At 51.3% G+C, this 124,998-nt stretch overlaps 6 protein-coding genes and 4 pseudogenes across 11 annotated transcripts; 4 read left to right on the forward strand and 6 right to left on the reverse strand.

Moving 5' to 3' along the window:
* Positions 1-2,205: 2,205 nt before the first annotated feature.
* On the reverse strand, positions 2,206-21,034 carry GREP1 (glycine rich extracellular protein 1; the record flags this gene model as incomplete). Its single annotated transcript, XM_087815215.1, has 42 exons — positions 2,206-2,231; positions 2,465-2,518; positions 2,614-2,658; positions 2,950-3,063; positions 3,434-3,493; positions 3,583-3,612; positions 3,698-3,760; positions 4,164-4,196; positions 4,307-4,348; positions 4,608-4,652; positions 4,916-5,047; positions 5,336-5,371; positions 5,469-5,501; positions 5,591-5,620; positions 5,709-5,741; positions 7,150-7,182; positions 7,228-7,308; positions 8,046-8,075; positions 8,168-8,200; positions 8,277-8,306; positions 8,709-8,714; positions 9,086-9,118; positions 9,200-9,229; positions 10,482-10,514; positions 10,833-10,874; positions 10,967-10,999; positions 11,076-11,105; positions 11,759-11,800; positions 11,887-11,919; positions 13,015-13,068; positions 13,175-13,207; positions 13,300-13,332; positions 13,608-13,640; positions 13,943-13,975; positions 14,098-14,151; positions 14,261-14,293; positions 14,591-14,650; positions 14,744-14,776; positions 15,108-15,143; positions 18,991-19,048; positions 19,756-19,840; positions 20,901-21,034. Coding segments are annotated over 42 exons (1,944 nt in total), but the record flags the coding sequence as incomplete, so codon positions are not given.
* Positions 21,035-29,211: 8,177 nt separating this feature from the next.
* Positions 29,212-34,626, forward strand: PKMYT1 (protein kinase, membrane associated tyrosine/threonine 1). The gene is made up of 7 exons (XM_016211386.2): positions 29,212-30,328; positions 31,215-31,708; positions 32,461-32,567; positions 32,695-32,867; positions 32,955-33,112; positions 34,211-34,291; positions 34,380-34,626. The coding sequence occupies exons 1-7, from the start codon at positions 29,978-29,980 to the stop codon at positions 34,489-34,491; spliced, it is 1,476 nt and encodes a 491-aa protein (XP_016066872.1). The 5' UTR covers positions 29,212-29,977; the 3' UTR covers positions 34,492-34,626.
* On the reverse strand, positions 33,016-37,910 carry PAQR4 (progestin and adipoQ receptor family member 4). The gene is made up of 3 exons (XM_016211387.2): positions 37,653-37,910; positions 36,030-36,251; positions 33,016-35,892 (listed from the first exon to the last, which is right to left on the reverse strand). Exons 1-3 carry the CDS (start codon positions 37,816-37,818, stop codon positions 35,459-35,461), a joined length of 822 nt encoding a protein of 273 aa, XP_016066873.1. The 5' UTR covers positions 37,819-37,910; the 3' UTR covers positions 33,016-35,458.
* Positions 37,911-39,337: 1,427 nt separating this feature from the next.
* Positions 39,338-43,279, reverse strand: KREMEN2 (kringle containing transmembrane protein 2). Its single transcript, XM_087815132.1, has 9 exons — positions 42,941-43,279; positions 42,532-42,706; positions 41,768-41,859; positions 41,543-41,667; positions 41,188-41,341; positions 40,550-40,882; positions 40,359-40,484; positions 40,179-40,275; positions 39,338-39,923 (listed from the first exon to the last, which is right to left on the reverse strand). The coding sequence occupies exons 1-9, from the start codon at positions 43,068-43,070 to the stop codon at positions 39,713-39,715; spliced, it is 1,443 nt and encodes a 480-aa protein (XP_087671258.1). The 5' UTR covers positions 43,071-43,279; the 3' UTR covers positions 39,338-39,712.
* Positions 43,280-46,937: 3,658 nt separating this feature from the next.
* On the reverse strand, positions 46,938-73,594 carry FLYWCH1 (FLYWCH-type zinc finger 1). 3 transcript variants are annotated; one of them, XM_087815696.1, is made up of 11 exons: positions 73,498-73,593; positions 71,446-71,563; positions 61,069-61,176; positions 59,867-60,302; positions 59,147-59,608; positions 57,434-57,865; positions 57,038-57,301; positions 53,563-53,826; positions 52,384-52,656; positions 51,437-51,509; positions 46,938-48,038 (listed from the first exon to the last, which is right to left on the reverse strand). In XM_087815696.1, exons 4-11 carry the CDS (start codon positions 60,198-60,200, stop codon positions 48,002-48,004), a joined length of 2,139 nt encoding a protein of 712 aa, XP_087671822.1. In that variant the 5' UTR covers positions 60,201-60,302; positions 61,069-61,176; positions 71,446-71,563; positions 73,498-73,593; the 3' UTR covers positions 46,938-48,001. The 3 variants fall into 3 exon arrangements, with proteins under 3 accessions (XP_087671822.1, XP_087671823.1, XP_087671824.1); XM_087815697.1 differs by having other exon boundaries at positions 59,147-59,605; positions 59,867-61,176; XM_087815698.1 differs by lacking the exon at positions 46,938-48,038 and having other exon boundaries at positions 51,433-51,509; positions 59,147-59,605; positions 59,867-61,176; positions 73,498-73,594.
* Positions 63,422-63,884, forward strand: LOC148093562 (ubiquitin-ribosomal protein eS31 fusion protein pseudogene; annotated as a pseudogene).
* Positions 73,595-79,804: 6,210 nt separating the features above from the next.
* On the reverse strand, positions 79,805-89,014 carry FLYWCH2 (FLYWCH family member 2). Of its 4 annotated transcripts, XM_016211393.2 has the most exons (5): positions 88,930-89,014; positions 83,694-83,812; positions 82,898-83,005; positions 81,741-82,161; positions 79,805-80,090 (listed from the first exon to the last, which is right to left on the reverse strand). In XM_016211393.2, the coding sequence occupies exons 2-5, from the start codon at positions 83,721-83,723 to the stop codon at positions 79,996-79,998; spliced, it is 654 nt and encodes a 217-aa protein (XP_016066879.2). In that variant the 5' UTR covers positions 83,724-83,812; positions 88,930-89,014; the 3' UTR covers positions 79,805-79,995. The 4 variants fall into 4 exon arrangements, with proteins under 4 accessions (XP_016066879.2, XP_087671260.1, XP_016066878.2 ...); XM_087815134.1 differs by lacking the exon at positions 83,694-83,812; XM_016211392.2 differs by lacking the exon at positions 88,930-89,014 and having other exon boundaries at positions 83,694-84,558.
* Positions 89,015-91,053: 2,039 nt separating this feature from the next.
* LOC107535833 (small ribosomal subunit protein eS24 pseudogene) lies at positions 91,054-91,446 on the reverse strand (annotated as a pseudogene).
* Positions 91,447-115,364: 23,918 nt separating this feature from the next.
* Positions 115,365-115,728, forward strand: LOC107535815 (ATP synthase peripheral stalk subunit F6, mitochondrial pseudogene; annotated as a pseudogene).
* Positions 115,729-118,131: 2,403 nt separating this feature from the next.
* On the forward strand, positions 118,132-119,171 carry LOC107535814 (actin, cytoplasmic 1 pseudogene; annotated as a pseudogene).
* The last annotated feature ends 5,827 nt before the right edge of the window (positions 119,172-124,998 follow it).

Below are 124,998 nucleotides of genomic sequence, written 5' to 3' on the forward strand. Positions count from 1 at the left end.
CTGACGGTCTACGCGTCTTTCTCGCTGGCGGGCACGAGCTACCTACCACTGGCAGCCAATCAGAGGCAGCAGCGCTGTCTCCGTCCAGCCAATCACTGTGTCCCCGGGTGCCTCACGTTCCAATGCCCACTCTCCCTGCGACCAGGCACTGCACACGCGCGGAGGGCGCCCCCACCTGGCCTGAGGGTCCACTGAGCAGCTGCAAACCCCTCGGCCAACCCCGCCCCGCCCCTCTGCGGAGGCCCATGAAGAGTGTGACTCTCCTCTTTCAGGTTTGCCCTTGGTGATTAACGGACTGATGTGCCTGCGTGTGGGTCAAGATCTATGCAAATTTCCATTGTTACCTTACAGAAAAGATAAAACTATATTAATTGTGCCCTGACTTGTGTGGCCCAGTTTGTTAGAGCGTCGTCCTGTGTCCCAAAGGGCCGCGGGTTGGAATCCCAGTCAGAGCACATACCCAGTTTGCAAGTTTGATCCCCAGTAAGGTGCAAATGGGAGGCAACGGACGATGTTTCTCTCTCTTTGTCCTAAAATCAATGAAAAACATATCCTTGGGTGAGGATTTTTTTTTTTTAAATTAAAATTATATTAATTCAAAAGCAAAGCTTGACTGACATGTAGCATTTGTTAACATTGCTAAGAAAAGTTGTAAATGACAGATGGGTGAGAATCATAAAAATGATCCATCTATTTAAAATTGGAATATAAAAACCTTTATAACAATATTAGAACATTTCTAGGTGAGTTAGGAAGGTATCACCCACTGCCCTCAGAGACAGTGTGCTTGGTGGTCCTTGCACCCAGATGTTGGCTCCTAATCTGTTCCCTAGTAAAGAGATGATGTGGTTTATTCCATCCATGCCTCAGGGAAGAGAAATAAATGAGACACTTCGGATATTTTTAAAGAATCAGTAGTTCTGTGAAAAAGCAAAAGTCTATAATGATTCTCAAATACAACAAAATCAAATGAGGTGGGCTAAGAGAAATTAGGCTGAAATTCCAGTAATGTTTACAGAATCTCCTAAATGTTGATACACCCAAAACATTGTGCATACTGTGGTAACGTTTTGATCTCCACCTAAGTTATTGTAAACCAGGCCAACAGATGAACTGAGTTCCTCAGAGGGTGCCAAGTCCCATCAACTTTTCAACTAAAATCAACTTGAGAAAATAAAGTGATCCAGCAGCACTGATACTGATAGTGGATTAGTAACTGGCTTTTTAAGATGTTTGGAAACATTCAGTAATCTGAGATAACAAGTGTCTGATTTATTCATTTCCAGGAGTGCTTAGGAAGATGTTACTGGTTAGATTCCACCCCACCACCACCACCCTCCATTATGAGATCAAGTAGATTATGTGTGTGTAATAGTTTGAAATGCCTAAGGGAATTGAATTAATCAGGCTTGTAAGGCAAGTACAATATTTGGGGGGCATCAATCTGTCAAATTTATACTCTAACTGAACATTAATCAAAGAATGTGAAAGTGAGTTTTACATACGAATTATAAGGTCAGTCAGTACAATGATGTCCAGAAGCAAGGGTAAAAGCTTAAAGAAAATGAGATTTTAAATAGCCAGGCTGCGTGGCTCAGTGATTGAGCATTCACCTAAGATCCAGGAGATCGAGATGCGATTCCTGGTCAGGGCACATGCCTGGGTTTCGGGCTCGATCCCCAGTGGGGGGCGTGCAGGAGGCAGCCAATCAATGACTCTTGTCATTGATGTTTCTCTCTCTCTCCCTCTCCCTTCCTCTCTCTGAAATCAATAAAAAATATTAAAAAAAAAAAAAAGACACAAATAATGTACAAGTTCCCTAACTTGGATGTGGCTCCTCCACTAGATTGCTGCCAAGTGATGCCCCTTCTCCAAGGGCAGGCCTGAATCTGTTCTGTTCTCATGGTCTCTCCCATCAGAGCAAAGCCCCTGGCACACAGCCCACAGTTTGTTGAATGAGTGAATGAATGAGGTACAGAGTGGAGGTTGTAGGCCCAGGGGGCCCTAACCCCAGGTAGCCAACCCCCCCCCCCCCCCCCACGGCACACAAAGGCAAACAGGGAAGCACATGGCCTTTATTAATACTTCCAGCCCGTAGGAGGCCCTAGGCCAGAGACCAAGCCCAAGGGGCCTGGCTGTCCTTGCCAAGCAGACCAGGCTCTGGTACAGAGGCACTCAGGGTGGGCAGTGGATCAGCTCAGGTGCTCAGCATTTCCCAAGAGGGCAGCGGCCTGGGAAGAGGCAGAGCAGAGCCCTGGTGAGGTGTCCCCACCTCACCTCTTGGGGGAAACTGAGCCCTCTCCCTCCTCTTATATCTGAGGTCAGTCACTCAGCAGACAACAAAACAAGGTCTGAGAGCCTGCCATCCCTCCAAAAAGCTGGGGGCATCCCCAAGTGCAGCTTGAAGGGGTGACAGTGGTGGCATGGGAAGAGTGGGGGACGGGACCAGTGTGCTCCCTCTCACCTCCATAGCCATTTTCCGGTGGGCCACTGGGGCCTCTCTTCACCTCAGGGCCCCCTAGGGTACAGACAGACAAGCCAGCGGACCTAGGTCACAGAACTTTTGAGTGTTCCCCCCAGCTTCAGTTCAGGCCTTGGGAGACCCCTACTTACCAAAGGGCCTGGGGCCCAGCTCTGGCCTCAGCTGTCCATAGGGCCCTGGGGGGGGGGGGGGGGACAGAAGGTAGGAACATTGAGTTCCCGATGGCCCTTGTTCTGGTCTGTCACCTCCCCATCTTAGTCCCAGTGCCAGGTTCATGCTCAGGGACCCCTGCTCTACCTATCCCTCTTCCAGTTCCATCCATTCCTGTCCCCCTCATATTCCTTCCACCATGAATGTCCCCTCCATCTCTGTAGGGCTATGGGGTGGGCCTGGGCCTGGGCCCAGGACCCAGCTCCCTAAAGCCACCCTTCATCCCCCCAACAATGTTCTTCCACACACCCAATTACCTGGCTGACTCTCAACCCCTGGGTATGCGCCTCTGGCCCCATATCCAGGCTTTAAGACAGCCCCCCAAGGCTGGAGGGAGGGCCAAGGAGAGCCCCTCAGAGCCTCAGCCTGACCTGCAGGAGGAGAGCTGAAATGGGAACCACTGCCCACCGGACCTGAACACCCAGAATGCCCCAGTCCTCCCAGGGCCCCAGGGTCTCCTACCCACTTGGCCTTGTCCCAACAGCCCTTGCCAGGGTTCACTCTGCTCCCTGAACTCTCATTTCTTTTTCTTCTTTTTTTATTTAAATATATCTTTATTGATTTCAGAGAGAGGAAAGGAGAGGGAGAGATAGAAACATCAATGATGAGAGAGTCATTGATCAGCTAGCCCGGAACCCGGGCATGTGCCCTGACCGGGAATAGAACCCTGATCGCCTGGATCCTAGGTCAATGCTCAACAGCTGAGCCACGCCCGGCCGGGCCCAAACTCTCATTTCTTACCATGTTCTTCAGAGGCTGGAGCTGCGGCTTTGGGGTACACCAGTGCTTCCTCGCCATACCCTTTAAGAGATCCATGTGATTCACTCCTGACCAGCCCTTGGATGTCCCTTCTCCTACCCCCTGTACTCTGTCCCCTGGGTCCAACTCACAGTTTCTAAAGCCATTGGCCCCAGGGAACCCTGGAGGAGGAAAGAAGTCAGAGGCATGAGCAGTCCCTGAGCCAGGAGCCGCTTCACCCCCCCCCCCAACCCCACCCTCAGGCACCTGGCTGCAGGAGGGCCTCAGTGAAGACTCCAGCTCCCAGACCACCATTCCCGTAACTAAAACCTGCAGGAGACAGATTGGAGAGGGGATGGGGTAGGGGTGGGGGTGGACAGCGCTGGAGAAGCCAGGGTGACCAGCTCATGGAGAGACAGGCTGACTCAGAGACCACCTAGAGAGGGCCTCTCATATCCTCCCACCTTCAGCAAGATAGCCCTGCACAGCCTTCTGGAAGCCTTCCCTGACTTTTCCCAGCCTTCTGGGCAGCTTCCCTTCCCACCTGGCCTCAGTCTGTCACTCTACCCTCACCTGAGGTAAGATCGCACCTGGCTCTGGCCACCATTACAGCTCAGTGCATAGTACATATGCGCTGGGTGATAAGGGAAGAGACCGGGAGACATGACCACAGGAGGGCTCGCAATGAAGGAGGTGACAGGTCATGCCCAAGATGAGGACCTGGGGGGCTCACCAACTTTCTGAGGTTTGAGGCCATCACCAAAGCCTAGGGTAGAGGAAACAAGGGTCAGAAATGGGGGTGTGTGTGTCAGAAATAGCCACAAGGTGGGGGGATGGGATGGGAGGGAGAATTCAGACAAAGGAGGGCCCCCTCACCCAGTTCTGCTCCTGGTCCATAGCCATTTGAAGGGTGGTACCCTGTGAGGAGAATGGAGATCAGTGGGGAGGGCCCACACTTTCCCAAGTATGGATCTTAGGAACTCAGAGAAGGAAGAAGGGACTCTTCCTATCCACAGGGAAAGTAATCAGAATAATTGAGTTTAGAAAGCAGTAAGAGAAAAGGAGGGTAGACTCAGGAGGGACCTTCCCGGCCTGAACAGCTGAGGCAGCTTGGGAATAAGGGTAATGGGGGAGTGACCCTGATCTGGCATGGGGACCGAGGCAAACAGACTCACACCTGCTTTCTGAGGTTTCAGTCCCCACTGGATGGCTGGAGTCGGTGCTAGAAAGAAAACCAAGGGACAGGAGTAAGCCCAGGGCCAGGCAGGTTGGGATTGCCACAGCAGGGCCTCCGGGGAGCTGCCATATTGGGGGTCACACGGGTCTCAGGGACAGAATTCAGGTTTTTCTTCAGCTGGCTCTCAACAAGCCTCAATCTCATTTGAAGAATGGGTATATGGGCTTCTGAGCAGCCCAGCCCGGCCCAGCCCCTCCTGGGACCAGGTACATCACTGTCCCCTCATTGCCCCCCCACTCCACACTGACCTGGGAACTTGCCATTCTGCACTGGGGGAGGGGGCTTGGATTTGGGGCCCCAGCCACCTGCTTTATCAGAAGGACCCCCTGGAGTGGGAAGCCTGGGAAGAAGCAATGGAGGAACCTTCCCACTGCAGGGACCTAGATAGGAGAAGGGAGAGGGCAGTGAGCCTAGACCAGTGCCTATTCCGGCTGCCTTCCTGGCCTGTCCTAGCCAATCCACCAGCCTGCAGTAGCTTGGGCACAGCTTCCAAGGTGGGGACATTGGCCAGGTCAGAAAAAGCCCAGTTCCTGCGGGTCACAACCTGCTCTAGGGACCAGGTGACCCAGCCACCTGACATGGTTCCTGCTACTTGCCCACCCAGCCCCAAGGCCTTCCAGTAATATCCCTCCCCAACCCCGCCCAACCCCCAGCCCCTGGGGCCTCACCTGACTGGGCCCCCAGCCCATTTCCATTGCCGTATCCTGGAAAGGAAAAGCAGGGATGTGAGGGATAGTATGGGGGGGTCCTGGAAGGAGAAGTAGAAGGAACAGGACAGAAAGAGGGGGCTCTCTCACTTGCCTGGCTTATGAGGTTTCATACCCCCTTCCAGACCTGCAGGAGAAACAGAGAGACTGCTTCAGAGGGGACCAGTCCCTCCCTAGGAGTGAGCCCTCTCTACCTGAGACCCTCATTGTACTCACCTGGTGGGAGCCCATTTCCTGGTGTGTATCCTGGGAGGGAGAGCAGGAATGAGGTCTGGGGCTTGGGGGAGGGGGGGAGACTTCAGGTGGAGATGGGCGAGGGCAGGGATGGGCTCACCTGGCTTTGGAGGTCTCATGCCCCCTCCTAGGCCTGGGGAGGAACAGATGGGGACTGAGTGACAGGTGGACTCCATTCTGCCCTTTCTCTTTCCCAGTACCCAACTCTTCACCCCATGGGACTACCTCTTCCCCTCCACCTCCCAGAACTCCAGGCCTGCCCTGCCTCCCTCTCCTGGCTGGGCCCGTCACTGGGGAACGCTCCAGCTCCCAGCCTATTCCTGTAAACTGGGGAGACAGGCTGGAGGTTGTGAGGGGGACAGGGTTAGAGGGAATAGACAGTTTCTGGAGACAGAAGAGGAGTGGGGGGGTCTAATTCTGACACCAATTTCAATTCTGGGGTTTTTCTAACATCGAGCAATTTTCAGATACCAGCTGGGTGTCCTACAATTTAACTCAATTCTGACACTATCTACTTGGACATAGCATCGGATCCCACAGGCTAAGGGCTCAGTCCCACAATAATATTCCCTCCTCCCACTTCAGGTGCCAATTGCCAGTCCAGGTTGTCATCTGTGCTTCTGACCAATCAGCTATATAAATTGGAGGTTCCCATAATCCCCTCTTTGGGTTCAATTAATTTTCTAAAGTGGCTCCCAGAACTGAGGAAAATACATACTAGATCACAGGTTTATTATAAAAGGATACAGCTCAGAAACAGCCAAATGAACAAAATGTACAGGATAAGGTGCCCTGGCCAGTATGGTTCTGATTCTGTGGTCAGAGCATCGGCCCGCACACTGAAGGGTCTCAGGTTCAATTCCCAGTTAAGGGCACATACCTGGGTTGCAGGTTCAGTCCCAAGCCCCGGTTGGGATGCATGTGGGAGGCAACCAATCAATGTGTCTCACATTGATGTTTCTCTCCGTGTGTGTGTGTGTGTGTATGTGTGTGTGTGTGTCCCCCCGCCTTCCACTCTCTCTGAAAATCAGTGGAAAAAATGTCCTCAGGTGAGGATTAACAATAACAACAACAAAAATGTATAGGATAAGGTATGTGGGAAGGCATGCAGAGCTTCCATCTGGAGCCCACCACCCTCCCTGCACAACCCCGTTCACCAACCTGCGAGGAAGCTCTCCCAACCTTGTCCTTTGGGTATTTATAGAGGCTTCATTACACCCGGAGGATTGATTAAATCATTGGCCACTGGTGACTGAACTCAATCTCCAGCACCGCCTCTTCCCAGAAGTAAGGGAGTGGGATTAAGAGTTGCAACCCTCCAATCACAAGGTGGGTTCCCCTGGCAACCAGCCCCCTCCCCTTAGGTGACCAAAGGGTTTTCCAAAAGTCACCTCATTAACACAACAAAAGAACCTTTATCTCTCTCAGTACTTCGGAAATTCCAAGGCTTTTAGGAGCCAGCTCTGTGCCGGGATGGAAGACCAAATATATATTTATTATAAATCACAATATCACAGTGGGGGTAGAGAGGAAGAGTTTACCTGGCTTCTGAGGCTTCATGCCCTCAACAATGCCTAGAGAAGAGATGGGAGCAGGTGAGGGACCCATTACCCACCCACTGGGCCTCTCTTCTAGCCTAGCATCTGGCTCCCCAGGGCCCACTCCACTGCCTGGTCCATAGCCCATGGGAACCACAGGGCCTGTGGGGACAGGAGAGGGAGAGGCAGAAGGAGAATGGAGCTGGGCTGCTTCTTCTTCTCTCAGTTTAGGAACCACAGCCCTGGGGCCTCCTCTGTCTCATGCCACCTCCATTCTATTGCCAACTCTGAGTTCTCCAAGTCTGGTAGTAGCTCATGAGAGGACCATCTGAACAGGGTCTGGGTGAAGACACCCTCCCTCCCCACCCCACCCCGCAAGGGCCTCCTACTCTCCTCCTTTCCAGCTTCTCTCAACCCCTTAGTACCTACCTGTTTAGTAGGTATCCTGAGCTGGGGGACAGTGGGGGTGGGAAGGATGAATAGGGGGCTTGGGACCCTGCCTAAGGTGGGGTGAAGGCTCGCATGTGTCCTTCAAAGTCAAGCCAGAACCAGGGATCATGGAGGCTGTCCCCAGCCTCTTCTTTTTTTTTTCAATATGTTTTTTTAAATTGATTTCAGAGAGAGGAAGGGAGAGAGAGATAGAAACATTAATCATGAGAATCATTGACTGGCTGCCTCCTGCACTCCCCCAACTGAGGATTGAGCTTGAAACCTGGGCATGTGCCCTGACTAGGAATCGAACCGTGACTTCCTGGTTAATGGGTCGACACTAAACCACTGAACCACACCAGCCTGGCCCCAGCCTCTTTTAATCATTCCCCAGTCCTACCCCTCAAAAGCCTAGAGGTGAGAGAGGAAGCTCAGATGTAGACCCCCACCTCAGACCTCACCAGTCTCACCTGGCTGGGCTCCCAGCCCGTTCCCGAATCCTAGGGAGATATATCAAAGTAGAGTGTCAGTGGGGGGCGGAAAATTCTGAGTTTTGAAGAGGTGGAGAAAACTAGGAAGGGATGAGGCTCACCTGGCTTCTGGGGCTTCACACCCGCTCCAACGCCTGGTGGAGAGACAGGCAGCAGGTGAGGGACCCTGGCCCCACCCTGCACCCCCTCAGAACCCCAGCCTCCCCCTACCTGGTCCATAGCCGTTTTGAGCTGCAGGGCCTGTGGGGAGAAGGTGGGGGAATAAAGCTGGCTGTGGGGCTGAGGCCAGCACTGGGGGACCCTTGGGCGTGCCTCCCACTCCTCTCCCCATGGTCCTTGGTGCCCCGACACCCTTACTCCTGAAGCAGGTAGTGTCCTTCTGCTGCGTCATGCACAGACCCCCCCTCAGTGTACTTAGTGTTGAGGGAGGTCATGAAAGAGAGAGGCCTGAGAGAAATGAGGAGGGGCAGGATGGCTGTCCTCTCACCTGGCCCAGGGGTTTCATATCCCTTTCTAGGCCTGGGAGGCAGAGAGGCTAACAGGCTCCACTAGGCCTCCCAGCTCTCCTCTCCTCCCTCCCAGTCTCTCAGGACCCAGACCAGCTGCCCTCACTTAGCCGGGTTCCCAGTCCATTTCCATTACCACACCCTGGGGAGGAAAAACAGGGGTGGGCTTGAGGGGCAGTATGTGGAGGGGTCAGTAGAAGGCAGGACAGAATCAGGCAGCCTCAGAGGTGCCTCGCCTGGTTTTCCCCTCACCTGGTTTCTGAGGTTTCACTCTCCTTCCCAGGCTACAAGCCAACCCTCCATCTCCCCACTACTGGGCACCTAGTTCTCTGCGCACCCCCCCACTCCCCTGCCCTAGTTCCTAACCCTCTCCTCTCCTCTCCCTCCAAGAAGCCTGGGCTCCTGCCCCAGGGAAGGCCCAGCTGGGCCTGGAGAGAGACAGGGAAGTGTGAGTAGGAGGTGCTCTGGCTTCAGAGGGTACAGGAATAGAGACAAGACTATGGCACGACTCACCTGGCTTCTGTGGCTTCATGCCACCCCCAAACCCTGAAGAAGATTTGGGAGCAGGTGAGGAACTCAGAAGCCCATTGCAGGGCCTGCCCAGGTTCCTACCCACTCTCCTCCTACCTGCTCCAAATCCATTCTGGGTTGCTGGGCCTGGGGGAAAGGGAGGGTGAGCTGAAGGGACTGGGGGGTCTGGCTGAGGTAGAGATAAATGCCCTCCCTCTTGGAGAAAGCCAGAAAGCTGGCATCCTAGAGGCTTCCTTCTAGTGCCCCCTCAATTATTCACCAATCCTGCCCTTCCAAGGCCTTTGAGGCAGGCAGGAGACACCCATAGATTCCCCCCTAGTCTCACCTGGCTGGGCTCCAAGCCCATGCCCATTTCTGTTCCTGAATACTGGGGGTACAGATTCAGGTTGGGTATGAATGAGGGGAGGGGAGCTCAGGGTTTGGGGGAAGTGGAGAGAAACAGGCTGGGGTGAGGCTCACCTGGCTTCTGGGGCTTCACACCCGCTCCAAAGCCTGGTGGAGAGACAGGCAGCAGGTGAGGGACCCTGGCCCCACCCTGCACCTCCTCAGAACCCCAGCCTCCCCCTACCTGGTCCATAGCCGTTTTGAGCTGCAGGGCCTGTGGGGAGAAGGTGGGGGAATAAAGCTGGCTGTGGGGCTGAGGCCAGCACTTGGGGTCCCTTGGTCATGCCTCCCACTCCTCTCCCCATGGTCCTTGGTGCCCCGACACCCTTACTCCTGAAGCAGGTAGTGTCCTTCTGCTGCGTCATGCACAGACCCCCCCTCAGTGTACTTAGTGTTGAGGGAGGTCATGAAAGAGAGAGGCCTGAGAGAAATGAGGAGGGGCAGGATGGCTGTCCTCTCACCTGGCCCAGGGGTTTCATATCCCTTTCTAGGCCTGGGAGGCAGAGAGGCTAACAGGCTCCACTAGGCCTCCCAGCTCTCCTCTCCTCCCTCCCAGTCTCTCAGGACCCAGACCAGCTGCCCTCACTTAGCCGGGTTCCCAGTCCATTTCCATTACCATACCCTGGGGAGGAAAAACAGGGGTGGGCTTGAGGGGCAGTATGTGGAGGGGTTCAGTAGAAGGCAGGACAGAATCAGGCAGTCTCAGAGGTGCCTCGCCTGGTTTTCCCCTCACCTGGTTTCTGAGGTTTCACTCTCCTTCCCAGGCTACAAGCCAACCCTCCATCTCCCCACTACTGGGCACCTAGTTCTCTACACACACCCCCAGCCCCCTGCCCTAGTTCCTAACCCTCTCCTCTCCTCTCCCTCCAAGAAGCCTGGGCTCCTGCCCCACGGAAGGCCCAGCTGGGCCTGGAGAGAGACAGGGAAGTGTGAGTAGGAGGTGCTCTGGCTTCAGAGGGTACAGGAATAGAGACAAGACTATGGCACGACTCACCTGGCTTCTGTGGCTTCATGCCGCCCCCAAACCCTGAAGAACATTTGGGAGCAGGTGAGGAACTCAGAAGCCCCCTTGCCGGGCCTGCCCAGGTTCCTACCCACTCTCCTCCTACCTGCTCCAAATCCATTCTGGGTTACTGGGCCTGGGGGAAAGGGAGGGTGAGCTGAAGGGACTGGGGGGTCTGGCTGAGGTGGAGGTAAATGTCCTCCCTCCTGGAGAAAGCCAGAAAGCTGGCATCCTAGAGGCTTCCTTCTAGTGCCCCCTCAATTATTCACCAATCCTGCCCTTCCAAGGCCTTTGAGGCAGGCAGGAGGAGACACCCATACATAGATTTCCCCCTAGTCTCACCTGGCTGGGCTCCAAGCCCATGCCCATTTCTGTTCCTGAATACTGGGGGTACAGATTCAGGTTGGGTATGAATGAGGGGAGGGGAGCTCAGGGTTTGGGGGAAGTGGAGAGAAACAGGCTGGGGTGAGGCTCACCTGGCTTCTGGGGTTTCACACCAATTCCAAAGCCTGGTGGAGAGACAGGGAGCAGTGAGGGACCAGGGCCCCACCCCTGAGCCTTCCCAGAACCCCAGGCTGCCCCTACCTGGTCCATAGCCATTTTGAGCTGCAGGGCCTGGTGGAAGGAGAGAGGGGACTCTGGGTACTGGCCTCTCTCTGAGGCTCTACGCTAAGCCTGGCCCCTTTAGGTCTCACCCCAGACCTAGACCCACCTAAGTGGATCCTAGACTTTGCCTTGGCTTCCAGCCTCCTTCCAGAGCCTTGAATGTCATACCTAGCTGCCTGGGTCCTCCTGGTTAGGTTTCACTGCCAGCAGCCGTGTAAACTGGGAGGGTGAACTCCTTGAGGCTTCTTTCTCCACACCAGCTGCTTGCTATCAGCATTAGCTCCTGCCCCATGGCCTCCCAGCCACTTCCAGGGCCTGCACCCTCCCGGGTCCTCATTTTTCAGTGGGCCCCGCCCTCTAGTGGGCATCCTGGCCTCCAGTTGCACTCACACTCCTTTCCTGTCTTCCTCCGCCTGCCCACATGCCCCAGGCTTTTGGCTGGCCCCTAGATGTTTGTTGAATGAGTGTTTCTTGTGGGAGAGGCAGAGTGCGGGTCTCACCTGGCTTCTGAGGTTTTAGTCCTCCGACACCTGAGGAAGAGAGGGCACTGTCCATGAGTCGGTGAGTCCACTTCACTCCTCCTCTCTCCTTAGAACTAGGGTCAGGCGCCCGGATCAGCTACCCCCTCGGCCACACCCCTACTCTGAGCCCCAGGGCCTTGCCTGGCTGGACTCCAGCTCCGGGGAAGGCCCCGTTCCGGAATCCTGGGGAGACAGAGCAGGAGAGAGTAAGGAGAGATCTGGAACTTGAGGGAAACAGATAAGGAGATATTAGATAGAGTGGGACTTACCTGCCTTCTGGGGTTTTCCATTCCCTCCGTAGCCTGGGGAAGAGATGAGCAGGTGAGGGACCCAGAAGCCCCATCTCTGGGCCTGCCCCAGAAACAGCTCCTACCCTCATCCACCAGCTATCCCTTCTCTACCTGGTCCAAAGCCGTTCTGCACTGTGAGACCTGTTGGGGGGATGACACAGAAAAGCTGGGTGCCGCTGAAGTAGAAACGGCCCCCAGCCTCCCCTCCCCTGCCCCACAGACCCCTGGACTCCCCTCCATTCAGCCTGGCTAGATTCACAAAAGGGGGCAGGTGACTGTGGGGGGCCTGTGACAGGAAGGGGCTGGGGAGACTGAGGCAGTGAGGAACTGGAGTCCCAGACCCCTCCCCACAGCTGCCCTCTGTTTCTGGCCCTTGAGACTTCCAGGTAGTATAACTCCTGCTGCTGTTTCCTGAGAGACTAGGAGATCCAGGGAGTCCAGCCCTAGAAACATTAGCCTCCAGGAGCCAGGGTTTTTCATTCTCTGCTTAAATCCCCAGGCCCCCAGCTCCCTTCCAGCTGCTGGATCTGCCTTCTCATTTTCCACCTCCCATGGGTTCCCCCGCTCCTATAGTCCTGACCACAATCCTTGAGATGGCACTGGGCTTGTGTGGTCCTGGGCTTGTGGGTTGAGCCTACAGGAGTCATCAGCCTCGTTCAGGTTGACCAAGCACAGGGTCTGCTGTGCCCAGCCGTGGCCTCAGTCAAGGCAGGTGAAAGGAATGAGCCTCTCAGAGCCCCTCTGCTAGGAACTGGGGTTGGGAAGGTGTGCCCGAGATCCTGGGCTCTTTCTCTGAGCTCCCTTCCCCAGCCACTTTGCTGATGGGCCAGGTATTGGAGAGAAACAGCAGTGTGAGGCATGGGGCTGGGAAGGACAAGGACAGGGACGGGTAGAGACAGAGTCAAGATGGTGGGATGGGAGGGCAGGTTCACTGGCTCACCTGGTTTCTGTAGTTTCATGCCCCCTCCCAAGCCTGGGGAAAGACCAAGTGCCACTGAGCCATATGTGGACCCCACCCCACAGAAATCAGTTTTCTGCCCCCCCCCCCCGCCTAGCTCCTCCCCCTTCTTCCTTCCTGGAACCTCAGTTTGGCCCAGGTATCCTCACCTGGCTGGGCTTCCGGGAAGGCCCTGGCACCCATCTTATTTCCGTTGCCAAATCCTGGGGAGACAGAGCAGGAAGGAGTTAAGGTTAGGCCAGGTGGAAGCGGGTAAACAGGGACAGATGGCAGAGGGTGACAGGGACACAGGGACAAGGTAGGACTCACCTGGCTTTTGAGGTTTCACACCCCCTCCAATTCCTGAGAAAGAGATGGTGACCAGGTAAAGGAGCTGAAGCCCCCTTGAACCCCCAAACTCAAGCATATGCCTCAGCTCTCACCCCCATCCCTACCTGGTCCCTGGCCACCATTCTGAGCTGCAGGGCCTGTGGAGAGAGGGAGGGCAGAGGTTGGAGCTGGGCCAGTGTGGGCTCACACCTTCTGTGCTGTGCTCAAAACAGGACCTCTGTGCCCCACCCTCCCCAACAGTTCTCCTCAGGAAGCAAGTTGTGAGAAGGGCCTGGAAGTTTGGAAAACCCTCCCCAAGACCAGGGCTGAAGCCATAGCAGTGGCCACAGCAGCCCAATGAAGGAAGCAGTCCCTGAGAGGGTAAGAGTGCCAGAGCTTGGGACAGGGTGAGAAAGTGGGGTTCTCCACTCACTTGGCTTCTGAGGTTTCATTCCCCCTCCCAGGCCTAAGAAGAGATAAAGAGGTTGACACTGACCCCCCATCAGTCCCCCAAAGAGTGCAGATCCTGACCCTGAAACCCCTTTTCCCTTGCCTGCCCCTTCCTGCAGCCCCTGCCCTAGCCACCCTCACCTGGCAGGGCTCCTGCCCCCGGAAAAGTGCTGACTCCTAAACCATTTCTGCTCCCAAATCCTGGGGATACAGAGGCGGGGGCTGTAAGTGCTGAGGTGGGCAGGTTTGGGGCACACAGAGGAACTGGGATGAAAATAGGCGGGGAACCAGCCAGGCTGGGGCAGTCTCTCTACTTACCGGGCTTTGGAGGTTTCATTCCCCCACCCAGGCCTGGGGAGTGACAGAGACACTGAGCCTCCTGCCCTTCCCCAAGAACCCAACTCCCCTGATCCCAGTTTTGCCTTCAACCTTCCCCCTCCCTGAGCCCAGGCTGGTACCCCAGGTGTCCTCACCTGGCTGGGCTCCCAGCCCTGGGAAGGCACCAGCCCCCAGTCCATTTCCATATCCTGGGGAACCAGAGCCAGAGGGAACAATGAGGGGGTGGGGTGGGGCTCAAAGGGAACCAGACAGATGGTGAGGTGGACAGAGGGATGGGCACAGAGAGTGGAGTCTCACCTGGCTTTTGGGGTTTCGCACCCACTCCAAAGCCTGGGGAGAGATGTGGCAGATGAGGGGACCCCAGGGACCCAGTCTCATCCTAGAGCTCCATAGCCATGCTGAGCTGAGGGGTAGGGCAGGGGCATTTGGGGCCCCAGCTGAGGTGGGGTGAAGAAGGGGCACCCTGCTCTGACATCCTCAAACCAGACATCAGGAACCCTTATGGCCCTTCCCTCTGCCTCCAATGAGTCACTAGTTCTGCCTCAGGGAGCCTGGGAGAAACCCCTCCTAATGCTGACCCGGCCCTGTCCCCAGCATGTCATACCCGTCCCTCTTTCCCGACCTCACCTGGCTGGGCTGCAGCACCTGGGAAGGCCCCTGCTCCTTGCCCGTTCCCATTCCCAAACCCTGGAGAGACAGGGCAGGAGGGGTCAGGAGGAGTGGAGAGTCATGAGGACTCAGGGCATAGAGGTGGGGAGACAGGCAGGGTGAGGGGCTCACCTGGCTTGTGGGGTTTTATACCCCCTCCAATGCCTGAGAAGGAGATGGATCAAGAGACTGCATTTCAGGGATGCCCCTAGAATACTGGCCCCAATTTCTCCCACACACACTCTGAGCCCACCTCTATCTATTCTGTAGCCATTCTGAGCTGGAGGGCCTGTGGGGAGAGGGAGGAGTGAACTGGGAAGGTTTAGGGTCCTAGCTGGGGTGGGTGTGCAGGACCCTTGGACCCAGACAGAAACAGCAAACTGAAGGCTCCCAATCTACCCCCTGTCCTCCCAGAGCCACTCCCCAGCCCTGCCCCTCCCTTCCGAGGCCTGAGAGGGAGCAGGGAGAGGACCTACCCCGGACCCCTCACTCTCACCTGGCTGGACTCCCAGGCCATTCCTTTTCCCAAATCCTGGGAGTACAGATAGAGGTGAGGGGTGTGAGAGAAAGATGGGGAGACAGAGAGAGAGAGCTGGCTCTGGTAAGGGCTCACCTGGCTTCTGAACTTTAATACTCCCTTGGAAGCCCGGGGGAGACCCAGGGAGCAGGTGTGGGACCCAGGAGCCCACCGTCCCCCCCCCCCGCCCCCCCCCCCCCCCCCCGCCCGCAAAGCCTGCTCCCAACTGGCCCAGGGGACGACATGCAGCGAGGGGCAGGGTACGTGGGTTAGAGGACACCAGAACAGTCTCAATGGCTTCTTGGGGAGTGGGGGGAGAGTGTGTGCAGGAGGGAAAAGAGAAAGGCTGCTGGAAGGGGTCTCAGGTCGGCTTCTCCACCTGAGTGTCAGTGCTGTCCCCAGGTGTTTCTGAGATGGCTGACCCCCCCCAAAATCCTATTTGCCCACCCCTTACCTACTCCCAAGCCACTGGGGGGGCCATAGCCTGGGGAGAGAAACGATGTGTTGAGCCTAAGCTGGGCAGGAGGGTCCAGGGGCTAGGGTGCTTGGCCCTCATTTGGAGGGCACAGAGCTGCTCCCCTCCCCCCTCAGCCAGCTTTACCTGATCTGTAGCCATTCGGGCTCCCTAAGCCTGCAGGGTCGGGAGAAAGGGGGTAACTTAGGAGGGGGCAAAGAGGGCCAAATTTGGGTGTTCCCCCTCCCACTCTGCTGAGCAAGAGTCCACCGCCCCCATCCCTGGGCCTCAGTTTTCCCTCTGATCACAGGAGGAGTAAGGACAGAGCCAGGAGCGTAGTCTAGTGGCCAAGGGGAGACTGTCTGGGCTGTGTCCCTGGGCGCAGATCCCCTACTCCCTCTTCTGTAGGGGTGCATGTACCTCTGCCCTCCATTCTTACTGGGGCACTTTTGGACCCCCCCTTTCCTGGAAATTTCATCACCCTCACCCCTATCCCTCAGTGTTTCTCTCCAGCAGCTTAGATGCATCGGGGCTCCGGAGAGAGTCCCTTAAGATGCCACAGGTCACCCTAGCAGGTTGCTCAGTGGTTAGAGCATTGGCCTGCAGACTGAAGGGTCCCGGGTTCGATTCCATTGCAGGCTCATCCCCAGCCCCAGTCGAGGCATGTGCAGGAGGCAACCAAACAATGTGTCTCCCTCACATCAATGTTTCTCCCTCTCTCTCCCCCCCTCCCTCCCGCCTGCCCGCCTGCCCACCTGCCCTCCCTCCCACTCTTTCTGAAAAGCAATGGACAAAGTATCCTTGGGTGACGATTAAAACAAACGAACAAGCAAAAACAGATGCCACAGGTTGCTGGAGTGAAGACCCTTCTGTGACACTCAGCCCCCTCCTCCCATCCTATCCCACCTGCAAGCCTTTGACCCTCTTGCTTCCAGGGATGTCCTTCCCCTTTTCTGTCACAACCCAACTTCCTCACCCTTGCAGACCCAGCTCCAGGCCCTCCTCTGGGCCCCAATATTCTCATGCCCAGAGTTGAGATTCTGCCCCATCTTACTCTGTTTTAAGGGTTCGGGTCTGTGCTTCCCACACTTGAGCTGACCATGGACAAGACTGACTGCCAGGAAGACAGGGAGGGACCCTGTGCTCTCCTGGACCCCACATCTGGATCCCAGAGCTGGGTAATATCTGGGGCTCTCCACCAGAGAGCTCCAAGACCCCTGGAAGGAGAAACTAGGTCCTCTTCTTGGACCCTAGAGCCAGGAGGGTCCACTCACCTTTTCCTAGGCCAGGAGACAATGAAGGCAGCCCTGAGGACCAGGGGGTGCTGACTCAGGGTGGGGACTCCAGACACAGAGAGGGGCAGGACCCATGCATCTAGACTCCAGCCCCCTAAAACCCAGACTTCACACACCCAATCCTCCCTCTCTCCAGAGCCCCAGCCTTTAACCCAATGCTCTATCTATAACCCCAGCTCCAACCCCAGCTGCCCAGACCCTGTAACTGCCTGACCCCTGCCCTCACCGCCTTGTAGGCTTTCAGAAGTCAGGCAGAGCAGGAAAAGGGCTGCAGGGAAGGCCCAGGTGCCCATGATGCCTTGCAGAGTGGGAGGGCACACACCCTTTGAGCCTTTAAACACCTCTGCTGGGTGGGGGCCCTTACCCAGGCCCCCCTGCTGTGAGTGACAGAGGCTCCTTTGGCAAACCCCAGGGGGTCAACCCCCACCTCCCTCTGCAGCAGGAGTCCAGCTCCTGGCCTTCTCCCTGCCCCACTCCTCATTCATCATGGGCGCTGACAGCTGGGACAGGCCCCCACCTGGCCCATGAGGCTTCTCTACCCCTGTCAGGGACTGAGGCCCTGGCGCTAGGCCTGGACGGCTCAGATGTTACCCCAGCAGCTGGTGAGAGGCAGGCAGGCAACTTGGGTACCCCAGGCCCAGCCCAAACACAGCTGGGGAGAAGGGGGAGCCAGGCCCAGAAATGTGGGCGTGGCTGACAGGAGAGACTCAGAATGAGTTACTGTGTTACATGGGGAGGGAGCAGAAGGCAGAGGCCACAGAGTGTTACAAAGGCCGGTGGCCAGGTAACAATGTAGTGCACTGTATCTGACATGTAGACTTGCCCATAAGAAGAGAGGTAATATTATCCCATCTAACCCTGAAGACTGAAGGTATGACACTGGGAGATGGCCCTTTGTCCCCACCTGAGGCTTGCAACAGTGGGCCTGAGCCTACTTTCCACAACGGATGGCGATCACAGAGACTCATCCTGTCCAAGGGTCCTCATTGTTTCTTTCTTTTTTTAAAATATGTTTCTTATTGATTTTAGAAAGAGAGGAAAGGAAGGGGAGAGAGAGAGAGAAACATGGATGGGCTCCCTCCTGCAACCCAGGCATGTGCACTGACCAGAAACAGAACCTGTGCCCTTTTGGTGCATGGGACAGTGCTCAACCAACTGAGCCACACTGGCCAAGGCCTCACTGTTTCTTGATGGTTCTGCTAGGGCCCACCCACTGCAGGAGGTTTTCCCAGCTTCACCTCCATCTCTAGCCAAAATATAGCAGCACTGACTCTAGTTTTGGGGGATAGACTTGGGGGGCCACTGCTCAGAGTGTGGTGGGGGCAGGATTGCAAGGGTGCCTGGGGGTCTAGTAACCATTCTCCATTCCTAGGGGGCGGGCAGGTGGAGTCGGGCCAGGTGAATGGGGCTTGGTGGGACTATGAGAGGACAGGAGAGGCAGGCCTGGGAAATGCCAGGAGTCAAGGGCTGGGCACCAGCCCTCACCTCCTCTAGGGAGTCTGTGGACCTCACTGGGCTGGCTGAGGACAGCAGTGACTCAGGCCCTTGGACTCTAGCCCAGAAGGCCCCACACCCTGTCTATCTGCTGGCCTGCCCCCTGCCTGGTCAGCTACCCCTGGCACCTGTGGCTAAGGAGTCCAGTCTGCCAAACAAGGCAGGCTGGCAGGGTGAGGGCCTAGAGAGGAGCTACAGTGAGGAGGGGGCAGTGGGTGGTGGGTTTTGCTTCTTATATGAGGCCTTTGAGCCCACAGCACCTACAGGATAGCTCTAGCTACCAGTGGACTGCAGGACTTTTTCCAGGTATCCCCTTACCTGTAGTCCCCCCAGCACTCAGTTGTGCCTGCACCTCCCCTTCCAGCCACCCTTGGGCTGCATGCTTGCAGCTCTGTCTCCCCACACATGAGGGCCTGCACCCAGGGATCATGCTTACCTGAGCATGCGCGCACACGCACACACACACACACACACGCACACACACAACCGTGCCTGTGGCACCCATCTCCCCTGACAGACCCACCTTTGCCCAAGGCTCCTGTTGGGTCCCCTCAGTCCAGTGCCCTGGCACAGCACCCCACAAGCCCATCTCCTGCCCTGCCAGACAGAGATCTTTGACCTGGAGTCCTGGAAGCTAGACCTTCCACTGGCTGCTGGGAGTGGCTCAGAGGTGGTCCCTGGCCTCAACCACCCAAGACAGCTTGGGATAGCTGGGATGGTTCACGCAAGCTCCCTGGGGAGGGCTTTCCTGTCTGGTACTTGCTCTTCCCAATGGCAACAAGAACTGGCTCACTGGTCTCCGCAAGGAGGGCAGCTGAGTGGCCTCATGGTTAACAGGCTGGGTACTGGATTCAGATCCAGACTGGGTTAAGTATCTGCTTTATCTCGCTGGGAAGCTTGAGCAGGTATCTGACATCGCTGAGTCTATTTACTTTCCTCTAGAATGATGATGCTAGGGTGGGTGTAGGGTAGAAGGGATCAATGGGGAAAAAAGGGACATCTGTAATTCTTTGAACAATAAAGGTAAATTAAAAATAAATAAAATGATGATGCTAATAGCACCATAGTGTCAGGGCCATTGGGGAAGCTACTTCATACTCTATTTTACAGATGGGGAAACAGAGGCAGAGAGAAGGGACTTGGCTCAGACTGTACACCTCCTAAACAGCGGGGCTGGAATTTAAAGCCAGGCAGTCTACCCCCCACCCCCACCACAGTCCCAGTCCTCCACTGTCTGCTACTCTACACACTTTTGGCAGCAGCAGGCCTAGTTACTCCAGATATTGCATTGCTCTTTGCCTGCCCCACACCAGTCTGGGCCCAAGATGTCTGCTTTAGACCTGGGATAGCTGAGGACCCCCTACACAGACCCAGACACACAGACACTCAACTCATTCTGCAGGGCGCCAGGGAAGCTTGGCCCAGGAGGAGGCAGGCGGGGAGACGAGGAGGGGCAATGCAGGAGGTGCCTGCTCGGCCAATGCCAGAGGGAATGCCAGTGCCCACCACCACTGCCAGGCTCCCTGGGTGCTGGCATAGGCCTGTGGGAAATGCCAACCAGCCAGAGGCCTCAGGCTACCTTTATGCTGCTCAGGACCAGGGCTGGGCCCAGTTGGGCACCCTTAGCCCCTGCATTACCACCACCTCTACCCCCAGCACAGCTTATCCCCTCAGCTCACCCCCAGCCCCAAACAGGCAGAGAGGGCGTGAGAGCACATGGATCACTTGGGGACTGGCAGAGGTCCTGATGGAAGCCTAGGCCTGGGCTACCCTTTGTTTGAGGGGACATAGCCCAGCCTCTGAATAGAGGAGCAACTCTGAGGGCCAGAGCTAGAAGCCCAGGTCAAGGTAGAGGCCCAGGAAGTGCATCACCTAAAATGACTCGGCCTGTGTCAATAGACTCCTAGCCATTTGCTCACAGTAACACCACCTGCCAGGGTGGGAACTCGGGCAGAATAGCTGGAAGGGTGGCCAGGTGGCTGTAGGGCAGACACCAGCAGCTGTGCTAAAGGCTCTCAGGTCACTTCCTCCACCCTCTTTGTGGCAGCTCTTCAGCTCCAGCCTTGAATCAGAGCCTCTGGGGCAGTTTCCCAGGCATCCCCAGGCACTTGCACTGTGCAAAGCTGACCTGTAGTAACTCTCGTCACCCAGCTATCAGTTTATTAAAACCTTATGGCGGTGTGAAATATGGCATACATTCCAAAGTGTGCATATGATATAAGAAATACCTATAAAGCAAACACCTATGTAGCTGGCATGGAGGTCAAGAAATAGAACTCAGCCAGCTCCCCAGAAGTGCCCATCACAATCTCCTCTTTCCTGCTAGGGTAACTGTATTTGCACTTGTGGCTGTTTCCTTGCCTTTCTTACTTCACCTTATCCTATTTTGTGGACATATTGAAGGACTTCCTGGAGAAAGTCGGACCATGCCCAGTACTCAAGGATGGGACACACCTGGATGTTCAGCCGGGAATCCAGCTCCTGGGTGGGCCTTGGGGGCTTCTCCTGGACTGAGCTCCAGCCAAGCACTTTGGTCTCGAATCCTGTGGGCCTGAGCCTCTGTTTCTGTGACCCTGGGGTGGCTGTGGGAGTCCTAACCCCTCTCCTCCAGATTCCTCCTTTTGGCCCAGGTGGCTGCTTTGAAAACTGCAGAACACTGTACAAATGAGGGAATGTTACTGTTATTAAACAATGAGTAAGCTCTTACTGTGTTCTAGGCCTTGTACTAAGCACTTCACATGCATTTTCTCATTTAATGCTTATAACCTCCAAGGAGGTAGGAACTATTATTATTATCCCCATTTTACAAATGTGGAAACAGGCCCAGAGACATAAAGCAACTTGCCCATGATTGCAGCTTCTGTGTGGCAGAGGAGCCCCAATTTCCCTGACTCTATGGACCATGCTCTTACCTGCTATCTGTACTTAACTTTACATTATATCCCTTCCACACAGTGAATTGCCCATTGGAAGCCTGTTTTTTAAATTAAAAAAACATATTTTTAAGTCATTGCAAATTAGACTTTCAAGAATGGGCAGTTGGAAAGAGGCCTGAGTCCAGGACTCCTGGAGATGGAATTGGCAGAAGGGATGGCAGCTGGAGAGAGGCATGCCTGCTCCCCAGGCCTCCTGGGGACAAGCCTGGGGTCTCTCACAAGGATCCAGGGTGAGTCATAGGGGCTGTGGCTGCCAGAGTTGCTAATGAAAAGGAAAGGTGCAAGGAGGAGGGAGGAGCTGAGTCCCCCAGAGAAGTTCTGAGCCTGATCTGGGTGCCAGGCTGGTTTGTGCACTGGATTATGTTCCCTGAAGGGCCGGCACTGCAATGGGTTGGGAGCCCTGCAATTCATGACACCTTTCATAGACTTGGGGGATGGGTGGTCAACAAGTAAACCGATAGAGAGGACAGAATTTCTGATAAGAGTTAAGTGCAATACCCGGCTGGTATGGCTCAGTAGTTGAGCGTCACCCATGAACCAGGTCTGGGCTCCTTTCCAGTCAGGGCAGGTGCCTGGGTTTCCCGCGCAGTGCCCAGTAGGGGGCGTGCAGGAGGCAGATGATCAATGACTCTCTCTCATCATCCCTTCCTTTCTCTGAAATCACCAAAAACATATTTTAAAAAAGTTAAGTGCAATACGAAAATGAAGCAGGAAAGGGTATGGGATGAGATGCAGGGCATCCTAGGGAGATGGACTGGAAGAGTGACACCCCTCCACCCTGTTGAATGGATGAAAGGTCCCCTCCATGAAGAAGCAACCCCAGGCGCACTAATGTTAGAAATCAGGGCTCGCTCTGAGTCAGCCTCCTGCTAAGTACTTTAAGGGGATCGTCCCACTTGAACCCCCAGATCCATGAGGAAAGCTTTATCAGCTCAGTTTTTAGAGGAGAGGCTAATCGGAAACTGGGAAAGGCCCAGGTGCGTCCCCAAGGTCCTTCAGCCGGAAGGAGCTGAGGGAGGTGTGCGCTGAGCTCAGGTCTCAAAGGCAATGAATGGGAAGGGCTGCCGCCGAGGGGCGGAGTCCTGAGTCTGGGCTCCAGCCTAGGCGTCTGGAAGGAAAGGTAACATTTCCTGGTTCCCGAAGGCCAAGCCACGCGTCCCGCGGGCCTGAGGAATGTCTGTCTGGCATCCCCAGTGGGGTGCACGACCGGTGGGTGTGGGGGGGAAACCAGCGAGCTCGGGGGGCTCCTCCCCGTCGGGGTCCCAGAGGACGCAGGGACTTCCTGTTCTGCCCTGAGGTGACCGCCTCCTGGGGCTGCACCTCTAGGTCAAAACACCATGACCGCTCCCTTTATAGACGCGAAAATTAAGCCAGCCCAACGAGGGTCCTGTGTAACGGGACCGGGCTCTAGAGGTCGGTCGGCGTCCGGGAAACCGACTTGGGGGGACCCAAAGTCGGTTTCTGCCCGGGCACAATGGCTCAGCCGCAGGGCGACGAGGCGTAGACACCTCCGCCCCAGGCCGGCGCCAAGTAGGTTTTGCACCTGCGCAATGAGAATAGAAGGCGGGAGGAGCCTGAGGGGCGGGGCCGGAGACGAGGACGCAGGGACGTGAGGGGCGGAGCCGGAGAAAGCTGGGTGCCTTTGATGGGCTGCATCGGGGAGGGGGCGGGGTAAGAGGAGTTCTTGGGCGGGGACTCGAGGCCGGTTTGGAATTTTTGGCGCGAGTTGGCTCCGCGCGCGTTCACGGGCCGTTCCCCCTCCAGAGGGTCCTCTCGCCCCGGCGTAGGGAGCTGAGGACGGCAGACCCCGGCCCTTCTGACCGCTCCGAGGGTTCCCCGCGGCCTCTGCTGACCCGGAATCTGGGATCTCGCGGAGCTGCGCCCCGCCCACCCGCTCCAGGTGAGTGCAGACGTGGCCCTCGGGGTTCTCGGGCCGGACCACCCCCTCTTCTCCTTCCCCTTGCTCTCGGCGCCCCCCGCCCTCTGAGAGCCCCTCCCGGGTCAGCCTCAGCCCCCTCCCTCCTCGCCCTCCGATGTCCTCAAGCCCGGGTCGCACTGGGCCCCGCCCTGTCCCTCTGCTAACCCTTCTTCGGGTTAGCTCTGCCCCGCCCACTTCCCCTGCAGCCGCTCCGGGTGACTGCCCCTGCTGCTTTCCCGTCCTTCCACAGCCTCCCTGCCCCCTTTCATCTGGGGACCCCTTACCACAGCGACCGCCCCCGCCCCCGTTACTTGTCCTTCCGCAGGAAAAGCCCCACACACGTTCCATCCACAGCCCCTCCCGCGTGACGGCGGGCCTGCTCAGCTCTGTTCGCCAGGGTTTCCCCGCGCGCGCGGAGGTGAATCTGCTGTTGCCCTGCCTGGTAGGAACTCACGGTCTAGCGCGGTAGACCGAGGTCAGCATGTGTCCGTCCCAATGAGAGGGTGAGGCCTCTGGTCAGCGTCCCGGAAACCAGGCAGGAGGGGCCCAAAGTCGGCTATAGGTCACCCTGGCCCTTCCTCTGCTCAGGGCCACCCTAGATTCACCTTGCTCCTTCTACCTACCCTGCCCCACCGCAAAAGCTGTTTGGCCAGGCCAGAGGTGCTAGAATGTAAGTGACCTTGGGATGGTCTGAGAACTCGTTTAAGATGCAGGTGTCCGGTGTCTTTGAATGTGACAGGACTGGATCTGGAAGCTGTACTTCTCTTTTTTTTTAATCCTGACTCATTGCTTTTCAGACAGCGTGGAAAAGAGAGAGACACACATCAATTGGTTGCCTCTTGCATGCACCCCCACCAAGGCCGGGGACAAGCCTGCAACCGAGGTACATGCCCTTGGCTGGAATGGAACCCAGGTGGAAGTTTTGGCCACTGACCCAAACCCACTAGCGCTGGAAGCTGTACTTCTAACCAGTGCCCTGGGGGATCCTGACATCCCACTTCTTCACTTTGAGAAATCCTGGAGTGGGAATCCTGAGATAAAAGAGGCAGAGGAAGGGTCATCATAATTATGTAGGGTGAATCTTCCAGGCAGGCACCCATAGGGTTCCCTCCCTCAGTCCTCACTTTCCCAGGGGCTGGAGGGCACACTTCAGATGATTGCCCCTTCTGTTTTAGTTACTGAGTCATCCCTTGTTGGGTATGGCATCCTTTTTTTTTTACAGAGAAAGGAAGGAGGGGGAGAAACATTGATGTGAAAGCAAAACATTGATTGGTTGCCTCCTGCATGCCCTCTACCGGGGATGGACCCTGCAGCCCAGGCATGTGCCCAGACCAGAATCGAACCAGCAACCTTTCTGTGCACAGGGCTACGCCCAACCAACTGAACCACACTGGCCAGGGCGGGTATGGCATCTTTTGATACACTGTGGCTTCTGCTCAAAATTAAACTCCCCTCCTTTTGTTTTCTTGCTTTTGTTTCAATAACATAGCAACACAAAAAGCCCTCTGTGCCCCAACACACAAAGCCACTTAAACCTGTGGGGCTTCTGTAACTTTGTGTTTCCTTTAACAGCATTTATTGAGGAATCTGCATGTCAGACACTAGGCTGAGCCTTCTCTTAGGTTAATATTACAGGTCCACAAATCCCTGAGGCCAGGTGTGTTTTGGAATGCAAAATGTGTCAGACTTTAGAAAACTAATAACATGTAACATGTAACACCACCCATGGATCTGGGACATCAATAATCAAACACATTAATATTTTTGTCAAGAAATATATGGATATTCACACTTAGAGGGGAAAAATGGGTCAGACCAGATTTTTCTGCCAAATGAGTTTTACATGTAGATACCCAGTTGTCCCATTTGTTGAGAAGACTATTCTTTCCCACTGAATTGTTTTGCACCTTTGTCAAAATCAATTGACTATAAATGTGAGGGTTTATTTCTGAATTCTCAATTCTATTCCATTGATCTATGTGTCTATCCTTATGTATATACAATACTGTTGATTACTGTAGCTTTGTAAGTAAGTTTTGAAATCGGGAAGTATAAGTCCTACAATTTTATTTTGATTGTTTTGACTATTCTGGGTCTGGGGCATTTCCATGTAAATTTTAGGATCAACTTGTCAGTTTCTACAAAGAATCCAGCTGGGATTCTGATAGGGATGGTGCTGAATCTGTAGATCAATTTGGAGAGTATTGCCATTTTATCCACATTAAATCTTTGGATCTATGGACATGTAATATCTTTCTACTTACAGGGTGGGGCAAAAGTAGGATTGCAGTTGTTCATATGGAAAGTAATAGAATAATTCATAAATAAGAATACAAGAATAAACTGTTTTGTGTACTTACAACTGTAAACCTACTTTTGCCCAACCCTGTATTTAGGTTGTCTTTAATTTCCTAAAGAAGCTGAGGGAAGAAAGGAAAAAGAAAGTGTATATGCATAATATTTGTTATATTGACATTCTTATTTACTACGTCTGATTCTCTTCATTTGTTCCTGAAGGTTTGAGTTACCACTTGGTGTTGTTTTCTAGTTCAGTACAGTTTTGTTCCCTCCCACCTCCTTTGTGCTGTTATTTGCATGTATATCACACTTCTTTTTTTTAATCCTCTAACTGAGGATATTTTTTCCATTGCTTTTTAGAGAGAGTGGAAGGGAGAGTGAGAGAGAGAGAAACATCAATGTGAGAGACATATTGATTGGTTGCCTCCCACACAGGCCCCAACCAGGGCCAGGGATTGAGCCTGCAACCATAGTACGTGCCCTTGGCCAGAATTGAACCCAGGAACCTTCAGTCCAATGGTTGCCACTCTAATCACTGAGCCAAACTGGCCAGGGCAGTATATCACATTTCTTTATGTTACATGCCCAATAGTACAATTACATACATATTGTTTTATACAGTTGCTTTTTAAATCAATTAAGAGAAGAAAGAAGAGATATGCATTTATACTGTCTTCTTTTTTAAAAAATATATTTTTAATGATTTCAGAGAGAGGAAAGGAGAGGGAGAGAGATAGAAACATCAATGATGAGAGAGTCATTTATAAGCTGCCTCCTGCACGCCCCCGACTGGGGATCGAGCCCGCAGCCTGGGCATGTGCCCTGAACGGGAATCGAACTGTGATCTCCTGTATCCTAGGTCGATGCTAAACCGCTGAGCCACACCTGGCAGGGCTGTCTTTTATATTACATAATTACCTTTACTAGTGTTCTTTGTTTTTTTTCATGTAATTTAGAATTACTGTTTGGGATCACATACTTTCAGCCTGAAAAATTTCCTTTAGTTTTTCTGGTAAAACAGGTCTGTTGGCAGTGAATTCTTTCTGTTTTTGGTTACCTGGGAATGTCTTTATTTTGCTTTTATTTATTTATTTATTTATTTATTTATTTATTTATTTATTTAAACTTGTTGGGGTGACATTGGTTAATATGAACATATAAGCTTTATTTTTGAAAGGTAGTTTTGTTGGATATAGGATTCTTAATTGACAATTTCCCCCCTAGCACTTTGAATATGTCATCCTGTTGCCTTCTGGCCTACATTGTTTCTGATGAGAAGTCAGCAGTTTATCTTATGGGGAGGCTTGTAAGTGATGAGTCATTTTTCTCTTGCTGCTCTCAAGATTTTCTCCTTGTTTTGGTTTTCAGCACTTTTAGTATAATGTGTCTGTGTGTGGATCTCTGCATTTATCTCTACTTGAAGTTTATGGAGCTTCTTGGATATGTTAATGTTTTTCTAAATCACATTTGGGACATTTTTATCCATTCTTAGCATCTTTTTTTCTGCTCCTTCTCTCCTGGTACACTCATTATGCCTATGTTGGTACACTTAATGGTGCCCTACATTTCTCTGAGGCTCTGTTCCCTTCATTCTTTTTTCTCTGTGTTCTTTAGATTGTATAATTTCTATTGATCTATCTTCAATTCACTAATTATTTATTCTGTCAGTTCAAATCTACTGTTTAACCCCTCCAGTGAATTTTCATTTCAGTTATTGCACTTTTCAACTCCACAATTTCCATTAGATTCTTTTAATGATTTCTATCTTATTATTAATATTTCCTATTTGGGGAGATGTTGTAATCATGCTTCCTTTACTTTAAGCATAGTTTTTTTTAGTTCTTTGGACATATTTATAGTAGCACCTTTGAAGTCTTTCTCTCTTAAATCTAACATCTGGTCCCTCTTTCAGGCAGTTTCTATTGCCTGTTATTTTTATTTAAAAATTTAAAATATTTTTAAACATTATTTTATTTATTGATCTTAGAAAGTTGGAGAGAGGGAGAAACATCAATTTGTTGTTCCACTTATTTATGCATTCATTTGTTGCTTCTTGTATGTGCCCTGTCTAGGGATTGAACTTGCAACATTGGTGTATCAGGATGATGCTTTAACCAACTGAGCTACTTGGCCAGGGCTGCCTGTTTTTTGTTTTGTTTTGTTATGTTATGTTATGTTATGTTATGTTATGTTATGTTATGTTATGTTATGTTATGTTATGTTATTTTTCCTGTGTGTGGGTTACACCTCCCTGTGTCTTTACACATCTTGTAATTTTTTTTGATCCTCACCTGAGGATATTTTTTCTTTTGATTTTTAGAGAGAGTGGAAGGGAGGGAGGGAGAGAGAGAAACATCGATATGAGAGACACATATCTATTGGATCTATTGGTTGCCTCCCATAGGAGCCCTGACCAGGGCCTGGGGTTCGAACATACAACTGAGGTACGTGCCCTTGACCAGGAATTGAACCCACGACCCTTGGTCCGTAGGCGGACACTCTAACCGCTGAGCCAAACTGGCCAGGGCTATCTCATAATTTTTTGTTGAAAACAGGACATTTTAGATAATATGTTTTAGCAACTGTGGATACTGGCCCCTCAACTCCCCCCTCCCCTGTGCTTGTGATTTTTTTAAAAATATGTTTGTTTTTTTAATTGGTTTGAGAGAGAGAGAGGAAAGAAGAGGGATAGAGAGATAGAAACATCAGTGATAAGAGAGAATCATTGATTGGCTGCCTCCTGCAAGCCCCCTACTGGGGATGGAGCCCACAACCCAGACATATGCCCTGACTGGGAATCAAACTGTCAACCTCTTGGTTCATGGGTCAGTGCTCAACCACTGAGCCACACTGTGCCTTGTGATTTTTTTTTTTTTTTTGCTTATCTATTTTTTTAGGGACTGACTAGACCATTGTAGTAACATCTCTTTCTGCAGTATGGAGTCTCTGACATCACTCCTCAGAGGGCCCAACCTGGACATGTGCACAGTCAACTTGGGACACTGGGGTTTTAGGGGAGGCTATCTTGCTTTCTTTTTTAAATATGTTTTTATTGATTTCAGAGAGAGGACAGAGAGGGAGAGAGAGATAGAAACATTGATGAGAAACATCGATCAGCTGCCTCCTGCACACCCCCTACTGGGGATCGAGCCCGCAACCTGGGCATGTGCCCTGGCAGGGAATGGAACTGTGACCTCCTTGTTCATGGGTCGACACTCAACACCTGCTGGGTGGGGGGGACTATCTTTGACTGTGCTTTCCCTGATCATATCCACCTGTTGGGCTCCCCCAATTGTTGGCTGTCTTCTCTATTGTTTTTGTCCTGGAGCATCAATTGCTCCATAGACTGATCCAATTAAATTTGGGCTCCTTTAACAGGGTAGCTTTTGAGTTCAGTGTTTGAAGTTTGTTCTGACCCCAGGAAGGTTCTTCTTATCTGTCTCTTTATCTGGTTCTCTCTGGTAAACTAACTGGCCCATGGTTTAGCTTGTTGCAATAATGGAGGCACGAGCCTCCTATTTGCTTACCACCCAAACCTTGATTGATTTTTGAGAGCACCTTTAAACTTGAACTTCCCATATTGTTTCAAGTTAAGTCTTTTTAGTTTTAGTTTTAGTTTTTGCTTGGGGAGCTTCAAAGCTACCTGTTTTATAACTTTCCTGTCCCCCAGGAAGAATCTCTGAGCTGCAGCTAGTGACAGTTAAGCACATCTTCTTGAATGATACTGCTGCCTGGGGGGGGGGCAGCCTCTGGGCCTTCTCAGCTTGCCTCTCCCACTGTGGAACCTTCTTCCTAGGAATGAGCTGGGGCTTAAGCAACTGGGCTACAGTATTCCTAGCCTGCTGGACCTAAGGCAGAGCTTCCAGCTTATGAGTAGGGGCTGGTGGAAGGAGGGAGCCCTGGCCTCTCTGCTACATTCAGCTGGAACATGGAGTTGAAAGTGGAACGCCACTACATGAGTTTTAGCATGACAACTATGAAAAAGGAAGCAAGAAACTTTTGGAATCAGACCTTTTTTTACTTTGGAATTGGATATGAGGGAGTGTGGGCCTGTGTGACTATTTCCCCCTTACAGTCTTGGAAGAGATTGCATATCTTAAGGTCAAATAGCAGCTGCAACAATGCAGGGATGTATGCACAGGCAGTCTGGCTCCAGAACCTGACTTGGTTTAACCTCTTCTGAACTGTGGGAGCCTCTGGGACATGGACCCATGCATTTCAGTTTATGTTTCTATGACCTCCAGGTACAGACGACTGTTCAGGTGTGTATATATTTGTCTTCTGTTTTTCCCCGCCAGGTGCTTGTGTCTCCACGGCCTCCATGTTTAAAGCAGAACATGTGTGCAGAGTAGACGCGGCTTTCTTCCACAGCCTTTCTGGGGCCACAGGACAAGGAGCTGTTTGAGTGAACATACTGTTCTGTACTCTACCTCTCAGGGCCTCCTGTGCTAGCCATGCCTGTGCCCACAGAGGGCACTCCGCCACCCCTGAGTGGCACCCCCACCCCAGTCCCAGCCTACTTCCGCCATGCAGAACCTGGTTTTTCCCTCAAGAGGCCCAGGGGGCTTAGCCAGAGCCTTCCGCCCCGGCCCCCTGCCAAGGGCAACATCCCCATCAGTCGCCTCTTCCCTCCTCGGACCCCAGGCTGGCACCAGCCCCAACCCCGAAGGGTATCATTTCAAGACAAAGCCTCTGAGATCCTACAGAGCCCCAGTTATGACCCAAGCCGGCAGGAGTCCTTCTTCCAGCAGAGTTTCCAGAGGCTTGGCCGCCTGGGCCATGGCTCTTATGGAGAGGTCTTCAAGGTGAGTGGAGTGACAGCTCTATGAGCCTGTCTGGGGGTGCCCCCTTACCTCCCTCCCCCACCTGGATGGGATAGTATCCTGGACAGCCTGCTCCCCTTCTCTCCTGACAGCCTACCTCTCCTGGGCTGACAGACACTCCTCCTCAATGTTTGGTTTGGCTGCTTTCAGTGTTTGATTTGCCCCCCCAGGCCCCGTAGAGGGCCCCCTCAGTGCATAGTCTCCCCTTGTCCAGAGCCTGGCACTCCTGGCAGTGGCTCCTAGCTACCATCTCCTCCCACCCTGGAGCCAGCTGTGCTGGGGTTCTTGGCAAGCTCTGCCTGGCCCCCAGAGTGCAGTGCATACCCTGTCCCGTGCCATCCCCCAGGCCATAGGCACTTAGGCTATACCCTGTACACCACCTTTTTTATTTCTTAAAATATATTTTCCAATAATTTTCTTTAAAAAAAGGTAGTTTTCCTTACAAAAGTACTACAAATAACATGGGCCCCTAGATTAGCTCTTCTTCCCAGAGGAAACCACTGGGCTTCTCAGGTGGGCATCCTTCCTTCCAGAACTTTCTCTATACATCTCTAGAATTGACCATATAGAGACAAACCCATTCATATTCTACACAGTGGATCACACTGCTGTGTTCTGTAGCCAGCTTTTTTCACAATAGTCTGAGAGACCCTCTGCATTAGTACTTAGAGGTCTGCCCTATCTCTTCCTTGCTTGGGCCTCCAGTGAACTAGTGCCTGGGGTGGAGGTCTGTCAGGTCTTGCTATTGCATGTGCAGGAGTGTCTAGGGTAGATGCTACACCTTCCACACAATCTTAACAGAATCTGCTGTTCTGCTAAATGGTTGTGCTACCTCCCACCCCACCTGCAAGCACTGTCTCCCTTCCAGGTACGTTCCAAGGAAGATGGCCAGCTCTATGCAATAAAGCGCTCCATGTCGCCATTCCGGGGCCCCAAGGACCGAGCCCGAAAGCTGGCTGAGGTCAGCAGCCATGAGAAGGTGGGGCAGCACCCATGCTGTGTGCGGCTGGAACGAGCCTGGGAGGAGGGTGGCATCCTGTACCTGCAGACAGAGCTGTGTGGGCCCAGCCTGCAGCAGCACTGTGAGACCTGGGGCACTGGCCTGCCTGAGGCCCAGGTCTGGGGCTACCTGCGGGATACCCTCCTCGCTCTGGCCCACCTGCATGGCCAAGGCCTGGTCCACCTTGACATCAAGCCTGCCAACATCTTTCTGGGGCCCCGGGGCCGCTGCAAACTGGGTGACTTTGGGCTGCTGGTGGAGCTGGATGCATCTGGGCCTGGTGAGGCGCAGGAGGGAGACCCCCGCTACATGGCCCCCGAGCTGCTGCAGGGCTCCTACGGGACAGCAGCCGACGTGTTCAGGTAAGGGCAAGGCCATGGGGGCGCCTTCCTGGCTGAGTTGCAGTCAGCAGAGGGAGGGAAATGCCACCCTAACCCAAAGTCAGGAAGATTTGGCCTCAGGCTGAGAGACAGTGCCCTGAGGGAGTGAAGGGCCCACCCTGTAGTTGAGGGTGGTCTACAGTCAGGCTTTCTAAGCAGCGAATCATTTGGAGCTGCCCTACTAGATTCACTCATCTTTTTACCACATCTCCATGGAAGGACTAATTTCCATTTATAGGAGAATGGGCGTAGTGGGGTTATGGGACTTGCCCAAAGTCCACAGTTAGCAGGTGGTGAAGTTGGGACTGGACCAGGCACTGGGTTCCATGGTCCATGCCGGTAACCATTGCTCTGCCTCTAACAATCTATCTAGCTATATCCACAGGACCCTGACAGTAACCATAGTGTCCATCTGGTGGGGATGCCAGGAAGACTCACCACAGTGGTTTGTGGGTTGTGCTGGGCACTGCATCCTGGACAGCCTGCTCCCCTTCTCTCCTGACAGCCCACCTCTCCTGGGCTGGCAGACACCCATTGAGGGGCTGACATGTTCCCTTCATTGGCCCTTCTGGGACCTTCTCAGAGCCCCCAGCCCCTCCTTCCCCACCTCCCTGGCTCATGGTAGAAGACAGTAGCTCTTTTCAGCCCTCCTCTCAGGGGCATCCTAGGGCTCTAGGATCTGTGGCCCAAGGTCAACCTTATCTGTCTGCTGTCCCTGTCTCCATCCCCCCCAGTCTGGGTCTCACCATCCTGGAAGTGGCATGCAACATGGAGCTGCCCCATGGTGGAGAGGGCTGGCAGCAGCTGCGCCAGGGCTACCTGCCCCCCGAGTTCACTGCCAGTGAGTGAGGGGCAAGGATGGGAGGGGACGTGGTGCTATAGACTCATGTGAGAGAGAATGGCTGGCTGAGGGAGACTGCTGGGCTCACAGCCCAGTTACCCTTGACATGGCCCTGCCCCATGGATAGGCCTGTCTTCTGAGCTGCGGTCTGTCCTCATCATGATGCTGGAGCCTGATCCCAAGCTGCGGGCCACAGCTGAGGCCCTGCTGGCCCTGCCTATGCTCAGGCAGCCACAGCCCTGGAGTGTCCTGTGGTACATGGCTGCTGAAGCCCTGAGTCGAGGGTGGGCCCTGTGGCAGGTAAGCCTGGTAAAGGTAACAAGCTGTTCTACCCTGCTCCCTGGCCCTGGGTTCTGCCCAGCCTCCTTTGGCCCCCTGTCCCCATAGGCCCTGCTGGCTCTGCTGTGCTGGCTCTGGCATGGGCTGGCTCACCCTGCCAGCTGGCTGCAGCCCCTGAGGCCCCCGGCTACTCCTCCTGGCTCACCGCCCTGCAGCTTCCTCCTGGACAGCAGCCACTCCAGCAACTGGGATGACGACAGCATAGGGTGGGTGAGAGCTCAGGACTAATGGGCAGGGGTGGGGAAATGGGCTGTCAGCATGGCTAAACCCCATACAAAGGCCAGGCTCCATGGGGACTAGTGGTGCACAGGGACCCCTCCCACAAACCTGGCCCCCACCATACCCTGGGAAGGGCACCAAGACTGGTGGGAGCACAGCCTGGTTTGACTGCAGCTGTTTCTTCTAAGCTCAGAGTATGGAATGGCTGCTGTGCTCTGCACAGCAGAACTGGCAATTTCACACTTAGAGCACGGGCACACTAGGGAGAAGTAGGTGGTGCAGCCTCAATCCCAGTCAAGGCTGCCAGTGCCGAAGGACAAGGCATTGTCCTTTTTAGGGGACAAAGTTCCCAGAGCCTGGCAAGCCCCTATCCTGGAAGGAATTCCTTAGTCCCAGGTGCCTGGTGGCCAAGTGAGAGTCTGTAATTAAGAAACTGTGGCAAAGGAAAACCACATGCTCAGGGCAGACAGTTCTCAGGAGAAATCACACCATTAACCCCTTCCTTATGAAAATGTCATCCTGTTGTTGCCCAGCTGGGTGGCTCAGTTGGTTGGAGCATTGTCCTGTACACCAAAAGGTCTCAGGTTCGATTCCCAGTCAGGGCATATACAAAGGTTCCAGGTTCGATCCCCAGTTGGTGCCCATGTGGGAGGCAACCAACCAGTGTTTCTCTTTCACGTCGATAATTTTTTCTCCGTCTCTCCAAAAACTTCAATGAAAAACATACTCAAGTGAGGATTAAAAAAAAAGAAAATGTCACCCTTGTCATAGGGACACTTGATAACAGACATGAAGTGTGAGATAAGCTTCATTTACCACAAGTTCACTTTAAAGCCAGCTCATCCAAAGCCCATATGTTCTGAAAAGGGACAGAGGTGGCCTTTGAGTGTGATCAGGTAGACTTTAAAAGTTGTAAAAATGATTCTTTCAAAGGGCACCACACTTTCACTGCCTACAACTGTGGCCCCTGCCTGTGTCCAGCAGAAGCCTACACAGGGACAGGGTTGATCTTGCTGTTCCCATAGCCTCCTCCCCATGCACTCCCCATCGCGTGATACCCTGCTTGTCTTGCTCACCCCGTGTAGGCCCTCGCTCTCTCCAGAGGCCATCCTGGCCAGGGCTGCCAGGAGCACCTCCTCCACTCCCCAGAGCAGACACACACTGAGGTGAGTAGGCCCAGGATTAGAGGTAGGGAGGGGGTGTCCTTTCAAATCCTGAGTGTAATTTCTCTCTTTTTCTTTTCCTTCCCCCCAGGGATACCCTAGACCTAAGTGACATTGACTCTGAGCCCCCTCAGGGCTCCTTCCCCTCCTTTGAGCCTCGGAACCTCCTTAGCCTGTTTGAGGACTCACTGGGCCCAACCTGAGCCCATTCCAGCTGTGGTGCTTTTAACCTTTTAGCTCCTTCCCCTGTCCTGGAGGCTAGATGGTCCCTTCTGCCTGGCCATATCTAATAAAAGGTATCTGAATCTTGGGACCACCCAAGCTTGCTTGCATGGCAACACAGTGCTTCCTGCCCGTTTTATTGACGTCGTCTGAGGGCCCTAGGATGGGCTGAAGCTGAGCCCTGCTGCGGGGCTCCAGGTCAGCAGATTGTAGCTAGGGGCCCCACACAGTGTGGAACAGAGGTTTCCTGAGCAGGTGCATCCCCAGTAGGCAGGTTGAGCCATCAGAACATGGCACTCAAAGTGGAGGGTGGGCCCGCAGCCCAGTGGTCCAGGTCCACTCAGCTCTTTACATCTGTGCCAGTTGCCTGGGAAAAGCAGCAGCAGTCCTCCTACCCCTTGGTCCTGAGATAAGGGGATAGTTCTGCTGCCAAACCCTCACTCCAATCTGGACAGAAGGGAGAAGGGGTGAGTGAGCCTCAGGTTGCTGAGAGGGCTGGCATGCAGGGCCAAAAGATGGAGGTCAGGAATCGTAGGCTGGTGGCTGGGCCAGCCACCCACAAGGTACCTTAAGTGAGGGTCTGAGGAGGGGCAGGGTGGGGCTCTGGCTCTTGGATGGCAAGACTCCAGCTGTCAGAGCAAGACTGACCCCAGCGTCCCTCTGGCCCAACCCTCACAGGTCACAGGGTAAACTGAGGCCCTGAGGAGGATTAGTTTCCTTCTAGCCTGCACAGGAAGACAGTGCCCTGGAAGAAGGCAGGGAAGGAAGCTGGAGCTCCAAGGTGTGGGTAGGAGGAGAGGCTCATCCACAGGAAGAAAGGGTGAACAGACAAGGGCTCCCAGCTGGGAGGCATCCAGGGAGCCAGCCCCTTGCAGACCAGCAGAAGGAGGAAAGCCTGGTGTTGGCCCTAGAAGACTGGGCAGGCTGGCATGGTGTGTGGGCGGTGGCTCAGTCTGGGGGACAGGCATGGTGGGCGGCCCAGAGCAGGTCAGGCACGACGCCAGCGTGTAACTGCAGGATGGAGCCCACACTGAGCAGGTGCATGATCTGGTGTGAGTTGCCCCAGTAGTCGAAGCGGCCTGGTCCCCAGCGCTCTGGCAGGCGGGCCACGTTCACTAGCCCCCCAAGCAGTGCCAGGGCATCCATGCGCAGGTAACAGGGCAGGGAGCCCGGAGCTCCAGAGCCCAGTCCCACTCCCCGGGCCCCAAACACCAGAAGGCGGGCACCAGCCTGCCAACCAAAAGCTCGGAGTCGGGCACTGGTGGAGGGAGCAGTGAGGGCCCTCCAGCCAGCCACACCTGACAGCATGGTGTAGCCCACCAGGGCAGCTGGACGCAGCCAGGGCCTGCAGGCCAGGGTGCAGTGGATGATGGGCAGGGCTCCTGCACAGAGGAGAGAAGCAGGAGAGGGCACATCAGTTTGGGGGACTGCCTGCTCTTCCATGTGAGCATCCCCTCCTGCCCCCTCCCTAGCCCCCCAGCTTCCATTCTTCTAGCCCCTACCCCATCCTTTGGCTCACCGAGGGTGTTGACGAGGCAGACCCCACACATATCCAGGGCAAGGAGCCGAGTGTACACAGGGCTGCCCCCTTGGTGGCACATGAAGAGATGGTAGAGCACAGAGCCTGCAGGTGGTGCCAGGCAGGCCACACAGTGTGTGCCCCCCAGCCAGCCATCCTTGCCCAGCTGACCCCAGGGCATGGTCATTGGCAGCAGCACCAGGAAGCCCAGCAGGGCCAGCCCTGGGGAAGGGAAACAGTTATCCATCACACAGCTTCAGCACAGAGGACAGGTCATGTCCTCAGGGAGTCCACATTCTAGAGACAACATGAGAAGAATGAGAGCAAGACAAGTCTTGACCACAGTGATAGACAACTATTGCCAGACCTGGGACAGAGGCAGGCCCTGGGCTTTCAGGAATTTTACTTACTCAGCAGGCTCACAATAGTTGTGGAAGTAGAAGAGATCATTATCCCCACTTTGCAGGAGGAAACTGAGTAACCTGTCCCAGGTGACTCCAGCAAGTAGTAGAGCGCCCAGGCAGTCTAACTCCCAAGCTGCTCTCACCCCTGCAGCCACATTACATCTCCCGGGAAAGCAAGGGGTCCCAAACCCCCAACCTGGTCTCCATGTGTCAGCAGAAGCCAGAAGGAGGTGTGACTCAAGCTGAATTCTGAAAAGGACATGTGGGCAATAATACCAGATCTCAGGGCCCCTTAGCTTGTTCCTCACAGCCCCATGTCTTCTCTCCACAAGTGACCAAACAAATGAAGGCTTTGGGCCCTTCTGCCTTCCAAAAGGGGCTAGGCAAGGCTTGGAAAGTGGGCAGAAAGAAGATTGTTCCATCTCCCCTGGCACCTCTGGGAGCTCAATTCCTCCAGCCCAGTCGTCCTACCCCTCTCTGCTGGCACTCTGGCATTGCGCTCACAGGGGTCAAAGGTGGGCACTGCATGCTGGGGTCTCTGGCTGCCCACTATGGGCAGGGCCTGGCTAGGCCAGTCCTCCAGTGAGGTAGGTACCAAGGCTGGGCCCAGCCTGCTCAGGGGCACTCTCTTGGCCAGGGCAGGCCAAGGACGGACAGGGCTGTGTCAGCACAGCTCCTCGGGACTGCGGAGGAGGGGCCGGTGCCTGTGGGGCGGGGTGGGTGGGGGGAGGTGTCGCCACCAGGCGGAGCCCCAAGACTGGGCTGTTCCAGACGGGGCAGCAGGGCGGCTGCGCGGGGAGGGGCCCGGGCCTGGCTTTTGCTGCTGGACCCCTTTCTCACCCAAATCAACACCCAGGTCCCAAGTCAACACCCAACACTAAGGTCCCGGACTGGTGCTGCCGGGAGGGGGGGGGGGGCGGGGATGTACGCAGGGGGCCCAGATTACGAAGGGGCCAGTACCTGCTTCTCCCCGGGGCTCAGAGGGATTAAGCAGACTCGGTCCCCTACTTGGTTTCCCTCGCCTGCCCCGGGGGCCCCCCGCCAGGGTAGCGGAAGCGGGCAGCGCTGTCCGGGACAATGGCAGCTTTGTCACTGCGGTCCTGGTCGTGCCAGGTCCGGGGCAGCCCAGGACCTGGTCGCTGGGGCTCTCTTGGGCCTTCGGGCCACAGGCCCGGTGCAGGCAGGGCTACCGCGGTATGGGATGCGGGGCGCAGCTCACCGTGCGTGTAGATGTTGCCCAGCTCGTTGTGCAGGTAGAAGAGGCTGCGCAGGCAGCCAGAGCCGCTGCTGGCAGGCCGGTAGCCGGTCAGTACGAACTTGTTGAACTGCAGGTGCGGCGGCGAGCTGGCCCAGTCAAGCAGGCGCGGCCCGGCCAGGAACGCCATGGCCCGGCCCGGCCCGGCGCGGGAGGCCCACGTTCCTCTTAACCCCTGGCCTCCTTCTCAGTGGGGCTGCAGCGGCGGGAGGCTCATCCCCGCGCCTGCCCACCGTCCAGTGCTGGGTTCGCGCACGCGCCGGCCGGGGGGTCCCTGCTGGTGCCCCTCCTGCGCTGCGCAAGCGCGGCCCCTGCGCCCCCGCGCCAAGGCGGAGGCCGGGAACAGCCGGCCGCTGGAGCGCAGTGCGGCCAGTCTGCACATGCAGGCACGCCGCTGGGGCAGCTCGGGTTAGTGGCAGCAGCGAACAGTAGTCTGAAGCCCTGAGGACGGGTGTGGCCGGACGCGGGAGGGGACGCAAGGCTCCGCCCCAACGAACCACCCCCGCCATCCCGACAGCGTTTGGCGGGCTCAGCTCCAGACATAGACGCTGTGAGAGCCAATGGGTACGGCTGGCGGGGAAGGCCCCGCCCCGGGGCTGCCCAGGCCGTCACCCTCTTAGCATAATATATGCGGTGCTAGTCTTATTTGCATGGGGTGGCTGTTGACTTGGGACCCAAAATTCTGGGCCCCGGTGGCTTTGCCAGAGTGACCCCCGTGCCTCGAGTCCTCCCGCAGTGTGTACCCCACAACCCCCAGGTCAACTCACACTTGGGCACCCATCCTCCCTGGCACAGCCCCACACCCAACCCCATCCCCTCAGCCTGGGCTCTGTCCAAGGTGCTGCCAACCTGGGCCCTTCAGACAGGTCAGGTCTAGAGCCAGCGCGCCCCCACTCCAGGGGTGATCTCTCGACAGGCCCGGCTCCTGCGGAGCGCAGCAAGGCGCGCTGAGATGTCCTGGCCTCTACCCGCGTGCCTGACACTTCCCGGCACCCTCGAGAGAGGCCCTATCCTTCGGGTCAGGCTTCTTCAAGATTGAGCTCGACCTAACTCACTCTGTTTTCGCCCACAGGGATCACCTTCAGCCCCGCCCAGGACAAGCAGGAAAGGGAGGGGGAGAAAGAGGGTTGGAAGCCAGGGGAGAAAGGTCAGCCCCTGCCTGGGTTCATATTAAGGTGGGGCCCAGGAAGGCATCCCTTCAGTTTGTTTAATCTGGTTTACAGCCCTCACGGAGAGCCCTTTTCTCCCCTTCTCCAGGACCCCGCCCACTCATCGGTCCGCCTGCGTGATTCCTCCGCCCTCTGCATTTCAGTGGGCTCCCAGAAACTGCGTGGAACGCCCTTAATTTGCATGGACACACCCAATCCTTGGCTCCAATGTCATCAACATAACTTCCCACCACTTAAGAATTTGCAGCCCAGGAGGCGTGGCTCAGCGGTGGAGCATCGACCTATGATCCAGGAGATCTCGGTTGATTCCCGGTGAGGGTACATGCCCGGGTTGGGGAGCTCGATCCCCAGTAGGGGGCGTGCAGGAGGCAGCTGATCAATGACTAATCATTGATATTTGTATCTCCCTCTCCCTTCCTCTCTCTGAAATCAATAAAGACATTATTTAAGAAAGAAAAAAAAAGAATTTGCAGAGCACTATACCAAAATAGGTCCTTTATTCAAAGTCTCTGTCTGGTCTTTTGACCACTTTTGTTAACCTCTCACATTTCACTTAGGGCAGCAGTCCAGGACCACCCCAAGAAGGGAATCCTGAAACCAGAGACCTCCCTATCAAGGTCTATGAGGAGGGGAGCTGATTCCTCTTGCCATTTGGCCTCAACCATCTGGACACCTAGAGTCAGAACAAGTTCCCAATAATAGTACCAGATGCTTCCTGTAGGACATCTTGCCTCTGAGAGATGATCAGGGGCAGAACTGCCCTTTCAAAAGTGGAAGGCCAAGGTAGAGTGCGGCATAGCGTCTCAGGTGTCCATCCCACTGTTGGAAGATTCAGTGGACCCTGGGGGCCCTGAGTCAGAGAGCAGAGATGAGCGAACGCAGGGAACTCTGGCTGGAGGCACTCAAGGGGCGGTAAGTCGAGGCTAGACCCTCAGCCTGGGGGTCCCCGGGGGGGCAGGGCAGTGCCACCCCTCCCGGACGGCGGTACCACACGGCCCAGCTTCTCCCAGAGCCCTGGGAAGGCCTCAACGGCAGGGGCCCTTTTCCTGGAGCCAGCAGACAGCTCCTAGAGAGGGAGCAGACGTCAGCCGAATACCCAACGAGTCTCGCCTCCAGCATCCTGCTTTGCCTGCGATCCCAGGCTCAGTTCCTTGCGTGGACCCAAGGCCTTGTCCCCCAAGGACCTAGAAGTTCCAGCTCCATTCCCCTTCTGGGTCCCAGCTTCCCACAGCCCCCGGCCCCACCATGTCCCTGGGCACCCAGGCTTTAGGCGCCGGCCGCCCAGCTGGGCCACCCTCAGGCCCTGACCCAGTACTCGCACCGTTGGCGCAGCAGGCGCAGCAGCGACAGCAGCAGCAACAGCAGCAGCAGCAGCAGCAGCAGCACCGAGACGGCCATCATTGTCGAGAAGACCCGGGCTGTGGGCATACGGGTGCGGTGAGGACAGGGCTCCAAAGGGGCTTCGCCCCAAACTCCCGCCCGCCTCAAGCGCCCGCCTCACCCCCCACTGCGGCCTCCGGAGCCCCAGGCCGGGGGCTGCAGCTCACATTGGTCCCGTCGGGGAGCGCTGCAGGGGTCTGGGCCGAGCCCTTGGGGAGCACGGGGTTCTCCTCAGCGTCCTGCACACCTGCGGAGAGGGGTGTGAGACCCGGTGGCTGGGATCGGGCCGAGGGGGACGGGGCGGGGCCTCACCGCGGTAGGTGAGCGCGAAGCCCTGCGCGTGGCCGCGCGCGTCGCTGCGGAAGGTGAGAAGCAGCGCAGCGGCGCGCAGGTGCAGCGTCCCGGCCGGCGGCGGGCGGGCGCCATCGAAGGCGCGGAGCAGGCTGCCCGAGGCCGCGTCGCGCAGCTCCAGCCGGTCGCGCGGGTCAGCCAGCTCGAAGAGGCGGAAGGTGAGCTCCAGAGCGGCGCCCGGAGGGCCAAGCGCCCAGCTGCAGTTCTGGTCCGGCCCGTACTCATCCGGGAAGTCCGGGGAGTAGATGACGCCCTGAGGTGCGGTCCAGTTCCCCTGACAGGAGCCCACGGACACTGTGGGCGGGGCGGGCGGTCAGGACCCAGAGACCCCTGGGCATCGCTTCGCGGGGCGGGGCTCCACCCAAAGTCCCGCCCCTTCCCAGCTAGGCCCCGCCCCCAGGCTGACCCAAGCGCTCCCTCCGGCCCCTTCCCTAAGTTTACAGATTCCTCTCCTCAAACCGCGCTCTCAGCCCCGGACCCAGCCCTCGGCCCCCCAGGTTCAGCCCAGTCCCCTCTTCAGGTCCCGCCCCCAGCTTACTGCCTCCCCCACTCCCATTTCGCCCCCTCGCTCAGGCCCTTCGTCTGCGCGCACTCCGCACCTTCGTAGACTCCCAGGCGCCCATCGCCGCCGCACAGCTGGCCCGGGTGGCCGAAGCAGATCTGGTCACAGTCGGTGGCCGGGGCCGGGCGACCTCGAGCCAAGTCGCTTTCAGAGCCACAAAAGCAGGCGTAGCCGGCTTCCACGCCCGCCAGCTGGGAGCATAGACCGGGTGACGCCAAGGGCAGGGTCTGGGGTAAGGGTGGGGCGGTGGGAGCCAGGGGTCGGGCTCGAAAGTGGAAATCGGACTGGAGGTTCAGAAATCAGTATCAAGGTTTGGTGTCAGAGTTGGGAGTGTTTTGGGTCCTGATTTCGGTCAAGGTCAGGGGTCACTGGTCTGGGCCTGTGCGCGGTACCTGGTAGCCCTTCATGCGGCAGAAGCGAAGGCACACCTGGACCGTGAGCTTCGTTGAGGTGCCGCTGGGGCCGCTGAGGGCTGGGGGTGCTCCCGAGTCCACGAAGCAGCCCAGGTACCCGGGCACTGGGGAGGCATGGGAGTCGGGGTCTCTCCGGTGCTTCCAAAAGTGAGCTCCACTCAGGCAGCCCAGCGCTCCCACCCTTGTCCAGCTGGGCCCACTCACTGTGGCACGTGGGAATGTCGCAGTAGCGCCAATAGATGCCCTCCTCTGTCTCGGCCACATAGCACCACGGCTGCACATCGCCGTCCGGGTTCCTGTAGGCCGGAGAGAAGCCCGGATCCTGCCACCCGCAAATCCCAGGCCCCACCCCGCGGCCTATTCGCAAAAGGGCCACCGAGTGGGGTGCAGCAACTCTCCGTTCTGCGTGTAGACTTCCGAGTGGACGGCGGGAAGTCATTAAAGGGCCCTGGGGGCTGACTTTGGGTATTCAGGCGAGGACCTCGAGCGTCCTCGGTAGCGCGCTCCCCACACCCCGCCCTGGGCCTCGGCCACGTGCCTTGCCTCAGAACCCTGCTTTAAAGCAGAAGTGGCGACTTCTACCAGCAAAGTGTCCTCCCGCTCAGCTCACTTTCTGCTGCTCCAGACAGCAGCTGTGTCCCTGAACCCCAGTCCCTCCGTCACCGCTAGTGGATGCCCCTCAAAGAAGTTGTAGGGCAAGAGCCCGGCCCCTCACTCCAGAGATCGCTTTCTGCCGGGTCCACACGGGACCCCTGGGTGCCCGGGCCTGATGTGAGGCTGCACAGAGGTTGCACAACCTAAGGCAGGACCCAAGTCGGAGAATGTTTTGAGTGCCCAGCGCAGGCTAAGGCCTGCCCGCGTGCTCTTCCGCTGGACCGACCTCTGCTCGATTCACGCAGAGCCCCTGCCTCAGGCCCCTGCCCGCAAGAGTGGACCCCGCACCGCCCCCAACAGGCCCCGCCCCTCACCGACAGAAGTTGTGCGCTCCCAGCCCCCAGCGACCCTGGGGGTCCCTGGCGCTGCTGTAGCTGTGCTGCTGCGTCTGGTCCCAGAAGAGGCAAGGGCGCCCCGCGCCGCGCGGGCCCGTGCGGTTCTGGTGGCCGCGGTAGTCCGCGCCATTCACCTGGAAGCACTCGGACAGGCCTGCAGGTGACAGCAGGGCCTTGGGAAGTTCGCAGCCTCCCACGACATCCTAACGCCACGACGCCAGCTCCTGCCGGGCTCCCCAGCTTGCGCCCTGGTGCCCCGGGGCCCTGGGGCTGCTCAGCTGCTCCCGCCACCTGCTCTGACCCCGCGCCAGGCTCGGGACCCGGGCCCTAGGCGCGAAGGCGGAGGAGGGAGAGGTGACCGAAGCCCGGTCCCCGGGCCCAGACTCACCTGGGCTGTGCAGGCTCCCCGCGGAGGCCCCGCGTGGCGGCAGCGTCGGGAGGAAGAGGAGAAGGAGGAGGCTCTGCGGGACTCCTGTCCCCATCGCCCCCGACCTAGGAGAGGTCGCCCTGGCCCGCATTCGACCTGTGCCACCCCCGGGGTCGCTCCGGGGTCTCCCAGGCGACCTGGGGGGGCGTTGTCCTCGGACCGTGAATCCTCGTCTCACTCTGGGCAGCGCACTCCGTCTGGGGCGGGGGGAAATATCTCCCGGGGGTATTTGCCTCCCGGGGTTTCTGCCCCCGAGGCCGCTCTCCGCCCCGTCCCTGCCGGTGGTCGCCCAGGGGGTCTTCTCCGCCTCTGCCTCTCCCAGCTCCAGGTCCCGCCGGGGCCTGGGCGCGCGCCCTCCCGCTGCGCCTCGCTCTCCGCGTCTCCCTAGCCCAGGTATCTAACGCGCTCGCTCCGGCCCCCCTCGTGTCCCTCCGCGGGTCCCTCCCTCCTGGGTTCCTCCCTCCCCACCCCCACCCTGGAGGCCGGGAAGCCCCGCCCGAGACTGGAGCGGAGGCAGCAGGTCCAGACGCCTTCCGCGCCCGCCCCGGGACCCTCAGCGCCCCGCGCGCCTCTCGCCCCTCCCCCTCTCGGGGTCGGCGCGGGGTCCAGGTGGGAGTGTGCGGAGGAGCACCCGGGTCGGGGAGCTACCGGACCCTATCCCGAGGCCACACGCCCCCGGGACACCCCATTCACAAGCACCCTTAAATGAAATGCACCAACCCGAAGTCGCCCGTTCGCAGTCAGACACACGCGCACCCTCTTTCGGATCCTCGCGCCCTCCTCTCCAAAGGTCCCGACGCCGCTGGCCTGACGAAGGACGTGCCACTCCCTGCCCCCGCACCCTCGAGACGGGAGGGAACGGTGGACACTCAGCCCTGGACAGGCAGGGGCAGCTGGTGTCTGGGGAAGAAGGCAGCTGCGCCCCGGGTCGCAGCCTGTCCCTCTCTCCTCCCCCTTTTCTCCCTAAGACCCCCCAGCCCAGGCTCGCCGGAGCCATCGCGGAGCGATGGAATTCCCCCAGCCGTACCCCCTCCCCGCGGGGAGGGAGGGGGAGGTTAACAGGCCCAGGCAGGTGTGGGGGGAAATTCCCCGCCCCCTCCCCCTGGGCCCAACTCCTCAGAGCTCTCTGATCTCCCAGCGCCGCCCGCCTGCTGCCCCCAGGGCTTGGGGGGAGGCCAGCGCAGGTGCGTTGGAGGGCGAGGGAGGGGACAGGGGAGGAGATGGGTGGTGGCCAGAGGCCCAGAGCGGATCCGCCCTGTCCCATCCCTTGCCCCTCAGTCCGGCGACCTCACCCCTCACCACGTCCACATCAGGCTGTCCATCGTGGAAGGACCTGTCTCCACCCAGTCGGTACCTCCCCCCTCCGCCCCCAAGACGGGGGCCGCAGGGACGATTCTAGAAAGGCCAAGGTGCCACTGGCAGTGATGGGACCCCAGAAGACCTCACAGCAGGCTCTTGGGTGGGTGGGGGTGGCGTGCAGGGGAGAATTCTAAGGAGGAGGGCTTGCTGAGACTCAAGGCTGGCACTGGAGTCGCCTCCTGAGGGAGCTCGGTCAGTGCCCAGGCCGGCCAGGGCTCGCTTCCCAGTTTCCTGGCCCTGCGGGGCACTTGACTAGGAGTTTCACCTGGTAACTGGTGACTGGGCCCCTTTCTCCTTGCTGCCTGTGAGCACCATTACTGCAAAGGCTTGGTGGCATCGCAGAGAGCATCCCAGGGCCGCAGACCTGGGCCAGGACCTGGGTGATGGGAGTGCACAGACTGCCTGTCTACAGTACCAGCCTGTCAAGGAAAGGGAGACAGGGACAGCCAGGACCCCATGTGAAGAATGGGAGTCAGTGGGGGGAATAGAGGAGGAACTGGCCCCTTCCCTGAAGGAGGCTGGACCAAAAAGGACTGTCCATTGGGTCCACAGAACTTCCATCGCCCACTCCCGATTGCCTCAGTCTCCTGCAAAGGGCCTGTTGGATGAGAGGGAGGGGGTGCTCAGTTCCAGGACTTAGGCGCTGAGATGAGGGGCAGTGTCCTCACTGCAAGCTTCAGTCCCAGGTGGCTAATGGAACCTCCAACTAAGGAAGTCCAAGGCCTTTGCCCCCTGCTGAGGGGACCCACAGGCTGGGGAATTGAACAACAGAAACTTATTGATTCACAGTCTGGAGGCTAGAAGTCTGAGATCAGGGGTGGTTCCTTCTGAGAGCTGTGAGGGGGAATCTGTTTCGTGCCTCGGGATTGGCTTTGGTGGTTCACTGGCCACCGTTGCCATTCCTTGGCTTGCAGAAGCATCAGTCACCCTGATCTCTGCCTTCATCTTCACATGGCATCCTTCCTGCCTGCATGTCTATGTCCAAATTTCCCCTTTTTATAAGGATGCCACTCATGTTGGATTAGGGCTCTCCCTACTCCAAGATGACCTCACCTTAACTAATTGACCTAACTGCTATGACCTAATGGGTGAGTTGTATGGTGTGTGGACTATATCTCAATAAAACTTTTACTAAAAAAAAAAAAGTAGGCAGGGTGGCACTGGTGGACACAACTGATAGGACATGTAGAGACAGGCAGGACAGTGTCAAGGATGGCGCTGGGTTCTACTTGTGTGGTGGGGCCTTCAGACAAGGACAACAGGTAGACACTCCCTCTTGCTGCCTGCCTCTGGTGCTCACAGGACACCCCCGGCCAGGGCCCTGGAGGCAGCTGGACACACAGGTTGGGTCCCAGAAAGGGGAGCCAAGCAGGTGCTGCAGACTGACAAACCATGAACCCTGAAAGTTTGGGCCAAAAAGAGCTGAGGTTCAGTTTCTAAAACACCAGGCTTTTAGGTTGGGGGGGCAGAGGATCCCTTGAGGGAGACTGGGAGGGAATGTAGTGAGGGGGTGGTGAACTCAGAGGAGGGATCAAGGAGGGGGTAGAGGGTGATGAGCTCTGAGAAGCATCTACTGACTTTAGTGAAAAGGAGGCCCTTAGTTCCACAGTGCAGAATTCTTCCTGACAGGACATGGGGACAGGAGGCTGGGCTGGGCCAGAAGGGTGAGTGGGGACATGAGAAACATTTCTGTGATGCTCACTTTACAACCTTGGGGACAGGGATGGGGACTGAGGCTCCTGGAGCTGATCACTGCTCCCCATTTTAAAAATTTGAGTTCCTTGTTGATACTTATACTAATCCTTGTGAACTTTTAATTTTAAATTTTATAATTGAGACATTGATGGGAACTGTCATGCAAAGGGTCACAGAGACACCACCCACACCACATGGTGCAGACATAATAGAATAGGGTTTATTGGGGGAAACTAGCAGCAGAGTGAGATGTGGTGTCGCTGTCCGCAGAGGGGGCCCCAGCTTGCAAGAGAGGGATTGCCCCATGCACTTTGCTCTGTGACAATGATGGGGCAAGGGACATCTTTGTGGTTCTGGAACCATGGAGGAAGTGGACTTAGGAGACACTTCTGGAGTTCAGTGGCTAAGTGGCCATGAGGCCACCCAAGATGATGACAGTGTCCAAACTGATGTCCATCTGGCATCCTCCGTCCGAGCAACATGCATCATCCATCTGTCCTCTAAGGTCGGAGCAGGCGTGGAGAAGAGGAAGAGTGTACTGGCCCCATCAGCGTGAATGTCCAGGAGGAAAGAGAAGCCCGTGCCCTCTTTAGATTCTTCTCACACTGCACCCCAACTTCTGGGTGCCTAGAGCCCAGCCAAGGTGACAGCCGTGGGGCTTGGGACTAGGGAAGTTGCTGGTCCGCAGGCCCCACTGGAGGGGATGCAGAATGGGCACAGCGCAGGCTCCGCTGGGTGCAAGGACTGTGGCTCAGTGCTTTTCACCAGGCACCTCGAGCCTGTGTGAGGTTCCAGGCAAACTCCATTTCCAACCATGTGCCACTGAGATATGTGGAATGTATGGCTTTGTGATGCCAGCTGTTGTTGCAAAGGGGATGTGGACACACACACCAGCTCTACATGGTGAGATATAAAATAAGATTTATTGAGGGAAATGAACAAGCAGAAGGGCAGCGGGGGACACCCGAGATGTCACTGTCCCATAGCCGGACGGGAGGCTCTGTGGCCAGCTTGCCAGGAGAGAAAGAGCCTGCTGTTTGTGCCACTTCTGCAATTACAGGATGAGGGCAAGGAGCCTTGCTGTCAAAGACAAGTCCTTGTTAGCGAGCGGCAGCCTCTGGAGTCCCAGGGGACATCAGCCCGCTTCTTTTGGACCTGCTAGGCCAGTTCTCTGCTGTGTTACCAGACTAGAGAAAGACATGCACATCTGCTGCCATCCAGGTCTGCCCCTCCTCCTGCATCAGACGAATGTGGGTGACCCAGGACACTGCTGGCCTCAGCCAAATAGTCTGCTCCATGCTGGCTCCCACTGCCAGGAATGACACCTGCCATCGGGATCATGGACACTGAGTTTATGTTGGAAAAGAGTGAGGGAAAGGAAGTCTGACAGTGTATAGCGGGACCTCTGGTTGGCCTGCTCTGTTACTAATGGAAGGCTGCGCCCCAGCAGCAGGCGGCCAAGGGGCAAACAAAGACCCACGTGGCACTCGTCCAGAAAACACCTGAGTGGCTGGAGCTAGGCAGGGCAGCTCAACTCAGCTCCAAAAAGTGGGAAGCTCTTCAAACGTGCCCTGGCCAAAGCAGGGCCACACCCAACTGGAAAGTCCTTGGCAAAGTCTCGTGCTCTGAAAACAGATAGGTGTTTGTGGCTTGGGGCGGCACAACAGGGAAGAGTGACTTTGTCAAAAGATGCTTCTTCAGATCTTTCGGAGGTCAGGCCTTCCCCACATCACGCACACCTGCAAGCTGCCAGCTCCTGGCACTCTTCTTTGCCTGCATGAAGACACCATCAGAGTTTTCCTCCTGGGAGGCCTCTTGAGGGAGTGTGAAGCTGTTGATGCTTTGAAAGAGTGAAAAAGAGCTTTTGTCCAGAAGCAGCTAACTTGGTGGGAAATGCCAGCGTCCCGCGTAGACATGATGCTGGCGACACATGAGATTCCTCTGTTTGAGTTGGAGAGGAGATTGGCCTCACTGAGACTCACTGCTGGGTTTATCTTTGAATTTTCTGATCACAAAGAAACACACATTCATTATAAAAATCCAAATATGGCAGAAATAGATAACAGAAAGTTAAAGATTCCTGTAATACGTTTCCCTTAGAGAAAAACCATCAACTAGATCATTTTAATTTTATTATTATTATTATTATTGTTATTAAATATATCTTTATTGATTTCAGAGAGAGGAAAGGAGAGGGAGAGAGAGAGAGATAGAAACATCAATGATGAGAGAGTCATTGATCGAGCCCGCAACCCGGGCATGTGCCCTGACCGGGAATCGAACCCCGATCGCCTGGATCCCAGGTCGATGCTCAACCGCTGAGCCACGCCCGGCAGGGCTATTATTATTATTTTTTAATCCTCACCGAAGGATATTTTTTCCATTGCTTTTCAGAGAGAGTGGAAGGGGGTGGGGGGGGGAGAGAGAAAGAGAGAGAGAGAGATGTGAGAGAAACACCTTGACTGGTTGCCTTCTTCACGTGCCCCGACTGGGGCCGGGGATCATGCCTGCAACCGAAGTATGTGTCCTTGGCCAGAACTGAACTCAGGACCCTTCAGTCCGCAGGCCGATGACCTACCTACTGAACCAAACCAGCTAGGGCACTAGATGATTTATATATACACACACATATACATACATCATATCAATTCCTTTAAAACATGAGATTGCTCCATTGCCATAAAACTTGGGAATTCCCAGCTTTCTACACTAGCATGCCCTGGGAGGAAACACCAACATGCTTAAGAAGTCCCACGTCCTGCTCTGGAAGTCTCTGGGCCTTTTCAGGAAACAGAGTTCTCCTCTGTTACTGTGACAGGGTTAGAAAATGTTCCCAAATTCCTTGATATTCCTCACTCCAAGTGGAAGAGCGTAATTTCTCTCCCTTGGATGTGGTGACTGGCTTCTAATGAACAGAGTAAAGCCAGAATGAAGGGGTGTGACATTGGTCGTAAAGCCACTGTGGCTTCCTTCTCTTTTTTTTTTTTTTTTTAAGGAAAACAGCCTATTGAAAATATAGATAGTTGACTGGTAAAATTTTTATTTATTTATTTTATTGATATCTACAGAGAGAGAAGGAGGACAGAGAGAGAGAGAGAGATCTATTTGTTGTTCCACTTATTTATGCATTCATTCATTGATTCTTATATGTTTGTATGTATGTCCCTGACTGGGGATCGAACCCGCAACCTTGGCATTTGGGACAATGCTCTAACCAACTGAGCTACTCGGCCAAGGCTTTTTTTTTTTTTCTTTTCCTTTTTAACAGCTTTAATGAGTTATAATTCATATACCATATGGCTCACCCATTTAAAGTATAGAATTAGACGGTTTTAGTATATTCACAGAATTGTGCATCCATCACCACAATTACTTTTAGAACATTTTCACTACACCAAAAGTCCTCTCCATCTGCTTCTATTTTGGGGGAGAGTTTGTGAAGGATTGATGTTAATTCTTTGAATGTTGTTTTAAAAATATTTTTATTGATTTTTTTAGAGAGAGAGAGGAAGGGAGAGAGAAAGAGAAACATCGATGTGAGAGTGGAACATCCACCAGCTGCCTCGGCTGCCTCCTGAGAGCCCCCCACCAGGGATAGAGCCCAGGGCAAGTGCCCTGAGGGGGAATTGAATCAGCAACCTTTTGGTGCATAGGGTGATGCCCAGCCAACTGAGCCACACAGGCTAGGATTTTAAATGTCTGTATTTATTTATTTAGGCAATTTTATTTTATTTTTAAAAAATATGTTTTTATTGATTTTAGAGAGAGAAAGGGAGAGGGAGAGAGAGAAACAACCTCCCAAAAGCCCTCTATTGGAGATCGAGCCCACAACCCTGGCATGTGCCCTGACCCAGAATGGAACTGGCAACCTTTCCTTGCAATGGGACAATGTTCCACTAACTGAGCCACACTGGCCAGGGCTAAATCTTTAAATGTTTTTAGAAGCCACCAATGAAGTCATTCATCTGGGCCTGGGCTTTTCTTTGTGGGAAGTTTTAAAATGACTAATTCAGCCTGGCCAGTGTGACTCAGTGGTTGAGCGTCAACCCATGCACCAAGAGGTCATAGGTTCGATTCCCAGTCGGCACATACTAGGGTTGCCAGCTAGATCCCCAGCAGGGGGCCTGCAGGAGAAGCTAATCTATGTTGATGTTTCTCTCTCAGATGTTTCTATATCTCTCTCCCTCTCCTTTTTCCTCTCTCTAAAAAAAAAAAAAAAAAAAAATCAATAAAAACATTTAAAATTATTAATTCAATCTCTTGTTATAGGTCTATTCAGATTTTCTATTTCTTGAGTCAGTTTTGGTAGCTTGTCTTTTTAGGAATTTTTTCATTTCATCTAAGTTATTTAATTTGTTGGCACACCATTGTTCATAATATTCACTTATAATCTCTTTTCTTTCCTATGAGATAGGCAATAATGTCCCATCTTTCATTCATGATTTTAATAATTTGAATTTTCTTTATCTTTAAGAAATGTTTTGGGGTCAATTTACCTAAAGGTTTGTCAATTTTATTGATCCTTTGAAAGAACCAAAGTTTTGTTAATTTTCTCTATGTCATTAATTTCTATTCTTATCTTTATCATTTCCTCCCTTCTACTTTCTTTACTTTGTTCTTTTTCTAGTGTCTTATTATGTAAATTTTTAAGTTATAGATAGATTTGAGATCTTTCTTTTTTAATATAAGTTTTAGAGCTGTAACTTTCCCTCTGAGCGCTGTGTGGCTGTACCCCATGTTTTCGTACGCACGCTGCGTCTCCGTTTTGTTCACTTCAAAGTAGTTTCTAGTTTTCCTTGTGATTCCTTCTTTGAGTCACTGGTCACCTGGGAGTGTGTGGTTTAATTTTTGTGAGTTTCTCAAACTTCTTTCTGTTAATGATTTCTGGCTTCATTCCACTGTGGTCAGCTAACATGCTTTGTATGATTTCAATCCTTTCAAATGTACGGAGTCTTGTTTTATGGCTCAGATATGGTCTATCCTGGAGAAGGTTCTACGTGTGTTTGAGAAGAATATGGACTCTGCTATTGTTGGCAGTTTTCTTCTCGCTCTGCTCTCTCACTCATGTGGGGGGAAGATAGCTGTCATGTTTGAGGACACTCAAGCAGCCCTAAGGACGTGTCCCTATGGTGAGAAACTGAGTCCTCCAGCCCACAGCCATTTAAGTGAATAGGCTGTTTTGGAACTACTTCCTCCAGCCCCACTCAAGCCTTCAGAGGACTGCAGCCCCAGCTGACATCTTTTCTTCAACCTTAGGAAAGACCCTGATCCAGAGTCACCCAACCCAACCACTCCTGAAATCCTGACCCACAGAAACTCTGGGAGATAGTAAATATTTGTCATTTTAAGCCACTAAGTGTGGGGGTAATTTGTGACACAGCATTAGATAACTAATACAATTACCCATTAGTCCGCTGGCTTTCAGGAGAACAGGTCTTGAAGCACAGTTGAACATTAGGCAGAAGTTTTATCTTTTCTGAGGGGAAAAAAATGAAAACCTAGATTAATGATTCTTTTCTTGTTGAAGCTGCTAGAGCCAATGCACACACCTTGTAATGATGACCTCAAGGCCTTGAGCATAATGAAAACTAGGTAGAATGATGCTGATTTGGGGAGTCATTGGGAAACCCCAAACTACCTACGCCTGGTAAAATAAGCTCTTTGAGATCCTCAGAGTCAGTCTGCAGCCCTTGTCATAAAAAAGATGGGGAATCAACCAGATATCAAAGATGACCCACCCTTGACCACGCCAAAGGCACTCCACAGCATCCACTTCCTTTTTAAACTGAACAGTGGCTTTTTCTTGGAAATCTCCTTTTTTGTTTTAGGCAGAAATCAAGTTTCTTTTGGTTGTTTTATACAACTTGGATTCATTTCTGTATTTTATGAGATGTGGCTCTTAATATTTACATGAATTAATATGAGACACAATGCTTTCTAAAGACTGGTTTTATATTCTGTTTATGTGAAGAGAACCCATTTCAGTTGACACATTATTTGCAAAACTTTACATGTGTGTGTGCATGTGCACACACATTAGTACATTCTTCCAGGTGGCGTATATTTTTTCATCAGATTCTCAAAAGAGACTACAATCAGTAAAAAGTTAACACCTCTTAGAAGAAAGAGAAAATTGTAGTTTGTAAGGATGGGGCAGACTGAGGTGTATTTTCAGGTCCAGAAGAAGCCGGTAGAGAGGACCGATAGAAGACTCAGGAAAGGGAGGAAGGCCAGGGCACAAAGCTCCCAGACAGTGCCTATCCCCCGAGGTGTTTGGACTTTGGGCTGGCAGAGACCAAGATCCCACAGGTGTGTTGAACCCCTCCTCTGCCCCCCAACCCTGTCTGTACCTGGATCCTCCTGCTGGGTCGCACTGGGAAGCCGCTCCCGCTGTCTCAGGGCCTCCAGGCCCACCAGATCAGGCATGTGGCAGTGGCCGCGCATCACAGTCACCTGCTCGCCCTGGGTGATGGCCCGGCTGCGGCAGCCCAGCCGGGCCTGGTCCCGGCACATCCAGTACACTTTCTCACCAGCAGCCTTCTCCTTCCTGTAGAGGAAGGACTCGTGCACCAGGAACCTCCCTCCAAGGGAAGTCCTCAGGAACTCCAGAGGCTGGAGGGTTCCTGGAAGGAACATAATGCTGTGAGTAGGGTGCCTGGGCCAGGCTTTGGAAGCAGGGGAAGGAGCCTGCGTGCCAGATGGAGGCTGTTTCCTTTTTCCCACCAGCCTTCTCTAACCAGGAAACTGTCATCCTGGTCCCTGCGCTCTACCCTGGGGACTGAAGCTAAGGTCCCTGGGGACTAAAGCTCAGGTCACCAGCCCGGGGCCTATAGCCCTGGCACCTTCGAGTAGAGACTGTCTCTAAGGGCTCTGGGGGGGTTGGCTCTGCAGCCATCCAAACCCTGAGTTTCTTGCAGGCCTCTCCTGATGGCTTGGACTCCACACTTGCTGGCAAGTCCCCCAGGGTGGGGGCTGAGCTGAGCTGAGCTGGGACATTCCGGGAGGCCCATGGCTGGTCTGAACCATGAACACCAGAGGCCTCCCAGCTCCTTGTGCACCCTCCCTTTGGCCAGCTGACAAACCAATCAACTCTCTCTTGAGACTTTTAAGAACCTTAACTGAACGGTCATGCAATATTGAGGTTGGGGTTGCCAAAGAGAACTGGGGTAAAGGGGTGGCGGGGGGAAGGGAGAGAGGAGACAGAGGAAAACACACGAGAGGCCCAGAGAGGAGACAAAGGGTCCCCAAGGTCCAGGCACACCCCCTTTTCTCCAGTGGTCTGAGTGGGTTTCTCCCACTGACAGCCCAACCCAGACTGGGCCCAGCACCATGCGTGGGGAACCCAGGTGTAGCCTCTGCCCTCGGGGAATTCACAGCCCAGGCAGACAGACTGATGCGCATGGCTGGACCCCACTGGACATGGGTCATGGATAGAAGATCCTAGCAGGTAGCCTCCAGCCTGTGTTTTGGGGTTGGTCCCAGGGGCTGCCAGGCCAGCAGGGAGACCAGGACCCAGTGCCTGCCCACACCTGAACCTTCCCTCTGGGCTGGGCTGGGGAACTGCTCGCGCTGCCTCAGGGCCTCCAGGCCCCCCAGGTCCGGTGGGTGGCAGTGCCTGCGCATTACCATCACCCGCTGGCCCTGGGTGATGGCCCGGCTCCGGCAGCCCATGCGGGCCTGGTCCCGGCACGTCCAATACACCTTCTCGCCAGCAGCCTTCTCCCGCCTGTACAGGAAGGACTCGTGCACCAGGAAGCTGCCCCCCAGAGGGGTCCTCAGGAACTCAGGGCCTCCTGGGGAGAAACGGGGGAAGCAGTCAGGGCAGGGAAAGCCTGGAGCCCAGGACACAGACAACCACCCCACCAGCTTCAAAGCCCCAGCCTAGCCTCAGCTCCTAGGGGCCCCTTTCCAGAGCCTGGCAGGGAGGGGAGATGAGACTGGTGAAGTGGAGGCACCTGAAGGCAGAAGGCCGGCCCCCCATCTCATGGTACCTACAGGAAAGGGGCATCTTTGCTACATCCCCTGGCTTATCCAAGGTGCCTGCAATGGGGTGCACACCAGGCCATGTGGTCCCTGCTGAGCTGGAGGAGTAAGTGGACAGCCCCTCTAGGGGACAAATAAGGAGCAGTAACATAGGCTCGTGTGTGGTGCCTTCTGTGAGCACGCACAGCCGACTCCCTGGGAGCCAGGCTGCGTGGGGATTGACCCGAGGGCAGCAGGAGAGGGCAAGCAATATTGGGGGCCATGTCTTAGATGTACTGAAAGGGAGGTGGCTGAACCCTTCTCCCCAAAGGACACCCTTCCCTCCATCCAGGCACAGGGACCACACAGAGGAGCTAGAGACAGAATGGGGAGTCTGTCTCCACAGCAGAGAACAGTGGAAGCCAAGGCGGGTGAGAATGCCCTGGAGAGGGTGGGGGTGTCTGGATGTGGAATGGAGCTAGGTGACCTCAGGGCACGCTTCTGTTCCTCTGGCACCCAATGAAAATGTCCCCTGAGGAATGAAGGCACAGGGCACCAGGAGAGAAATTTGGAGGGGGCAGGAAAGGGCTGCAGAGCAGAGATGCTGACAAAATGGTGTAGAGGCTGGGGGGGGGTGGGAGTGGGGATAGAGGCATGTGGTCACAGACTTGGCAAACCAGCCTGTTGGGGAAGCCACCAACAAGTCCAGGGGCCAAGTCTGGGAGGCCTGAGATCCCTCTGAAGGTGGGGTCCAGGGCAGTGCTACACAGGGGGCCTAGATATGGGCTGTGAGCAATGATATAAGGGTGTCCGTGCCTGGGGCAGAAGAATCTTTGGGGGGGGGAAGGACACGGAAGCCTGCATCTGGAACGTGATACTGCTCACTCATTTTCCATGCCCAAGTCCCAGAATGCGGGCAGCCGCTCTTAGACCACTGTGAGAAGTTCCTCCTGTGGACACTGACCCATCACTTGCATAGGATCAGTCCTCAGAGAGCTTTGGGTCATTCAAGAACAGAGACCATACAACCAAGGAAGGATTTATAACCCGGAGCTCCTCAAACAGCCACGCTCTCCATCACGACAATTTCAGACACCCATGGTCTCAACAGTGTGGCCTCCAGGGACTCTTGCTAGGGTAGTGACTAGAGGAGGGACTTCAAAAGACAAGAGGGTAAACCAAGCAAGAGAAAGAGAGATCTAGAGATGAGGGTCCAGCTGGGAGGCCCCAAGGAAATGGGGAGGCAGGGCCCCAATTAGACTGAAGTAAAAAGTCTGGAGCTGTCCGCTGCTGGGTGAGAAAGGGATGTGTGAGGAAGAGGAGCGATGGGCACGCAGAACACTAGGTGGACAGATAAAGTGGCTGCTTTTCTGCCCAGAAAACAAAGAGCTGTGTGAGGAGGAAACAACTGCAAGGTATTCCCAGCTCAGATTTATATAATAAAGCAAAAACCAAAAAACTGCAATAACTGCATTGAAAGGGTGGGGGCAGAGGGTAACGGATGAGCCCTCCCCTTCTTACCAATACTTTCATTGGAAATCAACAAAAGATTCAAGAAGCTGTTGATAGCGGTAGAAGGATGTTTCAAGAAATAGGGTAAAAAAGAAAGAAAGATATAGGGTAGCCCTGGCTAGTGTGGCTCAGCTGACTGGGTGTCATCCTGTGCATGAAAGGTGGCCAGTTCGATTCCCAGTGGGGGGTGTACAGGAGGCAGCCTGTCCATGTTTCCCTCTCACATCAATGTTTCTCTCCCTCTCTCCCCGCTTTTCTCTCTCTCTAAAAAAAAAAAAAAATCAATTAAGAAATAGGGTAGCCCTGGCCAGTGTGGCTCAGTTGGTTGGAGCGTTGTCCAGTACACCAAGGGGCGGCAGGTTTGATTCCCAATCAGGGCACATGCCCAGATTGCAGGTTTGATCCCCACTTAGGGAGTGTGTGGGAAGCAGCCAACTGATGCTTGATTGATATTTCTCTCTCACATCGTTGTTTCTAACTCTCTCCCTTCCTCTCTCTCTAAAAATCAATAAAAAATAAAATAAAATATAAGAAACAAGAGAAGGAACTCAGGATGATTATTTGGGGTGGGAACCGGGGGTGAGGATGGGGCGGGGATGCCATGTGCCTTGTAGCTTCGTCTCCAGAGACACAGAAGTTACATGGAAATGGAATAAAAAGAGAGTCAGAAAGAAATACAATTGGAAATCCCAAGTTTGAGAGAACTTTAGGGCCAAAAAGGCCCCAAAGGTGACCCAGATGACACAGAAAATTATACAACTGGTAACCTCTGCAGGAGAGGCAGGTGTCTCTCAGACATGAGTGAAGAGCTGGGTAGGGAGGGAGGGCTGGGCGAAGTTGCTCTTCTTAGCAAGGTGAGGACAGGAACATTTACATTATTTACGTTATTGTGACTGCCAGAGGCCAAACACCAGGCCCTGTGGGGCTGACCAAGTGGACAAAGATGAAAAGAGAGGGGCTGTGACCCTTGTCAGAGGCTCCATTAGGGCGCATGCTAGATTATTTCTGGGGAAGAGCTGGAGGAGAGAAGTAGTGGATTAATTACATGAAAATACCACCTTCCATCCTTTCATCACGAGGTCTTCAGGACATGCTTGTTACTAGGTACTGTGTTATCCACTCACACTGTAAAAATGAGCAACTGACCTGTGCAATTAGCTTCCTCTATAAATCCTATAAGTTCTTAAGAAAAAAAGGAGGGGGAAGAGAAAAGGGGGCCTGGGTTGATCACGTGCTGTAGAGATTTGGGGGCAGCTCAGGCTGGTCTGAGCAGGAGCGTGAGGACTGCCACCTGAGTGGGGCTAGGGACTGCCCAGAATCCCCCCAGGTCCTGCTGGGAACTGTGGTGAGATGGTGGTCGAGGAGTGGAGGCGAGGAAAGAGGAAGGCGAGGGGAGGGGGCTGTAACTCCTTCCAGAGTGCTCCTGGTGAGGAAAGAGAGGGTGCTTGCTGAGAGACATTGGGGTCAAGGAGGGAAGGCTGGCTGGCTGGTCTCCTGCCTGTCCTGGGGCCTGCTCCCCATCTGTCTTACCTGAACCCCCTCTCTGGGCTGCACCAGGGCGTTTCTCCCGCTGCCTCAGGGCCTCCAGGCCCATCAGGTCCGGTGGGTGGCAGTGGCCTCGCATGACTGTCACCCGCTGGCCCTGGGTGATGGCCCGGCTCCGGCAGCCCATGCGGGCCTGGTCCCGGCACGTCCAATACACCTTCTCGCCAGCAGCCTTCTCCCGCCTGTACAGGAAGGACTCGTGCACCAGGAAGCTGCCCCCCAGAGGGGTCCTCAGGAACTCAGGGCCTCCTGGGGAGCAAGGGGGTAGGTGGTCAGCAAAGGATGGGCCAGGCCTGATGCCACCCCCTCCCGCCTCCCAGGCCCTCAGGAAGTAAGACTTGAGGGGGCCCTAGCTCTGGCCAGCGGGTATGGAGGACTCACCCAGGCCCCTTTCCTGGTCCTCCGCGGGGGGCTCCTGCAGGGCCTGGGGCTTCGTGCGCTTTCTGGGATGGGGCCTGGTGAGGGTCAGGGTGCCAGGCCCCCTGCGGTAGAGCAGGCTGTCCACGCCTTGGAGCAGCTTATCCACTTGGCCCCCAGGGCCACCTGGCTTGGCCTGAAGCCTCTCCAAGGCCTTCTCCTGCTGCCGCCGGGCCTGCAGGCCCTCCACGTCGGGCGGATGGCAGTGGCCACGCATCACAGTCACTCGCTGGCCCTGGGTGATGGCCCGGCTGCGGCAGCCACGCAGTACGTGGTCCCGGCATGTCCAGTAGACCTTGTCCCCCACAGCCTTCTCTCGCTTGTACAGGAAGGACTTGTGCACCAGGAAGCTGCCTCCATAACAGGTCCTCAGGAACTCGAAGGGCGGGCGCTCTCCTGGAGGAGGAGCCGGCGGTCACACTGGCTGGAGGGCGGGGCGGCAGTGCCGCCCTGGAGTGTGTGGCCCGTGTGCTCGGTCCAAATGCATCCCACTGACCCCCCACCCAGCGACCCAAGGGGGAGTTGCAGCTCCTCTTCTGGTGGTCAGAGGGGCGGCCACGTCCAAGATCACACACCCGGAGGGGCCAAGCTGGCTCTGACGCCACGGCCGATGCACTCAGTCACTCCAGGCCATACTTTTCCTTAGGGTTTGAAAATTTTATCTAATTTTTGAGTAATACTTGCACATGCCATAAAATACAAATGGTACCAAAAGATACACAATGTAAAATAAGACCCTCTCCCTCGACCTGCTTCAGGCACCCAGAACAGCAGTTGTCTTAAATCCTTGGATCCTTGAATCCTTTCCAGGTCAGAAGGCATCCAACCTTTGGGACCAAGCCCATCCCCCAGTTATGGGCAATAAAAACTGCACAAAGATCCTGTCTACAAGTTACTCAGTGCCACCACACGCTGGGCCAGTGCTGAGCCCTTCCCACATGTCAAACACCTAATCTCCCTGACATTTAGGCTATGACCCATCTTAGGACAAAGCTCCCAAAACTGCAGAAATTCAGCAAACATTCTGAGGCTACCCAGCTACATGAGGTGCGGCTGGAACTTGAACCTGGGATCCATAGCTCAAAATTCTCCTAGCAGGGTGACCTTCCCAAACTGCACGGGTTGCCAGAATCCCATGGAGCCCATTAAAACTCATGCTTTTGCCCTGGCTGCTGTGGCTCAGTGAGCGTTGGCCCAAGGACCGAAGGGTCGTGGGTTCGATTTCCAGTCAAGGGCACGTACCTGGGTTGCAGGTTTGATCAGGCTCGTGGAGAGGGGGCGTGCGCAGGAGGCAACCAATCGATGTGTCTCTCACTTCAGTGTTTCTCTCTCTCTCTTTCTCCCCCTCCTCCCTCCTTTCCACTCTAAAAAAATAAATGGAAAAAATATCCTCCGGTGAGGATTGAAAAATAAACAAAACAAAAAATGCTTCTCTGCTCCATACCAGACTCTGCTGCGTCAGAAAATTCCAGAAGGACCTGGGACCTCCTGGTTCAGGAGCTGTAGTTCTATCCCATGGGCTTAATGACTCTGGGACACGTTGATATTTTTTAAAGTTGTTTTAACTTTGAGCACATTTTATAAAATGTGTAGAACCCCACATATCTATCTGGGCATAAGAAAGGGCCCACGGGTTCATGCCTGTCCCAGAGTGGAACTGGGGTGGGGAAGACTCACCAAACATCAGTATCCGGCGTTTCTTGGGGGGCAAGCTCAGCACTGACAGGGATCGTAGCCCCCCGCTCTCCTCTGGGGCCGGCTTGCTCAGCAGCAGCCCAGGGGCAGGCTCTGGCTCCTCAGGGCACAGCCACGGGCCTACCCCCTTGAGTGGCTCCTCCACCTGGCTTCCGAGGACCTCAGGACCCCCCACGCCTTCCAGCAGGGCTGGGCTGCGCAGTTTCTGTTTCCGGCGCCGCGCCTCCAGGCCCTCCTCATCAGGGGAGTGACAGTGGCCCCGCATCACTGTGGCCCGCGGGCCTCGGGTGATGGCCCGGCCCCGGCAGCCCAGCTCGGTGTGCTCTCGGCATTTCCAGTACACTTTGTCCCCCACAGCCTTCTCCTGCTTGTACAGGAAGGACTCGAGCACCAGGAGGCGGCCCCCGAACGGGGTCCTCAGGAACTCCAGGGGCTTGGGAGCTGCTAAGGGCAAGGAGAGGGCCCGGTTAGCTGACATGGAGCAAACATGAGGCCAGGGACATGGACGGGAGGGATGGGGGGTGGGGGTGGACAGGGCTGATGGGCTGATAATCATACCAGCCTGGGACAGGTTCAAAATCAGGGACAAGTAGGCTTGGCTTGGAGAGGGAATAGGACAGCCAAAGTCACTCCACTGGAAAGGGGGGTACACGGGGCCCGAGCAGAGCATTCAGGGTCAGCGGCAGCAGGCCCGGAACTCACCTGTGTCTGGCTTGCTGCATTTCTGCACAAGAGTCTGGGGGCTTGGCTGGACTGGCCCTCCCTGCTCCTCTGCTGGCAGGATCTGGAGGGTTCTGGCCAGGGTGTCAGGGCCAGACATCTCCAGGGATATGACACAGTGCACTCCATTGGGCAGGGAGCCCACGCCATCCCTGTTCTCAGTGGAGGCCGTTAGCAGGACCAGATTGGAGAATTCCTTGGGCTTTGTGGGGACTGTGGGGACGACATCTGTGCCAGTCTCAGGGGACTCAGGGGACGGCTCCTGGCCGGCCTTCACACTCTCGCCCTCCTGCTCGCTGGGCTCAGGCAGGGGCATTCCGGGATCAATGGCCTGTCCCACAGGGCACACTCAGGCCCCCGTAGATGGATTTACCCTCCTCCTCCCTGGCAAGGAACCTGGCAGTCCAGGGGCTCTGCCCTAAGGGAGGAGGCAAACCCCCATCAGTGGAGACGCCTGGGGCTCAGGAGAACCAATCTAGGGTGCAGGTCAGGCAGGGCACCAGGATGGGCAAGGACCTGAATGGAGCTAGAGTAACCCAGGCTGGTGCTACTGCTTGGCTAGTTCCTCTCTTGGCAGCAGTGAGCATTGTCGCCTTCCCCTTCCAAACTTCACTTTCTCCATGTGTAAAATGTGCCAAAACAAGGCTCTTGGCTGGGGGTGAAGTGGGTGGGGGACTTTTGGGGCAATAAGATGCTGGCAATGTGAGTTACTATAAATTGAGGTCCACAGGGCAAAGTGTTTCACAGGTTTTTCCATTTAACCTTCCAGCCTCATGTTATGAAAGTCCACCATTCTTACCGACCCAGTTTACAGAGGAGGACACTGAGGCATGCCAGGGTGACCAACACAGCCATGAAGAGGCAGAGCTGGGAGACTAGCTGAGGAAGATCAGGAGCCCACCCCACACGGCACCTGGTGTACCTTGTCCAGGATAACAGTCACTGGTGTTCCTGAGCACCAAGCATCTGAGACAAGCACGGAGAACATGAGCTCAGGCCATTGACTCTCCCAGAATTCCCAGGGCCCTTTCCCCCTGACACTCTGCAGACCACAGAGTTCCTGGCCCTGGGAGGCTTGACTCTCTGGACTCACAACTAGATCCTAGATCCTGCCCCCACCCCAGGCAGGAGGCCTGGGGCCACCCAGAGCTCAGGAGGTGCCAGGGCCCCACGAAGACAGCAACCTTGTGCTTGAGCTGGTGCTGGTGCTGGTGCTGCCTCGGCTGAGCAGGGACAGGGCTGTGGAGTTGTCCAGAGAATCCGTGGTCACTGAGGGCTCTCTGGCTTCTCGCCTGGAGAAGCAGAAAGAATGGACTATGGGGTATCCTGGAGACCTGAGCCTAGGGGAATCAGTGTGGGGGGATATTTCTGTCTTCTTGGGGCCTGGGTGGTGGGTAGATTGTGGGTCTTTCCCATCTCTCAGTAATAGTCCAGAAACAAGACTGCTGCCTCCCCTCCCATTTCGGTTCCCCACTGTGAGCTGTCACCCCCATCCCAGGTTCTGAGGGCCCAGTTCCTCCTGGTTTCCCGATACTATTGGTAAGTTCCTTGGGCTGGTGCCCATATTTAGGTCCCCAAGGCCTGATCAACCCAAGCGAGGGGCTCCAGGGTCTGCACATCCCCAACAGCGTCCCCCAAAGTCCCTGCCCTACTCCTGGTCCAGAGGGGTGTGACCCAGGGAAATAAAACCTCCCCGTACCCTGATATCTGGTAGGAATTCCCCCCCCCACGTCCCCCGAGTCATCCCCCTTGCCCAGACTAGCCAATCTCTGGTTCTCCCGTGGGGTCCTTTTCCACCCTGCACATCCTGCCCCACGAGGAGACCTGGTGGGGCGGGGACTTGCGGGGGACACTGCCTGGCAGCAGCAAGGCACTGCCAGGAATCTCCCCAGGCAGAGCTGCTCTGGGCAGGAAAGGGTGACAGCTGAGGCCCCGCCTGTAGGCCGCTGGCTTCCCGCGTTTGATTGGCCCCGGAGGCCCGCCCCTCTGGCTAGCAGAGTGGGCCCTGGGGTCCCTGGACGAAAGGAAGTGGAGGGTCCCCAATGCCACCTCCTCCCCGTGCCCCATGAGGATGAAAAAGCGCAGAGAAGCTGGCCCTCCCTTTCACAAAGCGCCTTTCGGATCACTCGGGCCACCCGAAGTGGTGCGCTCACTGTCCAGGCAGCATGCACATTCCTACAGGACCAGGCAGTCGGCGCCCCGCAGCTGTTAGGAGCGGAGGCTGCAGGGACCCCCCCAACCGCCTCTGCCTCAGGCGATCAGACACCGAAGCCCAGCCTCCTCCAGATCAGCTGGGGTCCGCATGACCAGCCATGACCAACGGGGGTCAGCATGGCAAAGACCCCACATTCCTGTGGAACTGTACCCCGAGTCACGGAACCCTGAGTTAGGAGACACTGCGATCCTCTCAACTAAAATTGCTGTTTAAATTCAGGACCCTTGTGCCTCAAAGGAAATGGAAAACGCGCCACAATAAAGACCTGAATTATGGCCCAGCTGGGGTGGCTCAGTGGTTGAGAGTGGACTCATGAACCAGGAGGTCACATTCGATTTCCAGTGGGGTGGGGGGGTGCAGGAGGCAGCCCATCAATGATTCTCTCTCATCATCGATGATTCTATCTCTCTCTCCCTCTCCATTCCTCTCTCTGAAATCAATTTTAAATAAAAGAAAGAAAAAAAGACCCTGAATTATGGCTGACTACCGTCTGTGGAGAGGCCTCAGTGGACTAGAATTTAGATTTGATTGATAGCTCCCATTCTCAACCATTAAAGGGCCTTAAAGTATAGATTGTTTAATGACCATAAATTCTCTCATAAAATATGCAGGCCTCTTTGCACTGTGGTCTTGAATCTGGACTGGCCTCCAGCCCAGCTTGGTCACTTGCTGTGTGATTTGTTGTGTGGCAGGAGCACACTGTCCTTGCCCTGAGACTGATGGGGGAGGAAGCTGTGTGAGAGGCCACATGCAGGGGACAGAGGCACTGACAGGCATGGAGGAAGACCATCTTGCACCGTTCAGCCTAGCAGATCCTCCAGCTGGGTGTAGCCACCTGAAGGTGCCTGAGAAAACCAGTAGAGGCGCAGCCCAGCCACCCCATGAAACCCTGATCAATAATAAACTAATGTTATTTAGGCCAGTAAGATCTGAGATAATTTATTACACAGCTGCTCTTCGCAAGTGACTGAACCTCGTGAGTTTTGGCTTTTTGATGAATGGAATAATAATAGTTCTGAAATATCTAACATCAAAGTGCCTTTGAACTCCAGGTGCCATGCTACACAAATGTTAAATCCCTCAGACAATTGCATTTAAAGGGCTGGTAATCCAGTGAAAGGAACAAAAATATTAAGTATAAAGGACAGCAAGTGAGAATTACATACTGAAAAAGTCTGTAACATGAAATAAGCCAGTCAAAATAAGGATAAATATTGTATGATTCTACTTATATGATGTAGCTGGAGTGATCAAATTCACAGGGACAGAAAGTCAAATGGTGGCTTTTCCCATCCGCCATCTGCGGTGGAATCCCCACCAAGATGCAAACTTCCGTGAGAACCCTCCCGGGGAAGACCATCACCCTCCAGGGCGAACCCCCAATACAACCGAAAACGTAAAGGCCAAGATCCAGGACAAGGGAGGAATTCCTCCTGGTCAGCAGGGACTGACCTTAGCTGGCAAGCGACAGGAAGACGGACGCCCTTTGTCCGACTACAACGCTCAAAAGGAGCCCACTCTTCATCTTGAGCTGAGACCTCCTGGAGGCGCTAAGGGGAGGGAGCCTCACGCCCCTCCCAGGAAGGGGAGCGAGAGAAAGGTGAGGCTGCTGTCCCCAGACACACGGCGGGCGGGTGACAGTGGCAGAAGCAGCCGCCTTTGTTGGGAGTCTCTATGGCCAGCCGCTTTGACGGACATTATTGTGGCAAATGCCACCTGACTTGTTGCATCAACAAACCAGAAGACAAAATAATTGTATATGGGTTAATTAAAGACATCAACTAAAAAACAGTCAAATGCTGGCTGACAGAGGAGGGGGGAGGGGAGTTGTGTAACGGATACCGGATGATGTTTGACGTGATGAAAAGATGGACGGTGCAGATGCTTGCACAACAGTGTAAATGTACTTAATGCCACTGGACTGTCACTTAAAAATGATTGAAGTTGTAACTTTTTGTGTATATTTTACCATACGTGCAAAAAAAAAAATCTGTAACAAACTATATGTAGTAATGCCCCATTTACCTAACATCAGATTAACTGAAGGTATCCCTCCAGGATTCAGAACTTCACAATTTTATGTTCCACAATTTATCCATTTGGGATAGATATCTTCATATGCTCTTATCACTCCTCACTTTCTGGATAAAGAGGGCATGCATACTTTATCCTGATTTGGAAAATGAAGTGTCTCCATCCCGTTCCCTTGGTACATCTCCCTTCCTCCCAGGTGGCCCTTTCTCCAGCATTCATGTCCTGCTCTTTCTGGTCGCCAAATCTTTGTGCCTCTGCTGGTTCTTTGCATTTGGAACATCAAGGTTTTTAGGTCTCCTGTATCCTAAAACAAAACCTAACAAAAACCCCTCCTTCCCTTAACTGTTTAATTTTGCAAGAACAGCACACACCCCTTCCTTTTCACCCTGGCCATCTGGCAGCTGCCCGTTAACCCTGCAGACACCACTCTCCTCTTGGGCCACCATGCAGGCAGGATCAGCACCGGCTCAGTCAGTCCATAAACCATGTTTTCCCTCTGAAACACTTGCTCATGCCTTTATGTGGTCTATCTGTACAATGGAATTTATTCGGCAATAAAGGAATAAAGTTCTGACACGTATTACAATGTGGGTGAACCTTGAAAACATGATGCTCAGTGAAAAAGAAAAAAAAAACAGACACAAAAGGTCACATATTGTGTGATTCATTCACATGAAATGTCCAGAAAAGGCAAATCCATAGAGACAAAAAGCAGATTAGTGGTTTCATAGAACTGGGAGGGGGTATAGGGGGTGATGCTAAGGAGTATGGGGTTTTCTTTTGGGGATAGTAAAAATGTAAAATTGATTGTGGTGATAGTTGGATGACTCTGTGAATACACTGAAAACATTGAATTACACACTTTAGATGGGGGAACTGTATGGTATTTAAATCATATCTCAACAAAACTGTTTAAAAATTCTTATAGGTATGCCTCAGGTCCCCAGGATCACTTGGATAAAAACCGGTTTTCTATACCATAAACAGGCTTTTCACTCTTGGCCTTGGTTTCCTCATCAAAGGAGAAGGGTAGCATGAATTATGTACTGATATAGTTTGTAAGTTGCTAATATATGAACAAAATACTAGTAAATCACCCATAATCCTGCCACTCGAACGCATAGCTATTTCCATTTTTGTATTTGTACCTTTAACACTGTATCTTCTGTTGCACAAACATTGTGTTCAACATGTTGTTTGCTATTTTATTCCACGTTAGACAGGGAAGCCCCCACCTGCAGACCAGATGAAGTCCCGCGGCACTATCTAACCCAGGCCCCTAACAGGAAAACACAAATCTAAATCCTTAACAGCAATATTCTAGAAGACCACAAGATGGCAATGTTGCTCCTTAAAAATGAACGTACACATTCTTGGTAAAAATTAACTGGAAGAGTCTGGCTGGGTGTGGTATGACCCAGGCAATCAAGGTTCAATTCCTGGTCAGGGCACATGCCCGGGTTGAGGGCTCCATCCCCAGTGGGGGGCGTGCAGGAGACAGCTGATCAATGACTCTCATTAATGATGTTCCTGTCTCTCTCCCTCTCCCAAATTAATAAAAATATTTTTTAAAAAAATAAAAAATTAAATGGGTGGCACAATGTTTCCAAAACAAGAATTTGGGAGTTTAAACCAGTTACAAAAATAATTCAAGAAGAATTCCCAAAATGTTTGTATTTACAAAACTTATTAGGAAGCAGAATCCAATTAACAAGTTCAGCAAAGATTATTTTTTCTAAGCTAAGGTTTTTGATGTTTTTTTTAAAAAAAGACCATAGTATTACTTGGATAATGGCATTACATCTAGCCTTCAATCCACTTTTCTTCTATCTCTTCTTGACTCTGGTCATGTTTTTTATTTATTGACTAATTTTATTTTATTTACTCATGACTTTAAAAAAACCTTAAATAACTAGAAAGAAATATCTCAAAATGTTAAAAGTAGTAAGAATAGTGACTTAATTTTTCCTTACATTTCTTTTGTGTTTTTTCCAAAATTGTTTACAATGTACATGAGCTCTTTTTATGATGGGAAAATAGTAAATGGTAATTTTTTCTTTAACTCAGTAACTCACAGAAAAAGCAAGGAACATTCCTATGTGACATGATGTCACACAAGAAAATAAAGAGTAATATAAACAATAGAACAGAGAAATGAATCAAAACAAAGTACTGTTGTGGAACTTGCAGAGCCTCAAAGATATTTCCCCTGGGATATTTATTAACTATATAGGGGAAGATAGGAACTTGACAGTGAAGAAATCCTGTAGACACCCCCTAAAGTGAGCAAGGTCAACTTCACCAATAAAGACACACTAATTCAATGACCTCCTTGATAAAAAGCACTGAGAAGGACACAACATCATCTCTGTGATAGTCCTGCCCAAAACATGCAGCCCTGTTTCAATCAGACAAGCCATATGGAGGGACAGTCTACAAAACAACTGACCAGGACACTTCAAAACTGTCAAGGTCATTGAGGACAAGGAAAGGCTGAGGACCTGTCAAAGACTGGAGGAGACTAAAGGAGACACAACTAAATGCAACATGGGATCCTGGAACAGAAAAAGGATGCTACGTGAAGAGCTGGTGAAATCTGAGTAGGTCAACAGTTTAGGTTAATAGTATTATACTGATGTTGATTTCCTGGATTTGATCACTGTACAATGTTTGGTAAGATGCTGACATTCAGGGAGACTGGATGATGGGCATATGGGAATTCTTTGTACTATTTTTGTAATTTTTTAAGTCTAAAATTAACTAAAAATAAAAAGTTTTTGAAAACCCAAGTTTCAAACTTACAGACACAATGAAAGTTGCCAGAGAAAATAAGTGACTCAGAGACTTCCTGGGCGGAAGGGATGAAGAAAGAGCGCGCCGGGATGAAAGGGGTGCCAGTTACAGAGGAAACGTGCACCCGGCTGCAGCCAGGCCTTCAGGGTAAGCCGTCAGCTGCACTGATGAGTCCCTACAGGTCAACCATTCTGTGGTTTAGCATAGTGGCTTCCAGCTGGACTGGCCAATGGGAGGTACCGCGGAAGGCTGGAGGGCAGAGCAAGGAGCATGTCCCCACAGTTGCCTGCCTGGCACGGCCCTGCTCCAGCTTTGCAGGGCTCCCCACCTGCTGTCCCGGATCCCTGGCCTGGCTGTGGTGGCAGCATCTAGCCACTGCTCATCTCTGGGGTGCTCACCATTCTTGTTTGGCTTCTCGGCTCTTCCACCACCAGGCAGAGCCATGAAATTCCCAGTTGAAATCTTACAGTCGTTTCTGTTTTCCCAGTTGGATTCTGACTGATACATCCTTCAAGAGTCTAAAGGACTGTGATTATAACATTTAATATTTACCAAATAGCAGCTATGTGCCTGGCACTAAGCTAAAGGACTTTGTATGCGTTATTTCATATTACCTTCCAAGTAGCCTCATCCATTAAAGTCTACTGTTCTTTGATATTACAGAGAAGGGATGCAAGGCTTAATTTTAGGTACCTGAGACCAACAGCCAGGTCAACAAAGGAAAGACCAGAGTCAGCATTCAAACCTCTTGGGTCTGCCTTCAGGGCCTAAACTCTTAAAATAAGTTAAAATAGTTCTTACCATAGGTATCAATGTAGTGGGTTAAGACTGGTGGTTCTCAGTCAGGGTGATCTGCCCCACAGGCAACATTTGGTACGTTTGGAGACATCCTTGGTTGTTACAACTGGGGCAAAGGGCATGCTACCAGCATCTAATGGGTAGGGGCCAAGAAGGTTACTTTTACTCATCCCACAGTGCTCAGGGCAGCCTCTTCAGCCCACCCACCTCAAAGAAGGTTCTGGTCTAAAATGCCAACTGTGACAGGGTTGAGAAACCCTGCTTAAGACCAGTTTTAAAAAATGAATAGGCCCTGGCCGGCTATCTCAGTTGGTTTGATCGCCAGGGTTGCGGGTTTGATCCCCAGTCAGGGCACATACAAGAAATGATGAATGACCCCTGGGCTGGTGTCGCTCAGTTGGTTGGGCACTGTCTCATGCACTGAAAGGTTGCCAGTCCGATTCCCCATCAGGGCACATGCCTGAGTTGCAGGCTCCATCCCCGGTAGGAGGCGTGCAGGAGGCAGCGATGTTCCTTCTCACATCGCTTGCTCTCTCTCTCTCTCCCCCCCCCTTTCCTTTCTAAAAATCAATAAAAATACTTTAAAAAATTTGTTTTTGTTGTTAATCCTTACCCAAGGATATTTTTTCCATTGACTTTTTTAGACAGAGTGAAAAGGAGGGAGGGAAAAAGAGAAACATTGATATGAGAGACACAAATATATTGGTTGCTTCCCGCACTATAGTCCTGACTGAACTGGGGATTGAACCTGCAACCCAGGCACATGCCCCTGACCTGGAATCAAACCCACGACCCTTAGATGCCCAGGACGACACTCCAACCACTGAGCCACACTGGCCAGAACAACAACAAAAAGAACCAATGAATGCATAAATAAATGGGTGGAGCAACAAAGAAATGTTTTTGTCTCTGAAATCAATCAGTTAAGAAAATTAAATAGAATAGAAAGAGAGCATCCACATAATGAAGCTAAGTATAGTTTTCATAAAAACTTATTTTAATTATTTGTATGTGTACTCCTTATCTCCATAAGAATTACTGGGGACACTTGATTAAAAGGCAGGTGCCGCCCTGGCCCGTGTGGCTCAGTTGGTTGGAGCATCGTCCCATGCACTGAAAGGTCTTGGGTTTGATTCCTGGTCAGGGGCACATACCTAGGTTGCAGGCTCAATACCGGATAGGGGTGGGAGACAACTGATAGATGTTTCTCTCTCTCTCTTTCCCCCTTCCTCTCTCTAAAAAAACCAAAAAAATAAAAATACAGGTACCTAGATATCACCTCCAAAATTCTGAAGAGGGATTCAAGAATCTGGATTTTTAACAAGAATCTGGATTTTTAAAAGTACTAACAGACCATGGACTGTGCTTTGAGACATACTGGACATAGATGCCTTTGAGAAATAAGTGGCCCACAGCTAAGTGATCAAGTTAAGACCTGAGTTTTTCTTTGTGCCAGGCACCACATGAAATGTTTAATATATATTATCTCATCTAAATCTGTCAAACTGCCCTAGCTGGTTTGGCTCAGTGATTAGAGCATCAGGCCTTGGACCAAAGGGTCCTGGGTTCGATTTCAACCAAGGGCATGTACTCTGGTTGCAGGCTTGGCCCTGGTGGGGGCTCCAGCGGGAGGCAACCACTCGATGTTTCTCTCTCACATCAATGTTTCTCTCTCTCTCTCCTCCCCTTACACTCTCTCTGAAAAAGCAATGGAAAAATATCCTTGGGTGAGAATGTAAAAAAATAAATAAATAAATCTGTCAGACTGTACAGATTTATGTGTCATTAATGTGTTAAATAAAATTATTAACATCTGTTTATTTTATATCAATGGGAGAGTCATGATTTTCAACATTTAAAAAATGATCCTTTAACAATTTAACAAGTTTCAGATACTTTGTGGTATTGTAGGGACCTCAAGAAGAGAGGAACTTGAGCAAATTTATAGGTAGTACAGGTAAAATCTGATGGAGAGAGCTTCCTGGGCATGGCTTCTATACCTCAGGAGAGCAAGTACCAGGCTTTTAAAAATTCAATCTGAGATTCCTTATGAAGACTTCTAGCAAAGTAAACTCAAGAAAGCCTATATAGTAAATTAACACACTTACTGCCCCTAGGCAAATAATCAGGCCAAATCTAATGAGACCAGCCTTATTTCATGATCAAAAATATCTTTCATTGAGATTATGAGACTGTATGAAAAATTTGTTCTTCAATGAAAACTATGCATTGGGAACTACAACCAAGATTGCTCTACCCAGCAAAGCTATCATTTAGAACTGAAGGTCAGATAAAGAGTTTCTCAGACAAGGAAAAGCTAAAGGAGTTCATCACCACCAGACCAGCACTACAGGAAATGTTGAAGGATCTTCTTTAAGAAGAAGCTAAAGAACAAAAGAATCTGACGAATAAATAGATCCAGAAACAATGATGCATGCAACAGACGATCATATTTCAGAGGGAAGAGGGAAGGGGGGTGGAGGGTGGGAAGAGATTAACCAAAGAAGTTATACGCACATATGCATAACCTATGGACACAGTTAATAACGGGGTGAAGGCCTGGGGAGGGGGTGGGAGCAAGGTGGAGGGGGTCAATTGGGGGGGGGATGGGACACCTGTAATACCTTCAACAATAAAGATAAATTTTTTAAAAAATCACTCAACTCTACTGTTGGAATATGAAAGCAGCCATAGACAGTGTGCAAATAAAAGAGCATGGCTGTGTTCCAAAAAAACTTTATTTACCAAAAAAAAGAAAGAAAGAAAACTATGCATTGTCTAGAACACACCCTTCCAGGTTACACAAATCTAGCCTTTCAGTATCTTTGAGCTATTTTTACAACTCTGTACATTATAGGGACTGATGAGAACTAAGAGCTGATGATAATGCCAAATAATCTAGTCTACAGACAATAAATTCCCTCTCTCCATGTAAATAAATAGAGACATGTAGATGATTCTTCTGACTATGGAAGAAGCCAGTTTTGCCTCCATCTGCACATTCATTTCAATATTCCTGATCTATAGTCTTCTAGAATCTTCTTTGGTTTCTCTCACAAACTGGTTATAAGATCTTACTTGTTCCTTGATTCATGAGTTGAGTTAAAGTTGTCACATATGTTCATTATATTTCTGTATGAAATCATGAGTTTTATTTCCTTTGTTTTTGTCTAAGGCTCTGCTTTGCAGATTGCCCTGGTCATTGGTCCTATCATCTTTAGGTTCCAGTCAGCAATTTAAAAAATTACATCAGCTATACCAATCTCTACTGCATGTAATAAAAGTGAGTATTATCATAGAAAACTTTTATTTGGTACACATATGTATATTTAAATTTTTTACTTTGGATGATCATTGTTTTGAGGTAAACACTTGGGGCCTAGTGTGTTTATTTTGTAACATTAAATTTGTACTCAATAAAGATTTCTTGGGTGTCTCGAATGTTTTTAAGTCAGGCAGATATAAATGGAAAGTTCAAGAACTTCACAGTTTATGGTTGGCCACTGTCTTATCCTCTCTCCCTTTCCCCCAAAACTGAGGTACAGAGCAATTTGAGGGCAGTAGTCAGGTTGCCTCCTCTGATAATGCTGTCCTGCTGGTGGTTACAAAGGACTCAGTGTAAACCCAACACCCAGGAGACACCCCTAATCCAAGCCCTAATCAGTAAGATCTTGAATGGCAGAGCCTGGCTCAGCAGCTGATGGTGGATTAGGAGAATTACCTTCATACAAGAGAGCGACAAACCACCATCCTCAAGTGCCAACACCCAGGTCCTTAGCGCTGGCTTGCTGGGTGGGAGACCTGGGGCAAATCCCATCAATTCTCTGAGCTGGTTTCACCTGGAAACAGGAAAAGTGGCAGATGAGATATTGTATGGGAAATTCTTCTATAAACTGTAACTCACCACACAACAATGAGGAATTCTTTGTCCAGGCCCCAACAGGGGTCCTGAAGAATAGACGGGGGAGGTCATGATGTTTGAAAAAGCTCGTGGATGAGCCCTGGCCAGGTAGCTCAGTGGGTTAGAGCATCATCCCAATAGGCCGAGGTTGCAGGTTTAATCCCAGGTAAGGGCATATACAAGAATCAACCAATGAATGTATATATAAGTGAAACAACAAGTCAATGTTTCTCTCTCTCCTTTCCTCTCTCTCAAGTCAATTTTTTAAAAAAGCTCCTGGATGATTCCAATTGCTGCCCCCCCCCCCCACTGATGAGCTATGTGGGTTACAGGTGCACAGTGACTGGCCCAAGAACCTGTCTATGATTACATACACCACTTTCTGAGGGTGTACACAGGCATTATTCTCGGGAGAGCTTGACGGTGGCAGAGATAAAGATTAAGAACCGCTATTCTAAGGCAGGGCTTCTCAAACTCAGCCCCACTGGCATTTTGCACCAGATAACCCTCTGTTGTGGGGGCTGTCCTGTGCAATGAATGAAAGATGTTTAGCAGCATCCACGGCCTCTGCCCGCTAGATGCCAGGAGCACTCCCCAAGTCCTGACAACCAGTACTGTGAATGTCCCCCAAGAACCACTGCTCTAAAACTTAACAGATGCACTATAGAGAGAGTACAGCCAATGGTACCCAGACCCCCAATCTCCCATCCGAATCTTAGCTACTTTTACTCTTCCCTTACCAGGCCTAATGTGTCCTCAAGTCTCCTCTCTACACCTGATCCCACCATCTCCATGCCTTCCATTGCACCTCAGGACTTCAATCCCCACCACCTCCCGGATGGTCTTCCCCTCTAGCTCCTGGTCCTTCCAGTTCTCCCCATGCAGCGCAGCACAGTGTTGACGGGTTAATCGTCCTAAAGTTCAACTCTAATCATTTCTCTCTCCAATAAAAATCGTCTCCGTCTCTGTTACAAAAGCTCCACAATCTAGCCCTAACCTCACACACTATCTCTTCCCCCAGTCTCACTAGGGGCCTTTGGAAGAGGGACGCGAGAAACCTGATTGAATCAAACCAGAAAATGCAAATCAAGCCCTGGAAATGGTTTTGGCCCCCAAACAAAGAAATGCCAAAATAACAAAAATATACCCCTTTGGAAGGTTACACGCGATTCTCTGATTATTGGAGTTCCGAATCCTCCAAGGGCAAAGAGTAAAGAAAGTGAAAGGCTGATGGTAAAGGCAAGCATTTCGAACTGTGGTCACACCGACTGGGTCCGGAAATCAGTTTCAGGGGTTAGCAATAGCTTTTTGGAATGGAAAGAAAAGACTAGGACAGGACAGAAGGGCAGGGAACCGAATGTGAAGTTAGGGTAGCATCTCCCTTTGCAGTTATCTTTCATTAATCTACTTCTACAGGCACAGGGTTTGCATGTAAAATATATTTCTCAGTGTTAAGTTGAAACAAAAGTTTGAAAGCCACAGCGGACAACCTCCGCCGTCAGAAGTGGAAGGAGGGATGCACCAGCAGCAAAAGTGCAAGGTCACTCCTGGTACCTCCAGAGGCGCAAAGATGGGTGCGGGGGGGGGGGTATGCAGGGGGGTGGGAACCGCAGGGGGAGACCCGCGAATGTGGGGCTCCCTGATTTGGGGTGTCAGGGCTCAGCCCCAGGGTGGGGTGGGTCGGGGGAAGGAGGGGCGAGCACAAAGGAGGCGAATCCCGGATGAAGGACAAGGAGGCGGCCTAAGCTCCGGTACCCAGAGCCTGGGGACCCCCCCTCCTCCCGGCAGCAGCCGCCCTTTGGACCAGCGGGAGACCCGCGTCCACGCCACGGGACCGTGGACCCTCCCCGACCCGCTGGGACCCGTCCTCACCGGGCACCGGCCGGGCGGCGGCGGCGGGACCCTCTTTCTCCAGCGACCGAGCCGCGGCAGGTCCCTTGGCCTCGGCCGCTGCCTCCACGGCGTCAGCCCCGCGGCGCAGGCCCCTCAGGCCCCCGCGCCCCGAGCTCCGGCTCCCCGCCCCGCGGGCCCCGGCCGAGGGAGCCCCGAGCCCGCGCGCGCCGTCCCACTGGCCCGGGGCGCGCGTCACCCCGTCCGGGAGCCGGCCCGGGGAGCGCGGGGCGAGCTCGGGTGAGCATGTGCGGCAGAGCCGATCCTGGGGGAAGGGTCCGCTTCTCCGGGTCTTCCCGGCGCGGCGCGGAGCCGGCAGCGCAGCCAATCGGCGCGGGGGGTGGGGCCAGGGCCCGCAGGAGAGGCGGGGGAAGCGCGGGACTGGGGGCGGCGTCCCGGGCGGAGCCTCCGCGGGTCGCGAGGCTCAGACCCGGGTCCTGCACCCGTATTTAGCCCTTAGACTAATGTTGGGGCGCGGGGGGGGGGGGTGATTGGGAACCACGGACCTCCCCAGGATTTGACTCCGCGCTTACAAAGGGGGCGCAGAGGAAATCGCTTATGCGCTTCATTGAAACCTTCAATGACTCCACCCCAAGCGGGGCCAATTTGAGATTCAAAATAAATAATGATAATGGATTGCAGCCTTGAATAAAATAAGAATCTATGAGTCAATACAGATGTAAATAAGTAAGTGGAGGAGAAGGGAAAGCTCTTTCTTATAGGGAGAAAGTATATTTTACTTAATGTATATTTTAGTAGGAAGCCAACTAAATTACACATTATAAGCTTATTTTGCATGTGATTGCTTACATGATTTATTTTCCTATTGGACACTTCGTTTCTAAATCTAACGATTATAAATATTGTGGCCGGCATCATTCCTAACATTTGGGGAATCTGGGTGAAGAATACATGGGAACCCTTTGTACACTTCTTGCGACTTTTCTGTAGGTGTGAAATTATGTCGAAATAAAACGGCAAAAAAAAAAAAAAAAAATACCCGCCCCTGTGGCATTCCGGGGAGGAAAGCATCCTTCGCGTTGGCCCCTCCCTCGCCCGTCAGCCCAGCCTCGGCCCACCGGTCCCGACCTTGCCCAGCCGTCCAGCGGTCGCCCTTTGCACAGCCGCTGGACGCTTGTCATTCTCCGGCCACCTGTGCTGTGGGGACCGGGACTGACCCGGCGCGGGGAGCTGCGGGCCTCGACCACCGCTTTCCTGGACGCTTGGCGAGCGGCAGCGGGAGCGGCCCCAGACACGAAGCTCCTGCTCGCAGCCCCGAGGCCTCGCCTCCCCTCGGTCCCGGCGGCCCGGGGCCTGGCTCGCCGCAGCCCCCCCCCCCCCCCAGCCGCGGGACCCCTCCCTCGGCCCTTCCCCTTCGCCCCCCTTCGCCCCTGGCGTTCTGGCTGCGAGTCCTCGGCCTCGGAGTTTGCGGAGCAGAGACGCGGCTCCTCCCTAGGAAACTCCACGCTGCTCAGACACCGTCCAGTCGCCTCCTCCAGTCGCCCTACAGCAGCTGCTGGAAGCGCCCCAGGGCTCCAGGCGGGTGGAGGTCCAGGTCCCTTGGGGCCCTCCTGTCCTGGGCCTCCTGCCGGCTCCTCGTTTCCAAATTCTCCGCCTCCTCCGCCTGCCCTATGGAGTCCTTTTCTTCCCGGCGGACACCCTCGCCGACCCTCCCTGTTCTCCGCACCTGGCACCTCGGAGACCAATATCGACAGAGCCCCCGGCCTTGGTGATGCTGAGCTTCTGGCATGGGAGCCAGGGCAGGAGGCAATAGATGCAAACCCTGAGCTAACGGTCTGTTAGAAGGAGCACGTGCGTATTGAATGTAAACTCTGGTTGAAAGAGATAATCTAGCGCGGCCGGGCGTGGCTCAGCGGTTGAGCATCAACCTAGGATCCAGGGGATCCCGGCTGGACTCCCGGTCAGGGCACGTGCCCGGGTTGCGGGCTCGATCCCCAGCGCGAGGCGTGCAGGAGGCAGCCGATCAATGACTCTCATCATTGATATTTCTCTCTCCCTCTCCCTTCCTCTTTCCGAAGTCAATAAAATATATATTTTTAAAAAGAAAGATAAAATTGAAATTAAAAAAAAAAAAGTACGTGCTATGGGGAAATAAAACTGGGAGGAGCTGTGGCTGCAACTTGGGGCTAGACTTTAGGTTGAAAGATGACAAGGAGTTAGGGTCTTGCTCGCATTCTCCCGGTGTTGGGCCATCTGACGGTCAATCGCCCACCTCCTGCCCGTGCAGAAAGCACCACAGCACCGGTGTCCGATCCTTCAGGTGCGGGTGGGCGTCTTGGGTCCGTAGCGTAGGATAGACTGAGATGACGGCAGAAGAACCGCACTCCGGCTGGCGCCCACCGCCCAGGTCCAGCGGAGGGTCCCGCGGAGGCGCCTGGATCTCCGCGCAGTCCGCCAGCGCCCCCTCCCGGCGGCCAGGAGCATCAGCCGCAAGGTCGCCCGGGGCGGGGAGCTTGGGATCCCATGAGGACCTCTCCAAAGCAATCAAGGGAAATGCAACCCCAAGTAGAAAACATCCGTAAGTTGTGCGCACAAGAGGGAACTAAAGGGTGCTATTATTTTCTTTTTTCTAATTCTCATCCTAGGGTATATATACAGGGCGCCCCCCAAAATGTATACACGCTGAATAATTATTAATTCCAATGGGTTAAATCTGAAAAGAAAGAAACATCAATTGGGCTATCAGCTGTTAAAGTGTGTATACATTTTTTTAAAGGACACCCTGCACATGTTTTTTAATGCATTTTAGAGAGAGAGGAAGGGAGAAACACCCACGTGAGAGAAACATCCATCGGTTGCCTCCCATATGCACACCTACCAGGGGTTGAACTGCAACCTAGGTTTGTGCCCTGAGCAGGAACTGAACCCAAAACCTTTTGGTGTACTGGATGGCGCCCCAACCAACTGAGCTACCCAGCCAGGCATTATTTTATTTTAAGTGATAGTACTGGGTGTTGGCAAGGATGTCTGAGAGTCCAGTATTCTCATGTAATCTCACTTGTAGAGCTCTGTCCTAGGAAAGCCCAAGGCTGTTTTGTGTGTGTGTGTGTTTTTTTTAAAGTATATCTTTATTGATTTCAAAGAGAGGGAGAGAGAGAGAGAGAGGGAGAGGGAAACATCAATGATGAAAGAGTCATCATTGATCAGCTGCCTCCTGCAAACCCTGCCCCCCCCCCCCACACACACACACACTGGGGATGGAGCCGGCAATCCAGGCATGTGCCCTGACCAGGAATCGAACCAAGATCTTCTGGATCCTAGGTCAATGGTCAACCTCTGAGCCATGCCCGGCTGGGCCCCAAGGCTGTGTTAAAGAATGCTTTTCAGCAGGTGTGCTGCAAGGATTTTTAAAACATGCAATACCTGACTATTGAATCAGGGGCACTGACTTATTTTTCCTTAGATTGTCAAATAAAAAAAATGATGACAGTCAACACAATAGGCATCCAATGTGAACAAATCAAAATTATACCTATTTTTTTGTCAGATTGGCAAAAGATTTTTTTTTAGTGTGCCACAGAATTTTAGTAATTAGTTTATGTGTGCCATGAGATGAAAAAGGTAGAAAATCGCCGGTTTAAATGATTAAAACCTGCCCTACTGGCGTGGCTCAGCAGTTGAGTATCAGCCTATGAACCAGGAGATCGCGGTTTGATTCCCCATCGGGGCACATGCCGGGGGTTGTAGGCTTGATCCCCAGTAGGGGGCGTGCAGGAGGCAGCTGATCAATGACTCTCATCATTGATGTTTCTCTCTCTCTCTCCCTCTCACTTCCTTTCTCTGGAATCAGTAAAAACATATTTTAAAAATAAACAAAAGATTAAAAACCTAGAAACAACTGGAGTACTCGAGCAATCAGAATTGGTTGGATAAGCTATCACCCATCCCTGTAGTGTTATGCTGCGCAGTAAAAGGATGTCAGAAAGACACTTGCAATCTATGAAGAAAATATATGAGCTGTATCATCCCAATTTTCTGAATATGAAAAATATGGATCATAAATGGCAGATTACTGGAGATATTTGTAATATTTCTTTCATAATCTATTTTTTTCAATGACCATGAATTACCTTTTCTTTTAGCTTGAAGACCAATAAAAGCCCTTCTTAGAAAGCACATAGTCATCCTATTTACTGTTTATCCCTATCGTAATTAATGCCCCAGCCACCCACTCAGAGTGCAGAGCTGTCACCCATCTTCGATCTCTGAGGATTTTCTGCTCTGTTGAATACTTGTGGGAACCACTTTCTTCACAGGAACACAACCATCCAGTAGAATGCCAACTGTGTGGAACCAGAATGGGTCATTTACCCTGACCCTTCTCCTGGATTCTCCTCCTGGTGGGTGGCACTGTCACCCCTCAGCTGGAAAGGCCAGTCCTCTCTCCATCATGCCCTGTCCCCCAAGCAAGACAACATATCACCGAGTCCAGCCCAGCCCCCTTTCAGCTTCTCCTATCTCCCTTCCTCTCCTCTCACCCGGACTGTGGGGGCCTCCTCAATGGCTTTCCAGCTCCCACTTTGGATCCCACCAGTCCACCCTAATGGCGCTGGGGGGAGTTTTGTGTAATGATGTGGACCATGTCCCTCCTCTATATGAATCCTTCCCCCACCTCCCAATACCTGTGATGAAATTGAAACCCTTGCTGTGGCCTCCAGGCCCTGAGCCACCGGCATCTGCTCACCACTCCTGCCTACTGGTCTTCCTGCCCTGCTCCCTCAGGGCCTAGGCTCAGTGCTCCCAGGCCCACTCTCCTTGCCCTTCAACTCCCTCTAGGGGCTTCCTCAGGCTGTCCTCCATGAGCCTGAGGTCAGGACCCTGTCAGACACTGTGGGGCACCTTTCCTCCTGGGCAGCCCTTGACCCCAGTTTTCATGGACTTAGCAGTCAGAAGTCCCGAGTTTCCTGTCTAGCCCTGGGAGGCAGAGCTGTGACCTGGTTACCACTAGATCCCAGGCACCCTGCTCTGGGCAGACTTCAAGGTCTTCAAGAAGTAAAGGGGCAAGAAAGTGGCAGGAGGGAGCGGGAAAGGGGGAAAGATGAGGGTGAACCTAGGCGAGGGCTACATCATGTCCCCTGCACTGTTCCTTCAACTTTTATGCGAGTTTGAAATGTTTCAAAATAAAGAAAATCTTGACACTGCTGGCTCCAGTGTATGGGCTCTGGGCTTGGCTCAGCAGTGGCTTCCTGATCCGTGGTACTGAACACCTTCCAGGCAGATGACTAGCACTGCCTGCCACTCAGGAGGGAGATGGACCCTTGCTGTGCCCTCAAGCGGCCACCAGGGGCCACCAAATCAGCCAGGTCCCTCACTGGGGACATGAGGGCCCGCCCAGCCTGCAGCTTCCCTGGCAGCAGCAGGAGGGGTCAATAATGCCTCTCGAAAGTTCTGGGAGTGGGCAGGCCTGGGACTGCCTGAGCACCAGGCTGAGTGGGATGAGGGAGAGTCTTGCCTGCCCCCTCTCCTCACCTTCTTGTCACTCCCACTTCCCTGGTGGCACTCCGTCTTTACACGTTAGATCCCCAGCAACTCCTCCTGCATTCTTACCACCAGAAAAACCCCCGCCCACCAAGAGGATGACTCAGAACTAAGGAAAGGAGAAATTGGTAGGTAAGGGGAATGTATTTAAATATAGAATTAAGACAAAAGAACACCTCAAATTATGGTTACAGAATATAAATGTTACAAACATGCTATAAAAATAAAATAGCAAAATGGACAGCTGGCAGGAAAGAGTGCTGGGTAACTCGCTCTGCTAGGAGGGAGTCAATAGATACTGATTACATTTGGAAAATGTTTTAAAACATAAGGTCTCTAAACTCTTTATTTTAAAAATAAGCCATTTCCTTGTGCCCAGTGGCAGTTTTCAAAGAATGAGGGCCACGAGAGGTGAAGCAACTGAGGCTGAAACCTTTCCAGTGAGGGTCTTTGGGGGCCCCTGACTACTGGCTGAAGACCTGTGGAGTTTCTTCACCTCCTCCAGCAGGGGCAGCACCCAGGGGCTGGGGAGGGGCTCACGTTCCTGGTCATCTCCCTCAGCTCCCCAAACACCTAGAAGGAATATGATGGGAGCACCACACACTTCTGTCAGGGTCCTCACCTCCAGGCTGAAGGCCCACCCCCTCCTCAAGCAGGCCACCATGATGGCAGAGGCCCTGTGTAGGGGGCTGTTAGTCCCAGGTGACTGCCTGAAGGAGGTGAGCCTCCTGAAGATCCAGCGGGAGCAGGCTGAGAATCCTGAAATTTTTACAACCTGTTCATGATGGGATCTAGCATATAGGTTATTTTATTTTGTTTTGATTTTTCTTTTCTTTTTCTGCTTACAAAAGTAACTTGCAATAGAGCTGAAAAACATTACACAATGTTGAGAGTGAAAATCAGTCAGGAACTGGGCTCCAGGCAGAAGTCACAGCCAAGTTCACTGACCCACCAAGGACGCTGCGCCTGCAGTTGTCAGGGTTACGGAGCCTTGCTGGGCCCCACAGAGGACTCCTCCCCGCCCACTGTGGGACTGGGGGCAGGCCCCCCTGCCAACCTTCCTTCTTCTTTTCCTTCTGGAAGAGAAAGGGGTGGGGCAGGCTGGTGTTAGAGGAAAAGGGAAGGGGCAGGGGTATGGCATAGACCCAAAGCCCAGAGCTCTCAGTCCACCAGAGGATGTTCTGGGGCACCACTGACACGACTTAGAGAATTGCCAACTCCAGATATGCTCCCAAAGGCCACAAAGGCTGCTAAAGTCATTTCCAGGAAACTTTGGGCCAAATCTGGGCTGAGCATTGGGAAGCTGCTGCTATCCCCACTGTCTGGCCTGGGATGAAGCAAGATGGGGGTGGGGACCAGGTACAGTGGTAAAGATGGGATGGCAGGTTGAGGGAGTTGACGGCTGGAATACCTGCCCAAGGGAGCCTGTGGGGCTGAGAGGAAGTTCTTGCTCTGCTCTCTATCTCTCCATTGGATTCTCATAACAGCATGTGTGGGGTGGGGCCTATCTGGCCCCAGGGCCTGGGCAGATGCCTAAGCAGACGTCTTACAAAGGGTGGAAAACACCCTGGAGATGACCCAGTCCACTGAGTTGAGAACAGGCTCTAAGCCAAATGTCCCCCCTTCACACTCTGCAGGGATCAGCTGATGGCCTCAGGGTAGTAACTTGGCCTCTCTGAGCCTTGCTTCTCAAGAGGTTATGGGACAGCACCCTCCACCCCCTGGGCTGGCAGGAGGAAGCAGGTAGACACATGGAGGCACCTGAACCAGAACTGGCTGGTAGAAGTGCTCACAGGGTGCACTGGGCATGCTGCAGAGGGGCCTCCAGGTTCTGGGGAGATGGTGTCCCCAACTTCCTGATTACAGCTCCTGTCCAATAGGGGATGGAAAGTGAAGGGCTCTTCAGGTCCCCTGTGAGCTCCAGGCCTGTAGCTGAGGTACCCTAATTTCAGGAGCCCTGAAGTCTCAACCTTGGGGAAGCAGTAGGGCTCCCCCCGACCCAAGACTTCAGAGCACTCACTACTAAATTTCCATCAGTGAGGAGTCCCTTGCACTGCCCAGCTATCCGATGGAAACCAAGCAGCTTTGGTTTCCCCTTCCCAAGACTGGCTGCCAGGCCCAGAGTCCTGACTCCAAGGAGGCCTACTGTTTATAGGCAGCAAACAGGGCCAACTGCTGTGGCTTTTATGTTCTCTATCTTCTTAGGGCACAGCAGACCCCATTTTCAGTTGGCAAGAAACCTCAGCTCCTCTCCTTCCCAGTCACTAGGCATCCCCTCCCCAGGCATCCCTCAGGATTCCCTGTTCCACTGTCACCTGCACCAAGTCTGGTGGAGGTGGGGGTGTCTACTTGGGGCCTCAAATAGATTCTGGCACAGAAACATGCACACACAGACCTCCCAGACACATAAATACACAAACACATAAGAGCAGATATGGACAGAAATAGGCCCAGGGACATGGACACACAAGGACACACACACAGACACACCTTCCCAGGCAAATACATGTGTAGACACAGAACCCTAGACACACATGCATGGAGATTACAAACACTCACAGACTTAGACTGAGATGTAACGTGTAGAGAGAGAATACACGTTCACAGCACAGGCACACTCTTTCCAGACCAGCCTAGCCTGTCTGTCCCCTTGGCTGCCCAGGTGTCAGGAAACTTCCAGCCCTATGGAGTTCCTGCTGTTTTGCTCCCAGGGATCAGGGCCTCACCTGTGTCCAGCTTCCTGCGTTTCTGTTCAGGCTCCTGGGGGGCTGCCTCAATGGCACGCTGGGCCTCAGGATGGATCGTGAGGAGGGCCTTGGCGAGGGTGTTAGGGCCCGGCACCCCCAGAGACATGATGCAGTGCACTCCTTTGCGCTTGGCTGCAGCCACTTTGTCACTGTCTTTGGAGGCTGTCAGCAGGACCAGTTTGGAGAACTTCCTGGGCTTCCTGGGAGCTGTGGGGACGACATCTGTGCCCGGCTCAGGGGACTCAGGGGACGGCTCCTGGCCGGCCTTCACACTCGCGCCCTCCTGCTCACTAGGCTCAGGCAGGGGCATTTTGGGACTGATGGCCTGTCCCGCAGAGCACACTTGGGCCCCAGTAGATGGATTTATCCCCCTTCTCCCTGGCAGTCCAGGGGCTCTGCCCTAAGGGAGGAGACAAACCCCCATCAGTGAAGCCTAGGTTCAAGGAGAATGAATCTGGGGTGCAGGTTGGGCGGATGGGACACCAGATTAGCAATGACCTGAACTGAGCTAGAGAAACCTGGGATGGTGCTTCTGCTTGGCCAGTTCCTCTCCTGGCAGCATGTCACCTCCCCCATCCAAACCTCACTTTCTCCATGTATAAAATGTGCCAAATACAAGGCTCTTGGTTAGGGGTGGGATGGGTGGGGTACTAAGATACTGGTGACTGTGGGTTACTATGAATCAAGGCCCACAGAGTGAAGTGTTTCCATTTAAACTTCCAGCCACGTTATGAAAGTCCACCATTCTTACCGACCCAGTTTACAGAGGAGGACACTGAGGCATGCCAGGGTGACCAACACAGCCATGAAGAGGCAGAGCTGGGAGACTAGCTGAGGAAGATCAGGAGCCCACCCCACACGGCACCTGGTGTACCTTGTCCAGAATAACAGTCACTAGTGTTCCTGAGCACCAAGCATCTGAGACAAGCACGGAGAACATGAGCTCAGGCCATTGACTCTCCCAGAATTCCCAGGGCCCTTTCCCCCTGACACTCTGCAGACCACAGAGTTCCTGGCCCTGGGAGGCTTGACTCTCTGGACTCACAACTAGATACCAGATCCTGTCCCCACCCCAGGCAGGAGGCCTGGGGCCACCCAGAGCTCAGGAGGTGCCAGGGCCCCACGAAGACAGCAACCTTGTGCTTGAGCTGGTGCTGGTGCTGGTGCTGCCTCGGCTGAGCAGGGACAGGGCTGTGGAGTTGTCCAGGGAATCCGTGGTCACTGAGGGCTCCCTGGCTTCTGGACTGGAGAAGCAGAAAGGACAAATTACCGGGGTCAGGCTTTTCTGGGGCATCAGTGTGGGGTGGTCTTCTTTGTTTTGGGGTCGACTAGGTGGTGGGTGGATGGCACATCTTCCCAGTTTACAGTGTTAGCCCAGAAACGGTGCTGTAGCCTGGGGAGACATCTTGCCCGCCCTGTCCAGGACTATGCCTTGGCAAGGCCCACAGATGCCTACTTGCACCCTTGGACCTGTTTCTTCAACCGGCTTGTGGTTCTCACTGTTTCCTTCTTCCTGTGTCCTCACAGGGTCTTCCTTGTGTGCATCTATATCCCACTATCTTCTTATAAGGACTCTGCTCATACTGGATCAAGGCCAACTCAATATGACACGATTTAACCTTAATGACCTCTTTGAAGGCCCTATCTCCATTACAGTCACATTCTGAGATCCTGAGAGTTAGAACTTCAACCTACGGATTTGGGGGGTGGGCACAATTCAGCCCACAACAGCAGAGAACATGGTAAGTGCCCAATAAATCATAGCTTGTGGTATCTCTAGATCTTTTTTGTTTTAGATATATTTTTATTGATTTCAGAGAGAGGAAGGGAGAGGGAGAGAGAGAGAAACATCAATGATGAGAGTTATTGATTGGCTGCCTCCTGCATGTCCCTGCTGGGGATGGAGCCCCCAACCCGGGCATGTGCCCTCACCGGGAATCCAACGGCAATCTCCTGGATCATAGGTAGCTGCTCAACTGCTGAGCCGTGTGGGCTGGGCCTCTACATCTTGATGCCAAACTTCCATGCCCATCCAAACTGAGAGCATGTCCCTGGAGGGCAGGAGCACGCAAGGCCTGCATGTGAAACTAAGGGCTGTTGACTCAGAAAGGAGCCCTCATTCCAGCTGGATCTCAGCACAAATGCCACCCCCGTCCCAAAAGCTCTGCTTGTCATCCAGGGGAACCCGAATAGGCTTATATGGATTTTTTTCTTTAGATCATCATCCAAATTTTAAAAATATGAAAATGCTTGTAAAAACCACCTTCATCCAAGAGCTACCAGTTGGAAAACATACACCTGCACAATGAACTGCTCCTCTACATTGCCGAAACACCATTAATTTATCCCGATTTAGTTTTCTAACCAAAGGAAGGCAATGAGATAGATTATATTGAGGTTATATAAAAATTTTGAAATATTTAATTGATAAAGTGATATAGAATACATTAAACAATAGTAAATCTGCATAATCCCACCTCCTATCACAAACTGCTTTCATTTCTGTATTGTTTTCTACATACATTCTTTTTCACAGCTACAAGCAGAACTTTCAAATAATTTTATTTCCTGTTTTCTTTTCATTTATTAGGGTAGAAACCACCAGCCTAGAGACCAGATGGAAGGACCCTTATAAAGTGGCAGAGCACAATTCAATTTACTCCTGCAATTGCATAAACTTCAATTTAAACCTTAAGCAACAGTATTCTAGAAGGCCACAAGATAGAGATGCTGCTTCTTAAAATGAGCTATTTTTCGGATAAAAAAAGAGGACACAAGGGGCGAAAAAGGCTATAACAAGGTTTTAAAGTGTTTATATTTGGTCTACAAAAAAGCATTGTTAGAAAGTCCAATGAACACATTTAGCAAAGATGATGTTTTCTAGGCCAAACAACTGTGCATTTTCCCAAAAAAGAACCAAGAATTTTGGTCCCTGCCCTGTGTCTTTCTCTCTCAACCCACTTGTCTTTCCTTTTATTTATTCTCCATTCTAGTCATATTTGTCACGTACTTACTAATTTTATTTGACCCCTTCTCAACTTAAAAAGCAGGTGCTTTCTAGTCTGTTTTTAAAGAATTATATAAAAACACACTAAAGCTAACTAAAAAGTAATTCATCACAATGTTAGCAGTGGTAGGAATGAGGGATTTCATTTTTTTGCTAATTTTCTATTATTTTTATAATAATTTTCTATTATTTTCCCCAAATTGTAATGTGCATGAACTATTTTACAATGGGAGAATATTTAACATTTTTACTGATGGTAATTTTCTTTTTAGTCTACTTAGAAAAAAAGGTCCCCATTCCTATGCAAAATAATATCATATAAGAAAATAAAGATTAATATAAACTAGAATTTAAAATGAGTAAAATTAATGAGAGAGAACACACACCCTGCCCCTCCGGCACTCCTGTCCATGTTCAACATTAAAGAGACCTGTCCAGAGCCATGTTGTTGGTTCTCAAGCTGGGAACTGAGCCAGGAACAAAAATCCTATGAAATCGGCCCATTTCTCCAGAGCAATCTTCCTTCCATCATCCCCACTTTGCTCATGGGAGGACTGAGGCTCCAGGACTTAAGAAAGTGGCCCAGGACAGCAGAACTATAGGAAGCCAAAACTTGAACCCAGGCCTGGTTGGTCCAGAGCCAACATTCCTTCCTCTGCCTTAAGCAGTTGAGGCTTAAAGTGAGAAATGCCAGTTACAGAGGAAACTGCATCCGGGATGTCAGAGTAAGTCCTCAGGCTATAACTCAAAGAATAAAATACATATCCATAAACCCACACTGAAATAAATAATTTAATGTATAAATAAATGGGGAGAAAGGACAAGTCCTCCTTATGAAGAATTCCAAAAAGTAAATCTTCCCTTTTCAGGAGGTGAAGATTAAGTCCGACCCTTGATGTGGAGGAAAGAATAGACTTTGCAACAAATGTTGACGTTAGGACAACTACATATCCAATACAAAAGAGTGAAGAGGGACTCCCTCCTCACACCATTTACAAAAATTAACCCTAAATAGATCGTAGACTTAACTGGAAGAGCTAGTTATAAAACTCTTTTTAAAAAGGATAGGAGTAAGTCTTCATGAACTTGGATCAGGCAAAGCTTTCCTCAATATGACACTAAAAGTACAGGCAACCAAAGAAGAAGCAGATAAACTGAAGAAAATGTAAAACTTTTGAGTCAAAGGATACCATCAAGAAAGGTAAAAGAGCCCTGGCCAGTGTGGCTCAGTTGGTTGGGTATTGTCCTGGGCAACAGGAGGTTGCTGGCCCAATTCGGTCGAGGGCACATGCTGGGGTTTCAGGCTCAGAAACTGGTAGGGGGTGTGCAAGAGGCAGCCGATCAATGTTTTGCTCTCACATTGATGTTTCTCTCTCTCTCCCTCTCCCTTTCCCTTCCTCTCTCTCTAAAAATCAATAAACTATTAAAAAAAAAAAAAGGGAAAGCTAAAAGGTAACCCATAGAATGGGAGAAAACTTTTTTTTAGGAAAATGTTTTTTTCCTTTCTTTTTAAAAATGTTTTTATTGATTTTTAGAGAGAGAGAGAGTGGGAGAGAGAGAAGGTCACTGAGAGAGAAACATCAACATCAATCTGCCACCTCTTGCACACCCCTTACTGGGGATAGAGCCTGAAACCCAGGCATGTGCCCTGACCAGGAATCAATCCAGTGACCTCTTTGTGCATGGGCTGATGCTCAACCACTGAGCCACATCAGCGGGGTGGGAGAAGAATTTTGCAAATTATATATTTGATAAGGAGCTTGTAGCTGAAATTTATAAAGAACTCTAACTCTGTAATAAAAAGACAAATAACCCAATTTAATAATGGGCAAAGGCTCTGAATCGGCCTTTTGGCAAAGAAGATATACAAGTGGCTAATAAGCACATGAAATATTCCACATCATTAGTCATGAGGGAAATGCAGAACAAAACCACAATGAGATACTACTTCACATCACTAGGATGAACATCAGTTCCTTTTCTGGATTCATCCCTAGCCTTCTAGAAATGTATTTCCTAGGTGTAAGGGAAGGGTTGAGAGGCAGCTACTTTAAGCCAAATATGTGTATTTTGAAAATTAAGTTTTTACTCAGTAAGAGTTCAATAAATAAATAGAATTTTAAAAAGTGAAGCAGAAACGAATTAAAAAGATCAAAAGGCTTAACAGTTACCTTACTATGCTCGGTGTACACCCTACCCCTGTGTAATCTGGTGGTTTTATATTGCTGTGGCCTCCAGTCACCCACTTATCCCAACCAGCTGTCATGACGTTGGTCTGCACAAAGGAGCCCCAGAAGTGTAAAGATGGCTCAGTGTAAGCCCCAAATCACACAATGTTAAAAACTGGCAGGAGCCTCTGAGACATCATCAGGTCTTTGGGAGGCAGAATAATTGTCCCCCGAAAATGTCCAGGTCCCAACCCTGGAATCTGTGAATGTGTTACCTTACATTGCAATAAGGGATTAAGTTTTCAGATGGAATTAATATTACTAAACAATTGCTTGGATTATCCAGGTGGGTCCAATTGCAAGGATCCTAAAAAGCAAAAGAGGGAGGCGGAAGAAGAGTCAGAGAAAGACATGCTGATGGAAGCAGGGTCAGAGAAATGCGGTGGTTGCTGGCTGTAAAAATGGACGGCGGGGACCATGAGCCAAGGAATGCTGGAGGTCTCGAGAGGATGGAAAAGACAAAGAAACAGATGGTCTCTTCCAGAGTCCCCAGAAAAGAATACAGCCCTGCCCACACTTTGGTTTTAACCCAGTGAGACCTGTATCAGACTTCTCAACTCCAGAACTGTAAGATTATTACAAAGCTGTGTTGTTTTTAGCCACTAAATTTGTGGTAATTTGTTACTGAAGCAATAAGAAACTAATGGGAGGTCCAATCCGGTATTGGTGAGATTCTGAAAGATTCAGCCACCCTGAGTGGTGGCTGATGATGGATCTATAGAATTTTCCATACCCTCATAGGTATGGGAGAGACATACCATCAAAGTCCATCAACACCTGTGCCCTGAGCCATGCGAGCAAACCCCTTTTCCCCTTCCCCTCCCCCTCCCTTGCCCTCTCTGGGCTGGGAATAGTGGTGAATTTAGCTGGGGTTCTTAAAAACACCTAGGGGGAGGAGGAAGTGGTTGTTTTATTATTATTTTTATTTAATCTTCACCTGAGAACATTTTTTCCATTGCCTTTCAGAGAGAGTGGAAGGAAGAGTTGCCTCCTTCACGCACAGGGACGGCGCTGGAGCCTGGAACCGAGGGACATGCCCTTGGCGGGAATCGAACCCCGGACCCTGGGACCCTTCAGTCCGCAGGCGGACGCTCTAACCACGCAGCCAAACCGGCTAGGGCGGAAGCGGCCGTTTTAAAAAGTTCCCGGTGATACTGAGAGCTGCCCGCTCGCTGCCCCCCAAAATCCCTGCTCTATGCGCTTGGCCGAGGGCTGTGGCTGGGTCGCTGGTGGGGTGATGGGCCAATGTAGCTGTGCAGGTACATATCCTTTCGGGGAGACTTTCAAAGCAGCAGTGGCCCCCAAAAAGGTCAAGAACTGCTGCTCTATAGTGTGCAGGGAAGGGCTTCCCCAAAGTGGGGATTTCATGTCATGGCACCTCCTGTCCCCGAATTGCCATGGCTGGGAATGTTAGTTACTTCTACTCCTCCTTGCCCGCTGTCGTGTGTCATCAGACCTGTCCGCGGGCGCCCAGGCGGCCCCGCTCCTACCCTCCTCGGTCACCTCCACCGCCTCTCACCGAGCCTCCGAGCGCTCCCCGCCCCAGGTCGCCCCCTCCCACCTGACATCCCTGCGGGGACCTGTAGAGCCACATGGGTGGGGCGGCGCTGAGAAAGGACGAAGAGGGGGGAGCAGTACTGGGTGGGGTCAAGGAAAGGAGGACCAATGTGGGGCTCCCTGATTTGGGGTGTCTGTCAGGGCTCAGTCTCGGGGTCGGCTGGGTTGGGGTAAAGAGCGAGGAGAAATGAGGCGAATTGCGGATGAAGGACAAGGAGGTGGCCCGGGAGCCGGGACGCAGAGCCGGCGGGGGAGGGGGGTGGGACCCCCAGGATCAGCAGCCCTTAGGAAGCCCGAAAGACCCCGGCCGGGGGGCGCGTCCACGCCACGGGACCCGGGACCCTCCCGGGACCGACCCGCTGGGGCCCGTCCTTACCAGGCACCGGCCGGGGGCCGAGTGCAGCGGGACCCTGCCTCTCCGACGACCGAGCCGCAGCAAGTCCCTCAGCTCCGGTGCCTGGGGCCCCCGCCTCCTTCGCGGCCGTCACCTCAAGCTAGGGTCACGGCTCAAGCATGCGCAGTAGCGCCGTGGGGGCCCCGTTCCTCAGCGAAACTCCGCTTTCCCGGGTCTTCCCAGAGCGGCGCCGAACTAACGACCTGGCCAATGGGCGCGCGGGGGCGGGGCGTCGGCGACTCCCGAGCCGGGATTTGGGTCCGTCTCTGGACTCTCCCAGCACTGGGCAAGTGGGTTTAACTGAGACCCCCCAGTCCTCCCGCAGGAGGATCTGTGACCCCGGATCCCTGCGGAGGGAGCCGGGACATTTTTTTAAAGCCCTCGTTCACGCCAGTCTCTCTCCTGAGCGAGCGGAGGGAAGGTCTCCCTTTCAGCTCGTTGGCGCCACTGGCTCCGCTCAGCGCAGCATCCTTGACTGCGCAGCATCCTCGACATTGGTCCCTCCCTCGCCCGTCGGTCCCGCTCTCGCCCTTAGTCCAGCCTCCGCCCATAGGCGAGTCAAGCCCTCGCCCATTGGGCCGGCCCTCGCCAGTCCAGCCCCGCACGTTGGTCCCTCCCACACCACTGGTCCCTGCCCCGCCCATCTGTCCAGCCGTAACCCGTAGGTCCATCCGCAGCCCATCGGTTCAGCCTTCGCCACCCGTCCAGCCCTCGTCCATAGGTCCAGCGGCTGCCCTTGGCACAGCCGCTCAGCACTTGTCATTCTCCGACCACCCTGTGCGGTTGGGACCGGGACTGCGCCGGTGCAGTAAGCTGCGGGGCCTCAGCGCTGCTTTCGGGGACACTCGGCAGGTGGCGAGCGGAACGACCCCAGCACCGTCTGAGCTAACGCTCTCTTTGCCCCTCAGGAGCCAGGGACCGACGGCTGAGTCCCCGCGCGTGGCTCCGACGCCCCGCCTCCCCTCCCTCCCGCACAGCGCGCAGGGCCCGCTGCTCACCACGACCCTCCCCAGCGCGCGGGATCCCGCCTTCCATCCGCTCCCCGTCGCCCAGCGGAGCCCGGGTCTTCTGGCGGTGCTCGCGGCCTTTGCGAGTGAAGACGCAGCTCCCTCCTCTCTAGCAAACTCCGCTCTCCCTCGACACCACCCTTCCCTGCGCCTCCCTCCAGTCGCTCTGAAGTTGCTGCTGGGAGCGCCCCCTGGCCCCCGGCCGGTACCCGTCCGGCTCCTCGTGGCCCGCCGCCTGGGCCTCCGGCATTTCCCCCGTTGCCCTCCGCATCCTCCAGCTCTCCCGCTCTCCCGCGTCCTTCCGCACGCCAACCCGCATCTTTCTCCTCCTCATGTCCAAATGTCAACAGGCTTGCAGGCTCTGCCAGCGAGGCTCCCTGCCTCCTCTCGGCCCTGCCCCTGCAGATTACTCCTCCCACCCCAGGTACAGCTTCCAAGGCTTCCACTGTCCCAAAGTCCTTTCTCCTGGGGCCATGGCCATTCCGTTAACATTCTCCAGTGTCGTTCAGAGGCCTTTATGGATTTATTTGTCATTACTAATCATCCATTGACTACTGGTTGTTTCTAATTTTATTACTTTATACGCATTCTTGTATGTAAATTTCTGACATCTCTGATTATTCCCTTTCTTTAAATTCCTAAAACAGGTCAAAGAAGGTTACTATTTTAAAGACTTTTAATATATATATACATACATATATATGTGTATATATATTTCAGGGAGAGGAAGGGAGAGGGAGATAGAGATAGAAACATCAATGATGAGAGAGAATCATGGATGGGCTGCCTCCTGCCCCCCCCCCCCCCCATCCAGCCCAAAACCCCGGCATGTGTCCTGACTGCCTGGTCCATAGGTTGACACTCAACCACCGAGCCAACACCGGGCAGGGCTAAAGGCTTTTTTAAACATGTTGCCAAAGGAAGTACATAAGCTTGGGGTCAGATGCCTAGGTTCAAATCCCAGCTCAGGCATTTGCTAGCTGCATGACTTGAGCAATTACTTCCCCTCGCTGTGCCTCAGTTTTTTAAGTTCCTAGTTTATTAATCCTCTCATGAGAAAATCTGCACAATCACCACAGATAAAGCCACTGGAGAATCTTTACTCCTTCCTTCTGCAGCACCAACATTGGCCTTTGTCGTTACCCTGACTTTCTTTATTCTGTTTTTGTGTACCTTTCTGTTTTCTCGAGGTCTTTTCATATAGGCCATGTATTATTGCAAGTCTATGTTTGGGTTCACTTTTCTTTGCATAATCCAAGGAATCATAAATCATGCCAAAGCCAGTTGTCTTGCCATCACCAAAATGAATTCTGAATCCAAACGCAAAGATGACATCTGGTGTGGTCTTATACATTTTGGCTAGTTTTTCCTGAATTTCTGTCTTAGGTACTGGTGCCTTTCCAGGGTGAAGGATGTCAATAACCACTTGTTTCTGCTGAAGTATTCTGTTGGTCATGAACTTCCTGGTCTAGATAGTTACTGTGTTATTCATGATGATGGCCAATCTTCACGCAGCCAGGGAGGAAAAGAGCTGTGCCTCAGTTTTTTCATCTGGTAAATGGGACAATAATAGCTCCCACTTCTTGGAGTTATTGTGAGAATTCACAGAGTATTATCATGTGGGTCTTTAGTTTTAACATTTATATTCCTTAGTCCACTGGTTCTCAAACTTTTTGGCCTCAGAACCCCTTTATACTCTGTAAATTACTGAGCAGCTCAAAAAGCTTTTGGTTATGTGGGCAGTGTTCTACATTTTTGAAAATCTCTTCAATATCTGGTTTAAGCCAGCTGGATTCTCATATCTGCCTTTGCCTTCACTCCACTGAAATATGTGTTGGTTTAAGTAAAAGAAGAAAATACAGCCCAGCTGGGCGTGACTCAGCGGTTGAGCATTGACCTAGGATCCAGGAGATCGCTGTTTGATTCCTGGTCAGGGTACATGCCCAGGCTGTGGGCTTGATCCCCAGTCAGGGGTGTGCAGGAGGCAGCCGATCAATGACTCTCTCATTATTGATGTTTCTTTCTATCTCTGTCTCTCTCCCCATCCCTCTCTCTCTCTCTCCCTTCCTCTCTCTGAAATCAATAAAGATATATTAAAAAAAGAAAAAGAAAATACAGCCTCACACAGATAAGTAATTGGAAAAGGAAGAAGTGTTTTCATATCCTGTGCAGATAATTGTGGAGATAATTGTGGATAATCATCTTTGATACTACACCAACACTTAACCACTGATAGTTTTGTTACTCAACTCAAGGGGTTCACCACTTGGGGTGTTCTAGTCAAGAAAGAAACATGGTTGACACAAGGTAGTTTTATTTACTTGCAGCAAGTAAAGGAGACAGAGGATTCACATCCAAAGATCAGTCTCCCTGAAGGGAGGCTTAGTTATTGCTTATATACAATATCTGGTCAATTACATGTTGATTTCTTCTTTGCAGTTGGCTACATTTATCCCCTTTAGTTCCTGTCAGGCTTATCCTATTTACAGCTGCATCTGATAGGTTTGAACATTTAACAAGTGTAACATTTAGTAAGAAGGGTACAAACCTTGAGACCCTTCTCCTATCCAACAGTTTCTTTTTTTCAAATCTTTTGTTGGCACAAAATTAAAATTTTTATTATTATTATTATTTTAGGGCGCGAGGGAGGGAAAGGGAGCATGTGAGAGAGAAACAGATGTGAGAGAGAAACATCGATCAGTTGCCTCCCGTATTCATCCTGACTGGGATCCAACCTGCAACCTGGGTATGTGTCCTGACGGGGAACTGAACCTCCCACTTCTGGTGTATGGGACAATGCTCCAGCCAATGAAGCCACACCAGCCACGGCTCTCTAACAGTTTCCTCTTTTATATTAATCCTCACCCAAGAATGTGTTTAGAAAGAGGAAGAAAGAGATCGATTGGTTGCCCTCTGTATGTGCCCTGACCAGGGATCCAACCCACAACTGAGCCACTTCAGCTGGGCCTCACAGTTTTTTGAAGTTTAGCTGCAATGTGAAATCTGAAATGACATCAGTGCCCTTTTTGTATTATATTACATTACAATCCATTTGTCTATTTTTCACTTTGAAAGGATCTTTTACCCACATGTACTTTTGTAACATCATGGGTGGTCTTTTAGAAAATATTGGTTCAGCCCTGACTGGGGTGCTTAAGCATCAGTTGGTTAAGCATCCTCCCAATACACTAAGGTTGTGGGTTCAATCCCCCGTCAGGGCACATACAAGAATCAACCAATGAATGTATAAATAAGTGGAACAATAGATTGATGTTTCTCTCTCCCTTCCTATAAATAAATAAATAAACAAATAAATAAATAAATAAATAATTTTTTAAAAGTCTTATGCAGATCTTGCAAATGTTGACCCATCTTAATATACAATATAAAAAATATAACATTCATTAACATTGCCTCCAATCTCATCACAAAAGTCTTACAATATTGGGAAGCTGTGAAGCTAAAGGTGGCAGACACAAGTGTTCCAAACAAAATTAAACTTTTTGCGAGAAGGTTAGGTAGAATTTTATCATTGGCAACAAATATTGCCAATTGTATTCCTTAAAGTAACAGACACCATTCATTTTTTTTATTCCTCACCTGAGGATATTTTTTCCATTGCTTTTCAGAAAAAGTGGAAGGGGGGGTGGAGCGAGAGAAACATCGGTGTGATTGGTTGTCTCCTGCAACCGAGGTATGTGCCCATCCATGGCCAGAATCTAACCCGGCACCCTTCAGTCCCCAGGCTGACGCTCTAACCACTGAGCCAAACTGGCTAGGGCCAGACACTGTTCCTTTTTAAGAAAATGTTTGCCAGTCACCAAAGTCTGAATAACCACAGCTTGCCTATGGGTCATTTTTTTCCTAGTAAAATTAGTATTCCATGAGTAAAAGCAGCTAGTTCACCTTGCAACTCAAATAATTACACACATCCTTTTCCTCAAGAAAACAATGGTATGCAATTGAAGTGCTTTATGTACGCTTCTCACCTCCCATTTCAACTAACAAAATATTAAAAAGATGTGTGCCTAAGGACAAATATTTAATAAAATAATAATTTTTTAGTGCTCATTGAGGACTGTCTTAAGTGAAAGAGTTGTTCTTGCCCAGCTGGGCGTGGCTCAGCTGTTGAGTATCAACCTAAGATCCAGGCGATCGCAGTTTGATTCCTGGTCAGGGCACGTGCCCGGGTTGCTGGCTTGATCCCCAGTTGGCAGGAGGCAGCCGATCAATGACAACTCTCTCATCATCGATGTTTCAACTCTCTCTCCCTCTCCTTTCCTCTCTCTTTGAAATCAATAAAGATATATATTTTTTAAAAAGTTGTTTTTCCCCCTACCAACATGTGGTGGTGATGTGCACAGTGACAACTAGTGAATTTGCTGTCTCTACCTTGATTCATACTAAGAGTCAGGATTGCTTTTGCATGATCAGTACAAAGTCCACACAGTGCAAAAGGCAAACTTGTTTTCTCAACATTACTATGAAAATAATCACGGATTTCCTGAAAGGGGTTTGGGAGCCCCCAGGTGTCACCAGGCCACACTTTAAGAACTGCTGTCATTTTTCTACTGGGTTGTTAATCATTTTCTTACAGATTTAAGAAATAAATTTTAAAAAAAATGTATCTTTATTGACTTCAGAGAGAGGAAGGGAGAGAGAGAGAAACATCAATGATGAGAGAGTCATTGATCGGCTGCCTCCTGCATGCCCCCGACTGCAGATCGGTGCCCTGACCGGGAATTGAACCCCGATTACTTGGATCCTAGGTCGACGCTCAACCGCTGAGCCATGGCCGGCTGGGCAAGAAATATTTTTAATTGAACTCAGATCAATCCTACCATTCCACATATGACAGAAATAACATTTGCACTTGTAGAGGGCTAGGGAAATAGGTGTATGTTGTCAACTGAAAGTTGTTGGTGTTAATTCAACACTCAACAGGTGCTTCAAAGAAGAAATCTTTATTCAGCGCAAACAGCTCTTGTTATTCAGTGTAACATAGCACAACCATAAAAATAGCACAGCTGTTTGGAGGCCCTGGTGCAGAGTGGCCCATGGCCCAGGCCCCTCTCCAGATCCAGTGTTTCCGCTCCTAGTCAGCTCCACCCAGGAAAAAGCAATCACCAGTGGAAAGAAAAGTATGTTCATCGAGTCAGAGGGAGCTGATTTATTTAGACAGAAGTCCCCGCCCCTGGTCCCTGATTGGTCCACCTTTATGCAAATGAGGACTCCAAATCCTTGACCTTTGACTGGTCCAAAAGGCACTGTTCTGATTGGTCAAATGGAGCCACTCTAATTGATCTGTGAAGAAGCTAATGGAAATATAGCTGGGCACCTCCAATCTAGGAGGAAAGCCTCAGCCCTATCGGTTGAAGTGGGATCTCAGGAACTCCTATGTAAGGGCTGGCTCAGATGGAAAAAAAGTACAGGTAAGCAGTTCAGTGCAGAGGCTGGTAGTTCACCGCAGCTTTCTCCCTGAAGAGCAGTTTGCCTGAGAGGCCATTGAGGAGAAATGGCTGCTAGGCACTGTTTTTTTTATTTGAGTCCAGTTAGCCACCAGAAGCCCTTCTTAGTAGGTATTTTCTTTTTCAGGGTCCACAATGTGTTTCTGGAGTTGAATCTAGTGGTCTTTTCCAGTTTGAGTTTCTTTTTTTAAAAATTATCCTTAACAAATTCTTCCCATACTGACTTGGATAAATATTTGATATTTTCTGTATTAGTTTTTCAGATATGCCAAACAAAGAACCACAAACAGGGACTTAAACCGTGGAAATGTATTGTGTTGCTGTGCTGGAGGCCAGAAGTCTGAGATCAAGGTGTCCACAGGGTTGGTTCCTTCTGAGGGCTGTGAGGGAGAATCCGCTCCATGCCTCTACCCTTAGCTTATGTAGGCATCTCTGCTTCTACCTTCACGTGGTATTCTCCCTGTGTGTGTATCTAAATTTTCCCTTTTTATTAGGACATCTGTCATATTGGATTAGGGTCCACCCTAATGACATCATTGTAACTTAACCATCTGCAAAGATCATTTCCAAATAAGGTTACATTCACAGGCACTGGGGGTCAGGACTTCATTGTTTGTTTGTTTTTAGGTGTTTAACCCATAATATTTGCCTTACTATTTCCTAGTGGTTTGATAATATTTCCTTTTCCATTTGATTGTCTCATGTTTTGGAATTTATTTAACAAGTGTGTGTCCAATATTTCCTCAGCACTCTGACCTTGGGAATTTCAGTGAACAAAACAAAGATTCTGCTTTCAAAGAGCCTATATTCTCAGGGCCGTGGTGGAGACAATAGATATAATAAGCAATTAAATTATATAGTTTGTTTAAAGGTAATTACTATCTGAGGGAACTTTTTGGATGATGGAAACGTTTCTTAATCTCGATTGGGGTGGTGGTTACATATGGCAAAACACACCCAAGTGTACACCTCAAACAGGGAAATTTTATTCCGCGTCAACTATACTACAAGAAAGTTAATTTTATGAAAAGTAAGTGTTCTGAAAGAAAAGAAAGTAAACAGGGAAAGGGGATCGAATGAGGGGGCTGCAATTTATATTGGAAGTTGGGGTGGAGTAAGGATCTCGCTCACGTTCTGCCGGTAGTGGGCCATCCGCCGGTCAACCGCCCGCCCACACCCCCCACTGCAGAGGCACCTTCGAGCCGGTGTGCGGTCCTTACACGGCCTGGGGGAGCGCCCTGGGCGCACAGGGCAGGACAGGCTGGGACGGCAGGGCCGCGGCCGCGCTCCCGGCGGCGCTCACGAGCGCGCATTGAGCGGCCAGGACCGCGGGGGATCCGAGCGCGCCCCCTCCCGGCTGCCGGGAGCCTCGGGGCAGCGTCGGCCGCAAAGGCTCGTCGGAGGGAACTCAGGGTGAAACCAAGACCTGCTCTCCACCTTCACCAGGAGACACACGGAGGAAACTGGCACGAGGGTGAAACATTGTTTTGTTTGCCTGTCCTCGCCTGCCCCTCCCACTCCTGGCCCAGTTTCTGAATAATTAGACCCCCTGTTTATCCCTCTGACTTCCTTGCTTTATTGCAATTTCATTTTTTGGCCTATCCTGAGGTGACAAGGATTTTAGCCATAAGGCCTTTTGAATAATTTATCACAAATATAAAGTAACTCAAATGTCCATCAAATGATAAACAAATGTGGTCTATCCCTACAATGCAGTATTATTCAGCCGTAATAAGGAATGAAGTACAGATACACTCTACAGAGTGAGTGAACCTGAGTTCAGAAAATGAGGAGTGAAAAAAGCCAGACATAAAAAAAGGCCACATTTAATTAGTTCATTTACTTGAAATGTATAGATTAGTCAAATCCATAGACAGAAAGTAGGTTAGTGGTTGCCAGGGGCCAGGAAGTTTGGGGGGCGTGGGGAGTGACTAGTATAGGGTTTCTGTTTGGAGTGATGAAAATGTTCTGGAATTAGACAATGGCGATGGTTGTACAACCTTGTAAATATACTAAGAGCCCCAGAATTGTACACTCTAAGATGGTAAATTTTATGGCATGTGAATTAAATCTCAATTTAAAAAGAAATGGAAGATCGAGAAAGTGACAGATATATTAGAGTTGCCCCCTCAAAAATTGTTTGTACACCCATAATTTCATCTATTTTACATCATTTCACTTTAAATACCGAGTGAAACTGAAATATCTTTTGTTCCCTGATTCTAGACGTTCATTTCCTGCATATTCTCATAACCTCTTTCACACTAAAATAACTAATTGTTTAAATACTTGTAAAGATCACTGAGCTATATTTTACGCTGACCCTGACCTCTTTGTGAGAGAGGCAGGCTACTCCCCGGGCCCAGCTGGCAGGAAGCCAGGAACCCATTAATTGCCCCAATGACTTCCCTTCTTCTTGCGGCGGGTTAGCGGTTAGACTGAAGGGCACTGCCGTCGGCAAGACTTACTTCCTGAGCTTAAGTTTTGTTCCCTTCGCTCACCCATGCGTGCTAACAAGAAAGACTGACCTTTCGGTGACCCTCTCTCATTTAAATGCTAAAAAACACACCCCTGGGTGGATGTTTAACATGCTAATGAGACATACCACCCAAGAAAAAACATGTAGTTCCACTGCGCAAGCGCCAGAGTCCCCCCTCTACAGACTTAGACGTCATCTTTTAGGCCTCAACTTCTTTAAAACTGTTCCCCGGCCTTTGTTCTGGGAGCAGCTCGTTTTTCCTTTTCCTGCGGGCTAACTCCCACCTACGCACCAGCTATAGTAAACCCCTCCCTAAGAACTATTATTTTGTGTGTGGTGAACTCTTTTGATTTCCTTCTCTGGAGTCCCCAAGAACCCCTGACGTTGTTAACCGTTGGATTTAGTGGCTACCAGTTCCACCGTGTGACCGTTTTTCAATCAGAGGGTATAAGCGTTTAAATGTCATGACCTTGACATAGGTGAAGAAGGAATGCACTCCAGTAGGTGTGCCGTCAGAATCAAATTACAAACGTGCCTTAAACTCTGGCATGCCCACATGAGATGGTTCTCATTCCTAAAGTATTATTCAGTTTCAATCCAGAGATAAATATAGCTTAAATCTTTTTTTAAAATAGCTTGAAATTTAAGCCGTGCTACTGTTGATGTGCAAGCTAACGGATGAAGCCATACATCACTCAGTTCCCTGGTTCATGTTTTTTAAATAAAGTAGGACTGATGAAAATTTGGATCATACATAATATTTTAAATTACTAATGGCTATAAAATATTCTAGTTGGTTGTCACTGACTGGAGGAAGCTAAGGAGGCATGATAAATAAATGCATTTAAGCCCGGCCGGGTGTGGCTCAGCGGTTGAGCGTTGACCTAGGATCCAGGCGATCAAGGTTCGATTCCAGGTCAGGGCACATGCCCAGGTTGCGGGCTGCAGCCGATCAATGACTCTCTTGTCGTTGATGTTTCTCTCTCTCTCCCTCTCCTTTTCCTCTCTCTGAAATCAGTAAAGATATATATTAAAAATAAATAAATAAATAAATAAATAAATAAATAAATAAATGCATTTGAGATCTTAGATTAGATCCTGGACTAGAGGAGGACATTAGTGGAACACCTGGTGAAATTTGAGTAAGTTTGGGGTTTTAGGAGTTTAGCTCATTTCTGTGGTTAATTGCCATGGTTATGTAAGATGGTAATATTAGGGAAAGCTGGGTGAACAATATATGGAAAATCTCTATACTTTTTTAGGCGACTTTTCTGTAAATCTGAAATTATTTCAAAATAAAAAGTTTTAAAATTATAGTTTGTGGTTAGAAAGAAAGACATATACTGTATTTCCACACTTTGTTATAGCAATATACACATTTATAGCATGATCTCCCTTGTGTGTAAAAAATGTACAAATGAGTCCTGGCTGGTGTGGTTCAGTTGGTTGGCATCATCCTATTCATGGAAAGGTTGCCTGTTGGATTCCCCATCAGGGCACATGCCCAGTTTCGGTCTCAATCCCTGGTAGGGGGCATGCAAGAGGCAGCTAATTGATCGAGGTTTTACTTTACTTTTTTTTTTTTTTAAACATATCTTTATTGATTTTAGAGAGAGGAAAAGAGGGGGGGAGAGAGAGAGATAGAAACATCAATGATGAGAGAGTCATTGATCAGCTGCCTAGCCCTCAACCCGGGCATGTGCCCTGACCGGGAATCGAACCCCAGTCTCCTGGATCCCAGGTGCACGCTCAACTGCTGAGCCACGCCCGGCCGGCAGGTTTCACTTTCACATCGATGTTTCTCTCTCCCTCTCCCTTCTTCTCTCTCTAAAAATCAATTAAAAAAAATATTTTTAAATGTACAAATGTGTTCCCCAAGAGGATACATTCAAGTCCTGTCACCCCCAGTAGCTCTGAATATGATCTTATTTGGAAATAGGGTCTTTGCAGGTGTGATTAGTTAAGGATCTTAAGATGAAATCATCGTGGATCGAAAGTGGGCCCTAAATCCAATGACTGGTATCTTTATAAGAGGAAAGAAAGGGAGATGGGGATGCAGATACACGGGTCATGTGATAATGGAAGCAGAGATTGGAGTGATCTATAAGCTAAGGAACTCCAGGAGTCACCAGAAGCTGGAAGAGGCAGGGAAGGATCCCCCCCTAGAGCCTTCTGGGGGAGTGACACCTTGATTTTGGACTTCAGAACTGCAGAACTGAGAAGGAATAAAATTTTGTTGTTTTAAGCCACACAGTTGTGGTGATTTGTTACAGCAGTCCCAGGGGACTAATACACCTATTTGGATTGTCCTTGCACTGAAAACATCTGGAGGGACAAGGTCCAGTCCACCAGAAATGAGGATTGTAATTGTGTATGCGGGGGGGGGGGGGGGGGGGTTTAGAAAGACTGCCTTTACTTGACAGTTTACTTTGTTTCTCTTCCTTGTGAAATGTTTACAGGATCTACTTTTCATCTGTTAAACTCCTGAGACCTACACAGGAAAAATGAAGGAGAGCCTTTCTTGCCATTTTAACGTATTTAAGTGTATGATTCAGTGGCACTACTTACATTCACTGAGTTGTTCAACTATCACCACTGTCTATTTCCAGAACTTTTTCACCACACCAAACTCCGTTCCTCCCCCCAGCCACAGAACTACAAGATAATAAATTTGTGTTATCTTAAGCCACTAAGTGTGTGCTAATTTGTTACGGCAGCAATAGGTAATTAATCTAACCTCATTCATTCATCTATCCATTCATTCATTCCTAATATTTATGGAGCACCTGCCTTGGAAACAAAACAGACACAAATCCCTGCCCTCCTGGAGAGTGGTGAGGGAAGACAGGGAAGGGGCCAGACAGCGCTCAATTTCTGCTAATTCTTTATTTTATGCTAAGGAAGATCTAGGATCTCATTACAACTTCCCAACAGCCCATGAGGGAGCTGTGTTGTGACTCTCATCACATAGAAGACCCAGGCAGGTGGGCCAGCCTCGCGGGCACCTAAGTAGTGTGTCCATCTTGGGGTGATATTCCCCAGGCCCAGGGTCAGTCATTGCTTTGGTAGGCCCTCAGCTTCCTCAGGGCCCCAGAAGGATGTGGGCTGTGATGTAGCATCAGTGATGCAATAATTAATGATGGAAAGACAAGTTCAAGGAGACACAGACCATGGAGGCTCCTGGATGCTCCATCTCTGTCCCCCAGGCACACTCAGCCCCCTCAGGCCTGAGTCTCCTCCTGCCCTCAACCCAGCCTCTATCTCCATCTCCTCTCTCCTCCCCTACCTGTGACAGGGACCTGTGTTTCCTCTTGGCTGCAGACTCCACATTGTATCCCTTCCCTTGACTGACTCCGGCCCAACCTGAGGTGGTTTTTATATTTTTGCCTTGGACTTTGAGTGCAATAATCAAGTGTTCTATAAAACCACACAGCACAGCTGTTGGGCCAATTCTGGAGTTGACTTGGCAGCCCTGTTTCCAGCATTTTGGACCCTTGTGTACCCCACCAGTTTTAGTGAGCCCCTGCTATGTGCTCGGGCCTGACCTGGGCACTGGGAGGACAGCAGCAGGCCAGGGGAAGGGATTCTGGGCATCTAGACGCTGGTTCAGTGTTGACTGTTATGACTGGGATGGAGCAGGAAGGGGTGCACCTTGCTTATGGGAAGGGGAAGTGGCCAGATCATATGAGAAGAGAACCCTGACTCCAACCCCTGCAACCACTGTCCCAGGAAGCCAGACCAGTCTCTGCAGCAACTGGCCTTGTCAGTCAGGACTCTGCCAGTGACCACAGTTTCTTTATTTTCCCCCGGCTTCCAACTCAGGATCAACAGACAAATCCCAATGTGCTCCCCAAACCATTGCATAGGACAAACACCTGCTTCTAGTCAGCCTCCCCAGCTTCCCCAGGTCCACAGCCTCCAGTCAGGGAGGGCCCTAAGCCAGCCCTTTTTCCCCCAGTAAAGCTTTCGCACTACTCTGGATGCTAGTGGCATGGCTGAACCCCTTGCTATATAGTCCATCTGGGAAGAGGGACAGAACAGTGAGTGGAGAGTGCTGCCGACCTGGGACTGGGGGTTGCCCCACCGGGCACGTGCAGAGCTAGAGACCCCTGAATTAGCTGTGTCTGCATCTGGAGTGTTGGGTTTTATCCTGAGGCCAGTGTGTATGGGAAGGTACCATTGGACTGTCTTATGACATGAAAATGATGGGGGCAGTGATGGACAGAAAAGAGGTCACCAGGTGGCTCTGGCCAGTATGTTTCCGTGGTTAGAGCATCAGCTTGTGCACCAAAGGGTCATGGGTTCGATTCCCAGTCAAAGGCATGCATCTGGGCTGCTGGTTTGTTCCCCATCCCCGTCGGGTCACATGTGGGAGTCAACCAGTTGATGTGTCTCTCTCACATCCATGCTTCTCTCTCCCTCTCCCTCCCTTCCACTCTCTCTGAAAAGCAATGGAAAAATATCCTCCACTGAGGATTGGCACAAACAAAACCACTGGTACAGGCAACTACACAGGTTCATACAAAAGGAGGCAACCACCCAACCAACCAATCAAAGGACCCAGAATCCTGGGATTCAGAGTCTGGTTCTGGAAGAGTCAGGCACACAGTATGCACTCAATAAATGTGTATTTAATTGATTTTTATTTTGCTCAAAAGTTGACTTTGTTCATACTCTAAATATAAATCCTGCATAGCATGTTGCTTCACATATTCCCCATGAAGGTGGAGCCTTCCCCGCCTGGCCAGGGAATTGGAAAGGGTTTCAGTCAACACTTTATACTCGCCTCTCCTTTGCCTCAACCTGCAAGAGAAGAAGGTGGGCGTGTCAGACAGGGCTGGGAGGGTATGGGCAGCTAGTTGGGAGGCGCTGCTGGACCCAGGCCAATGGAGGGCCCCACTACCTTCTCTGATCTGAACTGTGCCTCACTCAAATCATCCCCAGGCCTCCCTCTTACTCATGTGCAGCTCCCATCCCCAACCATCCCCAGCCAGCCCCAGGCCTCCCCAGATGCTAATCCCAGGCTTGCTCTCACCTTAATACTGTAGATTACGAGGAATCCTGTCGCCATGACAAATCCTATTGCGATGATGCCTGGGGCCAGCATTTGTGCAATAGTCCCCGTTGCCCCCAACCTCAGAAACGCACCAAACGCTCCCTATATAGAGGAGGAAAGGGGCAGGGTGACCTCAGTGACCCCAGGCTTACCCCACAGGATAGAGATAATAAGGGCACTATGGGGCTCCAGGTCCCAGGCTGACAGGGTGGGTAGGAACCAGAGAAAAGACAGACACTCAAGAGTTCAGGGGAAAGAATGGGCTCCAAAAGAGATGCTGGCTCTGCTCCACCCTCTGCAGTGAGCAGCTGGTGGCCTCAGGGTGGTCCTCGGCCTCTCTGGGCCCTGCCTCCTCATAGGTCATGGGGATGACACTCTCCACCCCCTGGGCTGGAGGGAGAAAGCAGGTGGATATGTGGAGGCACCTGGAGCAGGACTGGCCAGTGGAAGTGCTCACAGGGTAAGCTGGGCACACTGCAGAGGGCCCTTCGGGCTCTGGGGGATGAGGTCTTTCTGACTCCCCCAGCATGGCTATGGCCAGGTCTGTGAGCCCCAGCAGGGGATGGAGGCTGAGGGGTCCCTTGGTCCTCTGAGAACTCTTGGCCTGTAGATTGAGATGCCCATCTCATGTGTCCTGGGGTCACAGCCCAGGGGGAAGCAGTGGGCCCCCTATAGGATCTTACTTGTCTTTGGGTGCATCCTGTAAATGGAGAAAATGACCAGAGTTCTGTTCCTGTCCAGGTAACTGGTGGCTGGGCATGGCCAGGCCTGGCTGATTTCCATGGGGGTATACCCTGACTCACCAGACTGACGGACAACTTGGGAATGTTTCCTTCCACCATCTTCTCGAGGTATCAGAGCTCACACCTGTGGGGAGAACACCCCAACTCATCTTTCCACATACTCCAACTCCCCTAGGGCCTCTGGGATCTCCCAGGTCCCAACCTCACAGGGATCCTGCCTAGAGGGGATCACCTCAACAAGAGACCTGAGCATTAATTGCCTAGGAGCTCAGACCCATTCTCTGGGGGGGTCTGTGGAGGTCTCAGGGCCTGGCTCTGCCTCAGGCCCAGGAGCCTCCTCTGTAGGCCTGGGGGAACAGCTCACCTACCTTCCCCACCACTGCCTCCGGGCTTCCCAGCCCTGCTAGGGCCACCTTCCCCAGCCCCTTGCCACAGGGCCTCTTGCTGCCTCCAGAGCTGAAAAGACCTTCACAAAGGCTGTTCTCCACCTGTCCCACATCCTTGTTCTGCCCAACCTGGAGGGGTGGTGGCAGCAGATGGCTGGAGCTGAGAGGTAGACCAGCCTGACCCTCCTCACCTGTCCTCCACTCTTTCAGAATACCACTTTGGCTGGACTCCAGGGTCCCTTTGGGCCTATGGACGGTGACCACTTCCCCTAGGGTCATCCCTCATGGCTTCCTGGCTCCTTACCCACCTTGGGAAACTGTTCTTTGAGGGAGCTCCTGTGGCCACCAGCCCAGGCCTCTCCCATTTGCCCCACCTCCTGCCCATCCTCTTCAGTGAACCTCTATACCTTGAAAACCCAGCATCTCCCATCCCTTGAAAACCCAGGCTCAGCCCCTGGGCCCCTCTCCTCTGCTCTCTGGGTCATATGAGGACACTCACCAGCAGCCTCCTGCTCCACCTTCCCTGTCCACCAGGCTATTTCACTTGTCTGCTCAGAATTCCTGACACCCCTCCTCCCCCAACTCACTGCTCCTAGCAGGACCCATGGGTCCTAAGAACCTGCCATGGGACAAGCCTGGGAAGGACCTGAGGGGGGTGGTCCTCTGGCAGGTGACAGTGAGGTAGGGGGGCTGGACCATTGCAGGAAGTTCCAGGTGCAGAGAAAAGAGCAGCTGGGGTCCTTGACCCACTGACATTCCCTGCCCAACTCCCCCCACACCTCAGCCTATTCAAAGTCACACAGTCCAAGACAGGATGTCTCAGCTAACCCTGGCTTTCATCCTTTGTCCTCTGCTGCCCCTTCTAGAAGGAAGATCTGATTCCTGCATGCAAATCATTTCCCTGCTCTATCTAGGCCTCCCTTGGCTGAGGACCCCATTGTCTGAGGCCAAGCCTGCTGCCCTGTCTCAGATAACGAACCCTCTGCTGGACTCCCACATCTGGGTGGAGCAGCTCTCCTACTCTGGTGCCCCTGCCAGTCACCCTGCTCTCACCTTGGGGAGGAGACCAACCTCTCTTCTCAAGGTGCCTTCAGACTCTGGCTGGTCCAGACCCAGAAATGAACTTGAGACTGCTTCCTCCCAGGGAGAAACTGCCTTTTGTTCAGCGCAAGTGAAAGCAAAATAACCCACAGGTGGATTACTGGAAAAGCAGTGGCTTCACTGAAACCATGTGACATTTTCCTGAGGTTATTGTGGTTCATTTTATTTTCTCTTTCACTTGTGCTGAAGGAAAAGCAGTTAAAATATAGCTTTTTGTGAGACAACTAAGGAAAACTGAGGGTGAGGGAGAGGAGAAAACTAACGCCTGGGCAGGCTTGCCACATGGCTGGTAGAAAAGGAATGTATGTGAAGCCCCAGACAGCAGAAGCCGTGCTGGAGGTGGGGGGTTGGGGGGAGTGGGGCCATTGACTCTATAATTTTGATCCATTTAAAGTGGACCCTGAGCTTGTGTAAACAGAGCTTCCTGTCCAGCCCTTCTGTCCAGCCCCCACCCCATACTCATAATCCCTGGAGCCAACATTTTTGGCAGAAGACCCTTCTCCTGGGAGCTCACAGGCAGAAGCCTTCAGTCCTGGGAGACTTTCTGGAGGAGGTAACACTTGGACCTGGGAGGGTAATGACCAAGGGGCATCCTGGGGAAGGCCAACAGGAAGGGGCCTGAGGCCTCCTGGGGACAGGTCCTACAGCGGAGGGCCAAGAGGGGCCAGGGTCCTTGACACATACAAAATAACACTCAACCTTACCATCCACCACCTGCTTATCCACCACCCACCACCCACTACCCACCATCCCTGTATCTCTGCATCTGGCTACCTTTGCTGAGAATGCAACCTGCCTGACACGTGTGCCATGACAGCCACGAGAATATAGAGTTCCTCTTTTAATGCATGATTATTTCAATTAATTGAACTAGTATCCTATAGATGGGCATTTAGGTTTTCTTGTTCTATATTATGAAGTTGTGCCAACGTGATACGTACATGAATGTTTCTGTTGGACCTTCAGCCTGCATGGTGCTCTGCAGCCCCTCCAGTGAGTGGCGCCCACTGTGGCTCTGTGTGTAGGTGTGTGTGTGGGGGGGTGTTCTGCAGTGCAGGGCTGAAGGGTCCTTCCAGTCTAGAGGAGTGCCATTTCATATTTTATAATTTTTAAGTGATGGGATTTTGACTAACTGATCTTTTACTTTTCAATAGTTTTCCCCCAGTATTTTTATTTATTTTTTGACTCCCACCCCCTCCCATAGTATTTTTATTTTATTATTATTTTTTTAATCCTGACCTGAGGATATTTTTTCCATTGCTTTTCAGAGAGAGTGGAAGGGAGGGGGAGAGAGAAAAAAAGAGAGAGAGAGAGAAAGACAGACATCGATTGGCTGCCTCCAGCTCATACACCAACTGGGGCCAGGGATTGAGCCTGCAACTGAGGTACATGCCCTTGGCTGGAATCCAACCTGGGACCCTTCAGTCCACAGGTCAACCCTCTAACCACTGAGCCAAACCGGCTAGGGCCTGGAGCTGAAACACAACTGGGGACAAGGGTCAGAACCTCCTTGTCCTGGGGGCTTGATGCTTAATGGCTATTCTCCTGCCCTCTTGTTAGTTCCCCCTCTAAGGGGGTCTAACCTGTATGACTAGCAACATGCCAGGGGAGGAAAGGTCAGGGGAGGGTCCAAACCACATGACCAGCGATATGAAAGGTCAGGGGATCTAAACCGCATGACCAGTGATATGCTAGGGGAGGACAGGCTACCCTGGGGACAAAGTTCTTGTTTTCCCAGTTTTTCCTAATACTAGGCACCGAGGGCTTTCCACCCTGGTGACCCTCTGTATCTAGTCCCTTGTCCTTGCCCTGCTCCCACCTAACTGCCTACCACATTAGGATTACTTACTTAGTCTCTTTGGACTAAGTAAAGAGACAGTATTTTTATTTATTTATTTATTTATTTATTCATTCATTCATTCATTCATTCATTCATTCATTCATTCATTCATTCATTCATTTATTATTTTTTAATCCTCACCCGAGGATTTTTCCATTGCTTTTCAGAGCGAGAGGGAGGAAGAGAGAGTGAGAGACATTGATGTGAGAGAGACACATCTATTGGTTGCCTCCTACATGAGCCTTGACCAGGACCAGGATCGAGCCTGCAACCAAGGTACATGCCCTGGGCCGGATTCAAACCTGGGACCCTTCAGTCCACGGGTCAATGCTCTAACCACTGAGCAAAACCGGCTAGGGCCCCCCAGTATTTTTAAATAAAAAGTACCAAGCCTGGCAGTTATAATTTATCTGAAATAACATTCCAACTGCTAATCCCTCCAAAGAGACTAAGTAAATAACCCTAATGTGGTAGGCAGTTAGATGGGAGCAGAGCAAGGACAAGGGACTAGGTACAGAGGGTCACCAGGGTGGAAAGCCCTCGGTGCCTAGTATTGGGAAAAACTGGGAAAACAAGAACTTTGTCCCCAGGGTAGCCTGTCCTCCCCTAGCATATCACTGGTCATGCGGTTTAGATCCCCTGACCTTTCATATCGCTGGTCATGTGGTTTGGACCCTCCCCTGACCTTTCCTCCCCTGGCATGTTGCTAGTCATACAGGTTAGACCCCCTTAGAGGGGGAACTAACAAGAGGGCAGGAGAATAGCCATTAAGCATCAAGCCCCCAGGACAAGGAGGTTCTGACCCGCATCAAATACATCTAGGCCCCAGTTGTGTTTCAGCTCCAGGCCCAGACAAGCAGCAAAACCAGACAAACGACACCACGGCTGATGTCAGGACTAGCTGCACTGACTAACGTCCCCCTGCCAACCAACTGGCACCAACCAATTAGTAGAGACCAGGACCCTGAAAGGACACACCTGGAAAGCTGATGAATATTCTATTGGGATCCTCCCCTGAGACCTCCAGATAAATACCCTCAAGCTGGAGGACCCAGTGCGGCTCTCTATAAAGCACACCCCAGCCCTTCCCCACCCCTTTCCGCAGGGGTGTGTTCCTTGCCTCCCTCTTTCTCCTAAGCTCCAAGGGCCTTTCTTTTGCCTCTGTAACTTGTTTCCTGAGCCCATTTCTTCTACAGCTCACTTCTTATACCTTTGTGACTTACAAATAAACTTTTATAATGTGAGTTTTGACTCTGAATTCTTTCTTAGCCAGAACTCAAGTACCAAGGTTGCTGAAACAAGGTCCATTCTGAATTCACTGGTCCAACACCTGGTGCTGTTTTCACTGCCAACACTAAGAAAATAAAGTTAGTGCTTTAAACACTCTAGAAACCCCCAAATCACAGAAAGCATCCACCCTGAGAAGAAAGGAGAACAGTGCCAACCTGAGCCAATGGGCTGCACAAGGCCATGGTGTGTGGCAAAGGAGGCAATGCCTGAAAAGGCTCGAATTCGGGACCATCCCTGTTGCCCATGAGAAGGCCTTCCCTTATAGGGGTGCTTCTTGGCTACAGGAACAGGGATATCTTCCAGGAGCTCAACTTAAGACTTCTTTGGGGAAAAATGCTCTGTTTGCCGGGTGCTCTGCTTCCCCTGTGCTGAGGCTGCATGGTCCTGGCCAGGCCATTGAGACCACACAGGGCCTGGAAGCTACCAGGCCTGACCAAGACCATGCTTGCAGACCTGTGGGAGGGGGTAGGCTGGAGCTGGGCCGCCAGATAAAAAAAGACACAGGAAACCCTCACAGGCAGCAGAGGGTGCTACAACATCAACCCTGGGAGATGCCCTTCCACCTGGGTCTAGTCTCCCTCTGGCAGGAAGGAGGGAATGGGATGCTTTTCTAGACACAAACCCTGCCTTTACAACTCCCTCTAGCTGCTACTGATTGGTAATTGACTATTTGTTTATGGTCTGTCTTGCCTCAGCGGAATGGCAGCTCCAGGATTTCCAGTCCCAGGAATCAAGGAGTGGAAATGAGAGAGGCTGCACTCACCTTTGCCCTAGGAGTCACTAAGGCAGGATAGTAAAAAGCTAGGGAGATTCCTTGACAAGTGGAATAAGGGAAACTGAGACAATATAAACAAGGCCAAGCAATTTGAGCAATTTGCAGCCAACTAATGAATCACAAGGTTTTATCTTCCCTAACCAGGGATGTAGGAAAAGGCCATCAAACAACAAACAAACTCTGAAGGAGTTGGGTAGCAAGCTTCCCAGAATCACAGAAATCCCCTTGAAAACAAGGGAAACATTTCTTCCAGGAACTGAAAACAGATCCTTATCGTTCCAGGAAGCTTGCCCCCAGGAGAGTTATGGCCTTAAGGAAAAATGTTAAGCATATAGCTCAGAACAAAGCCACTTGTTCTTGCGCACTTTATGGTTTCTGCTGGCAACTGTCTCTCACACCTGCTTTTCTGTAGCTCACAATAAAAATCGCTGGTTGGTAAGGAGGGTTGTTGCAGCTCCTCCAGAGCCTCAACCCTCTGCATCTCCACTTAAATTCTACATTCTCCGTGTCTCGAGTTTTCTTCGCGTCCCGCGAGCACAACACAGGGACACTAAGGAGCAAATGGTTTACACATTCCAGACCATCCCGGGATAGAACAGTCTTGGTCCTGGTCCCTCCTCAGTGACATTTTTTATTTTTTTAAGGGAAAGCAAAAGTTCATTTAAGGAGAGGAGAGACAAAAGCTCCCGCCACAGTGAGAGTGGTCTCGAACAGGTGGCCCCTCAGTGACATTCTTGATGACATTCTTTAAAAAGAAACTAACCAGCCCGGCCGGGTGTGGCTCAGCAGTTGAGCATCGACCTAAGATCCAGGAGATTGTGGTTCGATTCCTGGTCAGGGCACATGCCCAGATTGCGGGCTCCATCCCTAGTCGGGGGCGTGCAGGAGGCAACTGATCAATGACTCTTTCATCATTGTTGTTTCTCTCTCTCTCCCCCTCTCGCTTCCTTTCTCTGAAATCAATAAAGATATATTTTAAAAAAAGAAAAAAAGAAACTAACCAGAAAATAAAACCTGACCCCTCTCTACACTCATTTTGATGAGTCAACATATTGAAGGACACACCTGAAAAGCTAATGACTATGCTGTTTAGACCTTCCCCTGAGACCTCACCCTAAGATTCTGGCTGGCCAAAGATAGATAAAAAACCTCAAGACAAAGGAGTCACAGCGTGCCCTCAAAAGAGCTCGCTCATGTTGTGTATCTTTGCTGTTTTTCTCCTAAACTCTAAGGAACCCCACAAAACTTGCAACCAGGGGGGCAGTGGGTAGCAGCAGCTCAACCCAGGCTAACCCCCTGAACTTGTCTCCTTTTCTCTGACTTTTCCTCTCCTGTTGCTTCTCCTACCTTAAGCCCTCCCTTTTTTTCACTGTCCCCAGTGTCACTAGCTATAATAAATATACTCTCAAAAGCCACCTAGATGCATGTCGTGAAGTCTTTTTAACATGAAGTCAAAGAACTCACACACTACCGGTGGGCCCTAGGCAGACTCGCCAGGGCCCAGACTCTGTCCGGTAACATCACCAGCACTGGTTCAGCTTCTCAGGCTCTGCTGATCTGACTGCCTCCGTTCCAGAAGAGGAGTGCTTCCACTGGGGCTGCTGCGACAAGGGTGGGAACTGAGGTTGAAGGCAGAGGCCTGTCCTGTCCCCAGAGATTCTGAGAGTGGAAGGAAAAGAGGTGACAAAGAGGCTGTGTTCTAGGAGGCCCAATTAAGGAGTTTTAGATTTTATTCCAAAGACATTTGGGAGAGATTTAAGCATTTTACAAGTTTGCATTTTACAAATATTACGCTAACAATATAGATGCTAAAATATTAACAGTGATTGTCTCTGGGGGGTGGAATTGCTTGTGTATACCGCTTTGCTTTGCTTTGCTTTGCTATTTTCCTTTTCTGTTCACTTACCTGTATTTTACTATGTTTTCCACAATGAACATGGCTTACCTGTATGCATTACTGTGCAGAGGCTGCCATAACAAAGAACCATAAACTGGGCCACTTAAAACAACAGGAATTTATTCTCTCCCAGTTTGGGAGACCATGGGAGGTCCAAAATCAAGGTGTCACAGGTCCATGCTCCCTCCCAAGGTTTTAGGGGAGGATTCTTTCTTCCTCTGCCAGTTTCTGGCAGCTCCTCATATTCTTTGGCCAGTGGCTGCATCTCTCCAGTCTCTGCCCCATCTTCACATGGTCTTCTCCCCTGTGTGTCTCTGTGTGTCCTCTTCTTATAAGGATGCCAGTCATTGGATTTAGGGTCCACCTTAAATTCATAATGATCTCATCTGGAGATCCTTAACTAATTACATCTGCAAAGCTCTTTCTTTGTTCCAAATAAGGTCACATTCCGAGGTTCTGAGTGGACACAAAGTTTTGAAGGGCTACTATTCAACCCACTACACCATACGATACAGATAAAGCATCAAAGGAAAGTTTAAAAATTATTCTGGAGGCCCCCTGAAGGCTGCAGGCAAAGCCTAGAGGCCGGGAGCCTGGAGACAAGGCTGTTGCTGGAGTCCAGGCCGAGGCTTGGACAGCAGCATCTGGGAAGACAGACGGCAGGCGAGGGGGAAGCTGTGGAGGCCATGTCAGTAAGACCCCAGAGTTAACTGGATATGGAAGTCAAGTAGGGCGAACTGCTGGCTTTCTGGCAGTGCTACTTATCCAGGTGGGAGTGACAGGAGGCGCCTTGGGAGGAGGGCATCTGCCAAAACCATGAGAAAACTCCTCACAAGCAGTGGTACAGACTCCAGGAGAGATCGAGATATGTTCACTGGAGGGGTCCTAAGGCTAAAGAACCCACTGAAAAAGGCCTTCATGACGTCCTACTAATGTCAAGCATACTTTTCTAATTGTCATACATGTCTAACTGCTCCACTTTATGGATGGGGGACTGAAGCCTAGCATATACCATTCAGAGTGTATGGCTTTATCTGTCCTGCTTAGTTTAATCAGACTGTAAACTTCTAGAAGGGAAAAGTATATCTCACGTTCAACCTCACTTGTGGTTATTGAAATGCAAATTCAAACTACACTGAAGTAAACTGAATATAATTAAAATGAAAAACTTCCGTGCAGAGGAAAACAAGATGGCGGCATAGGTCACAGCTGCACCCGCCGCCTCCCTCAGCCTCATCAAAATTACAACTAAAATACAGAACCACCATCACTCAGAGCCTCCTGAAATCTGGCTGCACAGAAGCCCTACAACCAGGGAACTGAAGGAGCATCGAGACCGGTAGGAGGGGCAGAGACGCAGGCGGATCGGGGCTGGATCCTGGAGACGCGGCCGCCGGCCCACACCCGGTCCCTGGTTTAAACCCGGGAGGGAATCTCGGGGGTGGGGGTTTCCCGGAGGAGGGAGGAGTCCCAGCCCCACAGCAGGCCCCCAGCCCAGGGCTCCAGGCCGGGAAGAGTCGTCCCCACAACTCTGGGCTGTGAAACCAGCGGGGACTGTCCCTGAGGGTTGCGGAGGCTGCGGGAGCCCCAGCAGCTCCTCTTAAAGGGCCCAGCACGGACTCACTCGGACGCTCCCTCTGAGCCCAGTGCTGGGCAGCAGCTTGAAAGGACCTGGGACACTCGGGGAGGAACTGACCTGCCTGAAATCCGGGCGAGAGGTGGAGGGGCGGCTTCCTCCCAGGCAGAGGGGCTGGCAGAGGCCATGGCTCCTTTGGCAAGTCCTCCCCACACAGAGCCCGCAGGCAGGCGCCATATTTGAATCGCCAGCACCTGTCTCACACCTTTGGCCCCGCCCCGTGATTCCCGGAGGCCCCGCCCCTCCCCACCTGCAGCTCATCCAGGCCATTTCCAGGGGCTTTTCTGTGCAAGCGGCCTCTCGAGCCTCATGCTTAGGACTTTCCTAAAATCTCTCAAACAAGCAGCAGCTGCCCCATACGGCTTGATAAGTGCCCCAGGCCTGGCACTAGCTGCAGCCTGCATTGGCTCATAGCTTGGCCTCTCCTGGACACCTCCAAGCCCAGCACAAGTAGCAGCCAACTACGGTTTGCTGAGTAGCTCATGCTGGGTGGCCCTGGGCAAGGCACTGGCACAGGCTGACTTTGCACCTCCCGGGAGGCCCCAGAGACAGTGCACCTGGTGGTCAGACTCGACCACACTGGATTACAACCCTACCACATCCACGAGTGACACACTCAAGGGGCACACTTGGTGAACACCAAAGCTCCACTGAAGTAAATCCTGCTCTATAGGGGTGTCTCCAGCACAGCAGCTCTTTGGATGTAGTTGCAGCTGGTCCTCACAGCTGATTGGCCTGGGGGTCAATTCCTCCCAGTGATGCCAACAGCAACCAAAGCTCAACTACAACAGGACAGTGCACACAGCCCACACAGGGGAGCACCTCGAAGGCCCAGCTCAGGTGACTGGGGAGGCTGAGCCACTGGACCCTACAGGACACCTACTATACAAAGCCACTACAAATTCCAGGAGACATAGCAGCTCTATCTAATACACAGAAACAAACACCAGGAAGCAGCCAAAATACAGAGGCAAAGGAACATGTCACAAAGGAAAGAAAAGAAGAAATCTCTAGAAAAGGAACTAAATGAGATAGACCCACGCAAGCTAACAGATACAGAGTTCAGAATAATGATTATAAGGATGTGCAAGGATATTAGTAAGAGTATGGCAAAAATAATTGAGAAAATAGATAACATAATAAAGTACCAATTTGAAATGAAGGCAATATGAACTGAAATGAAGAATAATTTACAGGGAATCAACCATAGAGCAGAGGACACTGAGAATCAAATCAGCAATTTGGAACATGAGGAAACAAAAAACACCCAACCAGAAGAGCAAAAAGAAAAAAGAATTCGGAAATATGAAGATAGCATAAGAAGCCTCTGGGACAACTTCAAGAGGCTCAAAATTCATATTATTGGGGTGCCAGAAGGCGAGGAAAGAGAGCAAGAAATTGAAAACCTATTTGAAAAAATAATTACAGAAAACTTCCCGTACCTGGGGAAAGAAATGGACTTACAAGTCCAGGAAGCACAGAGGGTCCCAAACAAGAGGAACCCAAAGAGGCCCACAGCAAGACACATCATAATTAAAATGCCAAAGGTTCAAGACAAAGAATCTTAAAAGCAGCAAGAGAAATGCAGTTAATTACATACAAGGGAGAACCCATATGGCTGTCAGCTGATTTCTCTCTTTTTTAAAAAAAAATATATCTTTATAGATTTTAGAGAGAGGAAAGGAGAGGGCGAGAGAGAGAGAAACATCAATGATGAGAGAGTCATTGATCAAGCCCACAACCGGGCATGTGCCCTGACGGGGAATCGAACCCCGATCGCCTGGATCCTAGGTCGATGCTCAACCGCTGAGCCATGCCCGGCTGGGCTCAGCTGATTTCTCAACAGAAACTTTGCAGGCCAGAAGGCAGTGGCAAGAAATATTCAAAGTGATGAAAAACATGGAACTACAACCAAGATTGCTCTACCCAGCAAAGCTATCATTTAGAATTGAAGGTCAGATAAAGAGCTTCTCAGATAAGGAAAAGCTAACGGAGTTTGTCACCACCAGACCAGCACTACAGGAAATGTTGAAGGGTCTTCTTTAAGAAGAAGCTAAAGAACAAAAGAATCTGATGAACTAAATAGATCCAGAGACATTGACACATGTAACAGATGATCGTATTTCAGAGGAAAAAGGGAAGGGGGGTGGAGGGTGGGAAGAGATTAACCAAAGAAGTTATATGCATATATGCATAACCCATGGACACAGACAATGACGGGGTGAAGGCCTGAGGAGGGGGTGGGAGCGAGGTGAAGGGGGTCAATTGGGGAGAAAAAATGGAACACCTGTAATACTTTCAACAATAAAGATAAATTTTAAAAAACCTGAAAAATAAAAATAAAAAGAATGAGAACAAATTAAAATTAATTACAAGGTCAAAAAACCAAACCAAAACAAAACGAAAACAAAAAACTTCTGTGCACAAAAAAGTGCTATGAAAAAGTGCGGCAGAGCCCTAGCCTGTTTGGCTCAGCTAGAGAGCTGGCCTGTGCACCGAAGGGTCCTGGGTTTGAGTCTGGCCAAGGGCATGTTGCAGGCTCCATCCCTGGCCTGACTGGGGTGCGTGCAAGAGGCAGCCATTCGATTTGTTTCTCTCACATGGATTTTTCTCTCTGTCTCTCTCCCTTCCACTCTCTCTGAAAAGCAATGGAAAAAGTATCCCTAGGTGAGGATTAAAAAAAAAAAGTGAGACGGAGACAAGGCCGGAAGTAAAGTGGTGGTGGTGGTGGTGGCAGCTTGGGACTGAGTGCAAGTAACAGAATCACCATGATTCTTCAGAGGCTCTTCAGGTTTCCCTCTGTCATTCAGTCTGCAATCTCAGTCCATTTGAGGAGGGACATGGGTGTGGAGCAGTGACATTTAATAAGGAACTTGATCCTGTACAGAAACTTTACATGGACAAGATTAGAGAATACAGAACTAAGCGACAGTCACATGGATGACCTGTTGACACTCGCCCAGAGTATCAGCAAGACTTGGAGAGGGAGCTCTTTAAGCTTGAGCAAATGTATGGTAAGGCAGACATGAATGCATTCTCTGACTTCAGATTTGAAGATCCCAAATTTGAAGTCATGGAAAACCCTAGTCCTCAAGAAATGTAAAATTTATCTGGTAATATGCCCTAAATAAGTTGTACAACTGATCAGAAGTATCAGAATAAACATACATTTCAACAACTGTAAAAAAAAAAAAGTGAAAAGCAACTTACAGAATGGGAGAAAACGGTCACAAATCTGATAAGGAATCAATAGCCAGAATATATAAAGAACTCTTACAACTCAACAACAACAAAACAACCTAATTAAAAAATAAGCAAAGGACTGCCCAGCTGGCATGGCTCAGTGGTTGAGCATCGACCGGTGAGCTAGGAGATCACAGTTCAATTCCCAGTCAGGGTGCATGCCTGAGGTTCGGGCTCCATCGCCAGCAGGGGGCGAGCAGGAGGCATCCGACCAATGACTCTCTCATCATTGATGTTTCTATCTCCCTCTCGCTGCTTCTCTCTCTGAAATCAATAAAAAAAAATATTTTTAAAAAATGGGCAAAGGACTTGAATAGACATTTCTCCAAAAAAGATATACAAATTAACAATAAACACATGAAAAGAGGCTAAACATCACTAATCATTAGAGAAATGCAAATCAAAACCACAGTGAGATACCACTTCATACCCACTAGGATGGCTAGAATAACAAAGACATAATAACAAGTGGTGCTGGGGATGTGAAGAATTGGAACCCTGTGCATTGCTGATAGGAATATAAAATAGTGAAACTCTTGTGGCAAACAGTCTGGCAGTTTCTCAAAAAGGTCAACATGAAATTACCATGTGAGCCAGCAATTCTCCTCCTAGGTATATACCCAAGAAAAATGAAAATGTATCCACACAAAAACTTATACAACAATGTTTGTATATAGCAGCGTTATTTACAACAGGCAAAAAGTGAACATAACTTAAATGCTTGTTAATGCATGAATGGATAAGCAAAATGTAGTCTATGTAGTCAATGAAATACTAGTCACTCATAAAAAGAACAAAATTCTAATACATGCTACAACATGGATCAACCTTGAAAACATTATGCTAAGTGCAGTAAACCAGACACAAAAGGACAACTCTTATAGGATTTCCACTCTTATACCCAGAGTAGTCAAATTCTCAGATACAGGAAAAAAAGAGAATAGAGGTTGCCAGGGGCTGCGGAGAGGGTGGAACAGGAAGTTATTATTTAATGGGTATAGTTTCAGTTTGGGGGATGAAAAAGTTCTGGAAATGGGTAGTGTTGATTGTTGCACAACATTGTGAGTGTAGTTAATGCCACTGAATTGTACACTTAAAAATAGTTAAATTGGTAAATTTTATGTTATGGAAATTTTACCACCAAAAAAATACACTTAAATACCATATCTCACCTATCAGGTTAGCAAAATTGAAAAGTATAGCATCTCATTCTGTTGGCAAGGCTGTGGGAAAGCAGGCCCTCTCATATTTTGCTAGTGGGAATGGAAATTGGTGTGACGCTTACTGAGATGAATCTGTCATTAGTAACAAAACTACATATGTCTTTACCTTTTACCCCAGAAATCCCACTTCTAGGACTTTACCTTGGAGATATAGTCCCAACAATATGAAAATACGTATGTGCTTGGTTCCTCATTGCAGCATGGAAACAATTTAGATGCTCTTACATAAAAAGGCGGTTGAATGAAAGTTCCTCCACACATCTCTGTGAACTGAGATGGTGTGATTTCCAGGATATAATGCTGTTAAAAAGGTGGAGTGGGAAAGAATATCTATAGCTTGCTACTTTTGTGTAAGAAACAAGGAGAATTAAGAAAATATACATTTGCTTCCTCACTTGAGCATAAAGAAACCTAGGAAGGAAAAAGCAGACAGAACTGAGATTGGCTACCAGAAGGTAGTGGGCAGGAATTGCATGGAGAGGATAGAGGGGATTGAGGAGAAGACACTTCTCTGAATATACTTTAAAAAAAAAAAAAAATCATTATTGATTTCAGAGAGAGGAAGGAAGAGGGAGAGAGAGAGAAACATCAGTGATGAGAGAGTCATTGATCGGCACGCCCCCAACTGGGGATGGAGCCCGCAACCCAGGCCTGTGTTCTGACCGGGAATCGAACTCCGATCACGTGGATCCTAGGTTGATGCTCAACCGCTGAGCCACACCTAGCCGGGCTAAATATACCTTTATGTACAGATCTGCCTTTTGGAACCATGCAATTCTTTCACATATTTGAAAAAGTAAGTATAATCTCTAAGATGGGAGGAAAAAAATCCTAAAATTTAATACAAACAGAAACAAATGAACCTAAGCATATTTCAGATGAAAGACAAACACACTTGGTCTCACTCACTGCAGCCGGCCCACAAACCTCATCCTCTTACAGCTCTGCTCTGTGCTCTTCCATGCCCCGAAACTGCTGCCTCCCCCTCCAATTGCCATGGAAGAAGAGATGTCATCAACAATGACTCTAGCAAGTGCAAAGCTGGCTTTGCTGGAAATGAAAACTCCCAGGCGTGCTCCCTTCCATTGTCAGATGCCCCCAACACCAGGGTGTCATGGTGGGAATGAGGCAGAAGGACAGCTATAAGGGCAACAAGGCCCAGAGCAAACAGTGCATCCTCACCGACTGGCATGACATGGAGATGGACAAGATCTGGCACTACACCTTCTATAATGAGCTGCGTGTGACCCCCGAGGAGCACCCTGTGCTGCTGACCGAGGCCCTCCTAACCCCTAAGGCCAACTGTGAGTAGATGACTCAGATTATGTTTGAGACCTTCAACAGTCGGCCACGTACATGGCCACCCAGGCTGTGCTATCCCTCCATGCCTCTGCCACACCACTGCTATTATGGACTCTGGGGATGGGGTCACCCACACTATGCCCAACAACGAGGTCTATGCCCCTCCCCATTTCATCCTGTGTCTGGACCTAGCTGGCCAGGACCTGGCCAACTACCCCATTGAAGATCCTCACGGAGCGTCCTACACCTTCAAGACCATGGTGAGCGGAAAATCACGTGTGACATCAAGGAAAAGCTCCGCTACGTTGCCGTGGACTTCGAGCCGGAGATGGCCACTGCAGTGTCATCCTTCACCTGGAGAAGAGCTACCAGCCTGAGGGGCAGGCGATCACCATCAGCAACAAGTGGTTCTGGTGTCCGGAGGTGCTCTTCCAGCTCTCCTTCCTGGGTATGGAGTCCTGTGGCATCCACGAGACCACACTTCAATTCCATCATGAAGTGTGATGTTGACATCCGGAAGGATGCATGCCTTCCTGTATGCCAACACGATGCTGTCTGGTAGGACCACTGTGTACCCCACCATTGCCAGCAGGATGCAGAAGAGATCACAGTCCTGGCTGTGATCAAGATCAAGATCATCGCCCCACTGAAGCACAGATACTCGGTGTGGATCAATGGCTCCATTCTGGCTTTACTGTCTATCTTCCAGCATATGTGGTTCAGCAAGCACGAGTGCGACAAGTTGGACCCCTCCATTGTCCATTGCAAATGCTTCTAAACATACTGTGGGCAGATGAGTGGCATTTGCTACATGAGTTGATCAAGTCTTGAGTTTGCCCTAACAGATGTATACACCTCATGCTGGCCTTGTAAAACTGGAATAAACCTTTGAAATTGTCCTTGAAGCACGCATCTGTCCTTGTATTCAAGTTAACTGTTCCCTTGGTACATGTTTAATACCCTGTACATATCTTTGATTTAAATCTTGTACATGTGGTCAGTCACTTGGTGGCTGAAACGAGAACATGATTGTGCAAGAGAAATCCAGTGGCTTGATGAGAATTGGGGAGATCACACATTCCTGATTTGTGCAGGGTATTAACATGTGGAAGCTGCACATTCCAGGATTTCTCTAGTGGCTGTCATTTCTGTCCTGTCAATTTGATGGTGTTGGGAGAGTCTGAGGGCTAGGACCCATTTTCCTTTCTTAGCTGATGTTTTCCTGCAAGAACACCTGGACTGTTTGTTACTTGCCTTAAGCTGGAAAACAATTTGTATTTTCACCTGTAAATTTATTCATCCTTTTAATTTATGTAAAATTTCTGTACACAATTCTTTAATAGGTAACAAATTTTGGTTTGCTGTCATGTGAGAACATTAGGCAACAAGTCATTGTGAGAAAAATAAAGTGCTGCAGTAAAAAAAGACACACATATTTAAAGGTGACAAAAAATAAAACCAATTAACTTAAGTAACTTTTGAATATAGTATTTAGAGCACATGTCATCAGGTTAAAGACAAAAAGAACTCTAAACAAATATTGAACCTTAATAGGTAAGCATTTTCTCCCACAAGCATGAATGAACAACTTGAAGTTACTTTTTGGAATTCTAGAATTGGGCAAATATGTAAATATATTGAGGAAATGGAAGCCAAGTTCCTCATGGGTAGAGAATGGAGTTACAAATATGGAGAGGGGCCAGTGTGGCTCAGTTAATTGGGTGCTGTCCCGTGCACCGAAATGTTGCCAGTTCAATTTCTGGTCAGGTCACGTGCCCAGATTTTGGGCTCAGTCCCCCGTAGGGGGTGTGCAGGAGGCAGCTGATCAATGTTTCACTCAAATCGATGTTCCTCTCTCTCCCCCCTCTCCCTTCCACTCTAAAAATCAATAAAAAAGATTTTCTGTTTAAAGAAATATGGAGAAGGGAGAGGATAGAATGAACCCTGTAGCATTAGACTGGAATTGGCAATATCAGTGTAAACTCATGGATGTATACAGCTCACCCATTTCCCAGCTCTATTCTCCAAGAACGCCTAGAAGTGATGATGCCACAGAACCTGTAAGTACACCTAGTACCCAGATCTTGGTTTCTAAGTACATTTCCCACTAAACACTTTTTGTTTTAAAACTACGAAGGAGTAAGCTAGAAATTTTACAGCAGAGAAACCTGGTTGACCCCTTCTTAATCAAACAAAGTCTGCGTTGGCAGTAATGGAACTATTGGGCAGTATACACCTCTTCATACCATACACTGAGAACCCAGCATCACTTCCATAGTCTTCCTGCCAAAAGTGTATGGCCTGACTCCAGGTATGATGAAGTTGAAATTGAGGGACATTCTACAAAATAAATGGCCTGTGCTCTTCAAAATGGCAATGTCATGAATCACAAAGAAAGTCAGGAACTGTTTCAGATTAGAGGAGTCCAAAAAAGACATGGCAACTGAATGCAAAACTTGTATGATTTTGCATTTTCTTTTGTTATAAAGGATATTATCAGAACAATTGACAACACCTCCATAACTTCTGTAGATAATAGTATCACTTCAATGTTAGTTTCCTGATTTTTAAAACTATACTGTGGACATATAAGGGAACTCATTGTTCCCATAGGAAAAGGAGAATAACACCTACCCCATAGGGTTGTCAAGAGCATTAAATGCGCTGATTCACATACAGAATTCAGCACAAACTATTCAGTAAATATAGAGAAGAATATCATCGGGAATCTGGTTACAAGAAAGGGTCTCACTGGAAGTGGCAGGTTTTAAGAAACCACCATTCTCAACCTCAGAAATAACAGCTCAGGTGCAGAACAACAAAGACTCTGCCACAGAAAGAATATATCTGCCAGGAAGGACTCTTTGTAGTTAACTGGGCACAAACTCATAGCTGAAGTCTAGCTGCCATTTTGTCATGCACACTGCATTTTAGGGAAAAGTCACAAACTGAAACTTTAGACTCCTGTATTGTGCTCCTAACACCTACCCTTATAGGAGTTTCTGGTATTGTCTTTTGACCATTGGGCTGAGAGCTGCGCTGCTATATCGGTATTTGCATCTTTATGGACCAATCAGAGCAGCTCCATAATGACCAATCAGACTATGCAAATTTGAATTCCTCATTTGCATAAAATGGACAGATAGGGGGCAGGGCAGGAACTTTCTCTATAAAAAGTGCCCTATGGTAATGGCCAGAGCATTGGTGGCTGAAGGAAGGGTCTCAGGTTCAGTTCCCAGTCATGTACCCTGGGTTGCAGGTTCCACCCCTGGCCCTGGTTGGAGTCTGTACAGGAGACAACCAATTGATGTGTCTCTCTCTGTTGCTTCCCCCTTCCACTCTCTTTAAAAGCCAGTGGGAAAAATATCCTCAGGTGAGGATTAAAAAAAAAAGTGGCCTAAGGAGCTCAGTTGGTTAGAGCTTTCCCAACATGCTAAGGTGTGTGTGTGATCCCTGGTCAGGGCACATAAAAGAATGAACCAATGAATGCATTAATAAGTGGAACAACAAATGGATGTTTCTTTCTCCCTCCCTCCCTCTCTCTAAAAATCAATAAATAAAAATTAAAAATTTTTTATAAAAAGCAGCCTCCCCACTGGCTGGTGTGGCTCAGTTGGTTGAGTGTAGTACCATGCATCACGAGGTCTCAAGTTTGATTCCGGGTCAGGACACATGCCTGAGTAGTGGGCTTGATCTCCAGTAGGGGGTGTGCAGGAGGCAGCTGATCAATGTTTCTCTCTTATCAATGTTTCTCTCTCTCTCCCTCTCCCTTCTGCTCTCTGAATAAAAAGATTTTTCCCCCTAAAAAAATACATTTAAAAAAAGCAGCCTCCCCTTTGTCTCTGGGGTATACTTTGGGTTTCCAACTGAGGCTTCATTTCCTGGGTTTGCAAACTGTTCTTTTGAATAGTTTTTCCTCTTCCCATACTCCCAATTTGGGGCTTTTGTCAACATTAGGTTGGTGGCAGTGAACTTCTGTTGAGACCACTTTGCCATAAGTTATTTCATTGGTGGGTACAGCTCATGGAAGCAGTATCCAAAGGTACTCAAGTTCAAGGAGGCAGGCTTAGAACAATTCTTGGGAACTGTAAGCTCCTGCAGAAAATGGTGGATCTCCCAGTACCTGAGGTGAGTTTATCCTTACAAGGGCAGGTTAACAAGAAAACTTAGTGATATCAAATACAATCCCTCAAATTCAAATGGATAACAGCTCGTTAAATGGCTACCATGTACTGGGGCTTGTTGAGGGTGCAAGACAGACCTCCCCACCAAAGGTTAATGCTCGGTGATGTGCAGACAGGCTAAGTAGCCATCTCCAAGGGGTGAATAAAGAAAAATTAAATTTAGCCTGGCCGGGCGTGGCTCAGCGGTTGAGCATTGACCTAGGATCCAGGCGATCAGGGTTCAATTCCCGGTTGGGGCACATGCCCGGGTTGCGGGCTCAATCAATGACTCTCTCATCATTGATGTTTCTGTCTCTCTCTCTCCCTTTCCCTCCCTCTCTCTGAAATCAATAAAAATATAAAAAAAAGAAAAAAAAGAAAAATTAAATTTATTAAAAGGGGATGGGGATATCCAAAGGGAAGGGCTACACAGCACTGAGCCAAAGGGTATTGGGTACATGTCATCAAAAATATACCTGGGACAGTGAAACGAGCATAGAAGCAACAGGAGAACCTAGGCTGAGCTGCTTTGGCTCACTGAGAAATTGGAGAGAGAGAGAGAGAGAGAGAAGGGTGCCTTGGAGACAGGTTCAGGGAGTAAGTCCAGGGCAAGCTGCTGCTGCCCATTGCTCCCCTGGTTCAAAGTATCGTGGGGTCCCCTTGGAGGGATGGAAATGGTCCTGGCCTGCTCCCCTGATGGGGAGTGTGTACTGGGTCCTTTGTCCTGAGTGTATTTATCTTTTCCTTGGAGGCAGGAGTCTTAGGGGAGGTCTCAGGGGAGTGTCTCAATGGAATATTCATCAGCTTTCCAGGTGTGTTCTTTCAGGGTCCTGGTCTCCACTGATTGGTCAGTGCCAGGGCAAAGGGTCATTAGTTAATGTATCTGGTCCTGAGGCAGCCAAGAGGCCACTTGTCTGATTTCCTTGCTTATCTGAGCCTGGAGCTGAAATACAACTGAGGCCTAGATGCTATCTTTAGGGAGGAATGCTCAGGGGGCCTAAACTGAATGATCAGCCATATGCTAGGGGAAGGATAGATTACCCTGGGGACAAGGTTCTTGTTTTCCCAGTTTCACCCCTTGCTAGGCATCCTGGGCTTCCTGCCCTGGTGAGTCTCTGTACCCTAGTTTTCATACCTGGCTTTCTGTATCCGGGCCCATCAAACACCTCCCATGACCAAGACGCTGAGTGGCCTGGCTGAGCTCAGTTTCTTTCAACTCTGCTCTGAGACTGGCTGGTTCTCAGGCTAAAAAAAATGTACTTAAACAAATTAACGAGACATTCTGCAAAAGGGTGAAAAATTTAAGGGTGTTTGTAACTTTTTTGCCCTGCTACGGATATAAATTGCATTCTTGCCTGCCCGCTTCACCCAGAGATAAAAGAAAATTACTTCCCTGGGCAGAGGGCCCGGTTATGCCCATATGCAACCGCGAAAGCTGTGAACATAAAGGCCAGCTGGAGAGGCTCTCGCCTCAGGCCCTGGGCCTGAAGCTGGGCTCTGGGGTCCTGGGGGAGTCGGTTGGTTGGGGCCTGAGGGGATTCCCCCCAGGTGCGCCATAAGGCCGAATGCCTTTTGGACGCTGGCTGACCCCGCGAAGCCCCTGGTCACACGGAAGCTGCAGAGTCTCTGGGCTCGGTGCCATCGCCTCCCAACATGGGGAGACAAAATGGCGGCCATGCCCAAGGCCGAAACTACAAACGGGTTCAGTGCCACGCTAGAACAACAACTCCCAGAATGCTCTGCGTCGAAGTCGGGAGTCCCAGCGCTCCAGCGTCCCAGCGTCGCTCTACTGGGCGCTAGGCCTTGTGTCCCTCCCCACCTACTGGAAACCCTCCGTAATACGTTGCCCGCTCCCCAGCACTTTTTCGCACTGGACGAAGGGGCTCGTAGTTCTTTGGCTACGGAACTGAACCTCTCTCAGGCCTAAGAAACTACACTTCCCAGTGGGTTTCGGCGCCTGCGCACAAGGCCGCGGTGCGTACTACGGCTCCCGGCGGGTTCTGGGACGCCCGCAGCTGCGTGCTGACGCACTTAGTCGTGCTGACGTGCAACGCGGCCCAGGCGGGGTGCGAGTGGCGCAGTCGGAGCCCGCTGCGGCCCCTGAGGAAGCGAGGAGGCGTCTGTGTCGGCTGAGGCGGGTAGATCGGCAAGGCGAGGCGGCGGCTCCAGGCCCCGAGAGACTCGGGAGCTCGAGCAGCGGTAGCACCTCTTCCCCTCGGAAGCGGAGGGCGGCGGCGGGTGAGAGGGTGAGGGAGCGCGCGAGCCGGGTGGGGGAGGGGCGGCGGCCCCGGCTTGAGGCCAAAGCGCGCGGAGAACGGTCTAGGCCGCCGGGCGCACGCGCGCTCGCCGCCCCTAGCTCGCGCGGACGCCCTCGCTCGCCTGCCTCCCCTCCCCCTTCCCTCGGTTTGTGTCGCACGGGTTTTACTCTATTCCCCTCCCCCA

This window comes from Miniopterus natalensis, chromosome 3 (assembly GCF_054644295.1).
Source record: "Miniopterus natalensis isolate mMinNat1 chromosome 3, mMinNat1.hap1, whole genome shotgun sequence".
Taxonomy (NCBI): domain Eukaryota; kingdom Metazoa; phylum Chordata; class Mammalia; order Chiroptera; family Miniopteridae; genus Miniopterus; species Miniopterus natalensis.

Excerpts from the sequence above, each read along its gene's own strand:
- PKMYT1 (XM_016211386.2), top strand. The coding sequence starts at position 29,978 with ATGCCTGTGCCCACAGAGGGCACTCCGCCACCCCTGAGTGGCACCCCC. Across the intron at positions 32,568-32,694 it reads GCCCCCCGAGTTCACTGCCA|GCCTGTCTTCTGAGCTGCGG; the intron begins GTGAGTGAGGGG and ends CCCCATGGATAG. Across the intron at positions 34,292-34,379 it reads CAGAGCAGACACACACTGAG|GGATACCCTAGACCTAAGTG; the intron begins GTGAGTAGGCCC and ends CCTTCCCCCCAG.
- PAQR4 (XM_016211387.2), bottom strand. The coding sequence starts at position 37,818 with ATGGCGTTCCTGGCCGGGCCGCGCCTGCTTGACTGGGCCAGCTCGCCG. Across the intron at positions 36,252-37,652 it reads GGGCAACATCTACACGCACG|GGCTGGCCCTGCTGGGCTTC; the intron begins GTGAGCTGCGCC and ends TCCCTTCCCCAG. Across the intron at positions 35,893-36,029 it reads CTGCCTCGTCAACACCCTCG|GAGCCCTGCCCATCATCCAC; the intron begins GTGAGCCAAAGG and ends TCCTCTGTGCAG.
- KREMEN2 (XM_087815132.1), bottom strand. The coding sequence starts at position 43,070 with ATGCGGGCCAGGGCGACCTCTCCTAGGTCGGGGGCGATGGGGACAGGA. Across the intron at positions 41,860-42,531 it reads GGAGCGCACAACTTCTGTCG|GAACCCGGACGGCGATGTGC; the intron begins GTGAGGGGCGGG and ends TCCGGCCTACAG. Across the intron at positions 40,276-40,358 it reads TCCGGAGGCCGCAGTGGGGG|CCCGGGTCTTCTCGACAATG; the intron begins GTGAGGCGGGCG and ends GTATGCCCACAG.
- FLYWCH1 (XM_087815696.1), bottom strand. The coding sequence starts at position 60,200 with ATGCCCCTGCCTGAGCCCAGCGAGCAGGAGGGCGAGAGTGTGAAGGCC. Across the intron at positions 53,827-57,037 it reads AGCCCAGAGAGGGGGTTCAG|GAGGCCCTGAGTTCCTGAGG; the intron begins GTAAGACAGATG and ends GTTTCTCCCCAG. Across the intron at positions 48,039-51,436 it reads GAAAGCCAGCGGACTAATGG|AAAATTCAAAGATAAACCCA; the intron begins GTAATTGTATTA and ends CTTTGTGATCAG.
- FLYWCH2 (XM_016211393.2), bottom strand. The coding sequence starts at position 83,723 with ATGATCCAGGAGATTGCCGTTGGATTCCCG. Across the intron at positions 82,162-82,897 it reads AGCACCAGCTCAAGCACAAG|GGCAGAGCCCCTGGACTGCC; the intron begins GTTGCTGTCTTC and ends CTCCTCCCTTAG. Across the intron at positions 80,091-81,740 it reads ACGCAGGAAGCTGGACACAG|AAGGAAAAGAAGAAGGAAGG; the intron begins GTGAGGCCCTGA and ends TTTCTCTTCCAG.